The sequence below is a fragment of the Canis lupus genome, chromosome X, assembly GCF_011100685.1.
Source record: "Canis lupus familiaris isolate Mischka breed German Shepherd chromosome X, alternate assembly UU_Cfam_GSD_1.0, whole genome shotgun sequence".
Classification (NCBI taxonomy): domain Eukaryota; kingdom Metazoa; phylum Chordata; class Mammalia; order Carnivora; family Canidae; genus Canis; species Canis lupus.
In genome coordinates this window covers 20,973,638-21,117,816 of record NC_049260.1, presented here as the reverse complement: position 1 = coordinate 21,117,816, position 144,179 = coordinate 20,973,638, and the positions used below count along the sequence as shown (strand labels likewise).

Below are 144,179 nucleotides of genomic sequence, written 5' to 3'. Positions count from 1 at the left end.
GCTCTATAGAAATTCTTATAGGCAGTTAAGGCGGAAGTAAAAAGCTCCTCCTGAGTCTGCTGGGCCTTGGTTGTTTTGAGCTCAAAATAATCCATTTGCCAAAGCGGCACATTCTGAGTGGCCTGGCCTGAACCCCCTCAAGAACATGGCCAGCTACTCCACTGGCCCCAGGAAAAGAACTACAGACATGCAGATCAGAGCACCATCAGTCAAACTCAGTCTGGATTGGCCAAGTCCCAGCTTTGGCCACAGATGCACAAGGGAACCCTGAAGAGACTAGCAGAACCATGACTCAGCTGATCTCGGCCCAGATCAGTCAGCCAACCTTTGATCTGAGCCACAGACTCAAAGGACATAATATATGATTTCTGTTTTAAGCACTAAGTTGTGGGGAAGGAACAGAGGGGCAGGGGCAGACTCCGAGCTGAGCACAGAGTCTGATGCGGAACTTGATCCCATGACCCTGAAAAAGAAGATAGTTATTCAACCAGATTCCTCTTTATCCAAGAACCTTAACTGCATAACAGGGCAACCTTTGCTTTCCAACCATCTCCTCTCACCTTCCTGCTAAAGGTCTTTCTCCCATCAGTATCTCCAAACCATTACCCCTTCTCCTGAGCTCACATGAGCCCCGTGTTACCTCACTGTCTTTGGAGCTTCATGACTCTGTGGATTCCCCATATGTATAAAACTAAATTTGATGCTGTCCTGTTAATCTGTCACTTCAAGTCTTAGCCTGCCTAGGACCTTGCAGGGAAGAAGAAAATGATCTCTCGCTAACACCACCATGGGATTAGAAAATTCCAAGCAGATAGCTGGAATCCTAACACAACAGGTCAGATGCATCTGTGTGTGCTCCGTGGTAGAAACGGAAACTACAGGAGCAAGAGGGAGACCTGACTGCTGTCACCAAATAGCAGAGCATACAGTGGTATCATTCAGACAAATGAGTATTCGTGGAGTAGAATCACTGGGGTGGCAGGGGGAGGTGGCGGGGGATAGGGCCATTTCTAAGTCATCTAGCAGCTTAAAAGAAATGGCAATTCTGTGCTACAGTCATTAGGAAAAGCTCCATGGGGGAAATGGTACATATTTTAGGCACTAGGTAGGGAGAAAGGCTGCCCTGCTACAGGAAAACAGTGACGCAGAAATCAACAACAACGAGAAAACCTAACAAAGATAAATGTTACTAAATGAAAATTAATCAAAATTCTTATACCTCTATAATGATACCTCTTAGACCATGAACAAACATTAATTGAAATCCACTCACACATCTGAAAATAAATGCCCTTTGTATGATTTATAGTTGATTTTAGAAGTCCAAGGACTGCTTCCTATTAGGAAACACTTACTGTCCTTGTGACTCAAAAGTGAGGAATAAAAATATTTTTAGGAAGATGATCGAATGACAAACCAAGAGGTACATGACTTTCCTGAGGTCATCTAACTTCAATCCTCCCTGTTACTTTTCCCCCTAAGTATCTATCTCTGCCATAACTCAGATTCCAAAAAAACAGGATCACGCTTATTTTTTGCCTTTAAGAGGTAGCATCCAATAAATGACCAGAGTATACCAACTAACAAAAACCATGAATATCATCTGCAAATAAGCTGGCCCTCCTACCAGCATTAGACCTCATTAGGCACTAAATAACCTGCAATTACCTTTCCACATTTGAAAAAAAAAATACAGTAAAATCTAAAATTTTCCAGTTACGGCTCTGAGCCAGTGGCTTTTCCCTTCTCACTTTCTTCTCATTCATAAAACATCTAAGTCTTCAATATTTAGATCCCCTTTAAATATTTCTGCATTTTGAGCATATTATTATTTACTGAAAGGCTATGGTTGTTGAGTAAATAAGAGATAGGCCATAGAGCAAATTTCCCAAGCTCCTCTTGCAGCTGCAGGGTCAGGGACAGGGAGGCAGAGTGGGTTGGACAGCAAGGGGCAAGGCGACAGAAACATACCAGAAAATCTGGGATGTTAAGTAGCAAAATGTCTCCTCCCTCTATGAAAACCCCACTTTACAAACTTCTAAAAGCCAAAGCTTTCAAGCTAATATGCTTCAAGGCTCATCACTCTGCAGAGGTGGCAATACCTTCATCTGTCACTGTCAAGCAAGCAAATTTCTTTAAGGTCTGCTTATTGTTGTTCTGTTCTGCTGTCTCTGGACACACTAGCTTGCTAATATAACTAGTGTGCTGGAGATCAGCTTCAGGGACATCAAACAGAGCTCATTACTCTGAACCGCCTGCTGCGGTACCTGTCCTAGCAAGAGCGATGTGGCTCGGGTAAAAATATTCGATAGGGCGCAGTCTGTCCAAATGTTTCTGTAGCCTTTGCTGTGATGCCTTCAGGAGAGGACACTGATGAGCAGATAGCGGTTTCTCTGACACTAAGCATTGAATTGGAAAGACTAATTCATAATCTATGAACTGTCTGAACCTTCTTCCCATTAGAGAACCCAGATCAATCTCAGTGCACAGAAAGAACAGTGGTATGAGCATGACGGATTTCTCTCCAGAAGTATCTGTAAGATTTCCCTCATGGTGGGGGTCCAAGGGGCCTCTGCAGAAAATCCTCCTTGAGGTCTTCAGGGTTCTTCACCCGCATCTAATTTAAGAGACTCTGGATTAGCCAAGAGACAAGTGCAGTGTGGGAGAGCAAAACTTGCCACCCCCAAAATATGTCTCTTTGGCAGAAGTATTAATTTAGGCTGATTGTTTGTAATAAATAGAAGATGCCAGCGAAGCTCTGAAAGCCAAATGGAAGTAACCCTTGCATAAGACACCTTTACCTTTATAAGGAAAATCTCCATTTCTAAGGGTGTCTCCCTCTCTGTACCAGGAAGAGAAAGATGACCAAGTCTCTACGAACTCAGCAGTGGAGAAGGTAAGGACTTACACCGGCTTACCCTTGTTGGCCGTGCTTTTTCTGGCAGCCTCCCATAACTGACTCTCCATCCCCAACATCTTTGTCTTTAGCTAAAGATGGTCTTGAAGATGGCGGCTTGGGCCACTCCCAAGACTTCCTGAGTTTTTCTGAGTCTCTCCCATGTATGTAAGAGGTATACGTGTTATTTAACTTCTGTTTGTTTTTTTCCTGTTGATCTGTCTTATGTCAATTTATTTATTTTTTTTTTAATTTTTATTTATTTATGATAGTCACAGAGAGAGAGAAAGAGAGGCAGAGACACAGGCAGAGGGAGAAGCAGGCTCCATGCACCGGGAGCCCGACGTGGGATTCGATCCTGGGTCTCCAGGATCGCGCCCTGGGCCAAAGGCAGGCGCTAAACCGCTGCACCACCCAGGGATCCCTCTTATGTCAATTTAATTACGAGACCAGCCAAAGAACCTAGAAGGGAAGAAAGGAAAACTTATACACCCCTACAGTAGCAAAAAGCTTATGGCTCTGAAGGGGTTCAGGACAGGCTCCCCCAAAATGTGCCACTTTGGCATGTGGATAATATTTTGATTTGAAAGCACTTGAGAGCCTGTGGCTTCAAGAGAAACTTCTGTCCCTCCCTTAACCACACAGAAGAATGAATATAAATTGGGAATCTTTCCCAGAATAAGGGTTATTAGCAGAGGTAAGTTTTATCTGAGTGACCCATGTGCATGGCAGGGCAAACATCTAGTCACCACACCTCTGCTCTTCTTAGGGCCCCGTGAAGTGCATGCCTTTCCTCTCTAGCCTCAGACCCCCTACCGGCTTCTCCTTGGTTCAGAATGACATGTAGAGCTCATTTTGCTTGTCTCTGGAATTTCCATGTCTGTGTGCGTTCCCTGTACGCATGCCTACTGAATTTGGTTTTCTCCTATTAATGGGCATCAGGTCAATTTGATTCTTAGTCCAACCAGAAGTACCTTTGAGGAGACATGAATTCTTGCTCCCTGACAGCTCCAAGCTCTTGCTCCCGTGCCTATTTTTCCTGGTGATGTGCAGTTCTCTAGCTCTTGTTTCAATTTGAGAGTTTTTCACCACAAAACAGAAGCCGGACAAGATTTTTGTGTCATTTCCCAAAAGGTTATGGGTAAAATAATACTGAACTCTGACACATGATATAAGAGCATGAAGCTGAAGGTTGACAGAAGCCAATATTTACAATGTTATTTAGAAATGATAGGCCAGTTAGTTATAAAACCTTCCAGAACCTTTATAGTAACTCTCTTCCAAGGGTTCTTGCTATGGCATTGACTGAGTTGGAAAACTGTCTTACAACAAAGACATTCAGTGCTTAGATAATGGGCAGCAACATATTTAAAAGTTCCCCTGTGTTAAATAGAAAACCAGAGCTCCCAAATGGAGCCACTTAGGCCAACTTACCATGTGTCTTAATACTTCAAATAAATGCACTTTCAACCTCTCGTAAAAATGCTAGTCTTATGGTCCAGCAGGAATTTCCTGGTCAGCACCAATGAGGTAATCTCTCACAAGGGCCAGCTCCTTCCCTCTCCTCCCCTCCACCTTCCTCCCCAAAAGAAAGCAGAGGATATCTGCATAAGATCCTCTGCTTTTTCCCTAAGGGTAAGTGATCTTGCCTGAAATAATCCTTTCCTTTCTGTTGTTAATAACTTTCTGCCCTACCTTCCCCACCACCACCTATAAAAATCTTCCATCCTGTACAACTAGGAACTCCTCTCTGCTTGCTAGATGGGATGCCAATTCACAAATCACTTCATAAAGCCAATTAGATCTTCAAATTTACTGGGTTGAATTTTTGTTAACTCCTGAAACTATCCGAAGAGGGAGCTCTCTGTGCCGAAGCTTCCCCAAGGTGGGGGGAGGGGAACGTCCCTCAAGAATCAAGGTCAGACAAGTGAACAGTATTAGGACATCAGAATTTCATCAGACTCTTTTGCCACCCATGTGAGGATAAAAGCAAGCCAGATTTGGTTTTTACAGGCACTCATGTCTAAAATCACTCCAGTTTATGTTCAACCTGGTATTTTCTTTTGCTTACTACTAATTTCTTTATACTGTAATGTGCTTTCTTGCCCCCACATTTCTGTTCAAATCACCTTCTGAGAGGGGACTTTTTCCTTCATTTTTATTCTGATTGATTTCTGCAGTACATCTGTGTTGAATCTTCCCTTGAAATCTCTCCTCCCTTGGTTTTCTTAGTGTCTTCCTGTTCTTTCCCCACCTCCTCTGTGCCCTTAGCTTTCTTCCCCTGCCCTCGGGCCAGGTGTTGGCCTCTCCAAAGCCCCTCAGATCCGGGGCTCAAAGATGGCTGCCCATTAAAATCACCTGGGGGGATTTTAAGATCCTGATGCCCACGGTGCAGCCCAGATCAGTTCAATCAGAATCCAGGGTGGGACACAGGCACTGAAAATTGTTTTTTCTTTTTTTCACTAAGTTATAGATTACATACCATGAAATGTACAAATCTTTGCTATCATTTATTTGACAAATGCATAGACCTGTGTAACTCAACCCCTTACCACAATATAGAACATTTCTGGCACCCCGTAAAGTTCTCTCAAGCTCCCCATACAATCAGCTGTCACCCCACCACCTCTTAAAAGTAATCAGTGTTTTGATTTTTACCACCATGAATTATTTTTGTCTCTTCTAGAACTTCATATGAATAGAATCACATAACACATACATTTTTGTCTGGTTGCTCTCACTTAACATAATGCTTTCAATGCCCATCTATTATATAGTATATGTTAGCAGTTTGTTTCTTTTTCTTACTGAGTGGTAAGCCCTTGTGTGTATATATCTTCATTTTTTAAAAGTCATTATTCTATTGTTGGACTTCTGAGTCGTTTTCAGTTTGGGGTTATAAAGAAGGATTGTGGGGGAGAAAACTGCTCTCTACCCTTCTGTGTTCTTGGTTGAGACCACTCACCCTGTAATGAAAACAGATTAATAGGTGAAAGATGAAGGCAAGTTTAATAACATATATGCCTCTGGTATACATGGGAGAGACACAGGAAGAATGAGAAAATCTCTGCAATGGCCCAAGCCACCACCTTCAATACCATCTCCAGCTAAAGACAAAAGAAGATGCTGGGGGAGGGGAGCCAGTTATGGCAGGCAGGGGGCTGGGGGTGGCACAGAGTGTATTGGAAAGCACAATCAACAGGATCAAGTTACTGTGCAGATTGAAGTTGCTGCCTTCTCCAGATATTTGATAATCTTCCTCTTCTAGCAGAGAGAGAGAGAGAGAGACAGAGAGAGAGAGACTCTTACAAATGGAGACTTCCCTTATCAATGTGTTTCTTACAAGAGCAACTTTTTTTTTTTTTTTAAGATTTTATTTACTCATGAGTCACAGACAGAGAGAGAGGCAGAGACATAGGCAGAGGGAGAAGCAGGCTCCTCGCATGGAGCCCAATGCGGGACTCCATCCCCCGACCCAGGATCATGCCCTGGGTTACAAAAGAGTAACTTCTACCTCACTTTCTGAGCTTTTTATCTGCTGTTTTTCAAATGATCCTTATGCCAAAGAGGCCTGTTGTGTGGTATATTTTACTCCCCCCTTCAGGGTGCTATGAACATTCTCGGACAAGTCTTTTTCTATGGACATATAATTTCATTTTCCTTGCATAGGTAGCTAGGAGTTGAAGTGCTGGGGCACATAATAAACTTATATATGTTCAACTTTGTAAGAAATGAACAGCTTTCCAAAGCGGGCTGTAGTGCTTTTAGTTTCGTCAGCAGTCAATAGGAATTCCTATTGCTCCACAACTTTACTGACACTTGGTATTGTCAGTCTTTTCATTTTAGTGTTTCTACGGAATATCCAGTGGAGGTATCAGTATTTTTTAAAGCTTCCCAGGTGTTCCAATGTGTAGCCAGCACTGAGAACCAGAGCATGTCAAGGTCTAAACTATTACAGTTAGAAGTATCCAAAGACAATGGGTTAACTTATGAGCTAATAAGCACTCCTTCACTAGAAGTAAGGAAACAGGTACAAGTCAAGAGTAGTACATAGGCAGTGCTTCCTTTAATATCTACACAAATTCCCATGCTCACATGATCTCCGTGCTGATGGTCTGAAAGCTACACTTCTAGTAGTCAGGGTACAGAGGCAATTTCTTTATTAGATAAGAAACTGGAATACAACGGAGTCCTTCCTAAGCTATGATTCCAAATTTCAATGATAGTCACAACCTCCCATCCTGCTACTTTCCATGGGTGGCAATCTCTGAACTTTCTATTTACATGACTAGACATTGTATCAATGGCAGGGCCATAAAATTATATTCCCAAATGGCTGCCTTGCAAATCTCTGTTTACACTTACCACTAACCTTGAAACCATGCTCATTAGAGCTATCATTTTCCTTATCAGAGACACCTTTGAAGAGAATTTCTTCTTCCTCCTCCATAACCACTCATCACCAAGACTTTTCAAGTCTCCTTGCATTTAATATAGCCCACATTTACTGCACATCCACCCATCTGTGGAAGATACAAGAGGACCCAAGGACTGGGAAGTTACAAGGACAAGGCCCCAAGCTTTGGTGAGGGAGCAGATGAAAAAGAAACTATGTAAGAAAGAGACATCAAAAGCCCTTTTTATATGGTTGGTCTAATCTTCACCCCAACTGCTCCCCAGTGCAAGCCAGGCTGGTGTGTCCACCACTCCAACAGCCTCTTTATGAGGAGAGAACTATTATCCCATTTCCACATTCTACATCAACACTGTTTGAGCTTGCTTCCCAAGAAGCACTTTCATCTATTTTTTCCTCTGGTCAAAAGGTATTTTCTAAAGTATTTTCCCATCCTAATGCTAACCACTTCCAATTTAAATCCTTCCACCTCATTGTCAGGTTTCTTCATAATCTGTTACCAGCCTGTAGGTAATACAAAACTTCTTGCTCCAGAACGAATTAAACTTGACCCATTCAGTGAGGCTTTCCATGTCCTGTAACAACCTCTCTATCCCCATCTTTTTTATCTCTTCCTCTTCTGGAATCCTTGAGGGCCATCAAGTAAATATAAAAAGTAATGTCTTAATCCATTTAGGCTGCTATAAGAAAATTCCACAGTCTGAGAGGCTGATAGGCAACAGAAATTTATTTCTCACAGTTCTGGCAACTACATGCTAGAGATCAGGATATCAGCATGTTAGGGTGAGGCCCTGCTTCTGGGTTGCAGGCTTCTGGCTGTGCCCTCACATGGTGGAAATGGGTAAGGGAGCTCTCTGGGGCCTCTTTTAGAAGGGCATTAGTTTTACTTTGGGGATTAGGTTCCAATATGTGAATTTTGGCAGACACATTGAGACCACAGCAAGTAATTTAGTATTTAATTATCTAATGATCCCCTTATTTTTCTTAATTGTCACAGGTGCTCATTTTTCTTACATAATTAAAAAATTTCTTACACGAGGACAGGGTCCTTATCCTAATTCATCCTTCATATCCCACAGAGAAACTTGTTAGTATTTACTGAGGAAGAGAGGAGACCCAGGAAAAAGGCAATGAATATTAAAACTTTCCTTTTGGTCCAATACCTTGGGATTGGCCTCATAGAGAGCAATTTATTTAATAGTCACAACCATTCCAGGATGTATAATTACTAAACTGACCTATAGTAATGACTCTCAAAGAATGGCTATTAGACCAGCAGCATTGGCATCAACTGGGAACTTATTAGAAATGCAGATTTGGGGATCCCTGGGTGGCACAGCGGTTTAGCGCCTGCCTTTGGCCCAGGGCGCAATCCTGGAGACCCGGGATCGAATCCCACGTCAGGCTCCCGGTGCATGGAGCCTGCTTCTCCCTCTGCCTGTGTCTCTGCCTCTCTCTCTCTCTCTCTGTGTGACTATCATAAATAAATAAATAAATAAATAAATAATAAGAAAGAAAGAAAGAAAGAAAGAAAGAAAGAAGAAAGAAAGAAAGAAAGAAATGCAGATTTGGGGGCCCACCCTAAACCTAGCGAATCAGAAACTCTGGAAAGGAAGATCTGCAATCTGCTTTAACAAGCCCTCTGGGGGATTCTCATATGCATTAAATTTTGACATCACTAAATTAGGATTTGAGCAAATTAACCAAAGTTAAATAACTTGTTAGTGAGTTGGTCAATCTGGGACTAAAAGCCATTCTTTTAATGTGATATCATAGTGTTTCCTTGATCTACGAACAGGCCCTTCTGGATAATGTCTAAAGTAGTAAACCTGAAATACATAACAATATTTTTCATTTTAAGACTCTAGAGTAAAATTTTCATTTAAAAAAGTGATTTTTTAAATCACTTTACAATTAAAAATGTAAATCTTCTCCAAAACGGCTATAGCTGTATAAATTATTATGATAAGAGAAGTCCATACTGCTTCAGTTGATATAAATTTGGATTTCCATGCTAGAAGTACCCAATGATTAAGAAAAGTGGAATCAAGTCTCTACTCTAAACCTTGTGTCCAGATTGCATACATAAAATGGCATCGAGATAATGTAATACTAGCATTTTAAAAATAATAAATACTAAGCAGGACTTTATTTCCATTTTTGTCAAATATCACACAGAGTAAATGGTAAATACTGCCTGAGCTTTCGATGGGCACACAAATCTCACTTACCTTAATCAACAGACGGTGGAAACCAATCTATATCCACTAACCATTTTCCATGGCCTTCCTATTCTACTAGAAGAAAGTGACTCCATAATCCCACAGGCCTCTTCAGAGAGCTCACCAGAATAGTCTTACTCACAAGCCAGAACTCAAAAATAATCTTTCTGATACATGCAAACAGATGAATGAGGCAGTGTGATGCAGTCATTTTCATACTTGAAATCATTGTTTATTTTACAGCAATAAGATCAGGTTGGTATTTTGTTAGAATCTAAAAAAGATGATAGAACAAAAAGGCCCAATTTTTTTCATTTTATGGAAACTGTTCTGTGAACTTTTTGTTTACATGTAAAAAATGTATGACTGCATTCCATCTAAGTTGCTGCTATTAAAAATGATTTGCAGATTATATCAGTACTGTTGGTCATAGCACATGGAACATCCACGGCAGGGAAGAAGGCTTTACTGTATTAGCCACTATAGACAAGACTTCTGAATATGCTGCCCCTTAACAACCCAACTGAATACCATAATGGAAACAAAAATTGCCAGAGATGGAAGGAACCCTAAGGGTAATTCAGTTAAATTCCCTGATTTTGCAGGTGATGAATCTGAAGCCCTGAGAATGAAGATGACTTCTTCCTGGACATCATCAACAGCAGCAGGATCCAGAATCCAAGACTCCTCACATCTATCTAGTTCAGCTTAACTTTATAAGGTCCTCTAATCGGTGCAATTATTTATTAACTTCCTTGGTTCAGGGGTTTTAAAAGAAATTTATTCATATGAGCAAAATAAGCATAAATAACATTTCTGTTTGACTCCTTTAGTGGAGAAGAGAAATATATGCCAAAGGTAGCATCATATTCCACAAGTTTCTCCAAAGGGAAGAGAATTTTCACTCTCCTTCACAATGGTAAAGAAAGGAAGAAATCCACTGGGTTTCTTCCTCCATGCTCTCTCAGCCATGCCTCCCAAGAAAGGGAAGAAAAGGTTCTTGTCAAAGTAATAGGACTGAGAGAAGCATGGGGGTTTGGGGGGTTTGGATCCTTAGAGGCTTCCTTCTTTCAAAAGTTCCTAAGCCAGGACACACATAAATATATATGCTTTTTTTTTTTTTCCAATTTGAGCAGATATTTTTACTTCCATTTACCTGACTCAATAACCTATCCTTTCAGTTTGAAAACAAGCTGATAATAACTCCTCACACCTCAGTAAGAACAAGACTTTTCACTCACTAAAAAGTCAGCTATGACAACTACTACAACAAAACTTGACTCCAATTATACATATACATAATATTTTTTTTAAAAGTCTAGGCATGAAAGATAAAACCTAAGAGCATTTAGATGGTAATAAAGGAAACAATCCATAAGGCAGTAGTTTTGTGAATCAATCTATAAAATCACAATTAGCACTAAACAAGCCAAAAAACCCAATTGGTGAAATTGGATCACATTAAAATTAAGAACTTCTGTTCATTAAAGGACACCACCAAAAAAGGGAAAAGATAATCCCCAAGTGTCACCATTAGCAAAGGACTAAAACCCAGAATATACATAGAAAGAGAAGTTCCATGAGTTAAAAAAAAAAAAAAAGTAAAATGACCTAAAGACATAGGTACTTTAAAAAATAGAATATCCAAATGGCAAATAAATATAAGGTGCTCATCTTTGTTACTAACTAGAAAAAAGCAAATTAAAACCCCAATGAGCTATTATTAAATCCTCAGTAGATCAGCAAAATTTAGAAATCTAACATTACCAACGGTTGGGAAGGAAATGCCCCAAAGGAAACTCAAAATCACTACCAGAGTGCATAAATTTTAAAGTATAACCACATTGAGGGATGTCTAGGTGGCTTAGTCAGTTGAGCATCTGACTTGGTTTTGGTTTGTGTCACGATCTCATGGGTTGTGAGATAGAGCCCCACAAGGTGATGGACTCTATGCTTGACAGGGAGTCTTCTTGAAGATTCTCTCCCTCTGCCCCCTCCCTGCACTCACACACTCTCTCTCTCTTTCAAATAAATTAATAAATCTTAAAAAGAAAAAATAAAGTACAACCACATTGAAAAGTGGTCTATCATCATCTAGTAAACTTAGGGATGTGTCTTGTGAAAAGCAACCACAAACTCTACCTATTTCTGTTAGCATATTTCCTTTGTAATGTGACCTTGCTGCTCTTGTCATCAATAGTGTATTTCTCTACAGTCTTTATCCATGATGGCCTTATGATCTGTTTTAACTAGTAGAATGAGGTACATGTGATACTGTGAGAATACTGAATCCACATCTCAAGAAGCCCAGCAGCTTCCACCCTTGCTCCCTTTGCTGTCCTGAGACTGCTAAGTGAAGGAACCAGTATAGTCCTTGAAGAGTAGAGACTTTTTGGAGAAAGACAACTGCCAAACATATCAGTGAGGCAATCTTGGGTGCCCCTGCCCCCACTCTCTAAGTAGGCTCCACAGCCAATGTGGGGCTTGACCACATGACCCTGAGATCAAGGGTCACATGTTCTATGGACTAAGCCAGCCAGGTGTCCCAAGGGCCATCCTATTTTAATTGAGCTGTCAGATGACTACAGCCACATGAATGAGGCCGGGAAAGACCATAAAAGAACTGCCTACCTGAATCCAGCCTAAACTGCTGACCCAGAGAATTGATGAGCAAATAAAGCAGTGGTTAAAGTCACAATGTTTATGGTGGCTTGAAACAGATAACTGATCCAATGTCTCTACCCTTGACTCAGAAAGTCCATTCCTAGTTTTATATCCTAAGAAAACTCCCAAGAGAAGCACAAAGGCCCCCAGAAGATAGATACAAGAACATTCGTAGAAGCATTGTTCAAAATAGTCTCAAACTGCAAAAAATGTGAATGTTTATAAGACTAGATCAACAAATTATGCTATATTCATAAATTATAATACTCTAGGCTTTATAATTAGCCTTGATCTGTATGTATGTTTTATACACTTTTGTGTATATTTAATAATTTTCCTGAATGAAAATGGCTTTTTTTTTTAATATTTGGTGAAAAGGTGAGCAATTTAATTTTCAGGAGCAACTAATATAGCAGAAACACAGATGTCCAAATATCACCAATGCCTTGGGATGGCTCATAAATTAACCTTAGCAAAGACAGATGAGGCTGATTTGCCAGGAAGGGAAAAGGTTCTGATTTAATAGCATTTGTCATCTACCTTGACATCAAGCCAAGTAAGGCATCCCCTAGGTTTTTGATCTCTTGCACAATTCTTTACATCATTAATATACCTGGTGGCAGGGATAAGAGTCAGTTTGGCTTACAAAGCAAATGCTCAAAGGCAAAGCAGAAGATCCAATCTTGACCCTCCCTGCAGGTAAGAACAAAAGGCAAAAATGAGATGCCGGGCTCCTTCGCCACCCCCAAGAATCTAAAGGAACTAGTCCTCTGAGTACTAGGAAATCGACACATAATGGATTAGAGTACATATCTTCAGAGTCACTATGGCAGAATGGATCATTGTTCCCAATTCTTCACTCCTCCTTCTCTCAGAGTTTACATCTATGCTCTTTTCAGTTTAATTCTTCATTCCAGAAGAGTGTAATAATTCTCCACCGTACTGATGCTGGGTTTGGCCCTGTGACTTTATTTAGTCAACAGAGTACAAGGGAAGTGACAGAGTGATAGCTCCAAGGTGAGGCCTTAAGAAATGTCACATATTTCTGCTTGCCTTTTTGTGCTCCTGTGATTTGTCATTAGAAGAGCATACTCCAGGCAGCCACGGCCTCAGAAGACAGGAGGAACAGAGATGAACCTGACCAGAAGCCGGGTGTCTATCCTGGCACAGCTAAGTTCAGCCTAGATCAGCTGAATTATGGCTGACCTACAGACCCAGGAGCTTGAAAATAAATGTTTGATGCTATAATCACGGAGATTCTCAAGTTGTATGTTTTGCAGTAAAAACTATCTAATACAACCATCTTAAAGAAACAGTCCCAGGCCAATGTCTCTCAGAATGGGAGTAGTCAGGGATCCCTGGATGGCTCAGCGGTTTAGCGCCTGCCTTTGGCCCAGGGTGCAATCCTGGAGTCCCGGGATCGAGTCCCGCGTCGGGTTCCTGCCATGGAGCCTGCTTCTCCCTCCTTCTGTGTCTCTGCCTCTCTCTTTCTCTCTCAATCAATCAATCTTAAAAAAAAGAATGGAGGTAGTCAGCCACAGAGACACAAAAGAGAAAGTCTGAAAGGCAAATGTACCTATCCAAGATCTACTAATAACTGAGATGAACTGCACCCAAGGATACAAGATCTCTCATCTACAGGTGCAAGCATTTATTTAACAGAGAAGCTGTCATATGCATGTAACATTCCTACTACACAATCAACTCTGATTCTATACTCTCCAAAGAATCCCGTGATCATAATTTGGCTTCCTGTGTAGCTTGCCTACAGGGACAGAATACACCCATTATTGGAATAATTAAGCAACTTGACATACGAAAATAAGGATGTTCAGAGCTTTTAACAAAGTAAAGCTCAGTAAATTCTAGTCTCTTTATTTTCTCCCCAGAGCCTTCAACAGCGCTCTCTCGAATGAAGGCTGTATTTCCCACTGTCCATAACAGTAACAAGTTCTTGCTCAGACTCAACACTTAAGATACTATCCTTCTCCACCTGAGTCCTCGTTTGAACAAACACAGGCCACATGACTTTCCCAGAATCCCATCTTTAATGTAGGCTTTGCCCCTCAAAAAGACGACTTTCACAAAGAGACATGGACATATTTCCAGTATCTGTAACCCCATGTTCTAATGCGAATTACCAGAAACAGAAATAGCTATGAAACCAAACCCACAGTTTGCCAATTGCTGGATGAGACGCTCTCTCTATTTAATGAAATTATTCCATTAAGCCTAGGTCTTCATTCTCAAAGAATGTTAACTTCAACAATCTGCCTATGGCCAAAACCTTCTTCTATCATTCACACTTGGTTTTTTGTTTTGTTTTAAAGATTTTTTTATTTATTTATTCAGAGAGAGAGAAAGAGACAGGCAGAGGGAGAAGCAGGCTCCATGCAGGGAACCCGACGTGGTACTCGATCCCAGGTCTCCAGGATCACACCCTGGGCTGAAGGCGGCGCTAAACCGCTGAGCCACTGGGGCTGCCCCACACTTGTTTTTTTGTCAAAATAAATTAGTTGTGAAAAGTAATGAAGACGAAGTGCAAATTTTCACATTCCAAAATATCCAATAGTGCAGGTAATACTTCTGTGATCTCATGGTGCCCAAGTCAAGATGTATAAATTGATAAACAAAGCTTCAAATGAGAGTTTAAAACCCTAGTTTTATTTTATATAATTGGTGATTTTTATTTACAGTATATCTGGTTAGTCCTCATTATTAGTCAAACCTAGAAAAGGGCAAGGACTTCCATTTTATATATGCAGAATCTACAACCCAAGGGGGCTAAATGAATCCATCTCTCATGATTTCCATGATGTCATACCTAAAATCCAGAAATCAGACACTCTTGAACATGAAGAAATAACTCCCTTGTGCTTTTCTGAAATCTGGTTGCTTGGTGATAATATTGTGTGTGAATACTGGTGAGTAACAATTATTAAAGTGAAAGTTCCTACTACATGTGTACTTTCTATATCACTGAAGCTTACTATAATCCAAAGTGACACATCAATAAGCTCCTGAGAGTGCACAGCAGCAAACACATTGAACAAATTAACCAGGAGGTGGCTCAGTTAAAGTGATGACAGCCCATGAAACAGAAGCCAAAGCAGAACCGCAAAGGGGAAAAGGGAGGTGTGGCATTGCTCTGCATAGGCATTAAGAAATAGATGCTTAAGTTGTTTGCAGTGACTCAATCACTCAAGTCCCAAAGACGTGACAAGCCATCCAGTCAGTCCTTTTGCTTCCCATTCAAAACCCAATCAGAGCATTCCAGATAAACTAAGAATAGCAGATGTTTTCTCAAAAGTGATATGTCCTTAGGGTTTGCTGTACACAACAAATGAACAAATAAGATTGTTAATTTGTCCAACATAGAATAATCAAGTGCACAGGGAAAATAAAGGAACAGAATATAACTTTTATTAAGCACTCATTCAATATTATGGCAAATACTATCTCCATTTCATAGAGAAGAAAACAAGAGGTTTGAAGAGGTTACCTTTTCTAGGAGGATATTACTGATACCTGGGCCAAACAACTCAACCTTGTTCAACTATAAAACTTCGGGTATTTTTTTATATCATGTACCCAGAATCAAGAATTGATTGTTAGTAGACGAAATTCCATTTTAGAATTTCCAAATTTACCTTTCTCTTAGATTGCTTGTATTAAATCAATTTTAGTGGTAAACAAATTAATTTGGGGAGTGGGAGAATCATTTTGCGGTTGTTAGCACATATGTTAATTTTGATTATGCTTCATTTTTTTTCTCCAAATGAAAGTACCAACATTTTTTATATAATTTTAACATCTCTGGTGATTATTTCCTGTCCAGAAAAGTTCATTTTTCTTAGAATGTCACCTGTGATTAACTGAAAAATTATAAGTCATTCTCTAAGGGTCCTGGTAACAATCAATGCATTTTTTCAACTATTGACTTTCTGAAAGCTTGTGGTATGCCTGAATGGCACTGGTTGTAATCACAAAAGCTGGGCACTATTTGTCATTATTTTGCTATGCAGAATTTTGCTGGCTCTTTCTTTTCTTCATCATCATGTCACATAATACCTTCAAAGGCAGAAAGCAAGGTGGAAGTTTGAGAACCCTTGCCTGAGTCTTCCAGGAGACCTTAAATTTTTCGGCAGTAACTACATTGAGCTTCATAAAACTTCCGTAAAAGAAGCCAGCACAAAAGGAGAATTGTTACTGTGATTTTTAAAGACAACAGTCAACCACAGAGCCCACTTCCTTTAGAGTTACACGGTATTATATCTGTCTATACCATCCACACGATGAAATAACTGCTTTTATCTGCAAAGAAAAGACAGGGTAGTCATCAACACCAGCATAATGCAGTTGTCATCTCTACAAACAGAAAACATGGGATTCTTGTTTTTCATATTATAACTGCTAAGTATTTGGTCAAACTTGCCCGCTGTCTCTTGACAAATTAAAAAACAACTAATCCATTTCTCTCCAGGCTTACAGGGCATTAGTTATATGTTGAAAGTTGCTGTGCTCTCTAAGTCACTATTATAATAAGCAATTTTAAATAGAGAAGGCTGGGAAAGATGATACAAGCTAAAGAGTGGTATAGGGGCCCAGGGAAGGCTATCCCAAACGTGCCGCTAGAGCATACTGATTATTTCAAATAAAAGTTACTTAAGAAACAGCCAGTGCAAGAACACTACCCTAACCCCTCTTTGTCTCCAGGAAATAGGAATTCAGAGCCAAAAAGGCTGTATAAACAACCCTTGTTACTTTTACTAATTTACCATTCCAGCCCAAATTCTGTTTAGAATTTGTTACTAACTGAAGCTCCTAAACCTAAGTTTTGTCTTGTCAATTCTTCACAAATTTATTGTCTCCTTATCTAAAAAGTATAGAAACCACCTGTCTCAGTCATCTCTTTATGTCTCTATTTCACTACTGGGCCTCCATACACATATAACTTTAATTTAATTCTTAGACTAGCTGGTAGAACCTTGAAGAGTAGAAGAGAATTTTTTCCTATCCTACAGTGGTATGGGATGATGTATAGGAGTTGGGGAGGAAGGGAGAAAGCAAAAGAAAGGGATAGAGGATGGAGTAAAAGGAGGAGGAAGACAGTGAAAGGGATAAACTTGATAGATGGTAGGTAGGCAAGTAAGACAAAAGTTCAATCACCTTCTTAGAATCACATCTTTAATGTATTCTGGCCCTTGGAAAGGAGACTGTCCAAAATGCAGTTTGGAGGAAAGCCTTATATGCCTGTAACCAGTTCTTTTTAAATTTTATTTACTTATTTATTTATATATATTTTAAAGATTTTATTTATTCATTCGTGAGAGACAGAGAGGCAGAGACATAAGCAGAGGGAGAAGCAGGCTCCTCACAGGGAGCTCGATGCGGGACTCAATCCCTGGACCCAGGATCAGGCCCTGAGCTGAAGGCAGATGCTCAACTGCTGAGCCACCCAGGCGTCCCACCTATAACCAGTTCTTAAAACCATTTCCACCTTAATCTGATAAAAGAGAACAAAACGGATGGGAAAAATCTCTCCTTCCTTCCACATTTATTTCTACCCTTACCCTCCAAGTTGCTTATTTTAGGAACTATTTCCTGCTTTAAAAACCCTTGATGTTCTTTTTCAACATAATTCTACCCAGAAAAAGTTAAATAAAAAGAGGAAACAGAAGTCTACTATCATTTATTCAAATTCTCGTTAAGAGTGCTCCAGTGTGCAAACAAATTGACATGGGAGAGGAAGAACTAACAAGAAACAAAGAAAAACTTTAACAAAATACAGAAGAATATACCTTAACAAATGAAATTGTTGGTTTAATTTTCACACTTATAAATGGCATGCTTCTTCTCATTTCTGAAATATTTCAAAGCTGTTCTATTCTTTTAGGAGCAAATACTATGATTTCACAGTCCATAAAGATTTAATATCATCATCTTCTTGAGCACTTTATTAGATCAAGAAGATTTTATATTCTATGATGGATTTCCCCAATATATTCATATCTTTTCAGCTAAGACACAGACAGACATGTACCTCTTCCATAGTTAGAGGAAGCCAGAGGACAGGTGTTAAATGGTAAGAAACAAAGCTGAGTTTATTTGTTTGCCTTGCAAGGGAGAGCCAGGTCCCTCAGGGATGCATTCAGCAGTACTCTCTGAGAGGAAATTTAGAGTTAAATATTTAGGGAAAAGAGAGTGTAGGGGAGGAAACATAACTTTTCCTCTACCATTCTAGGTTCTTGAATGAGACTCCCTGTAGTAAAAGATAGATTAAGAGAAGAAAAACAAACAGAAGTTTAATAACGTGTATACCTCCTGTATACATGGGAGAGACCCAGGAAAGCTAAGTAACTCCCTGAAATGACCCAAGCTGCCCTCCAGAATATCACCTTCAGTTAAAGACAAGAGAGAGATCTGGGGGAGAAAGGAGGCCAGTTATGGGAGGTTACCAAGCAAAGCAAACAAAAGTTAAGGTTGTTTTGCAGATTTAAGTCCTTGCCTTTCTCTTCTTAAGTGTTTCTAGAAATTGAGTCATCCTCCTCCTCTTGGTACAAAGAAGGAGACTTCAAATATGGCACTACTCTGAATCGAGTCATCTGATTGTCTTATAAGGTATCCTGTAATCAATGGCTTGAGTTATCACCTTGAGATTTCACATCACTGATGCAAGGAAGTCTGGTTTCAAACAAGCCCGGGATGGTATGTAAAACCCAGTGGAGGCCCAGGTTGTTGTTCTGTGAACAGGCTCCTAAGTGCTGCTTGTAGCCTAATAAAGTCATTCTTTAGTACAGTGTAACAATTCAATTTGTCAAATACATGTTTTTATTGATGCTCTGGTTTTGGATAAGCTTATTTGAACATGCCTAGTGCCACGAAAAACATTTTGGATACTTGTTATGTAAAATGTGTCGACACATTTCATTCTTACCCCAACCCAAAAAGGTACCATTAACCCAGCAAGGTACATATTATTTTCCTAAAGTGGATTTGTTAGGCTAGTACGAAGGTCTACTTACAAAAGTAAATCAACTCACATTAGCAATGGAAAACAATAACCTGGTGACTGGAGGCCCATTTATGCAGTGGCAGTAGAGACTGAATGAAATTTCCATTCTGTCTGATTCACTTCAATAGAAATCTCTTTCAGAGAGGCAGACCTGAGCTGTATTCGCTAGTCATTTGCTGACATTGAGCACAGGGAAGGTTTTTGTTCTAGAAAGGATTGCTTTGACTCTAGGCCTAAATGTCTACCTTGTATTATAGTTATTTAGGACACACGACTTGTCTCTTCTGTTAAGACAGTGAATCCCTTGAGGCCACAGTCTCTTATTTTCAATTATCTGCTCACAATGTCTTTCAGGAGAGTTGTTCAATAGCGATTTGTGAAATGAATAAATCAGGAGTCTCAAACTATTTAACCATTCAAGTATATATTACAGTCTTACTGTGTGATTCGTATTAGATGTGCCTGCACAGACAAGTAGGAAAAACTCAGTTCTGTCCTCACCACACTCACATTCTGGTGTGGAGACACACATGACAATAAACAATTACAAGTGAATGAATTCCTTGCTATGATCAAAGTGTTCACCAGGCATAACAAGGTGCTGCCTTTTAATCTGCCTGAGATTGAGGGAGGGCTGGGTGAGTGAAGGGAAAAAGGGTAAGAACTGACATAGGGTCTATCCAGTCAAGGCAGAAAAACTCCTACAACTGCAGTAGGAATACACCTGGACAAATGAGTTCATTCACTGAGTAACAGAATGGGATGGAAATGAAACTACAGAATTGTATCATGGAAAGCACACTGATCTCTGAGTCAGAAGACATAATTTTAGTTCCAACTCTGCTACTGAACTGCTGGATTATCTGAGGCAAATTACTTAAACATCTAAAGCTGTGAAGTGTGGCTAGTAAACATGACTCACAGTGAACAATAACTGTCCAAGTTAGATTTAACATCCTGTGTTTAAAAAAAAAAAAAAAAAGACAAGAGGCCCCGAATGGAGTTACTCATGCTAAGACCCCTGTCACTGAACCAAAACTTAATTACAGTTTTGGCTTTCCTGGAAGTGGAATCTTAAACCAGTCAATCAGGAATCACCTGATCAGCACTAGTTAGGTCATCTGCCTGGCAGACATTAGGAATCTCCTAAAGAAAGGTGAACTCGCATTATGGAACCCACTTTTCTACCTGGTATAACTTACTTGTTCTTGTCCCCTTCTGCCTATCAAAGTCTTTCATTTTTGTACATCCCTCGTAGTTTCTAAATACTAGGTTGCACGTTGCCTGATTCTCAAATCAATTTCTGCCCAAACTCCTAAAACTTTTAATATGACTCAGTTTATCTTTTAACACCTGATACTGTATGCTCTGCTCAAAACACTACCTTATGTGTCCTGGAAAATGCTCCTTTCTGTGTTCTAATTACTTGGTTCAAATAGAAGTCCTCAACTCTAGGGACACCTGGGTGGCTCAGCAGTTGAGTGCCTCCCTTCAGCCCAGGGCATGATCCCGGAGTCCCAGGATTGAGTCTCACATCAGGCTCCCGGCATGGAGCCTGCTTCTCCCTCTGCCTGTCTCTGCCTCTGTCTGTGTCTCTCATGGATAAATAAATAAAATAAATAAAATCTTAAAAAAAAAAAAAGAAGTTCTCAACTCTATAAATGGCCCTTTGACCACTCTTGATGAGCCTGTTATGACTAGAGGAACATAGACTGGAAGCAGACTTCCTGAGTTTGAGTCCTGGTCTTACCAGTTTCTCATTGTGTGACTTTGCTTCTTCTTCAACATTATCATCATCATCATTTGCTCCAGGGAGTTTTGAGCAGCCAGGTTCCTAACTGTGTGGAGCAATCTCAGCCTGACTCCCAGGTTCCCACATTTGGGGTATATGATTTGAAAAACTCATCTGTATAATGGATTTGAGTCACATTGTTGTTATTTGCAATCCCAAGTCCTAACATAATGAATACAGAAAGCTTAGAAAATTTACAGTTCTGCACAAATAAGATGTAATTACCTGAAAACTTTTTTGGGGGGCCCCATTCCAATCTTATCATCCACAACCCTTTTCATACACATCAATGCTCTAGTCAACCACATCCCTTGCTCTGCCTATTCTATTACTTCCCTTTGTCTGAAATGGTCTACTTTTCTCTGCCTGTTTAAATTAGATCCTTCTTGGGGCGCCTGGGTAGCTCAGTTGGTTAAGCACCTGCCCTCAGCTCAGGTCATCATGATCTCAGGGTCCTGCGATTGAGCCCAGGGTCCTGGGCTCTCCCTCAGCAGGGAGTCTGCTTCTCCCTCCACCCCCACCCCCTGCTAGTGCATGTGCTCTATTAAGAAAAAAAAATTAGATCCTTCTTTCCATCCATAGATTTTATGTCACCGTCTCTATGAAGTTTTCATTCATCATCTACATCACAAGCAATTTCTTCCTTCTCTGAACTTCTAAGTTCCTTGGTTTGAGTCTATCTTAATTCATCATATTTTGCATTATAGCTATTTGTAGACAAATGACTTCACCTTTCTGAGACTCAGCTTACTGATCTGTAAAATGAAGGGGTAGGCTGGTGAGATTTCTTAAATCAGTTATAAGATTTGTCTGTTGTGATGAAATACAATATTGTATATGCCAAGTTATTATTATTACTATTATTATTACCCTGATGATGACCTTATTACACTTAAAATGCTGTGACTGGTAATATCTGGCTGTCCTAGACCTTTTGTAATTCTTTATATTTTGAGTTTATTCTTCAGATATAATTTGGCCATTCTAAATCTTCCAAGCCGCAGTCAGTGCAATTATTCTCTATGCATGAGGAAATCATGAACAAGTATGGTTATCTAGATCAAGGATCAGAACATATTCCTCACACATTTTGATATGTAAGGTGAAACAGTATTTTGCCTCAAATTACTCGAGTACTTTAACTTACTTCATGTAAATGTGAGTTAACTGACTAAATGACCTGAAGATATTAATATACATGTATCAAGTGTCTCTTTGGTTTCCAACAATATGTTGGGCACTTTGGGCCAAACAATAATAATAACCCTAACAAGAGTAATACTAACACCTATTGATAATAACTGGTCTAGGAATTGTGCTTATGGCTTTTACTACATGAACTTTCTTTTTTTGAGATGTAACTAGTATATAGCACATTAGTTTCAAGTGTACTATGTAATGATTCAATATTTGTATGTATTACAAACTGATTATCACCATAAGTCTAGGTAACATCCATCACAATACATAGTCACAGAATTTCTTTCCTGTGATGAGAATTTTTAAGATCTTCTCTCTTAGCAACTTTTGAATATATAAAAACAGTATTATTAACTATAGTCACCATGCTGTATATCACATCCCCATGATTTATTTATTTACTGTAGGACTCAAGATTTGTACCTTTTGACCCCCTTCACCCATTTTTTTTAAATGATCTTTAACAGCAATTTTTTTTTTAATTTATTTATGATAGTCACACAGAGAGAGAGAGAGAGAGGCAGAGACATAGGCAGAGGGAGAAGCAGGCTCCATGCACCGGGAGCCCGACGTGGGATTCGATCCTGGGTCTCCAGGATCGCGCCCTGGGCCAAAGGCAGGCGCCAAACCGCTGCGCCACCCAGGGATCCCCCCTTCACCCATTTTGATCACATCCCCCCACCTCTAGCAACCACCAATTTGTTCTCTGTCCCAGTGAGCTCAGGATTTTTTATTTTTTTAAGTTTCACATGTAAGTGATATCTTCTAGTATTTTTTTTCCTCTGTCTGATTTACTTCATTTAGCACAGTGCCTTCAAGGTCTCTCCGTGTTGTCACAAATGGCAAAAATTCCATTCTTTTTTGTGGCTGAATAGTATTCCATTGCATATGCATGTGTATGTATTTACGTATGTATGTATGTCACATCCTCTTTATCCAGTCATCTGTCTATGGATGTTTAAGTTCTTTCTCTACTTTGGCTATTGTATATAAATCTGCAATGAACATGAAGGTGCATTTATCTTTTCGAGTTAGTGTTTTCATTTCCTTCTGATAAGTACCCAGAAGTGGCATTACTGGATCATATGTTCATTCTACTTTTAATATTTTAAGTTTTTCAAACTTTAATGTGTTATAGCAACAGTATCTACAAACCTTCCATCTCTGTTCTAAGTACAGTTTCTTTGCCTCAGTGCCACAGCAACAATTGCAAATAACTACAAGAATTAAAAACAGTCCCCTTGCAAACACAGGTTATAAACTGAAACAATGTTGTAAACTCCCTGTTTTTACTTTTGAAAATACTTTGCTAATACTCATCAAGTTCAAGCTTCTGGAAAAGCATGTTTTCCTGTTAAAATAGCCTTATGTTAAAAAAAACCTTATTATTTCTCAACACAATGTGAAAAAGTTCTGTAAATGTCTTTAAAGTGCAAAATGGAATTAAAGTGAAAAGCCATTTCTACAAAATTTGTTTTCTGTTAGTGGTACTTCAATTTTAGCATTTGCCAGAATCTCCTGGAGGGCTCCATAAAACACAGATTGCTGGGCTCCTCCTTTAAAATTTCTACATCTGTAGATCTAGAGTAGATAGAATTGTGGAGGAGGCCAAGGAGTTACTTTTTCTAACAAGTTCTCAAACAATGCCAATGCTGCTGGGTCAGGGACCATACATTAAGAATCACTGTCTTAAATAATTAATTCATAGGAAAATTTTAGCCTAAGGAAGACTAAGCTAAGAAATCTTTCAGCTTTACATTGTAGCTATATTTCTTGTTTAAAGAGCAAAAGCATAGGGGATCCCTGGGTGGCGCAGTGGTTTGGCGCCTGCCTTCGGCCCAAGGCATGATCCTGGAGTCCCGGGATCGAATCCTGTGTTGGGCTCCCTGCATGGAGCCTGCTTCTCCCTCTGCCTGTGTCTCTGCCTCTCTCTCTCTCTCTCTCTCTCTCTGTCTCTCATGATTAAATAAATAAAATCTTAAAAAAAGAGCAAAAGCACAGATATTAAAAGGTAAGTTTTAAATGTCCTCTGTCTCATAGTTTATTTTGCCATTGTCCCTAAAATATATGCCTTTGTTTTTCCCATGATTTCACTGGGATGCCTAAAAATCAGTATTTACTGGCTAAACAGGTAGATGGTAACATAAACTGCTTTTGAAAAGCAATAAAGCAACACATAAAATGTTCCTATCTTTGGGGCACCTGGGTGGTTCAGTAGGTTAAGTGTCCAACTCCTAATTTCATCTCAGGTCTAGATCTCAGGGTCATGTGTTCAAGCTCCACGTTGGGCTCCTATCATTAAAAAAAAAGTTCCTATATTTTAAAATACTAATTCTACTCCTAGGAATATTAAATAGAAGGAAAAAAAGTATGTACACAAAGATGTTCAAGTTTTATCTATTGAAACCATCAATTGGAAACTACATAAATGCCCAACTTTAGGGGAACAATTTAATAAATTATGGTACTGCAACACAGTGTGCCATTAATATAAAGATTATAAATATGCAGAAATATCAAAAATAATTTAGTATCAAGTAAACACAATAATGCTGAAACTACATAAAAATGAATTCACATATGAAGTTAAGCTACAAAAATTAAAAGATGTTTTATGGTGATTGGTGGGCTTTCTTTTTGTTTTATATACTAGTTATTAAGACATTAACTTTAAGTTTCAAACTTACCCTTCTACATGGTCTAGGACTGGCTGGGACCTTTACAAATGCTATTTCTGCGGGGCCAGCTGCTCCCTGCAAGGCTCTACCACTAGGAGGCGTTAGAGGAAGACCACAAGGCTGGAGGAAGACCGAATGATTTGCTTTTTCTCTTGTTCTGAGTCATCTCAATCAAGGTTCTTTACCCCAGCAGCAGCTCTTAGTTCTAATTTGTAGGTTTTTCCATATACCCAGAACCAGCCTTGCTGCATTTTCTCATAAATGCCAGTACAGGCAAATCTCATTTTATTGTACTTTGCTAACACTGCCTCCTTTTTTTTTTTTTCTTTTTTTAAAACAGACTGAAGGTTTGTGGCAACCCTTTGCCAAGCAAACCCATTAGCACCTTTTTTTCCAACAGCATTTGCTCACTTGATGTCTCTGAGTCACACTTTGGTAATTCTTGCAATATTCAAACTTTTAAGTTTGGTGATTTTGGGAGGGTTCAAGACTTCAGTGGAGGAGTCACTGCAGATGTGCCAGAAGTAGCAAGGGAACCAGAATTAGAAGTGAAGCCTACAAGTCTGACTGAACTGCTGCCATCTCATGACAAAACCTTAACAGATGAGCTGACAAAGCGCCTTCTAGAGATGGAACCTACTCCTGGTGAAGACGCTGGGAAGACTGTTAAAATGACAGCAGAGGACTTAGAATACTACATAAATTTAGTAGATAAAATAGTGGCAGGGTTTGAGAGGATAGACTCCGATTTTGAGAGAGGTTCTACTATGCATGAAACATTATCAAAGAATATTTGCACGCTACGGAGAAATCATGTATGAAAGCAAGGGTCAACTGATGCAGCCAACTTCACTGCTATCTTAATAAACTGCCACCGCCACCCCAACCTTCAGCAACCATCACCATGACGGGTCAGCAGCCATTAACATCAAGGCAGGACCCTTCATCAGCAAAAATGTTACAACTCACTGAAAGCTCAGATGATGGTTAGCATTTTTCAGGAATAAATTATTTTTTAATCAAGGTATGTACATTTTTTGGACATAATTCTACTGCACACTTGTAGACTATAGTACAGTGTAAACATAATATGCACAGGGCAAACAAAAAATTCATGGGACTCTGGGCGCCTGGGTGGCTCAGTCAGTTAAGTGTGCAATTCTTGGTTTCAGCTCAGGTCACGATCTCATGGGTTGGGAGATCGAGCCCCATGTCCGGCTCTGTGCTCAGTGGGGAGTGTGCTTAGTCTGTCTCTGCCCCTCCCCTCACTCACACATGTTCTCTAAAATAAGTAAGTCTTTAAAAAAAAATTCATGTGACTTGCTTTATTGTGGTAGTCACTTTATTGTGGTGGTCTGGACCAGACCTAGAGTATCTGGCGAGCTATGCCCATCCAGAAGGCCCACACCCCATCTTCACAGGTCTGAACCCACTTCCTTAAGAGTCTTCCTCCAAGTTCTAAGTTTTAATAATCCCACTCTCTTTCCTTCTTCCTCCAGTCCTAGTAGTTTCAACAGTTTCCTGCTATTACTACCACTGTCATACCTCCAAGTCCTCTCTTTGCCTTTTTGGTTCTGTAAAACCTGGCTACCAATTCTTTTAAGTTGCACCAGTTAAAACAATCAGTGATCTTCTGACTTGACCTTCACTGATAAATCTTTCTTTACTATTGCATTATATTATCTTTTAAATAAAAACGAAAAAAAAAAAAAAACGAGAAAGCCTCAACTCTCACTAATAGACTGATACATAAAAAATTATTTTAAAAAATATTTAACCAAGACACTTTTCTGAAGAAATCAAAAACTCTAATACTTACATAGTATTGCCTTATGCCAAATAACATTGTCAGGTACTTTTGATCTTCCATAGGTTGATTTAGGGTTTACATTTATTCTTAATTAATACATAGATGCAATCTGGAACTCCATCCCATCAAATGGCACCTAAATGCATTAACCTGCAGGTCTATCCACTCAACAAATATTTATAGAGCACCTTCTATAGGCCAAGCTCAACGTTCTATAATGGGATACAGAGCACTTACCCCCAAGAAAACCAATAGTTAAAAGACCATGTGATAAGTGCAGTGATAGAAATAGATCCAGGTTGCCATGGGAACAAATGAAACCTTTTGTATGTTTGCATCACTTTCTTTGGTACCTACTGCTTCAAGAATAGTGAGAAAATTTTAGCTGGATGGTGAAGGGGCAAAAAACCATTCTAGGAAAGGGATCCACTGATAAATGGCATAGTGCTGTGAAAAAGTTTAGCATACTTTTAAGATCTGTTGATGGCAGTGACAAGGTTGACATGCATTAAAATATGGGCCTCGTTCAGCTGGTCAAGAAATGTAGAGTCACTAATGGATGTTTAAACAGTATCTTGATACATTAATTACACTTCCCACCTGCATAGGTTTTGACAGTTGGCCCACCGAGAGGATTCTAAAACCTGCTGTCAGTCTAAATGGGATACATTCTCAGTTGGTCCTCAAACTGCCTTTCATGTTGCCATTCCAATCTTTCTTGTTGTTGTTTATGACAAATTGTTTTCTTCACTCCTCCAAAATCCTTTCCTACTTCCTTGCATTTGATATCCAAATAGTGTAGGTCTTCCAGACTTATGTCTGTCCTTGATCCCCACTTGGCCTCCCAGGTTCATCCATAGGGCTTATTTTAGGTTATTTCCCTGGGTAACCATATTCTCTTGTGACCTAGAACTAGAGACAGCCATCTAGATTTTACTTTTAATATGTCAGGCAAGAAATAATGGAGGAGCAAGGCAGAGCACAGGTCAAGAGTTAGTGGATACAATTCTTAGAGGAGACTCTTGGCTATTTAAGTAAAAAATCCCAGGCTAAAAAAAAAAAAAAAAAAAAAAAAAGGAAGGCTAGGAGTGTTGATTAGATTTGAGAGACACTGGTGTATTGGAAATAGTCAAAACCATGTGTAAAGAAGATGCTACCCTGGGGCACCTGGATGACTCAGTGATTGAGCATCTGCCTTTGGCTCAGGTCATGATCCTGGGGTTCTGGGATTGAGCCCTGCATTGCAGCCTCAGGAAGCACCAATTATTTAAGAGGCAGTATAGAAAGTATGAGGTCATTCAGACATGACACCCAGAAAGCGTAACATTTAGGAAACATTTACCATTCTAAGTACTGCAGCCATATCAAAGCAAAGCCCACTACACACTTTCTTAGATTCTAGAGTCTATAAATTTAGGCCAGCATAAATTGGCCCATAAATGAGAAATATATATTGTGAGATTTAAAACAAATTCCAGAAGGGGGGACCTGGGTGGCTCAGTGGTTAAGGGTATGTCTCTAGCTCAGGTCATGATCTCAGGTTCCTGGGATCCAGTCCCACATCGGGCTCCCTGTGAGGAGCCTGCTTCTCCCTCTGCCTATGTCTCTGTCTCTGTGTCTCTCATGAATAAATAGATAAAATCTTTAAAAAACATTCCAGAAGATTCTCAAAGATTCAAAGTGAGAGCCTAACTAATAGAATGAGAATGAGCTTTCCTGGTCTTACCATCAACTGCCATCCTGCTAAGGAAGAGCCCCACAAACCCCAAAAGATGACCTGCTCTTACTGCCTCTGGGTTTCTCTGACAACAAATGCCTTCCAGCATACAATGTCTTGAGATGTGTAAGGATAAAGCAGGTATAAAACCTTGGCACCACTGTCTTTCACATTTGAAACTTCTGGAAAAGGGTGGGAGGATATGCTAGAGTACTTGAAATTCAAACATCCCAGTATTAATAAACAAGTATCATGGCTACTGGGCGGAACGTGAGAGCTAGCTTGATATTAATCCATGAAAAAGTACCAGGAGTGATTAGTAAAGATGAGCTATAAATATTTAGATCATAAGACATCAGCATAACTTTATTAAATCATCGCAAGCAAAACTGGTTTTGATAGAAAACCAACGTAATAACTCATAAAATTGACATGAGTATTATGTATCTAGCATTCAGTAAAGTATCCCATGTTAGGGTGATACCAACTGTCCTGGGTTACCCAGGATTAAGAGGGGTCTCTGACATAGGGCTTTCTGTTTTAAAACCAACAAAACCCCAGGCAAACCAAAACAAAATGGTCACCACCATGTGATGCTCTTGTTGGTAAAGTACTCAACAATGGCCTGGACGATATTCTTGTTAGGGAAATTTATTTGTTTTCATTCAGTGGGGAGGGTAGTCTTACAGTATCACTTATGACTCGAATGAAATGAGAGAAGGAATTTCTAGCAAAATCACTGGGGATACAAACATGAGAGATTCAGTAAATATTCACTTATTTATATAACAAATACTTATTGAGCACCTATTGTACTGAGCATGTTTCTAGGTCCCAGACACAGAAGAATACAAGACAAACATACTACCCTTGTGGTAGAGGAATAAAAATATAATAAAGGTCAGGAAGTGAGATTTATGGGAAAAAAAATTAACCTGCTCAAGAGGCCAGAGCCTGGCAAGGAAGTTAGATGATCAAGGAAGGGTTCTTTGTGGAGGTGACATCTGAACAAAGGTAAGACTTAAGTGCAAAATCCATAAAAAGAGCTGAGAAATAAGGAAACTACTAGGTTCAAAGACCCTGAGATAGGGGATCCCTGGGTGGCGCAGCGGTTTGGCGCCTGCCTTTGGCCCAGGGCGCGATCCTGGAAACCTGGGATCGAATCCCACATCAGGCTCCCGGTGCATGGAGCCTGCTTCTCCCTCTGCCTATGTCTCTGCCTCTCTCTCTCTCTCTGTATGACTATCATAAATAAATAATAAAAAAAAAATTTAAAAGACCTGAGATAGAAATGAGTCTTGCCCCCTATTTGAACATATTCTGTCTCACAACAAGCAACATTTAGAAAGCTTTCTTTTTTTTAAGGTTTTTATTTATTTATTCATAGAGACACAGAGAGAGAATGAGGGGCAGAGACACAGGCAGAGGGAGAAGCAGGCTCCGTGCAGGGAGCCCGACGTGAGACTCGATCCAGGTTCTCCAGGATCACGCCCCAGGCTGCAGGCAGCGCTAAACTGCTGCGCCACCAGGGCTGCCCTTTAGAAAGCTTTCTTTACTAGTTTTAAATTTTCTGTGACATGTTAAAACAAAGACAATAGGCTTAGAATGGAGTCACTGGTGCTAAGCCCACACCACCAAATCAAGATTAAATACCTAACCTAATTGCAGTTTTGGCCTCTCCCAGGAATTTAATCCTCACCACTCAGTCTGGAATTATTTGGTCGGCACTAGTGAGGCAATCTATTTCATGACATCATGTTCGGATTTATGAGCTGCCCCTCTGATTAATCCTTTTCTAATTTTGTTTGTGGATGGGTCATACTATAGAGATGAAACAAAGGAAAATCCATTCTGGCTATGCTGTCACTACCCCCATTCAAACTACTTGAGAGGGAAAGTCTCTCACAAGCTAACTCAGCTCAACAAGTAGAGCTCCATGCCCTTACCAGAGCATACACATTACCAGAAGGACAAATTGTTAATATTTATACAAACAGCCAGCTTGCCTTTGAGATATTATGGAACAAAAGGGTTTTCTTACATCCATGGGGACCCCAACGAAGAATGGACAACAAATAAATGGTCTTCCTGCTGCTATTCTCTTATCTTCTGAAATTGCTGTCATCAAAATTGAGGTTGACATTAAAAAGACTGAGCCTCAGTATCAGAGAAATGCCCTGGCTGACTCTCCTGCAAAGGCAGCAATAGCAGAATGCATAATGGCTGTGGCTCATATGGATGACATCCATTCTGCTTCTACAAAAAATGACTCCTTTTTGCCCAATACTGTAGCCCTCATGTCTTTGGAAATGGCAAATGTCAGCTTTTGAGTTAGAGAAGTCACAACGGGCAAACAATGTTGGTAAATCCACTGAACAGCTGGGGCTATGGGAAACCAAGATGGCCACGTGGTTCTTCCCAGTTCCCTGGCAAATGTCATTTCTCAGTTTTTGCATTCCTACAACCACATAGTACCATTTATGATTCCAGTTGTTAATAAACTTCTGTAAAAATTTAAAAGCAGTTTACCACCAATGTCTGATCTGTCCATGATCCCAGAAAAACTACTGTTGTTCCCAGAGGCCTCAAACATCCTTCCCTTTGAGCACCTGCAGCTGGACTCCATTCAGTTACCAATTAATACGGGTCATCAATAGGTTCTTGTTAATTGATGGAGGTTTTCCTGCTGGGGTGAAGCCTTCCCCGTGATAATCTAAATCAGATCTATGCCCAATTATAATAAGATCTCATCAGAAGCACCCATCTTTGCAAGGAATTCAGAACAACTTTTTAATTCAAGCTAGGAGATTTGCTTCCCCAATGCACTGAAAACCTAACTAATTCCTGGTTTGTATGGGCAACTGCAATAATCCCTGCAAATCAACCCATTATTAGGGCCACTTCAGCAGGAGTGGCTTGTGTCCGGACAGGATTTATCTTTGACTGTGGTGGTTACCATTCTCCTTGGGCCTATGACTGCCTACATGGCAGCACACAACTAGGTAATGCTTCCTAGTTTATCCAACTGGGCCCTTAACCATTCACAAACCAGACACCTCTTTGGTCAACCCTCCTGAATTTGCATGATCGATTTAAAAGGACCTCCCATGAGTGTCTGGCTGGCTTATTTGGAAAAGCATCCAACTCTTGATCTCAGGGTCGCAAGTTCAAGCCCTGCACTGGGTGTAGAGATTACTTAATAAAACTTTAAAAAACATATGAAAATGAAAATAAAAAGGACCTCCCAGGAAGCATTCATGATCGCAGATTCCCTTCCTTTGGCAGGTTCCTACTTCCCTGGTTAGGAGTACAAATGGGGCCATGATCAGGAACTTCTTAACTCTTGAAAACATTGTACAATCTGTTGTAAAAGCAATAGCTGCCCAACAAAAATCCTTAGACTTTCTGACCAACGTTCTTCTTGACAATAGGAGAGCCCCCGTGCTGTAGCCAACAACACTTGCTACACCTGGATTAACACTTCTGGGGAAGTTCAGACTTAGCTATGTAATACCACTGAACAAGCTACTTGACTTAAGAAAGTGATCCCTTCAATGGAGTCTTTCTTTGAATTATTTGATTTTGACTGGTTTGAGTCTTGGGAACCATGGCTCCAAAGTACACTTCAAACATTGGGAATTACCTGCTTATAATAATCATAATACCAACCTGGCATGCTATATTCTCTCAAAAGCTTTAAACGCATGTTTGCAGCTGCTAACCACCAAGTAAATGATCTATGACTGGGTTGTTCAACTGGGTAAATTTTAAAGATCTTGTTGGTTTTACTCAATGATTCATGAATTGGGTGGCATACCATACAGCAGATGGAAAGGCATTCCGAAGAGCTGTATGAAATGGAAGACTTTTATAGAAAGGAGGAGGTGGGACATGATAGTTGAATTTTCTTTTCTTTTTTTTTTTTAAACAAATTTAACCAAGATTGCATATTATTCCAGCAATCTAAAATAACTGTGTAATTTTTATTAACAATGCAAGAGATGCTGAGGCAAAAAAAAAAAAAAAAAGTCATGATTTCAAGTGTCAAGAACTATCTGTGTCTGATCTCCTTTACCTGGCGAGAAGTAGTGACAGACCAAGCTGAGGCTTGCTCTGGAACCCAGAGCTGGGTGGGTAGGTGACCTACTGTGGAACTAAGCATGATTAAGTCTAAACCCAAGGTGAGGATGAAAGGAAAATGAGAAAGGGTACTGAAATTGCTGGAAAATAGCAGGCTGGAAATCAGTGAACACCTGAAACAACTTCATGAGAGAGATTAAAACTCATATGAAATTGGGATTTCAACAGAGAATAGGCAAGTAGGAAAAGATCCCCTTAAGCAACACTTTGCAGAGTTCTTTGCCCTTTAATACTGCCTAGTATGAGGAAAGGATAGGGTTGTTAAAGATTTTTAATTGTTTCCTACAATCAGTCTCCACCCTGCCAAAGAAGAATTTCAAAAAACCTATGGAATGAAAAGTACTCGCTTAGCAAGTTGCTTGGACAACAAACCTCCTAGTACCCACACAGAGCAGGCTTTATCCCCTTCTTGTCCTAGAGTCTTTCCAAGAAAAGGGATTTCAGATTCAGTTGGTGGGATTCCAGCTCACTGATTATCCCACCATTGTCAGATATTTGTGTTGGTTATCTGTTCCTGCAAAACAACTGCGTACACACACACACACACACACACACACACACACACACACACACCAATAGATAGCAGCTGAAACACCACTTAGGATTCTCTGCCTGAGCAATGTGGTCTGGACTTTGCTGCTCAACAGGGACTGGATGGTCCATTATGGCCTCACTCCCATGTCTAGCAGCTCGTGATGACTGTTGGTTGGGCTTCTCCTTCCTCCATGTGGCCTATCGTCTACAAGATGACTAGCCTCGCTTCTTCACACGGCCATCTCAGGGCTGTAAGAAGGGAGAAGCCATAAAGCCTCCTGAAGCTGTGGCTCCAGAGCTCACATGACACTCATTTGCCACACTGTACTGGTCAAAGTAAGTCACAAAGCTGGTCCAGATTCAAGGGGTGGAGAAATAGACTCCACCTCCTGATGCAATGAGTGGCAAAGTCATGTTGTACAGGGAAGGACTATTGTGAACCACTTTGCAAACTATCTACTGTAAGCTAACAGGTCACACTTCTCTAAATGCCATCTTCCTTTCTACTTCCTGCATCTAAGGGGTAGATGATCTGATTCCAGGCGTCTCCCTCTCTCCCATGTCTCTCTCCGGCATACTACTGCAGGACACAGGGCAAGCTGTCTATTCTCTCATGTTCTTGTGAGCACAGTTTCTTTAGGAACCTCACAAAGGAGGGAATTATCCCTCTGCAAGTGAAGGCAGAGTTCTAGTACTCCTGGTCTTCTTAGCTACAAGGGCATCTAACAGAAACAAGCCTCACTCTCATTCGCTACAAAGAAAAAAATGAGGCCTCTCCTGTAAAGACTTGCCTGATCATCTCCCCTCCTCACTTAACCTACACACTCCCTGCTCCCTGCCTATCTCTGTCCCTTGTGTCCATATTACTCTACCATGTGGTTGTTGCCTTTGCATGCCTACCTCCCCTGATAGACTGTGAGGCCCCCAAGAAAGGGGTTCATGTACATCTCTGTAATGCTAGCTACACGGTGATTGGCATAGAGTATGTGTTCCATAAATGTTTAAGACATAGAATTGTGGGGCAGCCTGGGTGGCTCAGCGGCTCAGCGCCGCCTTCGGCCCAGGGCATGATCCTGGAGACCTGGGATTGAGTCCCACACTGGGCTCCCTCCATGGAGCCTGCTTCTCCCTCTGCCTGTGTCTCTGCCTCTCTCTCTCTCTCTCTCTCTCTCTCTCTCTCTCTCTCTCTCTCTGTGTGTGTGTGTGTGTGTGTGTATGTCTCTCATGAATGAATAAATAAATCTTTAAAAAAAAATCTAGAAAATTAAATGATCTAAAACACTTAGCATAGGGCAGCTCTGGTGGCTCAGAGGTTAAGCGCCACCTTCAGCCCAGGGCGTGATCATGGAGACCTGGGATCGAGTCCCACATCTGGCTCCCTCAGGGAGCCTGCTTCTCCCTCTGCTTGTGTCTCTACCACCCCACCCCCCGTGTGTGTGTGTGTCTGTGTGTGTATCTCATGAATAAATAAATAAAATCTTAAAAAAAGAGAAAGAAATAGAATTGAAGAGCTTATAACATCTATGAATTCTAGATCTTCAAAACCATGAACAGATATGCAAATGCAGCTCAGAGCATCTCCCCACGCAAAGGGAACTTGAGCAGTACCTCTGGTGTTGTACCAAGTATTCAAGGGAAGAGAACTTCCTAGAGTATTCCACAGACACCACCAACCCCTGTCACTTCTTTATACTGGAACGAGTATCTCACGGCGGGAGGGAGAATGGCATAAACCTTGTGATTAATAAACCCTTAAATCAGAATTCTATTCTATTCTAGTAATTTGTCCTAAAATGTTCTTTTCTGATACTTGAGTTTATAGGAGATATGTTGTTTAAATTTGCCAAGGGTATTCCCTGATTAGTTCCGATTTGAGAAGTTCACACACTACAAACTGAAAGAGAAGCATGCAGCCACTGGTAATCATCACGAATAGAAAGGACTAGTGAACATCAGTAACACAATAGCAGCTCTGCAGTGACTGAGATATGCGAAAAAAAGTTAAGAAAAGGAAAAGCTAAGTGTGTAGAAGAGATTTCACATGTGATATGAGACAGGAAAACTTCTCAATTCCTATGTTCCTTCCAACGTTTCCATCAATAGAACACGACCATCACATTGCAAAGCGCACAACAAACTTCATTAAAAGGGAATTAAAGGCTAAATAAGGAATGAGGCCACTTGAAAGCAGCTTGTGTCTCTAGGCCCTTAAACAACTGAACGCAGTCTCAGGGAGGTGGGAAAGGAGGATGAGAAATTAAACAGTGAGCAAAAGAGGCAAAGATTCCAGCCCTCACTGGGCTCCCATTTTTGGGTGGCAATGGGGGAATCAACAACAGACATAATGAATGCATAAAGTAAATAGTCAAGAGTTAAAAGGATGAGCTGTTGGGGGCAGGGTGGCAAAGAGGAGTGAAGAACAGATCAAGACAGTGGTTGCAGTTGACAATATTACACAGGACAGAAAGGCAGGGGGCATACAGAAAGGGTGAGGTCAGAGGGAAGGACCAGGGTAAGCCAAGGAGATGTTCATGGGAGAAGGACATGACAGATGGACAGCCAGACTAAGGCCCCTAGGAGGCATGTTCCAGGGGCAGCAAGGTGGTCAATGTGGCTGGAATAGGACTGGCATGGGGGCACAGTAGGAGCAAAGGTTAGCTAGGTAATAGGGGACAGCTCAGATGGGACCTGCAGGCTATTATGAGGACTTTTGTATTACTTTCTGGGTCAAATGCAGAGCCATTAACAGGTTTTTAGCAGAAGAACAACATGATCTGACATCAATTTTTTCGGTCAGCGCCAATAATTGGAAATTTGTACCTCCTGACCCCCGTATGTATGTCAATCGTACTTCAGTTTTAAAAAAGGAAAAATACAAGCAATATTTTTAAAAGCTAACTCTAACAAAAAAATAAATTATAAATAAATAAAGCTAACTCTAATGACTGGGCTGAAATGAGACTGTAGGAGCCAAGTATGGAAGCAGAGAGCTTAAGTATATAGAGTGATATGTGTAATGTAAAATGCATAAATGTATACACATTTGTAAATGTATCATGTATACATATACATTTATATATAACATAAACTTAACACAGGGTTACATTTTAAAGGTAAAAACTTTGGATCTTTTCCCTGTTTCATCAAGAAAGCACAGATGTACTAGCTGACTTGTGTTTAGGAATCATGCTGTATGAAAAATTTAAAGAACTGTTTTGTGAGATTCAATTTTCTCGTTATTACCCCAAAGGACCAATAGAAGAAGTTATAGGAAGATAGAATCCAGTTCAATATATGGCAGGACTTATCTATGGGACCAAGGCAGCATTTTGAAGGAAATTCATACATGGTTTATACAAGATGCCCTCTCAGATACTTTCGACCTTGCAAGGGTATCCTCCTAAATCCATACCAAACTAACTTCATTTCTGGAGTTCTAACTAGGGCAGAGCCACAGGAGAATTGTCACAGAACACTATGCAGTAGTTTCAGGTCATTATGTGACAGTCACCTCCTCCTTAGAAAATGTACTTCACTTCCAGCCCCTTGGCGACATGCTTGTCCCCCAGGTCCCAGGATGACCATTTAAGATCAAGTAAGAGAGACAGATACCCAGGAATCAAGGACAGAGAGCCCACAATCCCAGAGGCCCCTTTATGTAAGAGGGCACCATCTGTCTCCCTCTCTCCCTTGTCCTTTTCTTTCACTCTGCCTCTGAGTTTGCTAGACCAGTATCGTAATATCCTTATGGCTCAGGTGGAAGAGTCAGAGCTTACTGGTGTATTAAGTGGGTTCAAAGGTTGAATTAATGGGTGCTTGAATAATGGATCCTGTCAACATAAGTCCCCAGTGACTTGCCTGTGGTTTCTGGATCTGATCATTATCTTTTATAATGGCAGAAGTCTATACCTAGCACATTTCAACATTTGCTTGATGCCAGGAACAGAACAGTCTGCTTCCTAGGCTTATGGAACCACCCAATTAAACTGCTCCCAGATTCCTAATGCACAGAAAATGTGAGATAACAATTATTTCTTTTGTTTTAAGCTGCTATATTTGGGGTTGGTTTTTTTTGTTTGTTTTTTTGTTTTGTTTTGTTTTTTAAGAGACAGAGAGAGTGCATGTCTGAGCTGGAGGGGAGGGGAGGAGGGACAGAGGGAGAGAGAGAGAGAATCCCAAGCAGACTCCACCCTGAGTGCAGAGCCCAACACAGGGCCCTGAGTCCATGACTTCAATTGAAATCAAGATCAGATGCTCAACTGACTAAGCCACCCAGGTGTCCCAGGGGGGGGATTTGTTAGAAAGCAAAATATAACTAATATATAAGGACTTCAGATGGCCTACTTTGGTCAAAGAGGAAGGAATCACACAGGAGAACAATAAAGCATTAGGTTAAAAATGAAGACCGAGGGCATATTATAAGGGATCTTGAATGCTAAAGGGTCTGGACTTTAAAGAGGCAATGAGGATCCTAACAGTATTTTTGAATAAGGGAGTTATCAAAGGACTGTGTCCAAAGATTGGTTTAGCAGACCTGCCCAGACCAGATTAGGAAAAAAGGCATGGAGGCAGGAGAATGGATCATTCACATAAGTATTCCATCCCAGTGTCATGTCCTGCTTAATCGTATCAAACCCATTCTGTTGTATATACGCTTTTAATACACTAGTTAACTTGAGATGGATGGCAGGATTCATGGCTAATTCCTTTTGGAATCTTCTGAACCTTTAGCCCAGAACCTTGCACATAGTAAGTACTTGGTAGTATGTGAATCATGAATAAAACCTTCCTAAATTTGCTCTACTTCCCTGCAGACAGAAGAATACTCTTTGCATAATACTTTGTTCATATAGCTAATAGACCATCTCTCAGGTCTCAGAATTTTATTACCGGTTGTACTTGATTTCTCCTGTCTCACTCCTCCAGTATGAGCTCCCTCAGTGCAGCCAGGACCAGCTATACAGTTTGCCAGGACCGAAACAAAATGAGAATGCAGGGTGCCTGGTTTCAAAGATATTTGGGGGGGGGGGGGGGGGGGGAAACGACAATGACACACCTCTGAGCCCAGGCCTTTTGTGCACAGGTCAGAAGCCAGGAAGACGGCCTGAAGGCAATACTCCTGTCTCCTGTATTGTTTGAACCATGGCTTCTACCTTGGCAACGTCTGGTGAATGTTGATGAGACGTACTGAGTCAACAGTGAAGGTCAGGAGGGTTATACGGAAAGGGGAAACTGACTCGGCGGAAGTTTCACACGAGTGGCATCCACCCTAGAATGAACAGAGCCTGCCTAAGGAAGACACAGTCAGGAGTGCCATCTGCTGTCACACTCCCTCGGCTGCTGGGCTGCCTACCTCCGACATCTGTACTGCGGGCAGTGTGCGCTCATGCTCTCCCTCGGTCCAGAAGGCCTGTTTGCCCCGTGTTGATTCCCACTCTAGGGGACTCTGGCTTCAGTTGGGCTATTTATTACATTTCCCTGGGCGACAGCAATGGCAACGATTTAATATGTAAGAAGCAAACAGCTGAAGGAATTTTCTGGACAGAAACAATGTATTGACTAATAACACAAGACAGTAAGGGTTGCTACTCATAAAATAAAGAAAACAAGGCCGAATGATTTAAAAATGTGCTGCAGAGAAATTCTAGTTAATTTTTTGAAAAATACGGAAGGGCAGAGGAGTGCATATTGATCACCCTCTCTGAGGGATGGCACAGACCTCAGAGATGAGCTACAACCACGAACTGTTTCATCTATTGGACAGATAAGACAACTTACTGAATCCCTTCTTACCACAGGTGAGTACCCAACCCACGAAACACAAATATGTATCTTTGTATCTGAGCAATGCCTCCCTGCAAAACTGAGGAAAAGAACCTGCTAGAAAGGTCTCCCCCCACACACACATCCCCCCTCATTTTAGGCAAGTTGCAGCCACAGCTCCAGAACTGCAGGCAAAGCTTAGCAATTGTAATGGTGACCCCCAGTGGCAAATGTTTGCAAACGACAAACTGGTTCTCTCTGCCAAGGATGTCAATTTTATTAAAATGCTTTCTTTAAGAAGGATATTGGCAATTTTGTTGAACTGCAATAAAAGCTAATTGTATGCTGGTTCCAAAAAATCAATATCCTCTCCTCTACTTTATTGTCGCTAGTTAAACACATGAGTTTTCCTTTGGAAAGAGACTCTTGAAAGTGACAAACAGTTTCTGGAACGCCTGATCACTACTGGTGTAACGGTGCTTTACTCTTAAGAGGGAGGTAAGATGAGGCCTGCAAGCAAACCTGGGTTTGAGTCCACCCTTCTGTGCCCACTGAGATCCAAAATAAGCCTCAATGGGAATCACTCAGCAGCCATTCCTTTAAGTCAAACTGAAATCTTTAAGTCAAACTAACAATCTAAGTGAAGTCTGAAAAGACATCTAATGCATGTTAAATGGTTGACGAAACTAGTTGAAAAGATTGGGCTTGTCTTCTAGAAACCTGCATTCAACCCAAACAAAGGCAATCAGCTCAAAGGGAGGAAAACATTCGGTAACACAAATATGAAGAAAACATAACCTAAAATAATGAAGTAGGGTAGTAGGGTACTGTACCATATTCAGTTTTCACAGTTCAATCCTTCCATTCCGACATACAGGTGCTATGGCCGGGGGAGAGGAAGCAAGAACATACTATCACTCATTAAGTCAGTGAGGGCTCTAGTAGATGAAATTCACATGCAAGCACACCTGAAAACATCCTTAATATGACAAACTATTGACACTGACAAAACAGGTGTATGTTCGGTAGGCAAGTCTAAATTGTAGTTCTCAAACTTGGCTGCATATCAGAATAACCAAGGAAGCTTCTGAGAGTCTTGAAACCCAGGCTATGCTGCTAATTACAGCACAGTGGCCAGGGCTAGGGCACAGTCGTCAGTATTCTTTAAAGCGCCATGATTCCAAGGAAGTCCCTTGTACAGTCAAGGTTGACCGGCTCTCGGTGGAACTGCTGGGTTTTCGGCCTCAGTTTGACTATGGATTAGGCATATCATTTACCTAACAGGCATTTTACCAATCTTGAAAGTATTTACAAGAGTTTTCTGCTAAGAGTATTATAGTATTACCTGAGGAGGTTTTTCGTTGTTGTTGTTTTGTTTTGTTTTTTTTAAATCCCAATGTCCAGTTTGGACCCAAGACCAATTTCATTTGAATTTCTGGGGATGGGACCCTACCAGGGCATCAATATTTTTCAAAGTTCCCCAGGTGCGGGGATCCCTGGATGGCTCAGCGGTTTGGCGCCTGCCTTTAGCCCAGGGAGTGATCCTGGAGTCCTGGGATCGAGTCCCACGTTGGGCTCCCTGCATGGAGCCTCCCTCTGCCTGTGTCTCTGCCTGCCTCTCTCTCTCTCTCTCTCTCTGTCTCTGTCTCATGAATAAATAAAATCTTAAAAAAAAAAAGTTCCCCAGGTGCAATCAAGTGCAGACAAATGCAGTCAAGGTCGGGAAACACTTGCACCATCAAATGTGGAGAAAGAGCAATAAAAAACCCTAACTTGGCAATATTAAATCATTTTAAAGTATAGCATTTGTCCTCTTATTGACTGTTCTTTGAGACTACAAAGAGAAATTCCTGAGAACTTGGAAATATGGAAACAGACTGCCTTGTGAAAATAAACACAGAAGGGTACTATATAGAGGTGTAACTTTGTCAACCCAGGAGAAAAATAGATTGAAAAAGTTAAATAGGCAGGCTTTTCCAATGCTCTAACCCCATGTTTCCAGCCCTGGCTACACATTAGAACTACCTGGGGAGTTTTTAAAACTTGCCAATGCCTAAGCCCCAATCCTAGGGCTTTTGATTTAATTGATTAAATTGATATACTTAAAAGCTCCCCAGGTGATTCTAATGTGCAGCCAGCATTCAGAACCACTGCCCCAGGCAAAGCAGGAATGTGTCAGTGTGCCCAAACCACAACACAGTCTCCAGTACCGGTACAGAGAGAGAGGAGGAGAAAGTGGGTATTTACAGAGCAGCACCAGGAAGCCTATGCAGAAGTGATGAAGACATAGGAATTATCAACCACAGGTACACAGCTCTGTCAAAGAAGCTGCCATGAGGCTTCAAATACCCTGATCCCAACCATAAAGCAGCAAACAACTCCTCAAGCAGGTAAATTTGTTCATCTTTTTTAGCTAAGGGACTTTCCATGACATCACCTTGAGCCTTCTTTCTTACTCAGCAAAGCAAACTGGATTAGGGACTGAAGTCACAAGAGGTGAGGATGCACTTCCGTGGACACTGAGCATTCTTGTGCTCTGGCCGTGACGTCTCATGGGACTTTGATACCAGCATCCTGGTGCCTGTCTGCATCCTGTATGCATCCACCCCAAAAATATTCCTGAGTACAGTCATGGCTAGCCCCAGCCAAGCTTTCCTCCTAGACACCGTGCCACTTCCATCTACAAATCTTAATATTTATAACTTCAAGATTTTAAATATCACAAATCATTTACTATTATTTTTGAAAAAATATAAATACTTAAGATTCTTCTTAAATAAATTCTTACTGTCATGCTCTCTCTCACACCCAAAATGAATAATCGTTACTAGGAATTTAACTGCAGACAACTGATAACCCTGCCCTTTTTCTCCAGTATCTTTTCTGTTAATGAACTTTTACAAATTTAAACCTTCTTGTTTTGTTGAGGAAGTTTATCTTCTACTGGCCCTTGGACTCTTCACCCAGTGAGGAGTAGATCATGGGATTTCATACACACACACACACACACACACACACACACATATGCACATACATATATGTATGTGTATATATATGTATATACATGGCATGTCAGTTTTCAAAATTAAAATTTCCTACCTGCAGATCTGATACTGGTAGCTATGTACAGCTCTCCTCTCTAAACTACAAACTGGTTGTTTTGAGGGCACTCACCAGAGAGCTCAATCTTACACTTAATGGTGTCCAGTTGCTAGCTGAAACAATGGATGTAAATGCAGAGTATTTGTTCATATTCTATAAAATTATGCCTATAATACTGATCAATGCCTTTATTATCAAGTTTCAAATCAATCATTTCCTTTAGAAATTTAGAGACAAGATGTTTTTCTCTCCTGTTGAACAGGTATTTCCTTTTAACAGACATTGAAAACAGTGTCCCTACTTGCACTGTCCTTTCTTCATTATCTAGAAGCTAAGAACCAACTCCAGGAACCACTTTAAAGGTCTCAGTGGGTTGGGGAGCTAATCGGATCTAAAGAAGTGAAGCAAGTAGATGTAATGAACACCATCATGAAGTTGGGCTGTGAAAGGAAGGAAAGAGTCTAGTGACTCAAAGTGAATAAAACTATCAAGAAAGGGTTTGGTGGTTTTGTTTATAGAATGGGGTACTGGGGAGCAGACAAAAATTAAAACATGCAATTCCTAAGAAGTCAGGAGTCACTGACATCCCAAGAATGGATGAAAAGCTAAGAAGGTATACCTTTCCACTGGGACAGGCCAAAAGTTTTCACACAAGAAGCTGTAGTTGCAGAAGGTGAGGCTTTTCTTTTTTCTCTGTGAGATGCACAGCAGTAGGCAGAGTTGAATACAATCTGAGTGAGGAGATGGTGGAATGAGTCAGAGCCAAGTGGAGATGTACAGAGATGCTGAAATGAATGAAAAAGAATCAGTGTTGTCAGCCACCTAAGGATGGAAACTGTGAATTTGTAGAAGCACCAGGCTAAGGGAATGAAGCTATCTCTAGGGGTACACAGAGTCTGGCCCATATCTAGAGTCTCCATGGAATACAGAGACGGTTGTTGGACTTTTACTTGCTTAGTTTGCTTCTTCTTGGTGAATACGACGGAACAACAATGGCTCAAGATGATTGAAGACATCGTCCAGAGAGTGGAGAAAGTGATGGTCTGTGGATGAGGAGCTCGATCATAGGCAGATGAAGAAGAATAGACTAGAGGGGGCTCATGGGGCCAAAGGTCTCAGTGACATCAAAGAAAAGGGGCCATGGGGAAATGAAAGCAGAGAATTGGAAGAACTACGGGGTGTGGTCAAAAGAAGAGATGTGCATGTTACTAAGATTTCAGAGGATAAACAACTTAGCAGGTGGCTGAATGGGATGGAAATGAAGTTCACTGAAGTTCAGGAGTTCAAGCCAGGAAGAGATCTGCTGTATAGTCTTCCTTGTTAATTTGACCCAGAATGATGGCAGGGTAGAAAAACATGCTGTGAGCCAGGTATCAAACATTCAGTAAACGATGACAAGGACGATGAGTCCAAGGACATCAGCAAGAAAGGCACTGGGTGAGGCTGCTAGAGGACATGAGCTCCAGAGACACAGGTACAAAATGATGCAGAAGTATAGCCACAAAGATGAGAATCTCCACATAGTGCATCAATCCCAACACATAACCCTGAGGAGGTAGCTAGAGAAGAGGAACCCACTGGGAAAAGCTGCAAGGAAAGCAGTACCTTTGGAGGATTTAGTTAGAGCAAAGTACGGGTGTCAAGCAAGTACCACCTGTTGCCTCTTATCAGTAGAAATCCCAACACTTCTGACACAGCATCTTGGGGTCACTGTCGTCAAGGAAAACAATATAGTCAGCACTGGATGGAATGATGCCTCACTCAGATAGAGAAGAGACAGCGAGACCAGTTTCAGTAGCAGTGATCAGTCTCCCGAGGCCAGCAGATGTCTTCCCACCTGCAAGCACCCTTCGTGAACCACAGTACAAAGGGCCCCATCCCCTCCCCACGGGAGACAGGTATGGCACCGAGGTGGCCCAGTGCCACTTGATCCACACACTTAATCAAAACAAACGAGCATGCAAATGAGAACCTTCCCATGCAAGATGACCAAGTCATCACAAGCTTTAAGGACTCCATCTCTCAGGAAGGTGATGTTCCAGGCCCAAGGCCCATTCTTAGGTGGCCCAGTGAGGTTCAAAAGACTGCGTGCTCAACAATGCCCCTCCTGACAATAAGGAACATTCTGAGAGGAGATAGAGGACAACGGGAAATGGTGTTTGGAGGGCCAAGAGGAAAGGTGTGGACTGAACAGGAGAGTGGAGAGCCAAGAGAGAAGACAGCAAAGGGGAAATTAGAAAACAATGCGGAGCAGAGGGGGCTATTCTTGGAGCAATGTTAAGTTTCCCAAACAATCATTCCCAGCATTCCTGTGACCAAAAAAAAAAAAGGGACTCAAACATCTATGAGGAGAGTCTGCAGTGGCCTTCATTATGTTTCTGAGGCTATTCAACTTTGCCAGACTCTGATTTTTATTCCTATTATTAAACCTTATTTTTAATACACCCTTAATGCTACATCTTTTCAACTTCTTTTTCAAAGTACAGCATAAATACCTCTTTAAAAAAAAATAAATCCCTCGGCAAAATAAAACTTCAGGCAGCTGAAATTGGGGCTTGGTTTATAACATGATCGAGTATTACTAACAGTAATAATAGATGGCATTTATTAAGTCAGGCATTAGACTGAGGGCTTTACAAGTGTTCCCTTATTTACTTCTGACAAGCGTAGGAGAAACTATTTCTATTCCTAGCTCTCAGAAAAGGAAATTAAGACTTCAAGAAGTTATTGAATTTCCAGTAAGTAGTGCCCAGGGCAAGGGCACTAATTCAGGGCACTGTGGGGACTTTACAAGGACCAGAAAAGAACAGAAGAGCAAGTTCAAAGTGGAGTGGGTACTTCTGAGAACAGAGGAGAAGGCCGCTAAAATAGTGACAGCAAATTAGGAAAGTAGTTAAAATTTTTGACCTACCCTCACAATAGACTAAAGTAGGATCCTCACAGCAACTGTTAAAGTAACCATGAAAAAGTTAGGCTTGGGGTCATCTTCCACAGAGCTCAGAGTTCCTGAAAAGCAATCTTTTCTCTGAAGCGCACACGACAGAGCTATGTATCTTGTGCACGATGCTTTGAGCGTGGTGGTGTGCTTCACAGTGAGAAAGGTAAAGGAGAGAATGTCTAGAATTTCACCTACTTTCAGACAGCAGAAATTAGGTTTTCTGACCACGGGTCAAAGATCTGGATCAATGAACAAAGGACCAAGGAGTAGCCAATATGCTGCTTTAGAGGGTCTTCCTCTAAGATCCCCCAAACCTGTGTGTGTTTTCCTAAAGAATACCTTCCTTACTTACTCCTCAGCTATTTCAAGGAATAAAAATGGAAATTAAGACTTTAAAAAAAAATAAGCGAGGCAGTATAAATAGAAACAATAGTTGAAGCAACATGCTCTTATGTTCCTCTCCACTTAATGGGTGTGCTCTATATTGGATGTGAGTTGGGAATTTCCGGGGGATCTTAAAAAGAATGGCTTTCAAAGACAGAGATATCTGGGACTTGAATCACAGTTGTGCAACCTTCTAAATCTTTCATCTGGGGGCATTTTCCCTCAACTTTCAGTCTTGGTTTCTTCATGTGTGAAACATAAGGCAAAAAATACTTCAGAAGTTGTTAAAGGATACAGAGGGTTTGGAACAGAGGCGGCATCCATAGATGTTAAGTCCCCCCATCAACCTCCCTTGTTCCCTCAACAGCAAAGTGATAGCCTTTCCTCATTCTCCCAACTGGTTTTAGAATAAAAATTACTGCTCAAAGATCATTCCAGCATCACGTTTGGTTTTATTTTGCATCTGGTTTTGGTAGTGGTTTTACCCACCTCCCTGTCTCAAATACATATTATTATAATAACAGGCTCTGATGACTCCAAAATTTTTGCAAATTTTTGTAGTTTGCCCAATTCATTCAAAGCAGCTAGACATGGATCATTCCTTGTACACAGTGGCATTAAATAATTATTGATGGTTTGACAGCATGTATTTACTTAAACCCATCATTCTTTATCTACTGGCAAATAATTAACAAGGTTTCTTCCAAGGAGTAGCCTATACTTTGAGGCTGAAATGTCAAATGAGCAAGACCTGTCACCTAAGGAGCGAGGATGATGTATTCTACAATAAAACCAGTGCAATATCAGCCTGAGGCTAGACATTGTAGATTCTGAATCCAGAAGTCTTAAAATTTTCAGTTTCAGTAAATGCTGCTACTCCTTCACCAGTCAATTTTTATGTACAGCCTGGACAGCCAAAACATGTCTGGAACATTCGCTGTTATTTAGCACACTGGGCAGGGCTCTCCCCAGCAATCTGCAATTCGGTCATTCTAACGTGCCAATATGTTCCCTGGTCTTACGGGAAAGCTCACCTCCCCAAAGAGAAAAACTTAAGCAAGTCTGCACCTTCCGAACTGAAAAATATTGAATGTGTCATTTCTGAAGAAAGCCCTCTTAAAGTTCAATGTTTAATTTTTGTTTATTGTTGGTTTAACACACAGAAAGCATCATGACAAAGTAGGATGTGTTAATACATCACCTCAGGTCTAGTTTCCCCTTCCACTGACCTCCACTCCTCCATCCAAGAGGGTCAAAAGGGAGCTCAGGACTTCTGTGCCCCTGGAAATTTCCATACCCCCCACTCCTACCTAACCTCTCTGTCATTCTTTATTTCAAGATCCTTAACAGCAATTCCACCATACTTTCTACTTCGGTTTATGTCAGCTACCAACCCACATTTATTTTTTTTTTTTTAGGATTTTATTTATTCATTCATGAGACACACAGAGAGAGAAGTAGAGACATAGGCAGAGGGAGAAGCAGACTCCCAGCGGGGAGCCCGATGCAGGACTCGATCCCAGGACCCAGGGATCACAACCTGAGCCAAAGGCAGAAGCTCAGCTACTCAGCCACCCAACTCCCCCTCAACCCACATTTAGCTTCAATGTGCCGAACCCTATCCTCTGTGCCCTCGAAAGTAAGGGTCAAACCTTTGTCACAGGACCCTGTAATAGTTAAAAATAACTGACAATCTCCAAAGAGCTTTTGTTTACATGGTACTAATCTTTGCTGTGTTCAAAGTTTAAAGGAAATTTTAAAGTATTCATTAATTCATTTTAAAAATCCATCATGTATTCACAGAAATTTTATTTATTTATTTATTTATTTTAGAAATTTATTTTTATGAAAAAAATTTTTTGAAACAAAAAAACTTAGTGAGAAGGGTGGCACTATTTTACATTTTCGCAAGTCTCTTTAAGGCCTGGCTTAATAGAAGACAGCTGGAGTCTTATATCTGCTTCTGCATTCAATCTGTTGGGATATGCTATTTTAGTTGAAGGATATGAAGAAAATCCGGCCTCACCCAGATATATGGTTAGAAAAGGGAGGAATATTTTAAGAATCTTTTCAGATAATTGTGGATATTCTTCAAAACTGTATCAAAACTCAACAAATGGTAGTTTCTTAAAAGTGAGTTATAACGTGGAACCTAAAACCGTATTAATAAACTTATTTTTGTTACATTAAAATCCATTCGTCTGTCTTGCACTTGGAATGGGTCTCTTACGCATGATTCTGTGACATCATGTATCACTCACTTGAAAACCATTGCTTCCCTGAATTATTCAGAGTTCCCAAATGTTGATGCATTTCACTATATAGTACTTAAAAATTCCACCTGTTACTATCACCACTGATCTCATCGGAAGTGTCTTTAAGTATTGGGGTATCTTTAAGTATCACTGTTGTGGGTAAAAGTTTTCCAGAAGTCCAAATGATTCCTAAAAGCTCAAATTTTATCATTGGTAACCTACAGTATCAGTCGTTTTCCTTTAAGTAACAGGTTCATTTGATTCATTCATGAGAAACTGCCAAATACCTAAGTCTGGGTAACCCTCATTTTTTTTTCCTGTCACCCTTTCTTTCAAGTCAGAACAATCTCCAGGGGAAAAAAGTGGTTAGTTCAGTGGGCAGCCCAGCCCATTGTTCCTGTGCTTTGCTTCAAGCCAACCTCACACCTTGTTAGTAGAAAAACTGTATTTGTGAATATGTCTTATTTAATCATAGTATATTGAATAGACATGCAATCAAGCTCTGAGATCAAATAAACTGCTGCTCTAGAACTCATGATCAAGCACCAGCAAAGCTGCTAGAACACTTGCGTACTACAGGAGGGCTGTGGGTGTTGTACAAAGGGAGTTAGATTTGTTACGACATGCTGACATCATCCTATAGTCTCTTAATAAAACTTTTTATCAACTTCAAAAAATGAGCTTTCTCATCTGGTAATTCTACTTTCTCCTCGTGCCAATTAGCATGTCTTTGCAGTGAACAATAAATCTTACCCAAGATGATTCAGATAATCAGGAAAAGTTGGCCTCTCTCAAAATGAGAAAAGTAGAACATCTTTAAGGTTGGTTAACTTGGGGCCCCTGGTCCAAGATGAGTCTCATGTTTCCAAGTGAGACATGAGTATGTTAACATTTCTAGTACAAAATAACAGTACCGCCTTTTTCTAGGAGAAGGTTCTCCTTTAGGACAATGGGAAAAGCTTTCCCAGAGGCCCTTTGGCACCATGGGTCCCCACACACACCAAAAGCAAGCCCAAGGAATGGAATCTCCATAAGTGGTTACCATTAACCTAGATTTCCCCTTGAGCTTCAGGTAAGGTCACCCTCCCTAAGGGTCGAATACCTGCAGAACAGGGAGTTTCATCCAAGAAAGGAGTGGGAAGGGGGACTGGGGAACATGCTCTGCTCTCACCCCTGCCCGTTAAGGGCTTGCTGACTGCAAACCCCTGGGACTCCCGGCTTGAGGGCTTTTTACTGCCCATGGAGAGATAGGCTGTGCATAGGACAAGCCACAAGCACCAGAATTCAGGGCCCAGAAGCAGCCCTCACATTGCAAGTTGGTGGATAAGTATCCAGGTTCCTGGGTCCTCATCTGACATAGCTCTGAGATGCAGTGTCCATTTCCCACAATTACCCAGGGGAAAAGCCCAGAGCAGCCACCACTAGATATACTGTTTACTGGCTGCCTTCCTTGACCTGCCTCATTTCTTCACTTCCCTTAACACTGTTTCCTATTAGGCCTTCCTAATAAACTATTTGCAATAACATCTTTGTTTCAGGGTCAAGTGCCAGGGGAATCCAAAGCAAGCAAACAGCCCCACACCAAAAAAAAAAAAAAAAAAAAAAAAAATCCACTAAGATCAGAAACTCAGAAGTGCCTTTTCAATTCTTTGTTCTCAAGGGGCTTTTGTTAGCATCCTTCTCCTTCAAGAGTTCCTGTTCTCTGCCAAAGGCTGCAAAAATGAACACATATTGTTTAAAGGTGCACACAAAATATTTTTATCAAGCATGTAACAATCAACAAAGTCTGCAGTGCTTTGGGCTCCTCTCTCCGGAACCACCTCCCCCAGCCTCTGCTTCAAGGGCAGCCACGAGTGGCCACATTTTGACCCAAGGGTGGCCAATCCTTGGCTGACAGTGTCCATGTAGTATGGAAAGGTAAGACAATCCCATTTCTGCTTTTGAAAATTTAAATTAGGAAATACCAATACCTGCCCACCCCACCTCTCGCAAAAAAAAAAAAAATAAAAGAGGAATTTCGCTGTATGCAGATGACTTGGAGTTATTAACAGTTTGTCAGAGCCATGAGGCAGTCAAGCGAAATTATTATGAACCACAAACTATAAGAAAGCCAAAATCATGATGTACAAAGAAATGATCTGAGAGGAAGACAATAAGCAGACAGTATCAGTTCAAAAAGAAGCAGGAAGACTAGGAAAAGTCAAATTGTATGAAGAGCGTAGCTGTGGAACGGAGAGTCACAAAGCTGAGGTTTCAAGAGCATTTTCTGTTGCAACCCCCGTCCTTACAGCCACAGAACTCAATTTTCGGGAGGTCCTATCTCCTTATTGGCCACATCTATTTTGATACCAGTTCCCCTGATATGAACAAGCTTGAGTAAGGATCTACCCATCAATATCATAATGCTTTTAAAACATTTAATCACAGAAAAAGCTGGATTTCTTTCAATAAGCAAGGAGTTGTTGGTTTGGTTTTTTTGTTTGTTTTTTTATGTGGTCCATGTTTTACAACAATGTGATTATACTGGGCACTAATGAACGGTACACTTCAAAATGGTTAAGAGGGTAAATTTAGGTTATGAGCTTTTTGCCACAAATACATCCCTATTTCTTTGAGATAATCAAAAGGAAAGAATGAGACGTGATGCACTGTCAGAGAAGAGTTGAGAATAAATCATCTTATCTTGTGATACAACCACATAATAATGGTATTTTCCAGAATAATTGAATGTTACCCCTTAGTTAGGGTTTTTAAGATTTTATTTATTTATTCATGAGAAACACACAGAGAGAGGCAGAGACATAGGCAGAGGGAGAAGCAGACTCCTTACGGGGGAGCCTGATGCGGGATTCGATCCCCGGACCCCCGGACCATGCCCTGAGCCAAAGGCAGATGCTCAACTACTCAGCCACCCAGGTGTCTCACCCCTTAGTTAAGAATTAAAATAATAATAATAATAACCTGTAACTCTGGGATGCCTGGGAGACTCAGTGGTTGAGCATCTGCCTTTGGCTCAGGTCGTGATCCCAGTGCCTGGGGATCGAGTCCTGCATCAGGCTCCCCGGAGAAAGCCTGCTTCTCCCTCTGCCTATGTCTCTGCCTCTCTCATGAATAAGTAAAATATTTTTTAAAAATAACCTGTTACTCTACTCTCAACCCAATACCCAAATTGAGCCTATGAAAGGATTAAAAGTAGTTGGATATTAGAAGAGGAATTCGGAAAAATACACGGATTTGTGGTGACAGCATGTAGGTTGACAAACACATTAAGAGATTCCTCTCTAAGTTATAGGAGGGTCTAGAGTCCAGCTAGTATGCTGCTTTACAACAGAGCGAAAGAAAGATCGCTTTGTTGAAGGTGATGGAACAAATGTGCAATGGACACATGACAGAGTCAGTGCAGCTTCATCCCACGTCTTGTCCCAGAGAGTCTGCTGAGCAAAACAATAGAGGCTGAAAGTGCCACCAGATGACTAGATGCTAAGGAAGGCTGCCCTTGCCAGCCAAGGGCAATCAGAGATGCATTTGCCCTATGGAAGGAACTCAAAGTGACAGGGAGAAACCTCCTGCAAGGAGATGGAAAGGCCAAGCGTTCTGGGGCCTCTAATGAACCCATAAAGATGCCCTCCCAAAGCTCAGCGTGAAACACCTACCAGACCTGGACAGTGTAGGTGCTAGATCACCGAACAATGGCAGGCAGGCAAGAATATTTTTGTCCATTCTACCCTTTTGCTTCCCGCAGCTCTGAACCTACAGCGGTGTGAAATTGCTTTGGGGGAAGAGGGATTAACGTGCACCAAGGAAAAACAAAAAACCAACCAAACATACTCTCCACCCACCCACCCACTGGCAACCAGCCTTTATCAAGCCGACCAGAAGAGGGAAGCTTTACCTTCCAATGAAATTGAGTATTTTGACAAGACAAATTACTGACTAAAGGTTGTCTTATTACCTCAAAATGACCGTCAAAATCACAGGACCTCCCTTAAATGTCATCAAAAGCCTACAAAAGAACCAGCCCCTCAGAATAAATGTAAACAGACACTAGGAGACAAAAATAAAGTTGCTTTATAATTACACCCCCATGAACCCTGCTTATTCACAGGAAAGATTACGGATATTTAATTTTAGGAAATGGTTAGACTGGATAAAAGTTTTAAAAAGGCTAAATCTGATCATATAAACTTTACATTTTAAAAATAACCCAAGAAAATACCACAAGCCCTTAATTAGACAGGAACAAGAGTTTCGAGTAGCAAAGGTACAAACAAAATAAAACAGAGCATGACAATATACCTTGACTTGATGTCTAGATAGTTAAAGGAACTGGAGACAACTACACACCATGAATTTTTCTATGCACAAAATGTTGTAAATCGCGTTTTCCAAATTGCAGACCTACCATTTTGCAATGTATATTGTCAAAATTCTAGGCCTACCCCCCTCTCAATATTCTTGAAGTTGGAGTTTCTCTAACATGTATAATGAAGCAGATACAAATTTTACGGATGACAATAACAATATTATTATTAATAAGACTAATTATAATTTCCTGAGCATTCACTGAGGCTTGATGCTATAAGACTGACGTACAGGACCCTATTTGATCTTCCAAGCGCTATTGTGGACGGGTGGTTGCTACTGTTACCACGATTCTTGGAGATAAGGACACTGAAGCAGGAAAAATGAAGTAACTTGCCCAGGACCATGGAATTTCTAACTGCCCAAGCCAAATCCAGGACCCTCACAGTTTTAGTGTGTGTTACTTGACTGAGAAAACATGCAGAACAATGAATGAGAGAGGTTTTATTTACTAATCACCAGGCAATGACTTCTGAGCTCTCAGGATCCCAGGCTCCTTTAACACCCAAGCCACTGGGACAGTCAGCGCCCAGCATCTCCTGACAGACCGAAGCCCACCTTCGCAGGGACCCACTATGAACTCGCCTGAATCAACCAATCCTCTGGTCCCCCAGCTCTCAGCAGTTCCTTTATTAGGTCCTAAAATGATTAAAATAAATCCTAACAATTCCCATCAGCAACAAAATTATTAACAACTAAAACCGATTTCCATATGTTCCTGGCTTACCTAGAGACAAAATTCAGGAATCTATTAAAATTACTTCTGGCCATCAAGCAGAAAAATAAATGTACTTTTTGTAATTCCTTCTTAATAGCATTGGACCAGTTTACCGAGTAACACGGCCTGCAAACAACTACACAGTTCTCCCTAGTGACAGCATGCTGGCACTTTTTATTCTGCTAAAAAAGAAAACAAAACACATCTTCCTTATTACAACCTTAATGCTTTCTACATTGGTAGATTCTAATATTTTGTTTGTAAATTATGCCTCATACCTGTGCAAACTGTGTGAGGCTTGGACTACTTCTATAAATAAGTAATATATTCTTCTCTACAGCAAGGAAATAACATACCAAAGCCATATAATCATTCCTATACACTTATTATCTTCAGAATAACATTTTTGCTTCAGCTGAGATTTTGTCAGAAAATCCAACTGGGTAGTGTGATCGGCTGCATCCAAAAGCACAGAGGGTCACACAGAGGAGCCTTCATTCTTCCCTGCGCTGCTGGGCTCCAGGGTGCTTCTGTCTGAGGTCACAGCCTGTCCCCTTTCCCGGGCTTCTCCGTCCTCTGCTTGTTTTCTTAACATCATCCCTCCCCGCTTCCCTTCATTTCCACATCCTCATTAACTCCATTGTCCTCATCAGATGACTCAGTGATCACAGAGCGATGATTGGTAGGTAAATGAATCACATTAGCAATCAGTTTACTTGATGCTGACCCTGCCTCCTTTTATGAGTGAGTTAGGGAATTACAGTGTCAAGGGAATGATAGCGGGGAGAGGGAGGGAGAAGGAAAGAGGAATAAAGGCGGGGAGGAAGGGAGGAGGAAATGTGACATTTCAGACATTTATGGCAATGCACCTCAAAGAGATGGTACATGATAAAGGTATTATGTGATGCCATTCTCACCGTGATAATAGAGCTCTGAAAATATGTGATGCTTCAGATGAAAGCCTGGAAGAGTTTTAGGAAATGAATCTAGAGTTGTTCCTTGATTCTTCTACTTATAATCTCTTTTTCCACCAAAATAATTCCCTATCGCTTGGTTGAGATGGGGTGCAGAATGGAAAAAAAAATACCACGCATATCTGGCTTTTCTTCAACATGGGTATAGATTTGAAATCCAGGCGATCTGCCCAAAAGACTCGATTACCTACCAAATGTGTTGCAATATCCGAAACACTTCCTTAAACCCCAGAGGCGCTTTTGGCTTGCCAATCATAAGCTGAACCACAAATATTTACATAGACATGACTGAGAAAAATAGGACTTGAAACAGATTATTCCATACAGATACAGTGGCCTCAAGATTCCTGCACTATATTGGTGAAAGGCAGGGGTTATGAGCTGAAGTGTGTTCCCCCCAAATTCTTATGTTAAAGTCCTCAGCCCCCAGTATCTCGGATGTGAGTGTATTTGGAGACAGAGCCTTTCAAGAGGTGATAAAAGTAAAATGAGGTCATATGGCCAATATGACTGGTGTACTTTAAGACATTAGGACACAGCTGTGCACAGAGGGAAGACCAAGAGAAGGTGGCAATCTACAAACCAAAGAGAGAGGCCTCAAAAGCAATCCATCCTGCCAACACCTTGATCTCCACCTTCTAGCCTCCAGAACGGTGAGAAAAGTACATTTCTGTTCTTTAAGCAACCCACGCTGTGGTGCTTTGACACAGCAGCCCCAACGGACTAACACACTCTGCCCTTCAGATCCCAGGCCACATCGGAGTTCCCAAAGATCAGGAATCCAAGACTGCAATTGTTTAATCTTGGATATGGTAAATATAGGAAAGGAACCCCAAAACTACAATAGGTAAATGAGAGGAAAAGCTAAATTAAGATAAAAAATACTATGTTTTACTGGTTCTTATCAATTTTCAAAGTGGGCTATAATAGGTTTGAGCCAAAAATTTTATGAATACTAGAGGCCTAGAAAGATGAAAAGGAGACCCTTTTCGTAATTTTTACCTATTTTTCTAAAACACAGAGCGTGAATTCTCAGAGTCCTTTGGGATTTGGGGGACTGGAGGGATAAAACATGGGAGGGGTCTGTAAGCAAATAAAACTACCTGATGTTATGCCATGGTCTTTCTATTCTACCCTGAATAAATGCCTTCTTAAACGGTAAGCATTTCCCGACATTCCACTGGAAACTGAGGGGAAATTAGAAACAGAACTCTCATAGAAACATCTGCATTTCTGTCAAAGAAAGCATGAAGCATTATCTTGCAAATTGTATGAGGATGTTTCAGTATTAATAGTTATAAATTTTCCATTTGGATATAGAAAGCATTATATTTAAGCATCAGCTTTCCCCATGCCAACCATCTTCATCTTTTATCACATTAACATATTTTACTAAATTAGTTATATTCATAATTTGACGATGTGTTTCATTACATAAAGCAAAGGTCCGTGTGTGTGTGTATATACACACGTAAGACTGTGTGATACAGTGTGAGTGTGCCTGTTAAAATGAAAAAGCAAAAAAAAAAAAAAGAAAAAGCATGACACCCCCAAAATCTCAAACACTGTGCATAATAAAAATGATCTATTTCACAGAATTTCTAAAGGTCTCCTAATGCATTTTTTTTCCTAATGCATTTTTAGTAATTTTCAACAGGAAGCAAAGACAAAATAGCTGTCCTAAATACCATGAGGCGTTTCTTGGTGTTTTCCTTTTCTGCTCCTTTTTTCTCTCCATTCTGCTCATCTATTTTTAGCTCTTGGCTTCCACTGATCTTTACAGATTCTTAACCTTCTGTACCTCCACATTATTTTCTAGAGGGAGATTTGTCTACATGCCTCATTTCTAGGATTCTGCTGTTATTAGCTAATAAGTATTCTCTGGCACACTCGCTACAAAGTGGTTTTCTAACAGCACAAACAAATAAATGAAGAAATAAAAAAAAATGTGACTTCATTTGCTGCACACAAGATTTGTACTTAAAAATAAGCTCCAGTTTTTATTTTCTACACTCGTAAGAAATCTGCAAACCCATCAGGTCAAAATAACCAGCATATACAAAATGCCTGTTACTTACCGCCAATTTTATTTTTAAGAGACATTTCAATAGTTGGCAGAATTGTCAATCTACACATTTTCCTTTGATTATAGAAGAGACAGCCTGCCATTATACCAGAAATAGTTAATATTACAGCAGTAGGCAGCCCAGAAACATACAACTACTTCTGCTTTCCGATTTGTATTTATTTGAAACAGATTTAGGCAATCTAGTTTACATCAAATTCTTTAAGAAGGTGTTGTATGCTTAGAACCTTTTATGAGAATCTTAGATTAAGACCTTAGCAACTGTAAGATATGTTTTTCTCCATAGAAATGTTTCTTATGTGACTTCTGCAAACACACAGCTTCGGTTTTTGTTGCTATCAATTACATGCTCACCACTGTTGTAGGATATGCAGAAAATATCTTGAAAAAATAACCTAGGATCTCCATATCAAGGTGCTTACAGTTTAGCTGAAGAGAAAAAGATTAAGAGTCACGAACACAAGACCAAGTTGAACTAAATCTTAAGATAAAGGTACTCCTAGATGAGTTCTGAAGAGAGAAACTTCAGTGAGAATGGCAATAATGAAACATGCAGAGAAAGGAGATTAATATGATCTTTGGAGTGACTGACTGGCTTGCTGGCCCCATTCCTCACCCTGGCCTCTATGCATAATCCTTGACAGAGGATTTTGAGGTTCCTCCATCAGCGGCTGAGTATATTTCCCCCTGCATCTGAACTTTGGGGATGATCTTGGGACTTGCTTTGACCAATAAAATATTAGCAAGCAAAGGTCTGCAATGTGCTCCCATGGTAGGGCACTCCCCCTCCCGCTCTGTCCTCCCTGTGAGAAGAGCGGCTCCCAGGTGGCTGCTACTTCCTCAGTGTGGGCCCAGGAATGAACACAGGCAGAGCACACCTAAGCCCGACGTGCTGCCAAGAGCTGAATTCATCTGATACAACATGTTTTTTTTTTTTTAAGATTTTATTTATTTATTCATGAGACACACACACAGAGAGGCAGAGACATAGGCAGAGCGAGAAGCAGGCTCCCTGCAGGGAGCCCCACGTGGGATTCGATCCTGGAACTCCAGGATCACACCCTGGGCCGAAGGCAGACGCTTAACCACTGAGTCACCCAGGCGTCCCATCTGATACAACATGCTTTGGCAGCTTTGACTATTTCCTGTTTCTTTAATTTCTTCAATTATCCACTACTCTATTAGTCTCTATCAGCAGGAATTCTGGTATCTCCTCCTAAAAACTAGCACCATTCCCCTGATTTGTATAACTGTCACTGACTCAACCCAAATTAGACTAAAAGAGACCAAGAGCTTTCCCAGCAGAAAGCCTCCATTTCTGGCTTCCTTTGTCCTCATCACTATTACATGGCGTTGCTGTGAAAATTTGTCCCACCATGGCTATCCTTCTCCCCTACTCCACGGATAGCCACACTAGCTGTAGTGTTTGTGCAGGACTCAGGAGCACCACACATTCCTGGCACTCCCGAGGTTACGGCCTTTTCAAAATATCTACTTATCTGCTTCTGTCTTCAAAGCAGAATTGCTGAGTCAAAGCAGCTGGGTTGAGAGTATATGGAAGCTTCAAGCCCAAGCTGTGTGAGAACCAGGACTCCAACGATACCTTCCAGACCCTAGTGGGAAAGAAATGCTCCTCCCCTTCTTTTCTTGACATAAGTGTCTCTTAAGTTTTTCTTGCAAGAGACCCACATCATCACCATCTAATCAATCAGAGGGTCTAATAACCCTCAGTCTCGCCGAACAAGTGGACACCTTGTCAAAGTCTTTACTCCCATGGACCAACTTGCCTTTATGTAAATACGTTTGTTCTCCGCCCCCAATCCTGACCCCCAATAGTGAACAACTATGTATACTGAGGAGTATCATAAGAGGCAACATTTATTAGTTCATAAAAATATCATAGGTGCCCATTTCTCTTCTTTGTGTATACCTATCATGTCAGTTGGGGGTTCAAAAGAGATTCAGAGAATCTCAATTCCCAGGCTATGGTCTTATTCACCTTGGACAAGCTGTTTGCAGTTTCTTTGGCTAGAATTATTTTTAGATTCTCTCTTACCTAGCATCCCACCACAAACACAAAACCCTAAAGACAAGACTGAATTTGAGATATTTATATACCACGCATGCCTTTAAGAAATAATTATTTAGTGCCACATGGGTGCGAGCATACTACAGGTGCTAGGGATACTTAGATAAATAAGTTATGTCTCAGGTCTTCAAGTAGCTCTGTATCTAATGGAAGAGACAAAAGGGAGTTGTAATTCATTAAACTGCAAAGAGATGTGTTTCATACAGAAATAGTAAAAACAATGCTTAGTAACAGGGTGTTGGTTAAATACATTTTTATACTGACATGTAACTATTTTGGATCCAGGAAAATGAAGTTACAGAATATGTATTGATATGAAATGATGTTTTTGATATTTTATTAGAAGGCAGTTACATGCAATATAGCAGCAACACAAGCCTGTTCTATGTGAATTATATGTATACATGTAAATGGAGATTATAGAAAAATGTAACATAATGGCTAAAATGTTAATTACCATTATCTTCTGGTAGTAGGATAATTTTTTTTCTTTTTGCTTATTTGTATTTTCTCATGTGTCTACAAGGAACATCTACTACTTGAATAATAAAAACTAATGGTAATTTTAAGAAAATGTTACCACATATGAAGACCAATCCTCCAAAGAAAGTCTGATGGTTCATGGTGAGGAAAACTAGAAATGGCGTAGCAACGCAAACTCCTCTTCACTCTGGGGACCCTAGTCATATCTTCTCCTACTACTTGGTTCTCTGAGTCTAAATGCAACCAATCCCTCTCCACATGAAGCTCCCTTCTTACAGAAATTTTTTGCAAATAATTTTAAATGAAACGCTTTAGGATTTAAAGTCTTATGTAAAATCTCTTTCCACATCATCAAAACTAAGAATTCATTTACTTGAGAGTCTGACTTATTTTCTATGTTATTTGCATAAGGACTTAAGCACAAGATTGGTAACTGCTTATGCTAAAATGCCACATGTGATGGCAAACTGTTTCTCATCTATGCGTCAAAGAGGCAAAGTAGATATTTATGGATGTATTATGAAAATCTGTTAACCTTTTGCTTTCCTTCAGAGGATATTATAATTCATATTTTTCAGGATTTGTCTACTGTCCTTCCCAATTTTTGCCCTGAAATATCCAATCATGCCTTTATTATTTATACTGATTTGGAAATAGCATAAAATTATTTACTGATCATGTACTATGTGCCAGGTAATCCTAAAACAACTAAATATTATTACACTGATATCCCTTTTTATGAATTTAAAAAATTAGCACTAATCTATAGGTCCCCCCCTAAAAGGAACCAGGAACCCTGGGAGAAATGGCTGATCCAAGGTGAGGGATGGTCAAGTACAAGGTGAACCTGCAGTATTTTGGGGGGCAAGAAAATAAGGCAACACTCAAAAACTGAAAAATATACAGGAATCAGATTTAATGAGCTCCAACTGACAAAAACTGGGACAATTCGGTCATCAAAACAATGATAGTAATGGTTCTATAATAATTTAGTTTTTTAAAAAAGAATCCATGAATTCATACGGAGACAAGTAACACATGGTCAGATGAATAAATAAGCAATTAAGTAGGTAGGTAGGTAGGTAGACAGATGGTCCCATCCATCAAGAGGGTAATGAGAAATTTCTTTATAATAAAATGTCAAATAAGTATAAAAGGACAGTTAAAAGAATCACCATTTTTCAACTTCTATAGAAATAATATATTCAATAAGAATTATTAACAAGTAGAAAATCTTGAGTGAAAGTCTGTTAGGGAAAAAGATATTGATATAGTATTTCTACATATATAGTTTGTTAATTACGAAGGAAAATGGGTACTTTTACAGTGGAGAAATCCTTTGTTGGATAACACCTTAGCCAAGTGACCCAAATTAATATGACCAAAAATGAAGCCAACAGACATCAAGTTTCTCCAAATGCATGCCCTGAGAGGACACAACATCATTTGCATGGTATTTTTGTCAATGCACTACCTGAATCAAGTATTGGAAAAAACTTTAATCTAAATAGGGTAACGCTCTACAAAACAACTGCCCCCCCCCCCAAAAAAAAAAAAAAAACTGGCCCAGACTTTTCAAAACTACCAATGGCATGTAGGAAAAAAAAAAAAAAAAAAAAGCCAAAAGACTCAGTTCTAGGTTAAAAGACTGATGAGACATGAAGACCCAATCAATATACAACATCCTATATAATATCCTGGATTGGGTCCTGCACCAGAAAAAGAGAACTGTTATAAAGGACATTCTGGGAGAAAATCTGTTCTATTTAAATTGAGATTTTATAGTAGATGATTTTCTCAATATCAAATGTTTTGAATTTGGTACCTGTTTATGCAGGAGATTGTTCTTAGGAGGTACATGATGAAATAGTTAAAGATGAAGGGTCTTTATGTCAAAAATTTACTCTTAAATAGTTAACAATAAAGGTAATACGTATTTTGCATAGAAGATACAGGAAGTAGAGCAAAATATTAACGGTTGATCTAAGTAAAGGATATAAGGGCGCTGCTACTTTGTTTCCCCCTCTTCTCTAGGTTTAACACTGTTCAAAACAGTGAGTTGGGAGAAAAAGGAGTTTAATTAAGTAACGTAAGCAAAGACAGGCAGGGAGCGAGCGCTGGTGCTAGGACTGAAGCCCAGACACTGTTGGCCGGGCCAGCCAGGGCTCCTGACCCCACCTCATCATCACAGCAGCCAGAGTGATCAAAATGGCATCTGCTCAAGCCCTGCAAGTGGCTTCCTACCTCACTCAGGTCAAAAGCTAACCTTTTTATTTGCAGCAGCTTACACGGCCCTGTATCACTTCAACTCAGAGTATGATCTGCGGACCTGGAAGATGTTAGAAATGCAGAACCCCAGACCCCACTCTGGATCCATTCAATATAAATCCACACTTCAACAACATGCCCAGAGGATACCGGTGCACACTATAGCTTGCAGCGGGCTTTCTCCGGGACTCAGCCTCATGACTAACTCTGACTTCATAGCCTTCCAATCTCCCTCTTTCTTGCACAGCTCTAGCCATGTCAGCCTCCTTTCACTTCTTAAGCGTTCCACACACAATGCCACCTCAGAGCCTTTGCACTGGCCAGGTCTTTTGCCTGCAGTGAACTTGCAGTAGATATCCATTTGGTGGCAATTGTCCTAATTCCTTCAGGACTCTTCTCAAAATCTAACCAATGAGGGTTTCCTGATACAACATCTCAACCTCTCTGTATTCCCCGCCCCCTCCCTGGAATTCCTATTCCTATCCCATCCACCCTGCTTCCTTTTTCCCCAGAGCCCTTATCAACCACCTGACATACCAGGTCTTCACCTGTTGGTCTATTTATTGTTCTACTGTCTTTGTTGCACTGCACCCCTCTAAGTTCCATGAGAGCTGGACTCTCTCTTTTTTTTTTTTTTTTGACTTAGCTCTAGTTTCTAGAATAGTACCTGACCAATGCAGTTACACAAAAAATACTTGTAAAATGAATGTACGGACAAATGATCTGTAATTTTCACAGCAGCCTTATAATTGCCCACATTTTAGAGAAAAAGAGGTTCAGACAGGTACAGGAACTTTCTCAAGGTCACTCAGCTAGTAAGAGATGGAGCCACAGCTCAAGCTGGTATCTGAGTCCAAATGTGATACACCTGGCAACTGTTCTACCACTTACAATGGTCTGAAAAGAGCTCAGCCCTCAGAGCGACTGTACTGTCCTGAGAAGGAAGAGGAATCCTTATCACTGACATGGCCTCTTTCAGATAGAAAAGATTTTCACATATGCTTTTTTTTTTTTTTTTAAACTCTGAGGTTATTAAATCCGGGCTATCTTGCCTCCCTGGAGCCTCTCAGCATCCATGTGTAGCAGGTGTATAACCTGATGATCCATGTTGGCCAAACAGAGATCCTCCTCTTGGTCAAGGCCCATGGAGACAAAAGCCAGTGAGCACCACAGGCCTGAGGGTGACAGCATTGTGAAGTCACGGGCGGCCCCTCACAGTGCCTCTGCAGCTGTGACCTGTGCACTAGCTTTCCTTGGGTCAGTATGTGAGCTGCATCCAAGACAGTATCCACATCTGCGGACACCACCCTACTTCGCTTCACGTCCTTACTGTTCTGTCACCCAGAAATGTATTTCATTTGATTTTAAACTCAATGACCCGAACTCTGGAAATGCATTTTGGTTAATGACTTCATTTAAAGCATCTGACAGAAATGTATGCATACAAATCAAGGCTTTCCTCCTCTCAGAAGAGGTTGGGGGGGAGGCAGTTCTCAAAAGTGACTGAACTTTAGAAACATTGCAGAGTTTTTTAAAAATATATATATACTGGTGCCTGGGCCCCAGCACGGACATTCTTATCTAAATGGCTTGGCATGAGTGGCAAGCATCAGTGTTTTGTGAGAGACCCCAGAGAATTTTAACAATCAGCTAGGTTTAAGAACCACGTAAAGACATCAGGAAAATGTATATGCCCACACACGCATGTACATATGTGTGCACACAACATCTCAGGCCATCTATAGCAAGTGTGGGCCTCGCAGGAAGAAATACCAAACACATGATAAAAAGAAAAACTTACTGAGCTGACCGTCAACAAACAGCAAGGACCAGACTCCATGAAGCAGTGCGAGTGAGGGGCTAAGAGTCCACTTACACCACTGACTGAAGTGCTCGCTGAGCTGCTTTTCTTTTTTTGCTGTCGGTCCTTGTCCGGTTGGTCAGGCCAGAGGGAGGCATCCAGTGGCCTTGGCTACATCAACAACCTGGTTCCCCTTCAAGGACACTACTCAGGAGACACTCTGAGGCGTGGCTCCAGTACCTGGGGCTGGCAACCTGCATCCTCCACTCCACCGTAGAAGAGACAGCGTCATCACCAATGCTGGGTACACGTGCCACCATGTCCCTCATATTTGTCATTACTGAATCAAGTTATATTGCTTTCACTTGTTTGCATTAGGTAAGCACCATCAAAATGAAAAAGGGAACAGCGTGGGGACTAGCGTTTGCCTCATGTGGTAAGCTGCTCTGTAGCAGGATAGGCAGCCTTGTTGTAAAGAACAAAGAGAGGATTCCTGTGAGGACAAAGCTTCCCACGACTTTCCAGTGCTTTAGATGTGTGTTTTGTGCACACCAAAAGCAGAATCAGTTCCTGGAAACCTTATTCAACTTCATGGTATAAAGACAAAAAGCAGTTGTGGAGAAACAAAGAAGAAAGGCAGTGAGAATGGGCAGCCCGGGTGGCTCAGCGGTTTAGCACCACCTTCAGCCCAGGGCGTGATCCTGGTGACCCGGGATCGAGTCCCACCTCGGGCTCCTTGCATGGAGCCTGCTTCTCCCTCTGCCTCTCTCTGTGTCTCTCATGAATAAATAAATAATCTTAAAAAAAAAGGCAGTGAGAAGTATTTGATCTGTCATTGTTCCCAACAGCCCTCCTCATTACCACACAGCCCACCAGTCTCTCACCACTCAATTCTTACTTCCTCCCAGTTCAAATTCCCTCTGCTTCCAAGAAGCCATCCTGTAAGCCGCCTTCTATTCCTTTCCATCACTTCATGATTCATTTGTACTTGGTATGATGTTGTGTCATTAATTATCTTTCCACGGGCTTATACCTTTTCCCAGAACCTGAGCTCTGCTCATCTTGAGGGCAAAAGCTGTATCTCCCGCTAGTTTATGTTTTTTCCCCCATAGAGTTTGCTCAGGTTACATATAACACCTCTAACTAGGTGTTCAATAAACAGAAGCTGGTTTGTCACTACAGCCCTTATCCAATCTGTGAACAATTTTTCCCCTATTCCTCTGAAATACAGTTAAGCAACAACCCATTTCAGAAGTTCTCATCAGGTTAGAATTTTAATAAATGAACTTTTCATTTCCAAGCACTCTGGGAGCATTTAATTGTAGTTTAGACCGATATAGCTTTTTAAACATCAAAGTAACTACCATTTTAGGCTTGTCTCTAAGGGCGCTCAACCATTCCTTGCTTCCCTAGAACATAATGTGTGGCCTCATCTCAGGGCTTTTACACTAACTTTTCAATTTGGCTGAAACATTCTGTCCTTTCCTTTATTCTCACCTGCTTCCTACAGGTCATTTATGTCTTAACTTAAATATTTCCATTTAGAAAGGCTCTCTGAGACCACTCAATTTAAAAGAGCTGCAAAGAGGGATGCCTGGGTGGCTCAGTCCATTAAGTGGTCGACTCTTGGCTTCAGCTCAGGTCATGATCTCAAGGACCTGGGATCAAGACCCGTGTTGGGCTCCATGCTTTGCAGAGTCTGCTTCAGATTCTCTGTCCCTCTCCCTCCAGCTCACACACTCTCCCTCTCAAATAAATAAAATCTTTTTTAAAAATAGCTGCAAACACACAGTTATGCTCCATCACATTCTTACCCTTTTTTTCATTACATTGAAGTATCCGAACAACGTTTTGACTCATTACACTGAAAATCTCTCATTCATCTATTTACTATCCAGTTCCTGACATTCAAATGTATGCTATGTGGGGGTAGGCAACTCTTCTGTGATGTTCACCCCTCTCTCCCAGGTGCTCATAAACTGGTACATAGTCAACACATGATAAGTATTTGCTGCAGAAATGGATTTGGAAGAGCCTGAAAGTTGATACATGAGCCCTTTCTCAGACAGGAGGTCGATATTTGCAAGTGAACAGTTCATTTACCTCCTTTCTATGGCATCTCTAAGTCCTTAGAAGAAAGAGATCTGAAACCAAGTAGCACAGAGATGGAGGAGAGAACTTGCTCGATGAAAGAACAAAGCCAGCTCATAACAACAACAACAATAACAAAACTGGCCCTTCTCCCTCTTCTCATGCATGTATCCAGTGACTGCCAGTAATTTCAGAATAATCATTTGTTAAAATCGATAAATATTTAAATCAGCATTACCTTATCAGTGTTCATCTCCATCAGTCCTCCTTCCATTATCTTTGTATAATTCCCTCATCTGCCAACTCTCTGCCAAGGAATATAAATTCACCTATTAAATTAAGTGATCAAATGTATAAATAACACTTCTACATCTCTAAGTAAATAACGTTCCTAGTGCATTATGCAACCTTGAATGCAATACATCTTTTAGCTTTAATAACTGGAAATTCTTCAATGAGTTTTTGCAGCGTGGGGCCAAAAAGTATGCTTTAGGACCACACAACTTTTTTTCTTCCTTCCTTATCTCTAGCACTATCTCTAGGTTTTCTTTTTACCTAAGCTCAGAATGAAATTCATCAAGTTTTCTTTATATTCTCTCCAAGCAGTTGACACTTCCAATGACTTTGATGTTCAACAGCATTTGTTCAGATGTCTTCCTGACATTGACCCACAGTGTTGTAATATCTTTCAAGTCCAAGTTTTTCACCAGCTGAAAATTGTTTCCTTTACCATTATATATGTCAACAGACTTTAATCCAAATCAATACCATCTGAACCTTAACAGAAAATGGTTTCTTGATTTTGCTACCTTAGAAGCCTGAGACCTGCCCTGACACATTTTGTCACAAGTAAGCAACGAGCTAGAGCATTGAAAGAAGTCTTTCTGAGAGGGTTTAGTCACATTAATTGAAAGTTAAATGACAGAATTTGAAAATAAAACATTTTTTCTGGAGACAAGCAAAATTTCCAAACCAAAGGATGCCTTTCCAAAGGAATAATTGAAATGCAAGAAGCTATAAAACCGATTTTAGATGAAATAGTGAATCATCCTAGTCAGAGCTTGCCACATGCCACCCACTTATCAAGTCACTGCTATGTACTCAAGAGTTTTTGTTCCTGGCATTCTTTAGTGATGTTTTTAATGATGGTTCTATACTTGGTGAGCTGTAACCAAAAATTTCGACGAATAATCAAAGTACTGTTGAGTGGAAACTGTGTGGAAAAATCCACAAAGATCTTCCCTAGTGAGTGACAACAGCAATGATAAGCTATGCTTGGTGTTTGTGGCATCACTGCTGTGGTTCTACAGATTATCAGTCAGCTCTCTAAAACTTGTTAGGAACTTGAGAGATGCAAGAGCAGGATAACAAATGTTATGATGCTTGAGCTGGTTATCACTTGTCATCTCTGGTAATCACCCCTCCAGATCCACTCTTCATCATTTTGTATTCTCCTCTGTGCCCTGGAAAGGTAACATGCATGAATCTCATCAATGGGTTCCCTTCTGGATGTATCTGGCCAATAAAAGGCATCAGCAGGAGGTCATATGGTGAGAGTATTTCCTGCAGGCTCACTGCACACAGCTCCTTTCAGGAGAGAGCATCTCCACACTGCTCTCTCCCTCTGGGATTCAGAAACTATTCCATTCATTCACCATTTTGGACCTAGAGTAGATAGCACTGTCACTAACCAGGATACTGCCTCATAGATTCCTTCTACTTTCTCCACATGTTTATAGATAGTCCTTTATGAAACTCTTTTAAAATTACCCAACTTGAGCTTCCACAGGATTCCGGAGACCAGTAAAGTTCAAGTGCCTGTCTTTGGGGAGTTTCCCATTTGGTAGGAAAGAACAATCATCATACCTTAAGAGAAGGAAGTAATCAAATATGATACCAAGAGTGACAATATCAATTGTTAAACTATGACACTTCCATGAAATGCTATGAGGATTAAGAAAAATAAAAGACTACTTGGGAGCTAAAGCTGGACTGCAAAGATTTCAATCAAAAACTCAAACTTTGAGTGCAGTGACAAGATAAAAGAATATCTGGATGTCAGGAAGAGAGTAGATCTGCAATGTTCTCACCACATACACACAAATTGGTAATTATGTGAGGTGATAGACAAGGCAACTTTATTGTGATAATTATTTCACAACATACACAACTATAAAATCTCAATGTTGTACACCTAAAACATACCCGGTATTATCTGTCAATTGCATCTCAGTAAAACTGGATGTCGAAGGAAGAAGATGTAAACAAACTCTGGTGGGTAAGGGACTTTGGCAAAGGCACAAAAGTACAAGTAATAATACAATGTGGGAGGACAGTCAAGTGAGCAGTTAACTACTCTATATAGTTTCCAAAACCTCTGGTGCGGAGGTAAATTTAGGGATTAAATATCAGCATAAGCCATCACATCTGGCCCAGGCAACACGGGGGTGAATTCACACATAGGGATCAAGGCACCCCAGTGAGGATGAAAAGAGCATCTCCAGCTCCTGACAAGACAAGAATATTTGAGAGTGGGTTCAGTGGTCAAGCTAGCCCATTAGCGAAAAGAACAAAGTGAGATGTAAAATCATTTGTCCTGTGGCTTATGCTACTAGTTTGGTCTGGTTTTGATCAAAAGCTTTTCTGAATTCTAATCACAGCAGCCATCTCTGCAGTTTGAATGCACAACTGACGTCCTGTCTGTAACACAGACCCCTGCTGCACATCTTAGAGAGGGAAGTAGTGGCATGGCCTCAGACTCAAGTGCTGCCACCCATGGTGACCATCATAACAAGACCATCACTTCATGCTGGGCATCTCTCAGCCAACTAGCCCTCTGCTTGTACTCTATTCTGGTGTACAATTCAGAAGCTCTACGTTTCTGCTTTCTGACATTTACTTTCTAGTCTACCTAACTTCTCCAAGATTCCATTGCCACTTTAGTAAAATGAACTAGCCGTACTTGCCCTTTCCATGTGCTGACAACTGCTGTGAGGAACAAATTAAGTACAGTTCATCAAAGCAGGAGATAAGCCCACTAAAGGTAATTCAACTGAGAGATATTACTTAGGAGGATGGAGATGGTGGGAATGGCAAGGTAAAAATATCTACCTTATAAATTCTTAGCAACAGGAAAGCATATTTTTTGTATTCATGCCCCAAAATGATTGAACAGTATACTAAAGGATTTAAGTATCTTGAATCTATGGTTTCCCTCCAGTTTGCATTAGTACCAACACCATTATGTGAGGTATTATATTAAAATGTAACATTGGCTTTCGTGCAGTGTTTCCTAGTTCCGTTCAGATCAACTAAGACAATGTCTCCCAGACTCACGCAAAATCTCTTCTGTCATTTATTTCACAGCTTTTGAAGACAACTCAGGCACATAAAAATGTCTAAGTTTCTGTAGCTCACAAAGGCAATGCCTGTTGGAAAGTGTCAGTCGATCATATTACAAAAATACCTCTGGTCTACTATGAAAATTCAGAACGGTGACCCTGACTGTGACTTTCTCTCCCTGAAGTCAATCTGGTGCCTGCATCTGCACTGTGTTGAATTATAAGAACACTTTAGGACCTGGGAAAAGAAATGACCAAAAAATGCACGCACCTCTTCCATCACCTAGGGAAAGGCGAGTCTGTTCTAAAATGAATGAGATGGGGACACAGAAGAGAAGCAAAAGAAAAAAGAAGAATAGGATTTAAAAGGTTCTGAGGTCCAAATACAGAACTCAAAAATAATGCTCACTGCAGAAACGTTGTGTTTACCGAGCATTCATTGGTTAACTACTAGTTATATTAGAGAACCATTAACCCAATGAATGATGCCCTGCTTTATCTTACAAAAATTACAGAATGGCTTTTAAGAAAAAATATTGTGTGGGTCACTCTAGAAAGAAGTCAGTGCCCAAGACTTTTCATATCTGGTGGTATATATTTGGCTGTGAGAAATTAGAAGGTATTTTCTCTAAAAAAAAAGATTGCCTTTATGGCAATTCTTCAAGCCTACACTTAAGTTACGGCTTCTTCTATTACAGCTTCTGTAGCAGCAGCTCGTTCATTCCAGAAATCTGGCTGCACATTTTATTGCAGTAATAAAGTAATAAGAACCTAATCTCTTTTGAAAGGGTTTGCAGAAAGGAGGAGTGCAAAATTGGCACAGGATAGAGTTTTTGACCTTTCCCCAGTGAAGTACAGACAAAGTAGGTCACAATCTGATTTTTTCCTAATTTGTCTTTATTCCAGCATGTCCTACATGTTATGCAGAGATCTCTAATGCTCATTACTATTTCAGAGTAGGAAGACCATAGTTCATACAATGTTTGAGTCAATTCCACAAGGCTGCTACATACATATTGAATTTTTCAGAATGAACTTCCCGTCTCTTCAGGATTCCTCAGCTGGATCCCCACAAGCCTGGAGCTTCGGGTACTTCACAGCTCATGGTAATTCTTTTGATCAAAGATAACACAGAAAATGTATGAAGAGAGATTTTTAGAGATCCCTAGAGGCTAGTGCCTTTGAGTGAAGGATAGGACAGAGATAGAAGGCAGTCAAATACAATTGTTCTCCTGGCTCCCTGATGCCCTGTCCAGAACAGGTTTCCACCAACCACTTGACCAAATATATAACCAACAGTTTAATCTCCATTCTTCTATATTTTAACCAACTGAATGCCACAACATCAATGGTTTTGGAATCTAAGACATTTTCTTCTTTGGTAGAAGCCCGGATCTGAGGTAGAGGTTGAGTGTCATAGTAGTTATGAGCTAATTCTAGAACCAGATTCAAATCCTGTGTCTGTGTCATTCAGTGGCTGTGTCATCTTAGACAAGTCACCTAAACTCTCCCAGCTATTTCCTTACCCATAAATTGACAGGAATAATAGGGTGGCTTTGTATAAAGCCACACAAAATGATTCCTTTAGAGACTGCCATATGGTAAAAGCTCAATAAATATTTGGTGATGATGAATGGAGATAGCAAAATCCACCTTAGGAACTCACCCAAAAAACTTCTAATAGAAGATGGTACGGTAACACAACACATTCATTTGACACCTCTCTTTAAAACCCCCAAAACAGGAGCACCTGGGTGGCTCAGTCAGTTAAGCATCTGACTCTTGGTTTTGGCTCAGATCATGATCTCAGGGTTGAGAAATGGAGCCCCACAGCAGGGGGTCTGCTTGGGATTCTTTCCCTCTCCTACTGCCCCTTCCCCTGCTTATACTGTTTCTCTCAAAAATAAATAAGTCTTAAAAACAAACAAAATTCTAACATACCATCCACCTACGAAATGAACTTAGGAAATAGCAAAAATCTCAACCCAACCTACAATCTGTGGACAGTATCTTTGAGAATTCAGTGAATTGTGGACTTAGATTAAGAAGGATGCCAAAAACCAAAGCTCGCCTGTCTTGCTCCGGAGCAATGTGAAAATATCCTAGAAGTTATGGGACCTTGATAGACTGAAATGAGACTCCTACACTTGAATCAACAAAGTCTGTGGATATGGGTGGGCTGTGATGGAACTGGGGGTCCACTTGCAAGTGACAAAATGTTATTTTTGCCCCAAAGTCTAAATGAAAACAAGTGAGACCGGAAGGAAATGAAAAACACTAATCACTGCTGCAGCAAATTCCTATAAGCCAAGATGAATAAATACTGAATAAAAGACTTGTGAGCTCAGAGGCTCCATTTTGGTGCATGTTCATCTCCTCTCCTACTGCTTCTAAGCTCTCTAAGGAGAGGCATGCTTCCAAAGCCAGAGCCACAAGCAGATAGCACCCTTCAAATTACACAAAAACTGTAGGTTATGTCCCAAATGTTGCATGGTACATACTTGTAACATTAAAAATATATGCATCATCTATTTAAAAATTAAATGTAACTTAATTCTTGTATTTTTATTTACTAAATCCTGGCAATCATACCCCACCCACAGATAAGAAAGTAGGAAGGTCAAATGGGCCTTTCAGTCACTTTGAACCCATGTGGGGAAATTCACATAGCAAGGAAAGCAAATGAAAGATGTACTTCAGATACATTATCTCTAAGAAATTGCAGGTAAATTCACACAAACATCTTTATAGTCTCAAAGTAAAAGAATATGGTCTATCTGAAGAAACAGCTCAAATTATAAATAAAATGGGAGATGAAAAGTGATTTGGCAAAACTGAGGAAAAAGAACTGAAGACATAATAATAAAGGTAATTCAAAAATAAAAACAGTGAGAAGTAAAATCTATTCTGCTCACAGAGTCAATAATGTGGAGAAAAGACCTAAGAAAGTAACAAAAAATCCAGAAGACAAAGGCAAATGAATAAAGTGATGAAGGAAGAGAAGTAAGGGAAATCCAATGATCGTCAGCATCACAGTGATGGTGAGGATAGTAATTGCACCAGAAAGAGAGTGAAATAAACAAATTAATTGAAAAACATTCTCTAATAAACAAAGTCTCAGCCATTTTTGGCACCAAGGCCACAGCATTCCTAATAAACGTAATTCAAATTGTTCATAACCGCTGAGTTGTACATATACTTGTGCCTGTGGGATTTGTCCTTAGATGTTATCTGGGGCGGGGGGGGGGGGATGATGAAAAGCCAACTGCCTCCTGGAACAAGAGTTTGTCATATAAAAGGGAACTGAGACCCAAGGAAGAAGTCACCTGGAAGTAAACGCTGTGACTGAATTACAGAATGTTCAAATTTTAAACATTTGAAGAGAAATAAAAACACATTATTTTTAAAAAGATTTTATTTATTTATTCATGAGAGACACACAGAGAGAGAGGCAGAGACACAGGCAGAGGGAGAAGCCCACTCCCCGCAGGGAGCCCAATGTGGGACTCGATCCTGGGACCCCAGGACCACGCCCTGAGCTGAAGGCAGACGCTCAATGGCTGAGCCACCCGGGCGTCCCAAAAAATACATTATTTAATTTCAAGTGGTTCTTTTTATGCTGAAGTAATCTTCCGCATTTCAAGTAACAGGCACATCTAGCTTAAAAATAAATAAATATTGAATAACAAAAACACAAAGTCTCAAATCTACAAATCAGGACAACAAAATGTACCTCGGAAAAAGATTATAAAAATGATCAACATGAAGACATAGCCTGGTGAAATTTGTCAACTTCAAAGGTAAGAAAAGAACCGTACAGGCCTTCAGTGGTGACAGCAAATCATCCACAAACAGGAGAGACCAGACTGCCAGGAGACAGCAGAATAATGTTTCAAAGTTTTGATGGGGAAAAAATAAAATGCTATCCAGTAATAGTCTACCACTTAAAATGTAGCAGAAAATTATGTATCCAACTTGCTGGATTCTGGAAATACCAGCTTCAAGTCTTAAAATTCAGTCCTCAAGAAAGGAATTAAATAAGCCATGGCAGGAAATTCTAATAGTGAGCACTGAATCCATTTAAATATAGAATGTGAAATGACTGATTCCTCATCTATAAAATAACCATCACCAAAACAACTTTTAATGTTTCTTCTGGTTCTAAATCTTTCCAATTTCATTGATTGGAGGCTTATGATTCTTGTATCTCAGCTTCTAAAACACAGTGTCATTATTCATTTTTTCTTTTAGTGTTGAAGCACATTTTAATACATACATTTTCAACACGAGGCATTGTGCTTCCCATTTGGGATGAAAGAAAACAAAATGGTGATTAAGAAACTCATCAGGGCTTCACAGATGCACACTTATTTTGGAGATAGACATAATTATTTGCATGTAGACAATTACAATAAATACCACGAATACCTGGAGCAATTATTATAGACCATCTTTTCTTGGGAATCTTGGAGTTTCAGTGTGGAGCAGGAATAGGAGTTTTCCAAATAAATGAAACAGCACATGCAAAGGCAGAAAGTAATAAAGAGCGCTGCATACTCAGGACATTTTTGTCCAAATATGTGGCTAGAATGTAAAATGTAAACCTAGTAATGACAGGTGAAATTGGTGAAACAGGATAGGGTCAGATTGCAAAGGGTCTGTTTAATCAGATCAAATGGGGGATCCACTGGAAACAGTTTCCAGACAGCTATCTAGAACCATCAACACTGAACATCAAGTAGAAAATGAAAAGTCAGAAGCATCCTTGATAAATGTAGCATTGCTCCCATGGGGAAATACAATCTGTTTTCTAAAGATTATGTAACTTTCTAGCAAAATACTATGGGGAAACAAAGAGCTACCAATGAGAAAAATAATAAGTTTGATGTAAACAGAGACTTGAAAAGGCAGTATGCCTTTCTCCTTCCATTCTGGGCCCCTGCCTCCACTATGAGAATGTGCCTGGGCTAGACTGTTGGGGGAATTCAAGAAAAGCACAGAACAAAGTCTAATTATGTTGGCCAAGACCATCCTAACTAGCCATTCCTAAGAGCATGGCCAGAGTCAGCATGGGTAGACAGTCAACCACAGGGCAAGAATACAGGAAGGTGTGGAATGTTAGGGCCTATTATCAACCTACACAAGTCCTCAGATAAATAAAAAAGAACAAAGCTGAATTTTAATGTTTTATATTAGGACTCGTTGGTTTAACAGATATATAACCAAATCACGTTCATGACTGAAGAATTCAATCCCAACGCCAACCTTTAGAAGGGGAAAATAATCAGCATGCGCCTCTGCATTTGGCTAGGACGAAACTGTTTCTTTTTCTAGTACTCTATCAGTCATACATCCAAGGGTTTATTTTTCTTTCTTTCTCCCCCCCCTTTTTTAAAATAAATTTATTTTGTATTGGTGTTCAATTTACCAACATACAGAATAACACCCAGTGCTCATCCCGTCAAGTGCTCCCCTCAGTGCCCGTCACCCATTCACCCCCACCCCCCGCCCTCCTCCCCTTCCACCACCCCTAGTTCATTTCCCAGAGTTAGGAGTCTTTATGTTCTGTCTCCCTTTCTGATATTTCCCACACATTTCTTCTCCCTTCCCTTCTATTCCCTTTCACTATTATTTATATTCCCCAAATGAATGAGAACATGCACTGTTTGTCCTTCTCCGATTGACTTATTTCACTCAGCATAATACCCTCCAGTTCCATCCACGTTGAAGCAAATGGTGGGTATTTGTCATTTCTAATGGCTGAGGAATATTCCATTGTATACATAGACCACATCTTCTTTATCCATTCATCTTTCGATGGACACCAAGGCTCCTTCCACAGTGCCCCCCCTTTTTTTAAGACTCTTAGCCTCTCTTTCCCTCATCACCATACCACGTGATCTAGCAGCACAGTATATGTCTATATATCTTATGGTCAGCCAACTACTAATAAAATTCATTGTATACCAACTCTGTGTAATATAATGTACAACAGCCCATCTGATGCTGGCATCAGCTCCATGATGGGGGCAGTATCATTAGCTCTATTTTGTAAATGAAAAATCTGTGTCTTAGTAAAATCAAATAAGTTGCCCAAGTAGTCTACAAAAAGTCAAAAAACACAAACTGAAAAAAAGCTCGAATCTGAACTCAGGTCTTAAACCCTAAACTGAACTGTGTCTATGTGACAGGGACTAATGTTCTATTTTCACACCCACTCCATGAAATATCCCATCAAGCATATTCTGTGCTCTATAATCCTGTTGGGCATTTCTTCTTTTTTAAATGGTTCCCAAATATTGGGAGTCCAATCCTTCTGGTTCTCAGTGAATCAGCATGTCTATAATCAAGCACATTTCAGAATCAGGATGAAATGGAAACACACTTTGTATCTGCAAATATCCTAAGTTAAAATATTTCTAAATTACAACTACCTATAAAAATGAAAATATGATAAATACTTAGGAAGACTTGTCCAACTCATCCTACTGAAAAAAGAAGTCGGGATCCCTGGGTGGCGCAGCGGTTTAGCGCCCCCCCCCCCTTTTTTTTTTTTTTTTTTTTTTTTTAGCCTTTGGCCCAGGGCGCGATCCTGGAGACCTGGGATCGAATCCCACATCAGGCTCCCAGTGCATGGAGCCTGCTTCTCCCTCTGCCTATGTCTCTGCCTCTCTCTCTCTGTGTGTGACTATTATAAATAAATAAAAATTAAAAAAAAAGAAGTCCTATGACTGAGAATTAGAAAACTTAGTCAAGGCACAATGTTCACAATTTTACATGTGAGAAAGATATATTTTAATTCCATCAAAATATAAAATTTTACGTGTCTATTTTCCTTTACAGCAATTGCGTGAATTAGAGAGCTTTCAATGCTGCTTATCATCAACAGGTAAATGTGACTGTCTTAGTGCTTTGCCACATCTGATGTGGCTAGGTCACACAGCCTCTACATCCAAAGAGAAGCCTGAATTGGATCCACTGTCTGTGCCCACTGTTCGTACAGAGAGATGCCCCATTTTTGTCAATTGGCAGCAACCATATCCTGAAGGTCTTGGTGTCCTTCAGTCAAAACATTATGTGAACTATCTGTTTCCCAGAGTCATCTTTCATTAGGGATTAATCTGAATTTTCTAGGACCTCTATCAAGAGAATGATTCTCTCTTTCAAGGATGTTACGGTTCTGAAAATGCCCTGGACTTAAAGCTATGACATTTTAGTTCATGATCTTAGGCCTTGGTACAGAAATATGTACAACCTAATTCTTAGGAGTGGTGGGATACCAGTATTAAGATAAATGCAAAGGTAGGGACTAACACAGCTAGCAAAACAAGTTACAAAGAAAATAAAAGAAAAACACTCTGCTTCATCTGCCCTTCTCCTTCTCATCATGCAATTAGCACCGTTGTTGTCTTCCAGGTAGTCAGGATAGTTCAGTGTTTGTGGCAAGGTTGCTGTCAGATTTTGCAGTTGAGTTTAGATGGATTAGGTATTAAGCAACATCAAGTTCTTTGAAAAACAGGGCATGATCTTTGTACTCTTGGGAGAACATAGGCAAAACCTTATAATCACTTCACTAATTACCCCGAGTAAAGTAATTTGTTTTATCTGTCTGCCATTTGGTTTCCTGCAAAGTGCGAAAAAAAAAAAAAACTATTAGGGGATTTTGCTCAAACTAATTACTACTATTTTATCATGAAGACTGTTCAAGCGTAATCCTCTTTCCTTGGCTTGCTTTCTCCTTGAATTTAAAGTCTTATGGTAAGCCAAGAAGTAGTTTAAACATCCCAGACTGTAATAGATACTCCTGATTTTTAGCCTCCCACTCTAATCATGTGCCATGATACCTCCGTGCTCTAAGTCAACAGCTGCTAACAAGTGCTGTATATGGACTCTCTTGGTATAAAGTTGTGAAATGAGTTCAATATCAAAAGGAATTTTGCTAGAATTTAGAAACATCATAGTTATGTGGTGCCTGACAATTAATAGAAAGTTCTCATGAACATAATTTCACAGAATCTTCCTAATGATCATGTGAGGTAGGATGGTAGATTATTGTTCAGCAAGTATTCATGTCCTATCTCACCTCACATCCTAGAAGAAACACTTCCTCACACCACTGCTAGTGAGCTTATGACTTGCTTTGGTCAGTGGCATATTTGTAGACATGAGAAAACCAAAGACTTGAAGTGTGCTTTTAAAAGGAAGCTCTTGCCATTGCCAGGAGAAGAATCTAGCCTAAGACACTCCTCTCAGAAGAATTACAAACGTGGAACAGACCTGGACCCAGCTTAGAGTCTGGAGGCAAGCCCAGCTGAGCCCAGCCTGGATCAGCTTCATCCCAGTTGACCTGCTGACACATAATCCAAAATTGGCAGATTATCCAAAATTGTTGTAAGCCTTAGAAATACTGTGGTTGTCACGCAACAAACACTGATGGATATACCTGATGCCATCATTCCCATTTTGCAAAGAATGAGAAAATAAGACTCAGAAGTAAAGCAATGTGCTCAGAGCTTCCCAGAAATTAAATAACAGAGTTGTACTTGCTGATTTGAAGAGAGAAAAAGAAGAAAAGGTCAATGACATTTATGAGGCTATGTTTGACATGGAGTTGATGTCGATAAAATAAATCTACATCTTGCTAGATGAAAAACAACATACATAAAGTCTGTTTTCCATTTTGTTTTATCTATTCAGAATCGGTTGTAAACACTGATGGCTAGAAGAATGGATACTGACAGTCTCAGTCACAATATTAATGAGACATATTGGCTAATAGAAACCCTCAAGTTTTATTTTCTTTATCGAGCCCATTAAGATGAAATCCAGCTCTGGCAGTGTTCTCTCATTTGAATGGCTGGTGTGGTTTCCTTGATTGAAATGACTGCTCTGTTGAGTTGGATGAATGGCACTGCTAAAAAGTACACTGTCAAATATTGATAGCTAATTAGATGGATTTTATCATAATAGTCAACTGCACTCACACAAGAAAGGAAGAGCTATTAAAGATCTTGACAAGAAAATAAACTGAGCCCTAGAACCTTACTGTTTATTCAAAGCTCATTTCTAAGTTTAGCACTCCAAGTAGGAAGATGTGTTTTTACAAAACCAGTGAATGATAAACCCAAGGGATTATGTACATATTTTAAGAAATATCAGTACTAGGGTTAAGTCGACTATAAAGTTTCTAGGATTCTTGACCAGCCAGCTTTCTAGAAGCTCTGGATTGCCCTAATTGGTCAGACTGTTAAAAAATTTCAGGAACAACCTGAGCACATTTTTCTTTCCTTCCCCCCCCCAAAAAAAAACACCACATTTATTTTTAGAGAGAGACAGAGTGGGGGGGGGGGCGGGACAGAGGGAAAGAACCTTTGGCCGACTCCCCACTGAGTGCAGAGCCCAACACGGGGCTCCATCTCATGACTCTGAGATCATGACCTGAGCCAAAGTTGGACACTTAACTGACTGAGCCACCCAGGTGCCTTGAGCACATTTTTCTAATAAAGAAGTCCAAAGACAAAGAAAAAGAATTGCTCACACTGAAGACTAAATAGAAAGTAGTGGATCATCTTTAAACCTCAATGGACTAAGATGTCCACACTGGGGAAAAACTGAGGAACCACAGAAAGGGTAAAGAGTAAAATGGAGCACAAACTGGGAATAAATTGAGTTAGTCTTAACAGGAGAGGGAGAAGGGGCACCTGGGTGGCTCAGTGGTTGAGTGCCTGCCTTTGGCTCAGGTCATGATCGTGGGATCCTGGGATTGAGTCCTGCATTGGGCTCCCTGCAGAAAGCCTGCTTCTCCCTCTGCCTACGTTTCTGCCTCTTTCTCTGTGTCTCTCATGAACAAATAAATAAAATCTTAAAAAAAAAAAAAAAGGAAGGGAGAAAAAGGACAACTGGAGAATTTTGCTAACTTCAGCAAGAAATTACCCCAGTAGATTAAGTAGAAGACCAGCCCAGAACTAAAGTTAACAAGTACCAAGGATAGTAGTGAGGACAGGCCAGAAGCAGGAATACCAGTACTGTGGGGTGGGAAAAGGGAGTTGGTGGATAGGGAGACTCTTTCATAAATTTCTGTCCCCATAAAATCTGACTCAAGTTAGCATAAATAATATCAAAGTAGCTATTACCCACCCACTACACTAGACAGAGAAGAATTAAATGCAGCAATGCCAAAAATAGATTAATTTATGAAGATACTGAGATGTTTCTGGTTGACACTGCTGTTTCCTCACATACAGATTCATGGATTATTCTAGGCAAATGCTCACAAATTATTTAGCTCATTTTTAAGATTCCTTCCAAAATTCTTTCTCCCTCCACAAATTCCTTTATTTACCTTCTCTTCACCCTGAGGGCTTTATTGCACGTCTATACCTTCTCCACAGAACAGAAAGGGGAATGGCAACAATTCCATTTAATGGCAACAATTCCATTTAACAAAAAGTTGATTGCATAGACTGTGTCATGATAACAATAGTAACAACATTAGCAACCATATGTTAAATATTAGTATGTTCCATGAAAATTGCTTTACAGTCAAGGAAGAGCAGAATATAGCCCTTGCCTTCAAAAAGCTTCCAGCCAAAGAGGGAAACTCTAATGAGAATTTATCAGGCAATTACTATAGGTCACCATTCTTCTAAATGCTTTACTTCTGTGTTTTCACCCATGTCAACCTCATTAAAAAAAAAAAAAAACCTACAAGAAGGGGCCTATTATTATCCCCATTTGATAGTTGAGGAAAGTGAAACTCCTAGAGGTTTAAGTAACTTGCAGAAGTTCACAGAACCAGTAAGTCATAGGCTTTGGCTTCATAACCCATGCTCTGAACCTCTATGGTACAACACTCCCTATAATGGATTAAATGGCTAAATCTAATTGAACAAAATATAATGCCAAGAATGGAGGCATTCTTTCAAATGGAAAGACAGCAGAAGCTATCACAGAGACACTATTATTGAGATGAATTAAGAAATTTATTTCAGTCCACTGAGTCATTATTAACTCATGTCAAAAAGAGAGGTGACTAAAATAATGCTTGGACATTTTTAAAAATTCAACTATCATCCCAATCTGCACTTTCCAAGTACCAAACAACTATATATTAGAACAAAGTTCTTTGATTACTGCAGAATACAGTGGCTTTCTCAGGCCTTGTGATTCATCTACCTCTAACATATTGATCTCAATAATGAATATATTTATAAAATACTCTGCATAACTGATTAGACCAGGAGTCAGCTATTACAGCCCATAAGCCAAGTCCCACCCACAGCCTATTTTTGTAAATTAAGTTTTATTGGAACACAGCCATCCTCATTCGTTTATGTATCATCTATAGCTATTTTTGTACCACAAAGATGGAGTAGAGTAGCTGCTGGTAGAAACTTTATGGCTTGCAAAGCTAAAATATTTACTATGTAATCCCTTTACAGAAAAAGTTTTCTGACACTTGGATTTTAAGAGGACTTTAGAATGATTTCCCAATTTCATGAAAATTTATCTTACCCTCATCAAAAAATGTCCCCATGACTGTTCAAAGGCATCTAGAACATTCAAAACAAGGACGACAACATCAGTATTATCTTTTCCAAGAAAAAGTAAAACCCAACCAACCAAGAATCATGGCCTCTTGTTCTTTCTTAAACTTTGTCTTTTTAGGGACGCCTGGGTGGCTCAGTGGTTGAGCATCTGCCTTCATCTTAGGTCGTGATCCTGGGGTCTTGGGATCGAGTCTCGCATCAGGCTTCCTCTAGGGAGCCTGTCTCCCTCTGCCAATGTCTCTGCTTCTGTGTGTCTCTCATGAATAAATAAAATCTTAAAAAATAGGTCTTTTCAAAACTTTTCAAAGTTATTGATGCCACAAAGGTTATTCATCATCTTTAAGTATACACAGGTTGAAGATACTCTCCTAGGAGCAATAAAATTCACTTTAAACATGACATAGGACCATTCTTGAAAACTTTGTATTCTGGCATGGACAATATGGGGGCAAACAGGTGGCATGATAGGATGAACAAAAAACATCCAAGAAGGGCAGAACTGAAATTTATCCACTGGGTCATTTTTCACAATGATATCTTCATGGTCCTTTCCAGAAACATGTGTTCTAGATGAGATGATATTATAAGCATAGGCACAGAAATGTACTTAAAGCTTGAAAATCAGGTTCCTTCTTTTAGCTTTCCAAAGAATTCAATAGTTACTTCTGATGCTCATTTCCCCCAAAACCTTCTTCAAAATTTCCCTTACAGCCCCATCTCCTCATTCTTGCCAATCTAGCCAGCCTTCTTCGGGGCTTGCTCCTCTGTAAACCAAGGGACGGAATGACTGTGTCCTTACAAAATTCATATATTCGAGCTCTACTCCCAGTATGACTCTATTTGGAGATAGTGCCTATGAGGAAGTAAGGTAAAAGGGGGTCTTAAGGGTGGGGACCTCATGATAGGATTAGTGTCCTTTATAAAAAGAGGAAGAGAGACCAAGGTGTCCCCCACTACATATATGCACACAAAACGGACAAAGGAAAACATGGCACCAAGCCACCAACTGCAGGCCAGGAAGAGCACTCTCACCAAGAATCATATCAGCCAGCACCCTGACCATGGACTTCCAGCATCCAGAACAGTAAGAAAAACAGATTTCTGTTGTTTAAACTACTTAGTCTGTGGCTTTTTGTTATGATAGGACTAAACAGCCTAATATACCAAACCTAAACATCACCTAAGGATTACTTCCCAAAAGTAGCACTTCAGCCAGGGCACTTCCTACTCAAAAACATACACTTGGCTGATAGGATCATCCAGTCGTACGTCAATACAACACCATCTGAATTACAGCCCTTGCAACATCCAAAGTCTTCTACAATCTCAGTACTTCTAACTTTATCTCCAAACATTAACAATAGTTAAGTGTTTTGTTCACTATGCCTGAAGCCACCTTGCTCATCTCCACAATTCTTTGCCCTGGATTGTCTGGAATATCCTCATCTGTTTTGTCCGTTTTAAAAATCCTTCTTCCTTAATAACTGTCAACTATGGTGGCCTACACCAGCTTCTTCCTTTGAACCATAGCTACTGCTTATATCACTCATTTTTACTAATTGTATACACAATGAAATAAACCAAGTAGGTCTGCAAATATTTTTTCAACCCACCAAGAGTTAATTAAAATCCAAAAGAAAAAAAGAAACAAAGTTGGTTTTTACTGTAGTAACAAAAAAATACCTAACTTACCTAGAAATATCTTCAGCCAAAACATATGGGATATATAGAATAAATGAGTAAAAGAAAAACTGAGACAGCACATTTTTATAGAAAAAAGTGAATGTGTATATAATCTATATTTCATATAGATGTCAAATATGTCCAGATTAACTTATAGTAAAAAAAAAATCAGAATCTCAATATGATCATTTGAATCTTGACAAAAATTAGCCCAAAATTTAGCAAGTATAGAAAAGGTTCAAGAGTTAACAAAATTTAAGGGAAAGAAAAAGTTTTAAGGGAAATACCTGTATTAAATATTAGATATAAAAAACTGTAATTAATACAGTATTGTATTGGCACAAGAACAAACATATAAACATAGAATAGCTTATAAACAGATACTAGCCTATAAAAGACTTCAATATTTGTTTAGAGAAGCACTACAAGTCAATGGAAAAGAGACAAAATTGAATATAAAGTATATTGACTACCAGGAAATAAGAAATATAAAATTAAGTTACATATGAACTATACCATTATCTCTAAAAACTGAAACCTTAAGAAACAGATAAAAGAAAAAAAAAAAGAAACAGATAAAAGTAGATAAACACATGTACTCTATGTGAAAAAAGTCATTTATCAGCCTGAAAGCAGTGAAAAAGATTTCATTGCACAAAACAGAAAAGTCTCTACATTGAAAATATTAGAACTACAATTTGAAGGAAAAAATGAAAAGCAAATCAGTGAAAAATACCGGGAGCAACCATGGCACCGGATTACTATTCTTATGCCCTAAGCAACTCTAACGCTTGGCAGAATGGTGGTATAAAAATATACCCAAATGTTAGCAGGGCTTCATCCCTCCATTTCTTTCTCTCCTCTAGTTTTACATGTATTTGAAATTTTCAGCAGCAAACTAAAGGACTTAGGTAATTAGAAAAAAGCAATCTTATTAGGATAATGTAGAAGGAAAATATAAATGAGAGGAAGAAATTGCCAAGAAGGGTCTGGCTAGCAGAGAAACGTTTTGGTGAAATATCCACTATAGATTTTAAAAATAGAAGACAACTGATATAAGAATTAGCATATAAATGATGGCAAAGGGCTCTCTCCTGGAATGTGGGTTACTCAGTGTCTGATTCTGGAAGGGGCTATGGTCAAAAGGACAAAGCCAAAGGAAAAGAACTTTGAAATATACTGAAAGCAAAACCAATTTCACAAAGTATACTATATGGCTCAATTATATACTCTTAGACTGAATAAAATGTTATAATCCAATTGAAAGCTCTCTACTTCCATTTTATGGTTTATGACTAGTCACATAAGTCTACAGGTGCATTATAACATCAGGATTCACTTTTGGATAAAAGATTGATACTGTTAATACATATAAAATCGGGAATTTAAGAGGGAGAAAATAATGTTTTCTTTTTTAAATTTATTTATTTATTCATGAGAGACACAGACTGAGAGAGAGAGACAGAGACACAGGCAGAGGGCGAAGCAGGCTTCCCACAGGGAGCACAATGCGGGACTCGATCCCAGATCCCGGGATCACGACCTGAGCCGAAGGCAGGCGCCCAACTGCTGAGCCACCCAGGCATCCTGAAAATCATGTTTTCAATACGGACCACATATCAGCAGATAATCCCAAATTAAAATCGAGAATTTACTGTTTGTGTCCTGCTTAAAATAATCTGTGTTAAAAAGTAGAGTGGTATTAGATTGGAAGTTTGAAGAGAGTTACATTTTATTCATCACTCTAACAATTATGTATAGAGTACCATGTGCCTTTGTCAAATGGAGGAGTCAATACAAGGAACAAGTATCTCCCTATGCTGAGGAGCTCTCCATTCAATGGAAGTTAGAGAGTAGAGAGTCAACAGTGATGTAGTTTGATAAGTGTTGGGATGGAGACAGGTAGAGAGCTCTGACAGTATGTAAAGACCATTTTCCAATATGAGAGGTCAGAACAAACTTTCTGGAAAAAAAAATGTCCTTTAAAGTGAAGACTTAAGGGGATCCCTTAGTTTTATTACCCATAAAGCCATCTTTTTATAAAGACCAGGTGAGGGCAGCCCGGGAGGCTCAGCAGTTTAGCACCTGCCTTAAGCCCAGGGGTGATCCTGGAGTCCCGCGATCAAGTCCCACATTGGGCTCCCTGCGTGGAGCCTGCTTCTCCCTCTGTCTGTGTCTCTGCCTCTCCCTCTCTCTCTCTCTCTCTCTCTCTCTGTGTGTGTGTGTGTGTGTGTGTGTGTGTGTCTCATGAATAAATAAATAAAATCTTAAAAAAAAGTGAAGACTTAAGAGTCAAAGTTAGCCACATTAATACAGAGAAGAAAAGAGTTAATGGCCAAGGAAAAAGGCATGTGGTTCAGAGGCAACAGCAAAGCATATCTTGTTGCTGGAGCATATAATGTGAAGGGAGAGAGAGGAAGGAAAGGAAAGGAAAAAGGAAAGGAAAAAGGAAAGGAAAGGACAGGACGAGCTGGAGTTTAATCAGATTAAGGATTTGGACTTCTCCTAAGGGCAATGGGGAACCACTTAAACAGGAATGGGAAGCGTGACATAATCAGGTCTCCGTATTTTAAAAATTATCCTGGCTGTTGTACAAAGGAAGAAAGAGGGAGGGTGCTGGGAGAGTCAATGAGCTCAGCTAAGATTTTCACACAATGAGGTAAGATAGTGGCCTAAGCCAGAACTGAATGATGGAAGACACAGAGACATTAAGTTTTAGGAATATTTAGAGGTCAGAATCTTTAAGATTTAGTGATTACATTTGGGAACAGTAAAGCCTTTGAATATCTGTACAGCATAAGTCATCAAATTAACTGGCATAAAGTTCTTCATAAAATTCCCTTATCCTTTTGATAGCTGTAGAATCTGTAGTGGTGTCACCTCTTACTACTGATACTGATTAATGTTTTTTCTGGATGAGTCTAACTAGAGGCTTTTCTGTTTTATTCATTTTATCAAAAAATTACCTTTTGGCTTCATTGATTTTTTTTGTTAAACTTTTGTTTGCTGTTGAAAACACTGATTTCCATGCTGATCCTTGTTTCTTCTACTTATTTTTTATTTCATTTGCTCTTCTTTTTCTATTGCTTTCTGTTTTCTGCGTCAGACTTGCGTTTAAGCTTTATTCCCTGAGATCAGAGCATCATTTAATCTAGAGCTAGTTTTTCCCCACTTCTGAGTACTCTACCCAATTGCCTGTGAATTATGACATTTTTCACTCTGGTGGGAATAGTAGCTATCCCCACCCCTGTGCGAGCACTGAGGATTGCTCCCGCAAATCTTTTCAAGTGACTTTTACCCACAGCTTACAGTAGTTCCCTCACTAGTATGCAGTGATCAGTGGTGAACTGATGACTCAAAGGGGACTCTCTGCAGATATTCTGGAGTTCTCCATCTACACAGCTCTGCCCACTCACTTACTCCTCTGCTCTGCATTCTCTAGCCTCCTAGAGGTAGTAATGGGAACAGATAGTGACTATCTCAGCAAGTCCTGCATAGATGTGCCCCTCTTTTTAGAATGTGTGGTTAATGCATCACCCCCACGGCTCTGGCTTCTCAGCCAAAATTCACAAGAAAAAAAATTCCCATTTCCTCCTGAGTCAACTGACTTTTGGGGCCAGGAGGGTCTATCACTGATAGGAAAAATGCTAAGTACCTGGCTCTTAGCACCACTACTTATGACATTTGAATTAGTTAGGGAATGAAAAGACCTATGATCCAAGTTCCTTCCAATCCTATCATTTCATACACAAAAATAAAGGAGTTATTTTAAAATACAGTAGGAGAGAAGAGTCTGTACAACAGACAAAAAAAAATGTTATTTCGTCAGGTTAAAATGAATGGCTAAATGACAGAAATGAGTGAAGGAGGATGGCTATTGTTTCATTAGCAGCGTAAGGGGAGTAAAAGGCATTGTATCACTGATGTACTATAATGTTGTCACATTGAAGGAGCTTCTCAGAAAAGCCAGCAACCCCTCCTCTGGGTCACTCTCTGGACCCACAGTGGTCCGGGGCACACACAACATTAATTACAGTCATTAAGAGAGAAGTCTCTCAAATGCCTTCAACTTAGGGTCTCTCCCAGTGAAAGCTCAAGAAAAAGATCTTCTGACAGACATTTACATTCCTCTGCTCTTGATTCAGCTTTTATCTTAATAAGAGGGAAAAAAATTACAGGGCTGCAAAATGTCACCTTTTTGAAGAGTTACTTAGAGGACAGTATCAATACCTACTCCTATCTACATAAGCCTATTTTCTTCTAGGTGATTGATTCATAATTCCCAGGTATAAAATATGGTTAAGGCTATTAACCTGGAGTTTCTCCAAACATGAGAAAATACAAGCCAATCCTGGCAGTTTCAAGTTTCCAAATATCAACAAACTTCATTTCTGGAGGTAATGGAGTAGCCCAGTGAGGTAAATCAAGAGAAACAACTTCAATTATTTTCCCCTACCACCTTTGTTTTTGCCTCGTTTAATTAATACCAGCTGAGGTGTTTCAAAGCATAATGTGGTCTTCAGAACCCGCCCTTAGACCAGGCAACCCCAACCCCTGCCCTGGGTTCTCCCTTCAGAGGGACCTGCTTTGGCCTTCCTCTAGCCACAATCTTCTGAGTAGGATGAGGAATCTAAAAGGCCTAGGGGTACATCTTCACTTGGAAACCATTCCTTGCCCTGACATGGGATACTGACGATGGGAATTCCCCAAGGCTCTGATAATAGATCACCTCCCTGAATCAACCTCCTGGAGTTGGCAGCATTGCAGCATGTGTGCCGATAAGCCAGGGCCAGCAGTTTCATAAGCTGTAGAGAGGCTGGATGGGATGTTCACAAGCCTGTGCATGGCCCCTCTTCCTAATAGATACAACACAGGGTGGGAAATAAAGGCAAGCTGATAGCCAAAGACCTTGAGTTTTTTACTTTTTCCCTGTATGAGGCATGCTCTCACAGAAACCCTGGACGAGAAGCATATCAGTCACCCTAAGAAATGATTCAAGCTGGTTAAATCCAAAAGTTAAATCACACATGCACAGGATAAAGGGAAAATTGGGGAGACCACCAGGTTTCACCCCTTCATACTACCCTCCCCTCTCCTCTTCACAAGTAGGCGGTTGCTAAATCTTGTGCCTCTAGCTTCGTAAGACCAAAAAGAGGGCACAGAAGCACCAGGAGATCCCTGGTCCTCCTTATCCTCAAGCCACATTGGTCAAAGTCTTGAACCTGAATGGAAAATACTATGAACCTCAAAATCTAAATCCATCATGTTCTTTTCAATCACTTCTATCTCCCCTTCCAAGGCTAAGAGACAACCAGGCTCATTGAACACTTTTGTGCTTAACACAGAATGGCTGCAGACTGGGGATAGGGGAGGCTGCTGGATTCCAATTAACTTCGCCACTTAACTTTGATTGCTGTGTTACTCTGGATGAACTGGCTGCTTATTAGTAAATGGGTGTGAAGCTCTCAAAGATTAATGATTGCAATGACTGTAGCTACACAACAGGACCCAGATGTTCCCATACTTTTTGCTTCCTCTCCTTGACCCTCTTTCCTGCAAGTACTAGAGAGAAAACACAAACACGGCATTTAGGAAACCTGACACAGGCCCAAACTACTGAGATGGGTAGGGCTTCAACTTTGAACACCGCTCTGTCTCATATATTCAGATAAATTCCATAATCCTGATACCAAAGGGTATCATACTTTTGGATTATCATACTGCATACTTCAAAGTGGAAACAGAGAAAAAGTTGAAGATACATCAAACATGTATAATTAACTGTTTGACCTCAAAGCCAAATCTTGATGAAAAAGCCAAACTTTACTACATAGCAAGTTCATGTATTCACAAAATCAAAGAAAATAACCCATACTGAGGACTCGGCAAAGAAATTACATACGTTCATCAGCCATTCTTAGGCTGATCTTACTGATCGAATTGTCTCTGACAGAAATTTTGCCTATCACTTCCACTTCTCTTAATTGCCTACCTACCACAGAATTTTGGTTAGTGAATCTTAGAACTAATCCAGTCTATCTAGAATTGCAACCACATTTTATCATATTAAATTTCCTCCAAAACTAACAGATCAAAGACCAATGACAAGGTAAACCTCCCAGTAAGCTACAGGCATAAGGAGGAGAAGAGATTACTTGTATTCACCAAATCTGGTTCCTTTCTTCTTCTTGTGTACCTGTGATTAATTCTGGCAAATGGAGTGGCAGGGAGTGGAAAAGATGTATTTCATTTTCATGCTGAGACCGAGAGAAAGTTACATCACTCTCCTCTAGCGCTTGTACCCAGCAAATACAAAGCCATGTATCATGAAGGTAGGATCACAAGATGGTACCTTCCTAGACTTCTAAGTCATGCACTGCTTGGAAGGAAGCTTCACTGGATAAGCTCTAGAACTGCAACAGACTTTATGAGAGGAAGAAAAAAGCCACTGAGAGGTAGAGGAACTCTTGTGGTTGTTCTAATTGTAGAATTACCTACCCTATTAGAGCAGAGATAGGTATGTTCTCAGTGTAAAAATACTTAATACATTAGAGGCAATTTCATAAATGTGATCATTATACCAACAGATCACTGAGTTGATTTGATAGCATATCTGAAGTGTATCTATTTATCACTGAATTTTGATACTCTAAGTCCAAAAAGCTTCTTAAGTTTATGAACAAATCTTGTCTACAGTTTATTTTTTTTTAAAAGGCAGTCTAGTTTCTTTTTTTTTTTAATTATTTATGATAGTCACAGAGAGAGAGAGAGGCAGAGACACAGGCAGAGGGAGAAGCAGGCTCCATGCACCGGGAGCCTGACGTGGGATTCGATCTCGGGTCTCTAGGATCGCGCCCTGGGCCAAAGGCAGGCGCTAAACCACTGCGCCACCCAGGGATCCCTTGTCTACAGTTTAATTTGAGGGCCTGTTAGAATTACCCAGAGGAATTTCTGGCATCAGACATCAAATCATTGCATCATACTTTACCTAAGAAGGAAAAAGGAACAACCAAAAACAGTCTATTATTTTTTTTCCTGCCGCAGGCTCATAAATGTATCTTACCCCATTCACACACACATATACATTGAGTCACAAAAACAGATGCACTGTCCAATCTATACCAGAGCTCTGCTAAGCACCAGGACTAGAAACTTAAATAACAAATGATCACTACCCTCCTGGAAGGGGGTGGGGAGAGAGTCACACAATTATGACAGAGTATAGTGAGATCTGTGATCCAGACAAGAGTGGGAGCTCAGTGGAAGGAGAAACCCATTCTACTCAAAGATAGATGAGGATGTCCTTACAGAAGAGGTGACACAAAGTCATGAAAGGAATAATTGTGTTGTGGGTAGATAAGGAGAAGAATATTCCAGGGCACCTGGGTGGCTCAGTCAGTTAAGCATCTGCCTTTGGCTCAGATCATGATCCCAGTCCTGGGATCGAGCCCCGCATCAGGCTCCTTGCTCAAGGGGAAGCCCATTTCTCCCTCTCCTCCCTGCTCATGTTCTCTTTTACCATCTGTCTGTCTCTCTCCCTCTCAAATAAATAAAATTAAAAAAAAGAATATTTGAGGCAAAGGTATAGCATGTACAGACCTGTTGGGTCACAAAAGAACTTGCCAAGTATTTAGAGACTAGCTGAAATATCGGTGCTTACAGGATAACCATGGGATAGGAGTCAAGAAGAGCAAGTCAAAACAGGATCACAAAGCACAATCAAGACAAGGCCTTCCACTTATTTATTGCTAAGTCCCTTCAAAACTCACTGGTTTAAAGCCATAGTTCATGAACATCTCTCTTGTTTCTTTTGATTGACTGGGCTTACACTGTGGTTCTTTTGGGAGGTCTATGCCTTAGCAGTCAAAGGTTGGCTGGGGCTTTGATCCATGTGAAAGCTCAATCCACTACGTTGGAGGTTCAAGATGGCTCACTCTTAGGATTAACAAGTGATACTAAGAGCACCGTTGGAGCTGTGCACTGGAGCCTCCCCAAATGGCCTACCCTTCTCATGGGCTGGCAGCTGAGTTACAAGAAAGAGTATCCCAAGAGTGAGTGATCCAAGAAACAGGAAGTACTCACAGCTTGTCTCTTAATCCTGAGCCCAGAAACTACCACACCATTTCAGTCCTATTTCTCCTAAAATAGTCACCCAGGCCATCCATATTCAATTGGAGTAACACAGACTTCATTTCTCAATGCAAAGAATACGTGACCATCTTTAATCTGTCACGTAGGACAATGGCTTGTACTGAAGGCACTGAATGGAACACAAACAGATCCATTTAAAGAGAAGATGGATGGGGGAGGGTTACATCGAGAGCAATGGCACTGATGGCAGAGTAAAGACGGATTGCATGTGGAGGCAATGAGAGCAGAAAGCAGAAGCTCAATTATAAAGATATTAGTTCACCTGAGAAATTATGAGGGTCTGAAATCCTAATAGCTTCTAGAAGGTTCCAGATGAGGCAAAAAAAAAAAAAGAACAATTATAGGAGACATTAAGGACAGGGCTTGGTGGATAGTTTGATACAGAGACAACAGAGAGAAAGAGAGCAAACAAAATTCCATCCCAGCACTAGGTTACTAAGTAAATGGTGATCTCATTATAGGAAAAAGTAAAGATTAGAAAAACAAACTATGAAGATGAGAGGGCAAAGAGGGTGAATTATGAATATGATTTTATTTTTGTAAACTGTAAATAAATTTCTTCTAATGGACAAAAAAATTGTTTTTAAGGGAACAGACATTGCATTTCTGCAGCACTCAGGAGTATCTTCCTAATCTCTTCTATATTCAATAAAGTGTATATTGTAAAAGGAAGAAGTATTTTTCCTTCCTCTTCATAATTTTTATCTATAGAACATTCCTTGGCAAACTTGTCAAGATACTATCACCTGGAAAACAATTAAATTTAATATATCTGCCCATATTAGGAAAAATGGGAGATTTTATAAACTCTATGTTTGTCACTCAAGTTCAAAACACACATTTTCTACAAAGCAGTGCTCCACTACCTTCTATTTTTTCAGAGCTGTCTTTCAGGATATAAATAACTTACATTTTAATCACTGACAAGCGATAGGCTTTAACCATGTCAGATGAGCCCTCACTTGAATTCCCTGGCAACGATGAAGTGAGATCCATAATCTCCACAGACATCTACTCAGAGCCCAGTAATCTCTAATCTGCAAACTGAACAGAATGCCAGCTACCGATGATTCCTCACCAAGCATAAAGTCAGCAGCGATGCTCCTATTGTTAAGCATTACTACTGCCCCAGATTGGCTAATGGCAAACTGGAACACAGCACAGACCTCACAGAAACTCCACGCAAGTGAGTAAACTCTAAATGACCACCTACGTCACAGACCATATATATGGACTCTAGGATTACTCCCACACCATGCAATGGAAAATGGTTTGAAAAATGCATTTTCATAGAATCTTTATTTTAGATTTTACTTAAATGTATTATTACACAGAATCCTCAGACCTCATCAGTATGGAGAATCCCATTGACATAAGAGGATCGAATTTCTCTGGATCTCACCATCCAAGATTTTAGCCCCATATAAGTATCCCCCCATACATGCCGCTCAGAGTTGCCAAGGCAGGTCTCATGTGTACTCGTGAGCAAGATCTAGCAGTACACACTTGACACTATTTAATTTCTTGAACATGCATCCTTTGGTGATGACTACTGAGGCCCCCGCATATGACGAAGCTACATGAAGGGACTTGGCCTTCTCCTCTGTCACCATGGTCATATCATTTCCCACTAGATACATACCACTTCCAAATACCTTATGGCTCTGATCAGTCCACAACTGTTGCTAGTGCATATCACAAAACAAGCTCATGGAGACTCTGAACCTCTATGTTTAAAAAAAAAACCCTCCATGTAAACTTTCCAAGTGAAATTCTGTTTCTGTTCATATTTATTTTACTCTGTTTCAAAACTTGTACTCTCGGAGTGACATCAGTGAAATGGCGAATGAGTAAGCCCCAGGCCCTCTTTCTTCTATGGAAACATTTTGAAAAATAACTACAGACTGACAAAAATAACTTTCTAAGAGTCAAAAATTTACAGCAACCAAACATACATCTAATCAAGAAAAAGGTACATTTGAAATGGTTTTCACCTTTTACTTGCCTTCGCCATACCCTCTCAACCCAACCTTTCCTCCCCATGGTGGTATAGTCAGGGGGAAGTGGCCCAATTCCTGGCTCCCCCCCTTTGGGCCACCAGAAGAGTAAAACATATGTCCAACATTCTAATCTGTCTGTAGTCTATCCAGCCTTGTGCAGAAAAGGTATGTCAACCCATAATCTAGAGAAGAAAGTAAAGAGAATCAAAAAGGCTAATTAGGAGGCCACACAAAAACCATGGCTTGAGGTCATGTCTAACCAGAGAGGCTGACAAGAGGAAAGAGATGAAGCCAAGAGATAACAAAGGCACAGAAGAGAAGGAATTTAAGACAGAGGGGCAGTAATGAGGAACAAGACTAAAGCATTTCTAAAATGATGAATAGTGAAATCACTGGCCAACATGGAATTCAGGAGGAGAAAGCTCCTTCTGGTGAGTGCTCTGGGCATGCTGGAGTTTGAGGTGGTACCAAGAAATTCCAATGAAAACTAGACCAGAGGACAAGCTTTTAACCTCTAGGTTACAGAGTCATCAATATGGAGATGATTTATGCAAGTTATGGAGGATAATGAAATCCCCATGAGAGAAAACAGGAAGAGCAGAAGGCCAAGACGGTGCAGACAACAAAGATGTACATTTAAGGAACAAATTTGACAATTTAGTCATTCGCCAAATGCAGGTATCACTAAACCTAAGAATTTATCCCCTGTATAACTTCCTAACACTGTAAATGCATTCTCACTTTATTTTTTTAATTATTTTCTTAAATATTTTATTTATTTATTCATGAGAAACGGGGTGGGGGGGCAGAGACACAGGCAGAGGGAGAAGCAGGCTCCAGGCAGGGAGCCCGACGTGGGACTCGATCCCCGGACCCCAGGATCACGCCCTGGGCCGAAGGCAGGCACTAAACCACAGAGCCATCCAGGAATCCCCTATATTCTCACTTTATATGCTCTTTTAAAAATCTGTACTGACTACAAGGGCGCCTTGGTGGCTCTGTCAGTTCAGCGTCCGACTTTTGATTCCGGCTCAGGTCACGATCTCAGGGTCCTGGGATGGAGCCCCACATCAGGCTCTGTGCTCAGCAGGGAGTCTGCTTAAGATTCTCCCTCTCCCCCTCTTCCTCCTCATGCTCGAACTAACTAAATAACTAAACAAATAAATAAAACCTTAAAAAAAAAACTCAGAAACCAAAATAAAAATCTGGACTGACTACTGACTACCTCACTGTGATAGAGAGGAACAGGAAAGCACCTGGCTCCTATGTTCAAGAGAGTTTCTAACTTCATTGGGAAAAGACATGCAGGAGAAGACCATCAGGAAGTTGAACAACAACTTGGGGAACAATGAGGATGGGATAGGTCTAAGGAGTAAGCAACCCCAAGGTCACACATTAAAATACAGAAGTTACATACATAATGCACGTAAAATATTTCAAAGCCTCATTTTATGGCCCTCTGATACCTGTAGACAATGCTCCCAAGCCTGGAGGGATGGAAATGACAGCTTTTAAATCTTACTCATCTATTGTCCACTATCGAACACTGCAGGCACTAAGTCTTTCCAAAGGGGTACCATGGTAACATCAATACACTTGCCTTGACTTATGATTACCCCACTTGCTCTATAAAGTGCCCTTTGAGTCATTTTTTTCTGTGCTGCTCTACTTGACAAAACCAGCTGTCCATTGTCCTACTTATACATGGAGAAAAATAAATTTATCAATAAAACCTGCTGGATGGATTCCTTGTAGTCTATCAAAAAATCAGGGCCTTAAGGCATCAAAGCTCACTCCAGCTGTGCTCTTTTTCTGCAAGGTAATGGCAGAAGTGCAACACAATCATGGAAGCATTTTCCTCTAAAACTGGCTTTTAATCACATCATGTTATAATGTAAATAGCCAAGTGGCTTACAGGACTCCAAGGGCTGGCAAGTCCTCCTGGGGCCTCCATGCTTTCACTGGCTGACCTCTAAGAAGAAGCAAGAAGAAGGAAGAAATGTGCAGAAGCAAAATCAACACTGATTAGAAAGCGTGTAAGGGGGGGAAAAATGTAAAAATCTGTTTTTAGACAAATCTCCTGATCAAAAAAAATCTTGGTAGACCAGTTAAGAAAAATCTCTCCTTCTGAAGAGACCAACCTCTGGGGAAGCTTTCACAGATGATAAAGTTAGCAGTCACAGTGATTGAAAGGGGACATTATACTTTAAAATGTAATGCCGTTAGGACAGATGTGGTTAGGAAAAGGGGGAAAAAAAAAAAAAGACTACACTGCACATATCTAGAAAACGGAAATAGAAATAAAAATGCCTACTTTGCCATATTTTCCTAGGAGTTAGTTCATTTATCTGTTTTCAGTTAAGGAGAAAAGGGTTTGAGTTGAAAATATCCTCCCTGTCAACAGGTTAAAAAGTGATCAACAGTCAGATGAACTATCATAAGCTGATGGATTTTTATTCCACTCATTTATTTACTGCTCACTGAAGGACCCTCTTCCCCATCCAACAGGAAATCGCCTTCCTTCGAAATGAAAAACATCCATCAACTTACACAGTACGAGCTTTATTATCCACATAAAAATCCTTATTTTATCCCCAGCCAATGTTTCATGAAGTCACATCATCCTATCTAAAGAATAGTGGAGTTCTGGAATCAAGAAGGTCTAAGTAGAAATCTTTGCATTGCAAGAAGCTTCTTGCATCTGTTGTTTTGTTTTGTTTGTTTTAATTCACAAGCTACAGTAACAAATTAGAGTGACCTAGGGAATCCAGGGAAGCATGGGCTGGTTTTCCAATTCCTTTGACAAAGACTCAATTTTCTTCCTCAGAGCTTCTTAAAGTTGACCATGTTTTTGTTAGGGTGGGGATTGGGTTTAGGGTGAATGTGAAGGAAGGTGTTTTCCTACAAGCTCTGTAAGTGATCAAAAAATTTTAACTGTCCCTGATAGCAGGGACTCATTCTTCAGCTAAAGATACACAAGTAACCAAGCATCCAGGCCACACGTTTTCACTGTGCCTGCCAACCCCCTGGAAGCAACCTACCAATCAATGTCTCACCTTTCAAAACCCACCACCAGGAAATTTCACATCATTTTCTTGGCATTATTAATTACAAGTATTACAGTAACTTAAAGCTGCAACCACTTTTTTTTTATCATTTCATATCACACTATTCACATTACTTGTAAAATGACAACCACCAATGGCAGCACTAAGGAAATATTGAAGCGGCCACCTACTTTGCACATTTCCATAATAATGGAATTTTTCACTGTGAGAGCAAACGACATTTCTAAACAATATTGTAAATAAATCCTGCCAAATTCACTTTGAAGCCTCTAGTTTACACATTTTTCCATTATGTCCAATTTTAGATATTAAATAGCTAATACTAACATTTTCTTCTATTTGCATGAGCAGTAAATGTTTTTCCTCATTTTTAGAGACCAAGCTATCAACCTCATTAGGTTACTAGGTAGTGTGAGGTCTTCAAATACCAACAGAAAGTAAAAGGACAGCTTAACTGTTCCAGCATCAAGACGGTCTTCTCTTTTCATTTGCTGGACCACACACATTCCAGTTTTTCCTCACTGAGTAGACCGCTGGTCAACAATGATTTGGAATAACCAAGCATTGCTGTGTATTTGCTGTGGGGAGAGAGAGCACTTACTTGGAACTTAACCTAAAACTGTATTTAGTCCATTAGACAAATCTTTTATTGAAAGACTGAGCTATACTTTCAAAGTCCATAATTACCATTCCACACTTTTAAAGCCTCAGGAGCGCAAATGCCACAAGGTTGATAACAGAGTTTCACTTTCCTGCTACAGAAACAAAACATCTCAAAACAAATAGGAAAGTGACATTCAATAATCCAGCCAAGACAACATCAAATTTAATTTGGCACATCTGAAGGGTCAAACATACAGCAAGGCAATATTGATTAAACTCTCTCAGCAAAGATCAATCGAAGAGATGTCAGCAGAGTCACCACAAGAGAGAACCATCCAATTCTAAAATGTCAACAGAAAGAATTCTGTGATATCTGGGTTTCCACATTGCCATGCATGGATCTTGAATATACTAAGTGCATCACCCAGATGGTAAGATTTTTACCTTACAAGAATTTGAAGAAAAGCTTTGTCAATCTATTTGGCCCTTTATTTAGATAACTTAATAATTATGCTTTTTAAAAAAGATTTTATTTATTTATTCATGAGAGACACACACAGAGAGAGGCAGAGACACAGACAGAGGGAAAAGCTCCCCGCAGGGAGCCTCATGCAGGAGTTGATCCCAGGACCCTGGGATCACAACCTGAACCGAAAGCAGATGCTCAACCACCGAGTCACCCAAGTGCCCCAATAATTACTCACTTTTGTGAGTAAATAAAAAAGATGACTCTATTTGGGTTTGGCAGCTTCAACAGGCCAAAGGAAGACATTCAGCAGAGTCGACCATCTGAATTATTATTTATCATTTAAAAGGCTATGGTAAGAAACCCCACCTAAAACTTTATTCACCCTCTTGCCTCAATGTCTGAATTTTCATCAATATTAAATCACTTCTTCTCATCACTGTCTCTAGATGTCTCCTTAAAAATGCAAATATTCCTGGGGAACAGAGTGTACCTAGGGTAGTAGCTCCCAAACATGAGGTCTTTTTGTAATTCAGGGGGGAAAAAAGTACCCTGGTGAACCAACGCTGCTGCACTGGAGCAAGGCTGTGCCTCTGGGTTCAATTCCGGCCCTGACCAGCCTCCAGGACTTGTGGGTCTGTGTACCACATGAGGCTGCCTGCTGATGTCAATAACCCCAGCTCTCATTTCCTTGGGAGCTTCCCTATTTCTGTTGGATGCTTGTGAAAAGTTATTAATTGGAGGCAAAACCTTCTTGAAAAGCCCCAGAATGAAGTTTCACCAATACTGTATTAGCAATCCTGAGAAAAGACTTAGCTTCCATGCTGCACCTGCCTAGTACTTAAAGGACAGTGGATCCAACCAAGACTCTCAGCCCTGAGTCGTAATTCAATGCTATTTAGTTTCACCTCTCATTTTCCTACCTGTAACCCACTCTTTCTTCAAATGAAAATCGTATTCAAATACTTTTATTTCTAAAGCTTCGACTCAGTGGTATGCTAGAACTGGTTCATACGGGCCTGCTAGGTACAGCCAGGTGTGCACAGCTCTCCACTCTACAACGCTAATGTTATGTTGGTAGCCTGAAATCAGCCATAATGGAGTATTTATACTATGGAAATCAGCAAACACTACAAATCAGGCCTATTGTAAGTGAAGAGCCAACTTTTAGACATTTACCAGCACACCACTGGATTTTCAAAAATGACAAAGTTCTACTCTCACAGAATTAGTTTCTTCTCGTTGTTGCTTTTAAAAAAAATCAACTAAAAAATGGTTCCCCCACGATATCCCCATATATTTTGAAGCCCTCTCAAGCAAAGTAGGCCATTTTACCATATTCCTAGAACAGATTTCTATCAGGAAGCTCTTTAAAGCATTATATTGAAGAAATACTTCTCCTTTATGCCTATTACAGCATCTGATATATGTAAAACTTCTATAATCATTTACCTCATTAAATTTTGTTATGTGTCTGCCTCCCCACTTTATTGAAAGCTACCTGAGAGCAGGACCCATGTAATGGTTATCACTGTATATCCGGTAGGTTCTTCTGGCTTCCTACTGCTGTTAAATATTTCTCATCCTCCCGTAGAAACATTTCGACTTCCGACTTCCGAGACAATAGCACCTGGCTCTATTTCCCTCTGCAGCCCCTCCTAGCAGTCACATCTGCATCTGGAGCAGCTCCCTTATATTATTCAATGAGGATTCACAGTCCTCCTTCAAACTGAAGCCCAGCTCTCCTGCTGGGCAACTTCAACATCCTTGAGAATGTGTCACACAATTAATAGTGTAGGAGCCAATGGTAGGCTGCCCAAAGTTAACCAACTTGGCATGCGAACTATTTTAAGCTGAAGGCAATCAAGACCCTTTGGCTTCAAGAGAAAATTTTGCCCCTTCCTTAACTACATATAAGAAATGAAATTGGAGGGTCTTTCCAGAATAAGGCTTATCAGCAGAGATCAGTTTTATCTGAGTAGTCCATCTGTAAGGCAGGACAAATGTTTGTTTACCAAACATTGGCTTTTTTATCTTCCCATGAATTGCATTCCTTCCCTTCGAAATCCTAGACCTCAATCCCTTCTCCTTAGTTCAGGATGACATATATACTTCATTTTGCCTGTCTCTGGGATTTGCATGTCTGTGTAGATTCCCAGTCCCCATGCTATTAAATTTGATTTTCTCCTGTGAATCTATCTCATGTCAATTTGATTCTTAGTCCAGCTAGAAGGACCCTTGAGGGGGACAGGAATTCTTGCTCCCTGACAATAACCACTAAGGTCAGATATTTTTTCAACCACATATTTCTTCAGCTCTTATCTCCTGAAAGACCAAATCCTGGGCCTTCATTTCTCCAAGAAATTTTCCACTTGAAACACACTATGGGAGCAGAACAAGAATTTTCCCTCTACCCTTCAAAGTTCTTGGCCAAGACCCCAGCCACCCTCCGCCCACCCTTCCCAGAATAAAAGATTAACAGGAGAAAAAACAAGTTTAATAACACATATACCTCCTGCTTACATGCTAGAGACCTTAACAAAGTGAGTAATTCCCAAAAGGGCTCAAGCCATCACCTAAATACCATCTCCAACTCAAGACAAAAGATGTCATGGCGGGGAGTGGGGGGCAGTTATGGGAGGGTAACAGGAAAAGCGCAGGAAACAAGAGTATGGTTGTTTTGCAGATTGAAGTCCTTGCCTTCTCAGAAACTGAGACTCATCCTCTTCCTGGTACAGGGAGGGAGACATCCTTACAAATCAAGATTTCCCTTAAACATGTAAATGTCTCTTACAAAATAACTTCTTAGTTTTCAGAGCTTATCCTGTGTCTGCAGTTTCTTAAAAATAATCAGCTCAAAATAATCTTTATGCCAAAGAGCCTTATTTTCGGATGGCAAATTCTGCTCCCATTCAACACCGAACTCCAAGTTCCCAGTGACTGCAACAACAGCTCTTCTTCCATTAAATATGCTGTTCCATTTAGCCAGACTCTACAGCGTTTCCTTCAGCCTTCCTCTCAGGTCATCATACCCACCCTTCCAGTTCCACCTCTTTCCCGGTAAAACCTAAATCCCATGAAGAATCATTTGAATCCCTTTCTTGCTAGCACTTCTAATTCATTAAATCTGTTATCTCTCATTGCTACTGAACCTGCCATCAGTCGGTCTCGTGGGCAAGAGCAGCCACCTTCTCTCCTCCTATATCCAGCCTGCTGAGGGAGAGACACAGAAAGCAAGGGCGCGGACTGGCTCTGTCAGGGAACCCTGGTCACCAGCTGCAGGTGGCCTCCAAGCGGCACTCAGCAATCCTGCTAGAAATCCTGGATCTGCTCTTGCTTTCATTGGAAAAACTTTTTTCATCTTGGTGAAATATACCTAATACTTCTTTCAACCATTCGTGTTTTGCTTTCATTTTTACAGAAGCTTTTCTGAACACTTGCCCCATCTATCGCTTTCCCAGAAACCCCAGCTATATTCTTAGCCCCTTTCAGAGGACAAGCTTTGCCCCTGAATCACGGCTAAGAGTAAGGCTCTCACGTAAGCCCACTGCTAACATCTGCAAAGCCCGGGGCAAAGATACAAATGGAAGCCTCCCGCTGCAGCCTTCGCTTCCCCATTTTTTCCCTACCCTGCTCTTTCCCACACCATGAGAAGCCTCCCTGAGAAACCGAAGGACACCCAAACTCATATGGCCAAGCTCCATCCACGCTCCCCAACCAGATGCCTCTTGGCCACCCCCCAGACCCAAGGGTCCTCATGCCTAATGTCCTATTCCTCCCTTAGGAAGACAGATTTTAGGAGGAAAACTGCAGGCCCTCAAAGTGAGCAGAGATATGTGGGAAGAAAAGTCCAATGTCTCAGCTACCTGGAGCATGGTTTAGAAGGGGAATCTCCAAACTCTGGTGGGCATATCCCATTAGCTCCATGCACTTCTCAGTCTTTCAAGAGGGTATAGCCACCAGAGGACCAGAACAGCACTCACCCAGCACAGGGCTCAAGCCCTGAGTTCTGGGTGCCTGGATTCTCTTTGATCCTTCATACTGTGCCACCAACACCTACTCTTCAGCCATACCAAAAATTTGGCTACTTTGAAAATATGTGAGGGCAAACAGAACATGCCACCCCCAAATATACCACTCTAGCATTCGCTTATTTTGAATTAAAGTTCCTTAAGAAACAGCCAACACAAGAAGGTCAGTCTAATTCCCCTTTGTCCCCCTGAAAGCAAGAAATCAATCTCCCATGTGAGAAGTGCCCTCCCTGTACAGGGACGGGTAGAAGGCACCCTTATCACCAGACATATGGAACTTAGGACCAAGAAGGGAGTGTGGACAAACCTGGTTCCCCCATTCACTTGCCACCCCAAACCCAAACTTGTGTCTTGTCAATTACCAACCAGGTGTTTGTATACAAGGTATGAAAGCTGCCTGCTTTAGCTACTCTGAGCCTCATTTCTATGCACTCCTGTATGTACGAAACTCAACTTGCTTTTCTCCTCTTAATCTGCCTTAGATCAATTTATCATGAGACCAGCCGAAGAACCGAGAAGGAAAAGTGTGCCTTCCCTACAATAACATGGTCTTACAATTCTATACCTGTGGTCATTCCCTTCTTCCCGTTGGGAACTTCCTTCCCCATCCAGCCTGTCAACTTACTCCTCTCAGACTCTGGTCACCCATCAGTTCCTGTGGGAAGACTGTTAGTTACACGTCCCCTGTGCTCCTCCACACCTAATTGCTTCTTCTCTGACCGCGTGTGTGACACTGCTGTGGCATGCTGGCATGTCGGTCTCTAACTACACTAGGAGCTCCTGAAGGAACCAGACTATGGTCTATCCATCCTCTCATTCATGGATTCTAGAACTGTTTCCTGATTATGGAACAGGTACTGGGAATCTAAACTCAAAAAAATAGTAAACCATAAACATGAAATAATGAATAATTGCTTATTTCTGGTATTTCTGTAATATTCCATACTAAAATAGGACTACTCTTTCTTAAAATTCATGAAGAGAGTCTTGTCTTTTTTTTTTTTTTTGAGTCTTGTCTTTTTGTTAACAATAAGTCCCCACAACAGAAAAATGACTACTTTCTTCTCTATCCAACAAGATTCCTCTAGCAATCAGGGGTAAAAAGCCACATTAGGGTACAATCTGGAATCTGGAGTCCCCGCCAAAAGCAGAGCCTAAGATAAGGATTTGGGTTCAGACAGTTTGTTTCAGAAGTGATCGCAGAAATCACTGGGAGGGAGTAGAAGAGATAGCAAAAGAGCAGAGGTAATAAAAGGTGTTTCAGTAAGTAGTCTCTGCTATGGAATTCTGCACCAAGAGTATCTGCTCTATCACCTCCCTGTGCCTTCCTGAAGAGAAGAGAAGCTGTTTGGCTTTTGAGGAAAATTTGTAACCATCTCAAAAATGTCTGGTCTCATTTCTCTAATCTTTAGCTCCCTCTACTTCACGATCTTCCAGTTCCTCCATTCCTTCACCCAGTCTTCGAAGCTCTCCACATTCTCCCTCTGTTTTACACATGCACACCTCATCACTTAGAATAATGAAGAAAAATTAGGCAATAAGCCCTTCTAATACGCTTTGCCAAATGGATTGTGTACAGCTAAGTAATGCAAATTGCAGATTCTCTACAGTAAACTTCAGAGTTTGGTAAACCTTAGATATTCACAAAAGTCAACTCCCAAACTAATTCTCAAATGCCACCTTAGAACACACCCACCCCGCAAACTAAAATATGCTTGCAATGAATAGGAAACAAAATTACTACGGAAAGGAAGTACAGGCTCCGTTTTCTAGATGAGTGCTCAAAACTCAATTTCGTGCTGTATTGAAATTCAAGTTTCTCAATTTCATGGACATGTGTGAGGAGAGCTGAAATTGTAAATGTTAAAAGAGCTAATGCCAAAGGTCTCTGTTGGCTTTTCCTGAACAAATCATGCCCAACTCATGAGCTATAACAACAAGCACGCACTTCTTGTTCACACATCTGTGAGATCAATTCTGATCTCAGATGATCTAGATTAGGCTCAGGCTTAATTCTAAACTATAGGTTAGGTTCAAGTCTATTTCACAGGAGCAGCCTCCCCCTTGGACTAGAGATTTAGCTGGAGCATGTCTATTTTAGACACAATGGGGTACGCCCAAGAGCACTTGTATATTTTAAGATTCTACTTCTATCACATCACCAGCATCCCATTGGCCAAATTAAGACACATGGCCAAGGCCATTATCAGTGGGATAGGGTGACATACAACCTTCTCATAGAGATACAGAGGGAGAGGATCATTATTTGCTGAATAATAATCTAGTCTACCCCCAAAGAGTTGTCTCATGTTCCATTTTTCCTAGGAAGAGAAACATCAAGGTAAGCTCCCTGAAAACGTACCCAAATTAGACTATATTCAACAGCTAGGAGTTCAAAATGTAGTTTTTTCTAGCTTGGTCTGCGAATATTTTGTAAACAACATCTAATGCATCTTCACATTTCTATGTTTTATAAACAGTTCAACAAATTAGATGTCAAAGAATCCTGAGGGCGGAAGTTGCCTGATAAGAGAAATCTCATAAAGAAATTACAGTATATTTAGAAACCAGAATGACATTTCCATCCTTTATTTGTTTACCACTTGAACTTTAGCAACTATATGGCAATGTATTAAAAGTCTTATTAGTCATTTTCTTGGTGATTTTCCAGCCTCCTGAAAAATTACAGACCCAACAACAGTTCAAGGACTTCATAATTCACCCAAATTGTCTAAACTTCTAGAAAAGCTTTTTTCTGCAATGCTCAGGACTTATAGTCTATGAAGCTAAAGCTGACCTGCTTTCAGCTTGAGGTCTTTCTCGATCTGTGGACTTTATGAATAAATCCATTTTTGCTATCATATCTGTTTATGGTAAAGAGATAAAAAAAAATCCTTCTCATTTTTGAGATGCCAGCAGTAACAGCAGTTCTAGCAGCAATGCTATTCCAATTACAGTTCTGACCAGTGGCCATCAAAGTGCCACTTTATACATAAGCCTCATGAAAGTGCCCCAGCATGGTGGCAGGATTCAAGGAGTTGCTTCCCTCTGTACTAATGTGTATCCTTACATTTTGGGGAGTTATTTATGTTTCTTTTCCTCTGATGCTCTTTAGATTTCTGGTCAGTGATAATTTATCATAGATAGGGGGAAAAACACAATACTTAATTAGGTTTTTAAAAGGTTTGACTTTAGCGTTAACCATAGTGATTTTTATCACAGCATGGGCAGAGAGGAGAGAAGCCAACAGAAAGTAGTGAAAAGGAAGTCTCAGCAGGCAAGATGGCAAAGTTTTTTAGTGAGAAAATTAGGTTGGACAGGATACACACAAAGCACACTCTAGCAAGCAATCGATAATGTAAAACTTGGTTTTTAGAGGATATCTTTTATTCTAAGAATTAGAGCAACTTTTCAGGCATGAAGTACCCACTTAGAGCAACATTCATGTAGGTCAAGAAGCAAGTATTGCTGGGAGGGACTTGCAAATGAAGAAATAAGAAATCTGGGTCATCTCATCAAATACAAATGTGGCCAACCAGGGTCTGTACAACCACATCTAGCCATCTATACCACAAGCTATAGGATGGTGAACTGATAAAATCAGGTGGTCCTAGAAGGTTAGAATATGACAAAACAAGAGGGCTGAGAGCACATCAACTCGCAAGGGGCTACTACCCTAGCAGCTACGGTTTTGATTCATGTAGAAATCATTGATACCATAGTTTTCCCCAAGGCTGCCGGTTTGAGATTTGTAAATTTTGAAAGCCAAGGTAAAAGAGGACTTCATTCTTGGTACTACTTCCGATAGAAAACCCTCAAAACAAACACACAAACATACATACACACACCACACAGCCCCCTTAAAATGAAATATATAAACATTCAAAATTATAAAGTCTAGAAAGGAATTAAACATTAACACAAAGTCACAGAAATAAAATATGCAGGAGTTCAACCAAAAGTAATGAAATAACCTTCCTGCCCACAATAAGACTAGTTTTGGTTAATATGGTAGTTAGAGTTCTTTGACAAGCTCTAAGATAAATGTCAACAAACTCAAGTAATTCACAAAAAGACTTATTTTCAAAAATGTGATTTCCCATTCTTATTATTGTAACTTTAAGAGCCATTTTAATGAGTGTGGAGGAGGAAAAACAACTTTCTCTCTACCCTTCTAGGTTCTTGGCTGAGAATTCCCTGAAATAAAAGAATAATAATAAGAGAAACAAGTTTAATAACATGCATACCTTCGTGCCCATGGGAGAGACACAGGAAAACTGAGTTACCTCTGAAATGGCTTAACGCATCATCTTGAACACCATCTCCAACTAAAGACAAAAGATGTTGAGGGTGGGCAGTTAGTCATGGAAGGCTTTCAGAAAAAGCACAGTAAACAAGGGTAAGGGTGTTAGATTTAAATGGTTGCCTTCTCCACTGATCAGAGTTTCTAGAGACTTAGGGTCATCCTCTTGCTGGTATAGAGTTCAAGACACTCTTCCAAGTGCAGATTTCCCTTATACATGGAAATGTCTCTTACAAGGGGGTAACTTCTACTTAGTTTTCAGAGCTTCTTCTCTGTCTGCTGATTCTCAAAAAAAAAAATAAAAAATAATCTTTATATCAAAGAGACATATTTTAGGGTGGCAAATTCTGTTCCTATTCACATCTAAATGAGCAAATGCCCACTCATCATTTTCCTTTGTCAAAAATCAATGAAGCCTCATTTCATCAGAAATTGTAACAAATATATAAACTCTTTTAGAAATAATTCCCTTATGTCATTTAAAAGTAAATGGCTCCTTACCTTTAGAAAATAACGTGCAGATTCTACCACTTTTGCTAATGTTACAGATTTGATACATGAGTCCACCTAAGAAAGTGTTTTGAGGGCCACTATTTCATGTATTCCTTTCTCTTAAAGAGCTAGTATTTACAAAAACTTCCCACTTCCATTAACATTCTATAGTTGAATACTGAGCTCCAATGAGAAAATGTAGCAATACAAAAATTGCCAACAGATTTGGTTTTTAGGGCTCTAGAGCAAAATCCCCATAACCTTTCCAACACAATGACTTACCATCTCACTACAGAAAACTGGGTAAAAAAAGAAATCAAACAGGAAAATATTAGAAATGCCAATAGAAATATTCAAAGAAAATGAGTTCTGTTTTTGGTTTTTGGTTTTTACCTTGGGTACAGGGAAGAATGTGGTAGCTGTTGTTGAAATTTTGTGTGCTGGCATGTGTACATGTACACAACACACACACACACACACAGAATTCAAACAGAATGTTGAAAAAGCACTCAGAATGCTTGTGTGGTGTCCACAGAAGTAGATAAGCAAAATAAAGACAGATGGTAACGAATTAATCTAACACCCAACTCTAACACTTTACAGCTATGTTGCCATTACACACTTCTCTACTGTACTAATTCAGACTTCAACTTGACATTGATCAAAAAAATACATGCATACATTCAACACCATCTGTTGTCTAAGTACCATTCGAGGAAAAAAGAGTTAGCCAACCATGGGATGTCAGTAGTAAAAGCTGATTCTAGGGTAACACTCATCTAGTGGGAAGAGGTCAAGAGCTTGGTGGTCCAATTGGTGACCCAGTTGTATTTGCCAAAACTCAACTGACACTTCTTCCATTCAAAACCTTTCCTCAAAAACAAAGTGGTATAATGCACAGAACTTCATGGGAAGTAACCCTGTTACAATTTATAAATCTTTAAGTTTTCAACTTGAATTGAAATTCAATCTAAGTTATATAAATAGAGTTTTCATTTGCTCTTTTTCTGTCAGTAAAATCGTAAACTAACAGAGAAAAGGAGATTTTTCAATGTACCCAATGTGCAAAGAATAATTTAATGTTCTATATATAAATGCCTAGAAATAGGAAAATCAAATGTCCTGCTTCCACACACACATTAGAAGTACCAAGCTTTTCAGAAAGCCCTTACCCATCCCTTACTAACCAACCAATTTCTTCACACTCTAATCTTAGATCAAGTCTAGAGGCTTGAGATCGCTCTTGGTCAGGATGCAGGGAAAAGGTTACAGACATGTCACAATTGCATTTCAGGCTGCCCATCACCAGGAGAAGAAAATGAAACATGGTATCATGAGGATTTAGAATCATTTAATGCACTGTTTTGACAGACTTCAAGTTCTTAAGGTAAAAGAAAACCTCTTAATAAAACAGAAACGAAGATGAAAATACTGCTATGCAACAAAGAATATAATGGAAGGTATCTGAAGATATTTTGACATTTTCCCCCAAACAATACTCTTTTTGTAAATTTATAAACTAGAACAAATATATTTATAACGTGGGGAGAGAAAAGAACAAAAACACTTTCGGGAATAAAGACTGTCAAAATCTACCAAGCAGTGTATTTCCAACATTACCACTAAGACCTAAATGAAAACAATACAAAACTAAAACCAAAAAAAATAACATAAAGGGGTTTGCCCTTATTGTAATAGCTATGAATGTTCCATGAACACAAAAAGGCCCTTACAAAGAAGAAAAACAGCCATAAATGATATTCCAAGTCCTTAATTTACTGGTACAGTAATGGAGGTTGAAGGCAATTAGTCCATTAACCAACATCTCAGGAGAGGAAAACTTAAGAATAGCTGTACCTACAGTTATGCAAACCCACTTCCCCAAACACTCGAAGACATGACCCAATTCAAACTCCCTATCCTCAAGTGAGGTAAGAGACAATGGGTTTTGATTTTTACTCGAAATATACGGCATACTCTAAGATGTAAAGAAATAGAGTTTGGTAGTGTTTTAACTACAGGAGGTGCTACCCTGATGAAAACAAAATAAAAAACAAAATACACAAAATTTGTAACTCATTACCAGCTTTTAAAAGCTTTCTAAAAGGTGTCAACCAGCTTTATAAAAAGAGGCTTGCCCAAGGAAATGCAATCATGTTAATAAAAATCCACTTCAGACTGTTCCTTTTTATCACATTAAGCCAGGTTCAAAAAGCAAAGGGGAAGGTCTCATTTCTGTTTAACTGCTATTAATAAACTTTGTGAGCATTTGGGTAAATTTTGCTAAATATGTGGCTTGGTTTTAAGCAAAGCTTAGATTCCTTGTGTATGTGCGTATTCCACAAAGGTTATGTCTGAGATTAAAGAAAATTTGCTGCAGTTTTGTGTAAAAACCTGGACACAGAAGTAAACCTCAGCCTATCATTCCCTCTATAACGAATTTTGCTAACCTGGAAAGTAGGTTTACTTGTAAAAACTTGTCAATACTTGAAAGGTAAAGTAAAATAGGTCTTGGAGGCAGGGTGAGAACAGAGGAAGATCAAAGAATGCAGCAAAGGATGTAAGAAAAAAACTAGAAGTATCTGCGTACCTCATGGAGCACTGCACAAAGTGGAAATTTTCATGGGCTTTTCATTCTTGACAAGCCTAAGTATAAATGATGTTTTTTCAAGAATAAAAATAACAAGTAAGGTGATTTCATAATTGTGTTTGGTTTGCTTTTGTGTTTGGAGAGTATCATGTTTGGTGTGGTAAACTTTCGAGTCAAATATAGGCTTATGCTATGGACAGATAAATGGCTTTAATTACATATATACATGTATATACACATATATATATGGAAAAAATAGAACAGAGTGCAGGGGAATAAAATCTGCCCCTTCAAAATAGTCCTTTTTTGCATAATAATAATCAGCCAAGGATCATCCTTAAAAAACAACAGATCCAGAACGGTGGAATTAGATTTAAAAATTTTTAGAAATTAAAAAAAGAAACAGCAGACACAGGAAAAGCTCTGAAAACCTAGAAGTTATCTTTCCTAAGAGAAACTTATATTGAAAAGAAAGACCTCTACTTGTAAGGGTGTCGCCCTCCCTGTACCAGGAAGAAAAGGGTCCATCTCTCGAAACTTGTACCGGTGGAGAAAGCAGAAACTTAAATCCTCATAACAAACTTCCCCTTGTCTTTTGTGCTTGCCTGAAAACCTCCCATACCTGGCCCCATCCGCCTGCCCCAACATCTTATCTCTAGCTGGAGGCAGTATTTAGGGTGATGGTTTGGGCCCTTGTGGGGAATCACTTAATTTTTCTGGGTTTCTCCCATGTGTACAGGAGGTATACATGTTATTAAACATCCGTGTTTCTCCCATTAATCATTTATTCCATAGGGTCCTCAGATGAGAACCTAGAAGGGTAGAGGAAAAATTATTTTTTCTACCCTACAACAGAAAGGAGGAGGAAAAAATACGCCCAGTGCTATTCATGTGCAAAACTCTTGGTAAGCCTCCCTGCTTCTTCAGCAGAGGGACTGCAGTCTGCAATGAAAAGTGGCTGGAAGCAGAGGAATGCTATCTTTCCACGTAGTATCCAAGATCACAGTTACAACCTCAGATGCCAAAGAACTACCTTCACGCTGCAACCGATCTTATCTGGGTGAAACTACAATGATCAGGCTGCGCTGGTCAGATGAGGGTGAATGCACACCTATTCCTGCTGAGTCTGCGGCTCACCCTCTACCCCACTGATAGCCAAACTACCCAAGCTGCCTTCTTCTCTTACGAGCATGTGTGTGCAAAGCAATCAATCCTGCGAAAGCTGAAAAATTACTATAAATTGCTGAAAATATCAATGCTCTGGCATGCAAACCCCTTATTAAAAAATTGATGGCTTCAAAGGGAAAACACTCTAGAAATGAAACTTGCCTTTCTGCTCCAAAATAATGCTTAAAGTCAAGTAAGTTCCTCCTTCTCTTTTCCCAGTCCCATAATATGGTCACGGCTATGACACTCCAGAAGCCTCACCTGCCTCGACAGGCATCACAGCAACAGGGAATGCTGCAGAGGGCAGAACAGAGCATAGCTTAGTAGTTGACAGAAAGCCTTTGGAGTTCTGAGGTTCTGGCACTTACTTATAGTTAACTGTGTGATCGTGGACTAGTTACTTAACCTTGCGAAGCCCTGGTTCTCTTGTTTTAAATCCATGTTGGCTGGTACAAGAAACTGAACCAGATAATCTATGTCAAATGTTCAGCCTCTGGTATCATAAGCACTCTGGACATTTCAGTTATTAGCATCATTAGTAACAGTGTTTCTTTGTCAATGCCAAATGCCTCAGTATCTCATTACTTTCTACTCTTAGAATACTCACTTGTTTTGGTACTTTTAGAATTACCAAAGTATGTAGTTAGGTAAACGACAGTAAAAGGTCTAAAATAATAGAAGGTCCCAGTCCTCTTGGTCTCTATATTTCTACTTTATTGAGATACTGCTAAATTTTAGCACTAAAATTTTACAGCTTATCCTTCCATCAATCCTCTCTATTTGAATGTATATGGTATATGTGTGTCTATATATGATATATGGCATATATCTATAACATATATATCAAGAAATATATATCTCTATATATAATTATATTATATAGTATATAACTATATATATTTAAAATTATAAAATATATCTATATATATATAATATAGTATATAATTATACATATTAATATATATATAAAATTATAAAATATAAAACTGGTACCTCCCCAGATGAAAAAAATCCAAATCTAACTTTTCAGTGCCCAAAAACTGAACTTGTAATAGCCTACAGTTGACTGGAAGCCTTACTGATAACACACTTGATTAATACCTATTTTGTGTTATGTATATTATATACTATATTCTTACAATAAGGCTACAGGAAAGAAAACATTAAGAAATCATAAGGAAAATACACTTACAGTACTGTAAAAAGAATCCGTGTAAGTGGATACACATAATTCAAACCCTATACATACACACACACCTCCTATACATATATATATACACATACATACATATATATATATATATATATATATATATATGGCACTTATCTCCAGAGTATACATCTTTTCTTCAACTAGTTCTTCTTACTTAAAAACTTAAGGCAGACATCTTTCATGTCAAGAACTATGGCACTATATTGTTCTTTTTAATATAGTATTCCATTCCCTGGCTGGAGCACCAGTACCCCACTGATCAAGGTTCATGGTGTTTCTATGCTTGTATTACAAATACCACTCCAATAAAAAAATATACATAAAAAAACCAAATACCACTGCCAAGAATATTCTTTCACAGAAATCTTTGCCTGATGTGAGCATATATCCACAGAATAAATTCCTAGCAGTGGCAAAGCTAGGTCGAAAGCAATTGATTTTTAAAATATGTATTTTATATATTGCCAAATGGGCCTACAAACAGGTTGAATCACCTTACATACTGTCCAATCACTTATGAGAAGAACTACACATTCACTTCGCTAATATGCTTTGTTATTAGACTCTTAGTGGGGCGGGGTGTAAGCTAGGTCTCAAATTAACATGCAAAGTCATACAAGACCAAGAATATTAGCTTTTCTATCCTTTTCCCGTAGACATACACAATGCCTGGAAGACTGTTCAACTCACAGGAGCCCTCCACAATTCCTTCACTTAGTGCAAGTGATGAATCGGAATATTGGAGAAATCAGAGAGAGTGGGTTCTATAAGAGGAGTTAGGACAATTCTATATTCAACACAAGCTTTTTTCACTGCTTGCTTACATCCTGTATCTAGCTTGAGGAATATTATTTGCCAACTGTTTGAGAATTGTTGTCACAGCAGATATGGTTTATAAATAAAACATTTTTTAAACCTCAGAGTTCTAGCATGTACTTTTGTCACTGTAGTGAACCAAGTCTTCAGGTGGTGGCACCTTAGTGGCTTCAGAAGTCTTACCAAGACTCAATTACTCCCCAAAATTTTTGGATGGGGAAATTACTATCAATTAATGCAATTAGGATCAATCTGAAAGCTAGCATGAGGTAGCATTTGAATAGTTCCAACCCCAGTAATTCAGATTTGGCAAAAAGTTAAATGGAGCACCAAAAATAGGCCAGAGAATTGTCTGTGAGTATTAGAGAACATTTTAGCAATATTGGGCAGAGCATAGTACTGTTCTACCAATTATAGGAGGTGGCAGCTAATGGTTTAGGGAGCTACGGTATTTGGTGACAAGTTGCAGCACTTAAAATGCCAGCTATTAATTTTGTTGTCTATTATTTATTTTAAATATTAGTCATCGAGTGTCAGCTGGACTTCAGGCTATTAGAAATCTTCCAGATAGTATAATTTCTGTGAAGGGAAATGTACCTATCAGTTTATCATTTCACAACATTTGTCATTGCTGAATGATGGCGAGGAACAAGATGTTTTGACTTCGTTCTGTCCTCGTAGTCCCCTCAGGTTGAAAATTCTGTAAGGCATTCTCCTTAGAAGCATTTTCATATAGGGCCAATGGCATTTAAGACTTACTACAACCGAGGAATAAAAATGAACATTTCTGAGCACTTCCTCTGTCCCTCACACCATCCCAGACTCTGTATTTGTGTCATTTCATTTAACCCTCACCACAGTCTTGTCAAATATGTGCCACTATGTCTATATTTTATATATGTGGAAGTGCACATGGAATTTGAGTAACGAGCTCAGGGATCCAAGCTTTTTATCTGCCTCCAAAGCTTATGCTCTTCCTATTGTACTGCTACTTTTCCTGCAGCTGTCAAAACTTCAAGAAAATGTTTTCAGATAAGAGCCTAAGCAAAAAAGAGACAGCATTTTAATCTCTGGGAATTTTTAGCATTGAAATGAGCCAGCTCTCCCAATCAAGAAGGAATGATAAAGAATGATGAATGCAAATGTCCGATTTACAAACAGGCAGTGGAACACTGAACATCATTAGTCAATTCTGGATTGCTGATATTCACAGAACAAAGCCAATGTGTTGACTATCTGGGAATACAGACCTTCTGCATTATTGACAGTGGACTGCATTTTTTTCTCCTTTGAGTTAGAATAGTAAATTATCACTGCAGTATTGTGAGATCTTATTTCTTGGACCTTAGCTTCCAAAACATTTTTTTAAAGGGGAATTTATTCCATGCTGAACAGATTGATTTAGAGGCACTGGATGTCCTCATCTGCATTTCCCATTCCAGCCTCTGCTTGATTTCTCCTAAAAGTAGTTCCTACGTTCAGACTGATGTCAAGGAACGCTGAGACCAAAATCCCCACAATTCCAAACTAATCTGATTTCAGAAACAGAGCACTGCTTCAAAGAGGGAAAGAAAGAAACCCCAAGCTAGAACACAAGAAAACTAGTAACTATAGGGAGAAATGCCGAATGCTAATCAGTAGAAGGCTCAGAACAACAGATTAGGTAATGAAATGAAATATATTTGCCATTCACTTTAAAAAAAAAAAAAAAAAAACACCCAAAACATTAAAGGTAAAGACAAAAAATTCCCCAGGCAAAATTTTACACAAAACCACAAGGCAGATAATTGAGCTACCCAACTTCAAAACCTCATAGCTAATCAAAGATTCTGTATTTCTGGTACCCTCGAGGGAGTTCTCTGAACCATGCTTCTTAGGAACACAAACTCAATTTATGTTCCTCAGACAGCGGGATTGCTTTATCGTTTTTCTAAGTTGCTTCATCAGCCTTTTCAACTTTATTTCTGAAAATTTGTGTATAATAGAAATATCCAAAGTAAAGAATTCTAAGTATGCACGTAAACTTAAGTGGGCATATGAATAAAGCTAGCAATATTTTCTCTACTGAGTCCTAATGTATTCCTTTATGAACCAAATAATCTTAGTCACTTAGATGCTATTAGTTACACAATTAAGTGAAATAACCTCATGTAGGCAAGCGGCTTTGAAAGGAAGAAGGTACTGAGAACCTACCATGAACATGACATTCTGCTAAGTACTTCATATCCATAATTTTCTTCACTAATTCAGGCTACTCCAAAGAAAGTATTGCTATCTCCCCAGCGCAGGAATGAGGAAGCAGAGTCAGGAAGAGGTACCAAATTCCAGGTCTCCAGGCAGCAACGGGCTACCTGGGTTCTTTCCTCCAGACCACATGGCCCTTATTAAATTCAGGTGAACAAAGAAGTACCAGCTGGGGGCAGGATATGGATTGAGGCCCCAGTCCACCACTTCATAGTTGGTCGACCTTTAAAAAGGGTGATTGTTCTGATTTATTTTCTCATCTGTGAAATAGAAAAATAATACATCTAAATGTTAGAGTGGATACAAACATTCAGTGTATGCCAGTTACAATTATTAATTTCCACAAAGGATATGGTGCTATATGCTGCTTACAATACAAAAATACATTGGATAAAACACAGCAAGGGCCATAGCATAAGGGAGTAAAGAACATCAGAACAAAAGAAGTCAATACAGTTGTATTGAGACTATGAGCCTTCCAGAGGCCAAAGCATATCATATGACTCTCTTTCTCCAAGAGGAGATCCTCCAGGAGTTTCTGAGGGTAGAGGAATTCAGATGGGGTACTCTATGGAGGAAATCTTGTCAAATAGCAATGCCCACAGAATGAGCTTCACAGAAAAGCGTGAATAGATGTTAAGCAGTTGTTTCTTGTAGCAGCCTTAAGTGAAAGATAAAGGCCTAACAAATATACTGGAATTCGGTGGTAACAGCTCTGGAGGGGATTACTAATAACGTGGCTCAGTTGTTTTGACTCTACTGGTGACCCCAGGGGTTCTCAGAGTGCCATCCCCAGCATTTGTATCACCTGAGAACTTGTTAAAACTGAACTTCTCAGACCCTGCTCCAGACCTACTGAGTCAGACACGTTGGGGGTAGAGCCCTGGAATGGGTGTTTTCACAGGCCCTCTAGGTGATTTGGAAGGTCACTCCATGTGAGTGGCCACTATTCTGACTCGACTCAAGGCTGGGCAGGACCCAAAGGATGTCAGAGAAGTGGTGCCAATGGTAGACTGAATTTTCAGACCCTGTCGTTTGAGCCATGTCCCATGGACTAAGAAAGCTGCCCTAAAGGAGGGTCCTGCTCCAAGAGGTAGGGTCGTTCAATTTGCCTCCCAAGATGTTAGGTGTAAAACACAAGCCTCTAAGTTGATTGGTCAAATGGGCCTGCTGAGTGCAATTATGAGGTCACTTAATAATTCAAATGCTTACCGACAATGATTTTTCTTAGTTAAAATTAAATCTTTCCTCTCCACCTTATGTGGGCTGCACATAGTGACTCCCTTTCAAAGAGTACAGTATGGAAAGGGTGGTGATGGGGAGAGAAATTAAGAAGTAATGAAATGAAGAAATGAAACTGGCACTGTACCCCTGTAGTCTTCTTCCCAAGAACCCATAACCCTAGTCTATCCATGAGAAAATCATAGACAAATCCCACCTGAGGGATGTTCTATAAACTACCTGACCAGTATACCTCAAAACTGTCAAGGTTGGGGCTCCTGAGTGGCCCAGTTGGTTAAGTAAATGACTCTTGGTTTCAGCTCAGCACGGAGTCTGCTGGAGATTCTCTCCCTCTCCTGCTGCTTCTGCCCCTCCGTACACCACCACCCCCCCCCCAACACCTGCATGCACACACTCTAAGTAAATGAAATCTTTTAAAAAAACTGTCAAGGTTATCAATAACAAGGAAAGTCTGAGAAACTACCACTGTCTAGAGAAGACTGAGGAGAAAGGAGGACTAAATGTAGTGTGGCACCCTACACTGGATGGAGTTTTGGAACAGAAAAAGGTATTAGATAAAATTTAAAAAACACTAAGGCAATCTGAATAAGGTATGGACTTTACTTAATCTATTCGTATAGGTTCATCAGCTGTGAAAAATATACCACACCGACTTGGGAAACAGAGAAAGAATGTAGGAGACCTCTTTGTACTATCATTGCAACTTTTCTGTAAGTCTAGAACTATTCTAAAATTATGTTTTAAAAATTCTGTCTTCCAGAGAAGCACATACAAAGCCATTTGCATGCCATGTCTTCTCCTTATTAATGGAAACATATCCTGTTTAAGCAAAAAAAAATTTATTTTCTACAAGTTCTGAAGCATTCTTAATGTCTTAACAGCTTCTCTACTTTCTAGCTGGCACCATTCTTGTCCCTAAAAATATCATATGAAGGCACTGTAAAGCTTTCATACACTTTTCTCCCATTCTTCTCTAGAGCTGGACATGAATCTTCACTTTTTCCTATATCTGAATGACTTACTGCTTGTTTTCCCACATCTGCTTAAGTGAACAATATAGTAAGCTTCAATTGATTGTATCTTAAATCTGAATATTCAATTTCCTTGTCCCGGACCCTTTCACTTAATGAACCTAAACGATTCTATCAAACATGAGGCACTCAGCTTCCTTTTAATTATCTTGAGAACTCTAGAAGGGAATTGGGACCACTTTCTTCCAGCTGACCTTAGACTAAAGTGGAAAGTCATCCTCCAGATGTTTTAGATACTTTGTAGGAGCAGCTATAAAAAGAAACATAACAATCAAGAATTTCACAGTCATTTGGCAAAGTAAATTGTGAGTGCGGCATTCATCTGGTTTATTAAATAAGAAACAAAAGGCATTCTGCAGTGCTTGGCTCCAAATTGATAAAAACAGGTCCAAAGAAGGGTATTATAAAAGTTATGACAAGAGGTAGATTTAAGGCAGGGAAATACCACTCGACATACAAATCTGGGTGTTTATCATAACGTAACTAGTTAAAAAAAAAAAACAAACAGCTTCAGGTGTTTATCCCACCACTACATTCAGAACAAGTCAAAATAAACCAACTGCCTCCACTCATCTAGGAGGAACCAACAGATGTTTTCTCCTTCACAAAAATAATCCTCATATATTTGACAGGAGCTCCCAGTTCCTAGTGTACTTTTCCTAGACTGTGTCATTTGATCCTTACAATAAAGCAGTAAAATTAACAGGGCAGGCATTATCTTCCTTTCACAGATGAGGAAAATGATTTTAAAGAACTTCTGTAACTCCAGTTGGGTCACACAGCTATGACATGGAAAGCGGGAACTTGACCTCTGGTTTTCTGACTTCAGTTCTCTGCTCTTTACATATCCCCACAAAGTTATCTGGAGATGCCTTTCGGCTCTCAAATTCCATACCCTTTGACTAAGAAATGGCTTTGAAATTTCAAATTCATAATCTTCCCTCTCCAGCTAAATAAATATGAATGTTCCTACGTCTCTACCAAAAAAGTCAATATGTTTTTCCAGTTCAAAATGAGAAAAAAGATTGGAAATTTTAAAAGCAAAAGAATCAATCATAATTTTAGCATCTCTCATAGATTTTAGAGGCTCTGCCTGCTTTAAAAAAAATGGGGCAATTCTTCAAAAAGAGCACAGGGATTCTTAATAAAGCTGCAATTTCATCTGAGACCAATATATTATCACCAAACAACGTAAGTCAGACGGTCCACGATTGTTTTGCTCCTCAGTCTAAACTGTGGTGGGTGATAAGTTCTTACAAAAAATTAATTAACAGCAAATAAATAGGTGTTTTCTTCCATAAATCATGGTGAAAAACTAGAGGAGTAGACAATATTCCTCAATCCTGCCATTTCAACTGTGAAATGAGAATCTAAGCAATGATAATTAAATTATGAAAAGTGAAAATAAGATCTTGGTACAATTCTGACCCAGCTTAACTGTGTAATTATCAATTTCACAATCAGGGGTTTCAATTTGGGTTAGCAGTAATCAAAAAAAAAAAAAAAGAATTTTAAGTATTACCCCAGAAATTACTGAGACAGAATGGTCTCTGAAATACTAGATTTATCTCAGTATCTTGGAGATATGTGCACTTACTCCCATGTCCACTGCAGCATTATTCGCAGCAGCTGAGAGGAAAGCAACCTAAATATCCATCAATGGATAAACAGATTCTTAGAAAAAAGTGGTGTATTCACTCAATGGAACATTATTCAGCCTTTAAGAAGAAAGGAATCCTGCCATTTGCGACAATATGGATGAACCTGGAGGACATTAAATAAGCCAAACACAGAGATACTGCATGACCTCACATGTGCGATCTCAACAATTTCGATCTCATAAAAGAGTAGAATGGTAGCTGACAGGCGCCTGAGAGAGAGGGAAATGGGGCGATATTAGTCAAAGAGTACAATGTTTTGGCTATGCAGTATCAACAAATTCTGGAAATCTAATGTACATCATCAGTTCCTATAGTGAATAATATGGTATTGTACATGTCCAATTTGCTGAGAGTATATCTGAAGTGTTCTTACCACACACATATAAGCAGTAACTGTAGGAATTGATGGATGTTAATTAGCTTATTGTGATCAGTTCACAATACACACATACACCAAAACATCATATGGTATGCATTAAATATGTCCTTTCTAAAAAAGACTTTGTTTGGGAGAAAGAGACAGAGATAGCAAGAGAGCATGAGTGGGGAGGAGCGGGAGAAGCAGACTCCCCACGGAGCAGAGCCCGACCTGGGGCTCAATCCCAGGGCCCGGGATCATGACCTGAGCCAAAGGCAGCCGCTTTGACCATCTGAGGCCCCCAAGCGCCCCTAAGTAAGTCATTTTTATATCATTAAGGCTAAGAACAAATACTCGATTTCTCTGAAAATCGCTACAAACTTGGGAAACCAAAATTGTTTCACTAGTAATCGCGAACACGCACACCTCTCCGTTTTTAAATCCTACTGAAAACACAGGAGTGCAACAACCAATAAACGTGCCTTGGTCCTGGAAAGCCCAGCAGGGGAACATCAGACCCGAGCAGCGAGCAGCGGGGAAATTCTGCAAGACCTAAAGCGGCTCAAACTGACAAGACTTCAACACTGTTGAGGGATTTGTAGAAGCATCAAGACGCAAGGGGGGGGGGGGGGGGCATGATTTTCCCCAGAAGCAGCCTGAAATAATCTCCAAACCAGAAGGTACGGGGGGGGGGGGGGGGGGGGGCCGATCGTTAGCAGACAGCTGATTACCGAACGAACCGGCGAGCGCGGCCCGATGCCCTAAGCTCGGGGCCGGGCTGCGGAACTGCCCGCCGCCTAAGGCCCGCCCAAGGCCACGGCAAACGCTGGGCTTGCGACAAGCGCCTGAGCCCAGGGCCGCCCCCACCCCGGGCACCCCGCTCGGCCTCGTGCCGTGCGTCCACCTGGCCCGGCACCGCGCCCGCGGACGAGCGTCACGGCGGCAAAGGAACGGGGGCAGGGGGCAAAGCAGCCAGCTCACCAGCCGAGAAGCACAAGAAAGAGTAACGAGCGTCGGTATAGGGGAGGGAGGAAAGGCTGCGTTTCCCAGCCACGTTGCTCTCTGTTTGCAAGTAACAGGCGTCTCTGGCCCGGAAGCGTGGGCTGCCAACGAGGCCCGCGGGGCGCGGAAGATGAGCAACGGGCCAGCACGCGACGGCAGCGAGAGGCCGAGGGCGCGGCCCCGGGCGCGGGCGAGGAGCGGGGTACCCTCCCCGCCAGCCTCTGCGCTCCCTCGGGCAGGCTCCCCGCGGCGGCCGCCTGCCCTGCAGGACGCTCCTCAGCGGGGCGCGCTGCAAGGTCGGGCTCCAGGGTCACCCAGAGGTCACGACGTCTCCTTGACCTCCAACGAGTAGCCACCCGTAAATTTACTTGCAAATTTAAAATAGCGTGGCCCCTTTTATTTATTTTTCCAACCATTTTATCTATTTATGAGAGGCAGAGACACAGGCTGAGGGAGAAGCAGGCTCCTGGCAGGGAGCCCGCCGCAGGACTCGATCCCAGGACTCCAGGATCACACCCTGGGCCGAAGGCAGGCGCCAAACCGCTGAGCCACCCAGGGATCCCCCCTAGCGTGGCCCCTTTTAAAAAGCTCCAGTGGATGGGCTGAAGTCATCATCCTGAGCAGGCAAATGCAAGCAAGGGGCTCTCCGGAGTACAATGCGTTCATGAGAAGGCTGAGACTGAGACAAAAAGTGAAAAGCCTGGAGACTAGACTCAGTGGTTCCAACATCCTATTAACAGGGGCTTGGGAGGGAGGGAACAGAGCTGAGAGAAGAATCCAAGAAATAAAAGAGAAAGTGTTCACTGAGCTAAGGAAGAGAACTCTTCAGATTGTAAAATCCACCAAGTGTCCTGCAATCGGAATTGAAGGGTATGAACGTAGACAGGTACTGGCAGTGTTGCTGACCAAGGACAGGGGCTTCCCAGAGGTAAACCAAGTTACTTACCAGGAAAGGAGACCTTGACTGCCATCATAGTTTTTGTCTAGAACATGGGATCCTTAAAGACACTGTGTGTGTCTGGTGGGGGAGGGGGGTCTCTACATGCTATGCCTACATTGCTCGTGGAAGTATAAACTGATACAACCTTTATAGTGAGCAACTTGGCATTAACTAGCAAAATTAAGAAGGCAAAAAAAAAAAAAATTAAGGCACATATCCGTTGGCCAGGCAGCTGTGCTCCTGGGAATGTATCCTACAGGGAAATTCACACAGGTACAAAATGATGCTCAGAGAAGCAAACTGATGGGCTGACCAGGGCAGGCCCCAGCAAACTTCACCAAAAACCATTCCTCCTCTCTTCCTCTTCTTCTTAGGCTTCCTTCATTTCCTCCTAGGTCCAATAGTCTGCCTGCAACACTGTTTCTTCCCCCTCCTGCCCATCTAAAGGTCCCAGAGTCTTCTTTTCCTAAACAATTCTCTGTTCATGTACATCCACAAGCAAGGCAGTGATATATTCCAGCATTTGGGAAATATTCTTACACATGCCAAAACATTCCTCATTCAAAGGTTGCTAGCAGTATCTGGAAAAATCCCAAACTAAAAGATTCCAGAAGTTAAATTTTTCTCCTTTTGAAGACAAATATCTTTTTTTTCCCTCTCTAAATGTATGATTTTCTTAAAGAAGCTTACAAATAAGATCTGCTACAGTTCACCCTAGAAGTGTAAGATACACCTAGAAGTAGTCAATTTGAGAGGAAAAAAGAACACAACCCTAAGATGAGAAGAGAGACAAAGAGGAGAGTTTCAAAATTCAGTCCACAAACTACAGGTTGCCTAGAAAGAGTGGGAGGGTCTCCTCTATGAGCTCAGCGTGGGTCTGTTTTAAGCTAATTCAAAACCCTTCCAAATGAGCTTATTACATTCTAATTTGGTGGCTCAGAACCTAATAAGAATTCAGATCAAACTGTTCTTCTTTCTCAAAGAGACAGCATTGTCAAAGAGCCAAAATTGGAGTGGGTGTTTGGGGGATTGAGTTATACAGCTTTCACATTATGATTCACCTCTCCACCAGCGAGCCCTTCCCCCACCTCAATAGCATCTGTCATCCATTTTTATTCAAATTCCTCTCCCACGAAGGGCAATCAGAAACTGAAGAGATGCTCCTAAAAAAGTGACCTCCGTGAAAATAAAAGTCAATAACGTGGCCAGCTGACACAGAGAATGTCAGGAAGTGCAAAATGACGAGGACCAAGAAAAAAGGCAAAACTGTGTACAGGAGTAGAAAAGGAAACAATCACGGGCCAGGATGAAAAATTAGGGCAATTATCTGGATAATTCACCCTCAAAACTCGCTTTCTGATGATTGACATAAATGTGTTTTCTTCTCTGGTCTCCATTTTCACAATAGAGGGAACGCTGGAGATGTAATAATGGCTTTTTATTTACAGTAAGTTTAAAGGAAATATACCTTCTTTGCTCCTGCTTTAAACTTTATATCTGATGTGAAGGAATATTTTATAAATATGATGCTACCTGACAGTTTGGCTTAGAAGGAAAATAAAATTATTTCTTGCCTGGATTGTTGCTTGCTTGGATAATCCAAATATCACATATTGGTCCCAATTCTTCACTTTAGTAGCCTTGTAGAATTGGACTAACTGGACTTACTTAGAGTCAACTCATAGATCATAATAAAAGGGCCAGGACCTACACCTATTTACTGTTTCGTCTCTACTTTCATTTCACATACATACATACACGATCAAAAACATACACATTCACACTCTTACTGCGGACACACAAACACACAGTTCCATGCTGAGATGACAGGAATGCAAGAACTTTGGAAAAGAGTATTCACATTTAGTAATGTTTACAATTCTCTCCAAGACATCTATGATACTGGTGAAATATAATCCTACTTAACAAACTGAAGAGTAAGGAGAAGGGAACCAGTATTTGTGGAGCAGCTAATCTGTACCATGCTCTATGTTGCACGTTTCTTTCTTTACTTCATTAAATCTTTATATAAGCCTTGTGACAAAGGCATGGTGAGATGAGAAAACATAGGCTTAGAAAGGTCTAGGACCTTCCCCAAAGTCAAACAGCTAATAAGTGGCAGGGCTGAGAGACCAAACTAAGAAACATATGGTTCAAAAATCAGACCCACCTGACACAAACATACATAGGTCTCAAGGGCATCTACAATGAAGTAGAAAGAAACAAGCTGTCCAAACAGAAGACGAGAAACCTTTGGTTTTCTCTTTGAGCTAAATGATACCCTGGCATCTGCAGTGATGATGTAAGTATGGAAAGGAATGTCCTTTCTTCTCTTTGGGGCACTCTAAGAGGTATGAACTCCAGTAAACCACTGGCAGTCTGATACTTAAAATCAACAGCTTCAATTCTTCTTAAGAGAGACAAAATACCTCTGACAGTGATAATTCATAACTGCTCCAAAGTACAACTTTGAATTTCATGTATCACACATCTGGTATGCAGAAGTGAGTCACTTAGTGAGTGAACCTAGTCTACTGTCCAGTATTCTCCCCCAACTTTGGTTTGTTATTGTTTACTTATTGCAATGTTCATCTTCTACTGAAGAGAATCAGGTGATGTGGTAGTTATTCATGAATGTCAAGGGTATTTTGGGTAAGAGAAGGGAAGAGCCCACTGAAATGGAAGGCTCACCACCTATATTGGGCCTTTAAAAGGAAACTTGGTTAGCTACCATTAGAGAGAAGCCTGGGCATTTTCTAGATCTTAGCACTTACAGGACACAGGCACGAAAGTGGATGGCTCCACCATATATGTCACACCTATCAAGTTCTGTATTTTGGGTCCATTTTGAATGACATTACAGTTCCGAGTTACATACTACAATGAATTAAAGTGGAATCGACTCATGGTGTTGCGTTACACTGGCTGACCTCTGCTCACGTCATGTTTACTACCACACACAGATCATATTCATCACCCACAGGCTGCTGACCTCTACCATGACTCCTGTGTCAGGAAATATTACCAGTCTCTGCTACCGCCCACTGAATGACTTCTTTAGATGGCAAAATTGGTGAGAACTTTGGGAGCCATACTGATGAATTAAACACTATCATCCAGCACATCCTAAATACCCGCTGTGGGCTTGGCACCCCAGGAGAACATACATTAAGTAGAATGGTGTGAAAAAAGGGAGAGAGAAAAAAAAATGTTCTTCCTTATTCATCCTAAAATCAATTGTTCTACTCCAGAATGAATAGCAAATGAAAGTTTGAATGTGAAAACTTAATTTCAGGGATCCCTGGGTGGCGCAGCGGTTTAGCGCCTGCCTTTGGCCCACGGCGCGATCCTGGAACTGGGATCGAATCCCACGTCGGGCTCCCGGTGCATGGAGCCTGCTTCTCCCTCTGCCTGTGTCTCTGCCTCTCTCTCTCTCTCTCTGTGACTATCATAAATAAGAAAAAAAAAAAGAAAGAAAACTTAATTTCAGCAGCTGGACTGTTAAGATAAACTTCTGAATGATTGTTCCTGCAGATTCTTCAAGGGCTGCCCACATATATATGGATAAAATTGCTTTCTTGAACAGAAGGCAACACGTTAGAAATATAAAAATCATGACCGTTCTGATCTCTGGAACTCACCCCACATTAATTGATGAGAACTTGAATAAAACTGGGTGGGATGACAAGGCTATCTCATGAAAGGGAGATCTATCTCTCCCTCTTTGTCCTTTTCCTTTACTACAGTTATTCTCTTCTTTTCTGTCTTCATGCCCCGTAAAGGGCCCATGTAGATACTTCCAGCACAGGGTACAAGACTTCAGTGCAGAAACAGACCTTAGAAACCTACTTGGGGGTGCCTGGGTGGTTCTATCAGTTAAACAAATGTCTGGCTCTTGGTTTCGGCTCAGTTCATGATCCCAGGGTTGTGAGATCCAGCCCCACATCAGGCTCTCTGCTCAGCACAATCTTCTTGAGATTCTCTCTCTCCCTCTGCTCCTCTCCCTGCTCATGTGCTCACTCGCTTGCTCTTTCTCTCTCTCTCCTTCCTTCTCTCTAAAATAAATAAATAAATAAATCTTTAAAAAAGAAAGAGAGAAAGAAATCAACTTGACCAAAGCCCTCCTTAGCTCCAGGCCAACTTTAGTTAATGCTAATCTCTTCATTCCCAGGTAAGGGTTATCAGCATGCAGAAATACAGAAAATGGCAAATGACATAAGTCAAAATGAGACATAATTAAGAAGATCCCCCAAAATAGTTCAGATCTGCCGTCCATGATTTGCTTTTTTTTTTATTTTTTTATTTTTATTTTTTTTATTTATTTATGATAGTCACACAGAGAGAGAGAGGGAGAGAGAGAGGCAGAGACACAGGCAGAGGGAGAAGTAGGCTCCATGCACCGGGAGCCTGACGTGGGATTCGATCCCGGGTCTCCAGGATCGCATCCTGGGCCAAAGGCAGGCGCCAAACCGCTGCGCCACCCAGGGATCCCTGATTTGCTTTTTTTAATAGGATATATTTGATTCGGAGAAGAAATACTGACAGTCCTATAATTATCACCACAAAATTAATTATAAACACCACAAATACATTTAAATCTAAAATATGAATTTACAATAAAGAAAACACTCAAAGCAAGCTTTTTATTGCCATTTTGCCACTATTTCTTACATGCAATAATGAAAAAAAGGCGGATAAATTTCACTTTCTTCCACCACTTTTTGATAAACATCTGATACCTCTATCCTGAGTTCTGATTCCAGTCCTATGTAAGTTGATCAGAAAATCATACTTAAATTAGAGAAGGAAATAGCATTACCCTACTGCTAACTCCTATGGTTAACTAGCTTTACACATAAGTGGGGAATTGTCTTTTTGTCAAATACACTATAAACTCTTAGCTATAAAAATAAATAAATAAATAAAAATAAACTCTTAGCTATAATTCATAAAACAATGCATCGAGATTGGCATGATCGTACACTAAATGCAGAATCAGCTTGGTAGTCCTCTTTTCATTGTCAAGTAAGAAATTGTGAAGATAAATGAACCCTGGGAATTTCAAGATCTGGAATGTGATGCCAGCTGGTGCATGGAAGAAATGAATTCAATCAGGCTACCTGATGTTTCCTGCTGCTGCCTGGAGCAGAGCAGTCTGCAAGGTTGTAAGAAGGCCCAATTTGTCCTTGTCTCTCTCATGGTTTAAGTGCCAGTAAAAAAAAAAAAAATCAAAATAAAATCTCTTTAACTCTGTTTAAAGAAAGAAAAAATATATAAACTAAAGGAAACTTTATAGCAAGCCTAATATACTGGATTTTGGAGATCAAGGTAGAACTTTGACAACTGATTTTAGCAATTATGGTTTAACAGATAGGAAGATTGATACTGTACAATGGGCAGTTTCTAAAAATAGAGATATAGCTTTTAAACTGACCTCGTGCTTTTTAACCCTGTGGTTTTTCTCTTGATAAAAAACACATTTCAACAAAATGAAAAACCAAAACTTCAGAAGTTTGAATGAACTACTGTGCTATTATATTAAACACTGTAATTCATTTTAATCTTTTTTTTTTACAGTCTCCAAAATTCATTTGTGTGAGAAATACGTATTAACTACCTATTCTGTGGTGAGCTCTGTGCTAAATGCTGGATACAAAGTTAAATAAGACAAACTCCCTCCTTCATGGGCCTTAAATTTCCAAAACATAATGGTGTTGGAAGCCAAACCACAAATACCAGTCTTCTCTTTTACAAAACCATCTGATAATAACAGAAAATATGTAATGATCAAACTAGTCTCTGAACTTCAATAAGGGTGTGAAGTAGAGATAATGCTTGATGGAGAAAAGGAACCAGTAGGATCTTTCTCTCTGGAAAGACAGCATCAGAGAGGGATTAGGATTAAAAGCTAATGCAACTGGGAATAATATGCATAATTTAAATTTAATCATGGTCAGCCTGTAAGAACCAGCTTCTGCTTTTCTCTAATATGATTTCTCCCTCAGAAATCTGATCCACTTTCATGACCTCAACCATCATCTTCCTCTTGGGGACTCTGAGTTAACCTCATTCTCTGCCCTAGGCTCTGAAGTTCCACTAAGGTGTCTTACTGCCATTTAAAATTTAGGATATTTTTAAAAACTGTCACCTTGGGACACCTGGGTGGCTCAGCAGTTGAGCATCTGCCTTTGGCTCAGGGCGTGATCCCAGTCCAGGGATACAGTCCTGCATCGGGTTCCCTGCATGGAGCCTGCTTCTCCACTCTTGTCTATGTCTCTGCCTCTCTCTGTGTGTCTCTCGTGAATAAATAAATAAAATCTTAAAAAAATAAAACATCACCTCAGTTCCTGAATCAGCTTCCTCTCTCACCTTCTCCATTTTTGTTATTAATGCCATTCTCAAATTCACTCAAATGCAAAACTTTGGAGTCAGCTTTCTTTTACATGAAGATTTTATTTGAGAGTGGGGGGGAGCAGGCATGAATGGAGGTGGGGGGAGAGGCTGGGGGGGGGGGGAGAAGGACAAGCAGACTCTATACCAAGTGCAGAGACCAAAGTAGGGCTGAATCTCACGACCTCAAGATCATCACTTGAGCCAAAACCAAGAGTCAGACATTTTTTTTTTTTATAATGACAACTTTTTTTTTTAATTTTTATTTATTTATGATAGTCACACAGAGAGAGAGACAGAGAGAGGCAGAGACACAGGCAGAGGGAGAAGCAGGCTCCATGCACCGGGAGCCTGACGTGGGACTCGATCCCGGGTCTCCAGGATCGCGCCCTGGGCCAAAGGCAGACGCTAAACCGCTGCGCCACCCAGGGATCCCCAAGAGTCAGACATTTAACCAACTGAGCCACCCAGGCGCCCCCTGGAGTCAGCTTTGACTGCACCACCAAGCTCTCTTAGGTGTCCTCCCGACAACCTTCATTTTTTCCTTTCCAGCCCTACTACTCCAGTTCAAGCATTCTGTAGTCACACTCTGGGAACAAGAGAGTTACCGATTAATAACCACCAAGGCCTTGGTTTCCAGGCCTTCAGTTCCATAATTCTCCAATCTGCCTCCATACAAAATTGGCTACACAGATTTACTAAATAAATACATGCCAAATTAATTTTCCTAAACCATTCCTTCACATCCTCCCCTCCCTAGAAAAATCTTTAACAACTCACTCCCTGATTTCATAAGAATAAACTAGAGCTTTTTAGTCTAGCATTGAAGATCTTAGTAGAACCCCAAGATTCTTTTCTAGAGTTTTCTCTTCCGATTCCTGCATGGGAACTTACACCTCCAGCAAAAATGATCCTTTCAAATCCCACCCTCATATCTCTTCACTTTCTAGCATCTTACTGAATCTTTTCCATCCTTTAAGATGCAGTAATTGTCTTTTGACATTTATTATATGCTCCCTCTTATTGTTGGAAATTTGTATAATGTCACCTTGCAAATTCCAGTGTACTTCTTAGGTTGAACCATATGAAGTTGTCATTATTTAGCCAAATTTTTTACCAAACAAATAGCAACTTCGTATGGTTCGATATAATAAGTGCTGTATCTTTATGCTCCAGAGTTCCTAGAATAAGCCTCATATAATGGATATTCAGTTATATTCCAACCAATTTCCTTACCCCCATTTATAAGCTGGGCAAGGAAGAGGGGAAGACAATAACTTATTAGAATAGAGGTGGTAGTTTCTGTCCAGTTGATATCCCTGCAGGACCTATCATAATTTTGACTTAATAATCTCATTAGCACTTCCACACAGAAAATATGATTTCCTGCTTCTTGTAGGATAAGCCAGCCTGTTTGGCTATGATACTTCAGTCACAGGCCTCTGGTAAAATTAGTACATTCTATAATAGTTTCCTAGAGCTAACCACAAACTGAGTGTCCTCCAAACAACAGAAATTTATTCTCTCACATTTCTAGAGGCTGGAAGCCCAAAATCAAAGTGTCACCAGAGCCATGCTTCCTCTGAGACTTTAGACAGAATCCTTTCCTGCCTCGTGCTAGCTTCTGGTAGTGGCTACCGATCCCTGCCAATCCCTGACTTGCAGCTGCAGCATTTCAGTCTCTGCTTCATGTCACAGAGCATGCTCCACCCACACTGTGGGGTCTGTGCCTGTGTCTCTTCTCCTCTTCTTATAAGGACACCAGTCATATTGGATTCAGGGCCCACCAGACTCAAGTATGACCTCATCTTAACTAATTACACCTGTGATAACCCTATTTCCAAATAGGATCACAGCCTGAGGTGCTGGGAGTTTAGGGATTCAACGTATCTTTTTGTGGCGGCAGGGATACAATTCAAACCATAACAGGTTCATTCTTGAAAGTTATAGTTTATGTGAAATGAAGAAAGCTGTGTTTTTATACAACTTATCTTCAAATAACTGAACCTTTTCAAAGTATACAATCTGAAGTAAGCATTTCAAGTAAACAAGCATGCAAACATTATTTAGTAGCCTTCTGAACTGTTATTAACTTATTCTAGTCCATAGTCTTACGCATAGGGTCAGTTCAAATGTCCCCTTGTAATTCACACAGTAAGGAATTCAACCCAATCTCTGAGTTTATACAAGCTCCAGACACTAGGTCACTACCTGGGATAACGGTCACTGCAACCCCTTTCCTGAATGCATCAGTTTTTCCCCCCTGGGACTGTTATTACCGGACCTCTGCAAATAAATGGAGAAAATAGATCATTCTACCTTTTAACCTTTATTCACTTCTGTTTCTACTTAATTCTCCTCAAGGTTTCCAAACAAACACATTCTAACTGAACTTTCCACTATTTATCTGTCCAGATCTCACTCTGAGGCCTTCTTCTCTCTATACCTGTCATTCATCTATCCTACTCTACTTTATCACTGTACCTAACTCGGTACATTGTCTCTACAATCTCTTTATACTATAAACTGGAAAGAATATTATCCACTGGAGATAAAATATTCCTAGAGAAGGCTTACTGTCCCATAAACTCAATCCAGAAAATGAGTCCTAAAATTATGTACTGAAATAGAAACACTATAGCCATAAAAAATGTTAACTACACCATTGGATATCATAATCATTTAAGTAACCCAATATTACCCACAATATACATAATATACAATATTGTATTATAAAAATTCAATATAATATGAAATATCTATTAAAATAATAACTATTAAGCCTATTTTAAAATGAATATGCACATGTAATATTAATATAAATATATGAAAATATTTCTCTGAATTCTTTATAGCTATGGAAATATAAAAATATTGTCACTAATGGATTCTAGAAGTAGTACAAAAATATGCTTAAATGTGTGGTAAATTGGGGACACCTGGGTGGCTCAGTGGTTGAGCATCTGCCTTCAGCTCAGGGCGTGATCCTGGGGCCCAGGGATCAAGTCCTGCATCAGGCTCCCTTCAGGGAGCCTGCTTCTCACTCTGCCTGTGTCTCTGCCTCTCATGGATAAATAAATAAAATCTGTTTTTAGAAAATGTGTGGTAAGTTTTAAAGGTAGCTAATAGAACAGCACAAATAGCATGTGCAGTTACCAAACTACTAGAGATAAAAATTGAAACAGAATTCAATAAGCAAAACAAGAGGCTGGAAAAGAAAATTAAAATTGTGATGAAGAGAAAACATAAAATCTGATGGCAAGAATGTATCCAAGGTGTCAGAAACAACAATAAATGTAAAAGTTGTTAAGTAATCATGTTGGAAGACAGACAGTCTCAGGCAGGGCAAAAATAAAAATAAAATAAATTCCAGACACGTGTTGTTTACAAATGGTACTCTTCAAATAAAAAATAATGCTTTAAAAAAGGGATGAAAGTGCCTGGGTGGCTCATTTAGTTAAGTGTCCAACTCCTGATTTCGACTCAGGTCACAATCTCACAGTTCACAATCTCACAGATCAAGCCCATATCAGGCTCCATGCTAAGTGTGGAGCCTAGTTAAGACTCTCTCTCTCTCCCTTTCCCACCACCCCTCCCTCCCTCCCTAAATAAACAAACACACAAACAAACAAATAAAGGGATGGGAAATGATACCCTAGCCAATCTTAGCTAAATGAAAATGGAGTAAAATTCAAGACAAAACATTAAAATGGACAAAAATATTTTATATGTATTTTAAAATTGATTAATTGTACAATCCAACAAGAAGATATAAAAATCAAAAACTTTTATGCATGTAACAGCGAGTTTAAAATATTTAAATGAGAACTACTTTCAAAGAGAACAAACAAAAAAGGATAAATTATAAGTCATGAATTGCAGGGGAATACTCTAACCACTTTTCTGAGAAATTCAGTTTACAAATTCAGTCAAATGAGTAAGGAGGTGAGTAAGAATGGAATTGCATATACTAGTTATGCCGGAATATTGTTGATGTCATATCCATAAACAGAAAATATACCATCTTTTAAATATTCATAAAAGATTTACAAATGACTGTTAAGCCATATGGAAATTTTCAAAGAGTTTAAAAAAGAACATTTGGGCCAAATTCTCTGACAAAAGTGGAAAAATACAAATTTAAAATTATTAAAAATTTAAAAATTCCAATGAATTCCAGCACATGCATAGAATCTTTACACCAAAAGTCCATTTACTGTATGCACTTTACTGAAAGTTAAATTTAAAAAATACTCTTCTTTAAATGTATTAAGGTGCATTTAAAAATTATATTTAAAAATCCTCTAGAAATGATTGCTAATCAGAGTACTAGATATCAAAACATTATATTGCAGACCAAGTGGTACACAGAGGAAAAGTCGTTGCTTAACGTGTTTATTAGAAAACCAAAAACTTTGAAAATAACATCAACACAAGATTTTAAAAATTCCAAAAAAGTAGATAAGATAATTATAACAATAAAAGTTAAATTTCCATTTATAGAACATCTTGAGGATGTAGATAATCTGAACAACACTGTCAACCAACCTGAACTGACTGACATGTATAGAACACTTCACCTAGTAATAGCAGACTACACATTCATTTCAAATGTACATGGAATATTGACCAAGACATAAAATCTTTTGGGCATAAAACAAATCTTAACAAATTTCAAAGGACTGAAATCATACAATCTATATTCTCGGAAAATAACAGAATTAAGCCATATATAGAAGATAAGTAGAGAACATATATTTCCTTTTCATTTCTTCAAAAACACATTTAAATGACAGTAAAGGAATTGTTAAAAATAGTGACAAATATCCAAAGACAAAGAGAAAAGAGCAAACCGAAACACAAATTTGGAAACTGAAAAGCAAATGAACAAATAGTTGCCTATGTACCAGACATGAGAAAGCTGAATCCTATGCCAGAAAACGAGAAAGCCAAGGAGGAAAATGACTTACACCACATATCCCCCCAAATGCTTAAGAATTTGTTGTTCCCATTACCTCTGAAGTAGAGTAATGATGTAGCTAAAACAAGAGGATGAAATCAATATCTGGTGAGGAAAAAAGCTCTCTCCTTTCACTCCATGTAATCAGGTAAGCTCCTTCTCTTACCCTAGAAGAAGACTGAAGTTTATTCTCTGGAGGGGAGAAAATACAGGTTTTGTGGTCTATGGGATATCAGGCACAAGTGAGAGAAGAGTACCATACTAAAAGCTAAATGTTAAGACTTCCAACCTCTTCTTCTTCTGCTTGGCTCTCAAAATGTGGCAGCCAGGCTTAAACTCTCTAGGCAGGGAACCAGAAGAGTATTTCTCTAGGAATTCTAATGAGCCCACATATGTATGTATACATATGAGCCCATATATGTATATATACATACATATATATGATTTCTCTACAAAAGGGTCTCGCCAGAAGCTACAGTCAACAAGTCTCAGCTATGGACAAAGAAGTCTCAGATGACCATTTTAGTGCTCAATTGTTAAGCATAAGTGAACAGTCAAAAATCCTCAGACATTAGTTCTTTAATATTACACACACACACAAAAGAGATACACAAAAAAGCAAAAGCAACTTGGAAGAAATAGATTATGCAAAGGAAAGGAAACTTTAAGAAAAACTATCATTATTTTCCATATACAGAAATGAGAAGATACTGCTTCTCTGAAAGAAGCATGCTATAAAATCAAAGAATATTCAGAGAATTAAAAAGAGCTCTTGGAAATAAGGAAGTAAATGATAATGGCTTTAAAATCTTAATAGGGATGATGAATTATTGAACACTACAATGGAAACTAAGTATGTACTATATGTTGGCTAAATCAATTTAAAGAAAAAAACATCTTAATAGGAGAGAAAATACTGTTGTAGGAGATCTCCCAGAAATCACAGCAAAATGCAGAGAGACCAAAAAGAGGAGAGAAATTAAAATATAGGACTCTTCCAGGAAGTCTAAAATCCTATTAAAGGAGTTCTGGAGAGAAGAGGAAATGGAGAGGAAGAAATCATCAAAAACATTATTCAGAAATCTTTCCCACAACTAAAAGACAAGTTTCTAGCTTTATCTCTATCTACCAAGAGTTAAAAATGCTCTCCAAGGATCCATATTTTACATGATCAGGAAATCTCAGAACATCAAATAAGAAAAAGATCCTTAGTTTTCAGGGAGAGGGGGAAAAAAACCCCAGATCCCATAAAAAATCAGAATGCCATCAGTCTTGGCACCTGGGTGGCTCACTTGGTTGAGCATCCAACTTCTGGTTTTGGCTTGGGTTATGATCTCAGCGTCCTGGGGTGGAATCCCGCATTGGGCTCTGTGGCCAGCAGGGAGTCTGCTTGAGGATTCTCTCCCTTCTCCCTCTGCCCCTCCCCACACTCATTTGTTCACTTGAGAGAGAACACACACTATCTCAAATAAAGAAATAAATCTAAAAAAAAAGAATGACATCTGACTTAGTGGCATCAGTGGAAATTAGAGGACAATGAGACGTTTTATTTCAAATTCTGAAGAAAAATTATTTCCAATCAACATTTCTATAGCCACCTCAACTATTATTGTAAAGATAATGTCTAAAAATTCACCTTCTATGAATTTGTCTCGGTATGGAAGTTATTGGGAGAGATGCTGTACCACAATGAGATAGTAAACCAAGAGAAAGGAGGACACAGATTCCAGGAAACCAGGCGTGAACACAAGAGAAGAGGTGACTATTCAGCACAGCTTACAGAAAGCAACCAGGCAAGGTAGGTATTGTTCTGAAGGCTCCACGAGTGAGTTCTTCAAGAAGAGGAAACTGGCTGGGTACATGAAAACATGAACATATTGAGAGGCATCTGAGGGTTGAATTAGGAATAAGAACATGGAAAATTAAGCAAATATAAAAACAAGATAATTATTAGCTCCAAGGGAAATTAGACAGTCATCAGCTGTGAGTAACATTTCCTTGGTTCTCAACCTTGGCTGAACATTAGAATCATCTAAGGAGCTTTTACACTTCCAGAAGTCCAAACTAAAACTGCATCAATTAGATCAGAAATCAGCACCAGTATTTTGTTAAGCTCTCCAAGTGATTCCAATGGTCAGCCAGTATGAAAACCACTGACTTGTTCATAATAATGTAAATCCTGAATATCGAAGTAAGCAAAACTACAACAAATCTGTCAACTTGGGGAACACAGTCAGAAAGTGAGGGGATAGTAGAGACGGGGAGGAGTTGAACAGAGTTTTAAATCTCAGTCTTATGTGATGGGAAGTCAGTTGATGTTGACTGAAACCGAGCCATCAAGAAGTAGCCATGTAGGCATGCTATAGAGACAGATGAAAATAAATACCAAATGAATCATCCAAAACATCTGAGAAATTGAGCAGGGGTGGGGGAGGGCTTTATGTTTCTTATAATGTGCCTTGTAGAACCGCTTGGCTCTTTAAATTATGTTCATGTGTGACTCTGACAAAAATGAAAGGTAAATTTTAAAATATTCATAAAAGCTAAAACAATGAAGAAAATAACCACAGGAAAACCCAACCTGGCTTGGCTTTTTGAAAAAGCTAATTAAGTAACAAAAAATTTTAGCCAAGAAAACGAGAACACAAACCCACACTTGGACATAACTAGAGACAGATGAAATACAAAATAAAATTTATCACTTCATATCTACTAAATTTGAAAGCTGAATGACCTGAATGATTTTCTAAGCTATGTTAGTTACAAAACAGACTTAATAAGATGTAAAAAACATAAATTGAGTGATAACCGTGAAAAAAAATTTCAAAACCTACCATGACGAAAGTCCCCAGGGAGAGACACTTTTAGAGAGAAAATAGTGCTGTAACATATACAAATAGTTCCAGACCATAAGAAAATAACAAAATCTCAAATTAGAACATAAACTAGGGTTAAGCCGATCACCAAAGCAGCACTCCAATTTTTTTTAATTGTATTTATTTATTCATCAGAGACACACACAGAGAGAGAGAGAGGCAGAGACATAATCAAGGGGAGAAGCAGGCTCCCCACAGGGAGCCCAATATGGGACTCAATCCCAGGACCCCGGGATCATGCACCAAGCGGAAGGCAGATGCTCAACCACTGAGCCACCCAGGCTCCCAGCCCTCCAAATTTTTAAATTAAATCACGATACTTATTTTAAGTATACATGAAAAATTCTAAATAAATATTAGCAAATTGAATCTATCAGTGGTTAAGTATCTTATGATCAAGTAACTACAATGGAAATATATTTACTTCTTTGCCCATCAGATTAGCAAAATACTTAAAGATTTGTAATATTCAGTGTTGACAGTGGTATGGGGGAATATTTGGACAGATATAGATGTTCAGGGGGCTCTCTGGGTAAAAATGGATGCTCACGATCTCTTTCGCCGGCTGGGCGTGGGAGCCAAATTCGATGTGAGACATTTCTCCGCGGATGCAGCGCGATTCCAGGTAGGAAAAAGAAAATATGACTTTGATTCTTCAGAGGTGCTGCAGGGACTCGACTTCTTTGGAAACAAGAAGTCTGTCCCAGGTGAGTGCGGAGCATCAAGAACTCATCAGGAGCTTCAAGATGAAGAGAAAAAAGAAGAGAGCCTAACTGAAAGGAAGAGGGAGCAGAACAAGAAAAAGAGGAAGATGATATCAGAAATTATTTCTCAAGAAGAAGGTTCTACTATACAGTGGACATCGTCTGTGGAAGCAAAGATTGAAGATAAAAAAATTAAAAGAGAGAATAAACTAACTTCAGGAAAGTTGGAGAATCTCAGAAAAGAAAAGATAAACTTCTTCCGGAATAAACACAAAATTCATGTCCAAGGAACTGATCTTCCTGACCCTATTGCTACATTTCAGCAACTTGACCAGGAATATAAAATCAATTCTCGACTGCTTCAGAACATTCTAGATGCAGGCTTCCAAACTCCTACACCAATCCAAATGCAAGCCATTCCAGTTATGCTGCATGGTCGAGAACTTCTGGCTTCTGCTCCTACTGGATCTGGAAAGACTTTGGCTTTTAGTATTCCCATTTTGATGCAACTAAAACAACCCACAAATAAAGGCTTCAGAGCTCTGATTATATCACCAACACGAGAACTTGCGAACCAGATTCACAGAGAGTTAGTAAAAATCTCTGAGGGAACAGGATTCAGGATACACATGATCCACAAAGCGGCAGTGGCAGCCAAGAAATTTGGACCTAAATCATCAAAGAAGTTTGATATTCTTGTGACTACTCCAAATCGACTAATCTATTTATTAAAGCAGGATCCTCCAGGAATAGATTTAACAAGTGTTGAATGGCTGGTAGTAGATGAATCAGACAAACTGTTTGAAGATGGCAAAACTGGGTTCAGAGACCAGCTGGCTTCCATTTTCCTGGCCTGCACATCCCATAAGGTCAGAAGAGCTATGTTCAGTGCAATTTTTGCATATGATGTTGAGCAGTGGTGCAAACTCAACCTGGACAATGTCATTACTGTATCCATTGGAGCAAGGAATTCTGCAGTAGAGACCGTAGAACAAGAGCTTCTCTTTGTTGGGTCTGAGACTGGGAAACTTCTGGCCATGAGAGAACTTGTTAAAAAGGGTTTCAATCCCCCTGTTCTTGTTTTTGTTCAGTCCATTGAAAGGGCTAAAGAACTTTTTCATGAGCTCATATATGAAGGTATTAATGTAGATGTTATTCATGCAGACAGAACACAGCAACAGAGAGATAACACAGTCCACAGCTTCCGAGCTGGAAAAATCTGGGTTCTTATTTGTACAGCCTTGCTAGCCAGAGGGATTGATTTTAAAGGTGTGAACTTGGTGATCAACTATGACTTTCCAACCAGCTCAGTGGAATATATCCACAGGATAGGTCGAACTGGAAGAGCAGGGCATAAAGGAAAAGCTGTTACATTTTTCACTGAAGATGATAAACCATTATTAAGAAGCGTTGCCAATGTTATACAGCAGGCTGGATGTCCTGTGCCAGAATACATAAAAGGTTTCCAAAAACTACTAAGCAAACAAAAGAAAAAGATGATTAAGAAGCCATTGGAAAGGGAGAGCATTAGTACAACTCCAAAATATTTCTTAGAAAAAGCTAAGAATAAACGGAAAAAGGTCACTGCTCAGAACAGCAAGAAGAAAGTAACTCTTGAAGACAAAAGTTAAAAACAGACTTTTTAAAAGACTATCGGAAATGGAGTTTTATGATCCCCAGCAAGAATGTAGTTTTCATGAAATACTTTAAATCCTGTAATCACCTGTAACATTTGAAAATAACTACAAGAATGTGGGACTGATGAAAAAGAACCCTAAACTATGAATGCATCATGTCATATTTCGATTTGTAGGTGACTTTTAAATGATCAGTGGAAATCACAATGGAAATAACATTCATTGACATTTCTGTGGTGTGAATCCAGAGAAATACTTCTTATAGAAGAACACAAGCTTATGCTAAAATTAACAACACCCAAATGTGGTGAACTCTTAAGGATTTTTCCCTTCAGTGTGAAGGAAGGTGTGATGTATGCTGTGGAGAGGCATCTGGAACCAAATTTCAAAATAAAGCCTTGAGATTGCATGCCCCTTTTCACCACCACCACCCATCATCGCACCACCGTCACCTTTTTTTTTCTTTTTTTTTTTAGATGAACAAGAAGCAGCACAGGCTGTCTACCAAGAAGAGATCTATTGTTCTCTTTACTATTTCTTAATTTGTTGGTGACCTTTTGTGGTATGAGCCACAACAAAAAGCCTCCTCTGTGGCTGGTTATTCAGGTTCCCTAGGATTTTAAATTATTTGGTCTATATTAAATATCCTTATACTCCACTGGACAGCTCGTACCTTACCTGTCATAATGTTGCAATTACAAGATTATGGTCAGCCTCTCCCTTTCTTACTTCCATTTTCCGTCATCTAATCATGCTCTTTCCTGTCTCTTTCCATTCAAAATGACTTTGCTAGAAAACTGATAAACACTTTATCCTGATAAGGAAGAATGTTCCTGTTACTTGATAGACCTGTGGCTGCATTCTCTTACAGCTTGTCTTTCCAAAGACTTTAGGGCCCTGCATCCATTTATTAAACAGGTCTCTGCCAGATGTAAAGAATTAAGATTATACAGTGATGGAGTCTATTCACTATTAGCAGATTTTTCTTAGTTGCTCGTTTTATACAGTTGGAATAAAAAATTGACTTCATACATGTAAGGATTAATTAAACTTATTAATTTCCTTTATTCTCAGCTGTTTATTCTAATGTCAGGACAGATAGACTCCAACTTGAATATTTTAAATGAGATAAATTGTTCATCTTCAGAATTTATGTAAATGGAGACCATTTGCTATAAGGTACACAAAATATGGGATGCCTGGGTGGCTCAGCGGTTGAGCATCTGCCTTTGGCCCGGGGCATGGTCCTGGAGTCCCGGGATCAAGTTCCACATCGGGCTTCCTGCATGGAGCCTGCTTCTCCCTCTGCCTCTCTCTCTGTGTCTTTCATGAATAAATAAAGTCTTTAAAAAAAAAAAAGGTACACACACAAAAAAAAAGATATAGATGTTCAAGGGTCCTCATTTCGACATTATTTATCATGTCTATTTCCTTCTCCAGATTAGTGACGTTTTCAGCTATTATTTCTTCAAATACATTTTCTTCCTCCTTTTCTCTCTTCTTCTTCTTCTTCTTCTTCTTCTTCTTCTTCTTCTTCTTCTTCTTCTTCTTCTTCTTCGACTCCTATAATTATAATGTTATTATGTTTGATGGAGTCACTGAGTTCCTTAAATCTATTCTTGTGTTGCATAATTCTTCCTCTCTTTTGTTCAGCTTCATTATTTTCCATCATTTTGTCTTTTAGGTCACTAATTCATTCCTCTGCCTCTTTCAGCCTTGTGTTCATTGCATCAAACCTGTTTCCAATCTCATTTATTGCACTCTTCATCTCTGATTGATTCTTTTTTTAACTCTTTTATCTCTGTGTTAAGAGTCTCATTGATGTCTTGTATTCTTTTCTCAAGTCTAGTGAGTATACCTAGGACTGTTGCTTTAAATTCTCTATCGGGCATGTTACTAATATCTGTTTCACTTAGATCTCTGGTCATGGCCTTATCTTGTTCTTTTATTTGAGAGAGTAGAAAATGAGAACTAATCTAAATGTCCACCAATAGAGGAGTGGCTATATTATGCTCCATCTGTATTTTGAAATAATATGCAGCTGTTTTCAAAATTTAAGTGGATTTCAATTGAAAGAAATGTCAAAAATATATTGTAAGTGAAGAAAATTTGTTGCTCAACTGGTTTAGTTTAAAAATATATTTGTGTTTGTATGTGTACATTTGTATATATTAAAATACATTGAAAGAATTGAACTGATATGTATTAAGCCTTTAATAGCAGTTAAGATGGCCTAACAAGGATCATGAGATTTAAGGAGAAAGGAATAAATGAAAGGTGACTTTCATTTTTTACTCTATATAATCCTGTGTTTGAATTTTTACAGAGAGAATGTATTCATGTAATTGTCCAATTAAAATCAATCAATTAAAATGTAAAGATCATGTATGCACATGGACAGATCCTGAAAAGAAGAAAAATTTGTCTAATGAAAACAATTCTATGTTTGTTTTTGTTTGATTTAGGTAGTATGATTCTTTTTTAAAAAAGATTTACTGGGGAATCCCTGGGTGGCTCAGCAGTTTAGCGCCTGCCTTTTGCCCAGGGCGTGATCCTGGAGTCCCAGGATCGAGTCCCACATCAGGCTTCCTGCATGGAGTCTGCTTCTCCCTCTGCCTGCGTCTCTGCCTGTGTGTGTGTGTGTGTGTGTGTGTGTGTGTCTTTTTTTTAAAAAGATTTTATTTATTTATTTTAGAGAGAGCAGGAGAGAGCACACATGTGTGCACATGCTTGGGGATGGGGGATAGAGGTAAAGGGAGAGAGAGAGAGAAACTCAAGCAGACTCTGCACTGAGCACAGAGCTCAATGTGGGGCTCAATCTCATGACCCTGAGATCATGACCTGAGCCAAAACCAAGAGTTAACTGACTGCACCACCCAGGCGCCCCTAAGGTGGCGTAATTTTAAGCATTAAAAAATATATACCCTAGTGATTTATATGGATTTGGGTTTGTATGGATGATCCAATCCAAAAAAACACCTTAAATATTACTAAACATAATGTTTGGTAGAAGATTTTGGAAACAAAAGTTTGAAGGGGGTGACAAACAAGTCCATTCCAAAATGTTTCACTGTTTCACAATCTAGAAAAAACATAAATATATTCCTGGGATTTTTAAAATTTCAATTTAACTATATCCTCATTCACACATTTTAAAAATCCAATGAAGCACTTGCCTGATGTAAAGATCTTTCTGGGCCCAAGCAAACCTTTCTAGAGTAAATAAGAGGGATTCTTTTTTAACTAAACGGCAAATTAATGCATGATTAAAGAGAATATGCAATTGGTCCCAAACTATTTCCCATCTCCCCTGATAGTAAACAAGTCTTCTGATACACATAAAAAATTCAGAAATCAAATAATTGAGTGTGATGTAAAATGCTTTGCCTTTGCAGCAGTGTTAAACAGCAATCCATTTGATGGAATCAATCTTAACTTCAGCTTCAAAAATCCAACCTTCATAAGGTAATTTGAGTATCTAAGATACAGTTTCTGTCCTTTGGCCCTAAAAAAATAGTTAAATGCAAGGCATTTGGCACATCTTAGTGATAGAGAAGTCTGTTTTCACCCTGTTTCCAAATTGGGATATTATTCCCTTTCATTTTCCTAGTTCCCTTAGAAGCAGGATGTTCAGGCCATGATTTATTTTAATGAAATTCAGAGAAGAGAATTTTCACATAAAACACTGCCAATATACCCTCTATACCCCTAATTTAAGGATCCCTGTTGCTCACCATAAATATTACTTGGTCACTCCATGATAACAAATTAGACAGCAAAAGCACTTAGAGCTGTACATTAATGCTTCACTCTTTGCAGACTCCAGGGGACCATTTAAAGTACTGCAGTGAGGTGCAGGGGGAGGAGGGAGCTCATGGGAATGAATTGTGAGGTCACTTCCCTGCGGCCCTCCTCCTGTCACTGAGATCACCTGCCGTCTCTTTAAGGCTCTTCTAGTCTTTGAGATAAATCTTGACCTTAGTCTTCAGGAATATAAGGGGCAAGAGTGTCTGACCCTGACTCAGGATCCAGTTATCTTACACCTCTAGCTTTGTCTAATGGTGTGCCTAATTATATTCTGTGGGTTTCTTCCATCTTCTTGAAATCAAGTTTCTACCAGTACCCTTGATCTGGGAGCTAGTAGGTCTAGGCCTTGTTCTCTAGTTCCAGAATCTCTGAGAATCTAGAGGCTAAACAGGACAGACCTTGATTTGGATCTCAGCTCTACCACCTTGCCAGCTCTGTTACTTTGGGCAAGTTTCTTGGTTTCTCCAAACCCCAATTTTATTACCTTAAAAATGCAGAATAAAAAATCCCCGCCATATACAAAACATAGCATAGTGTATGACACATAGTAAATGCAAAAAAAAAAAAAAGTTAATTCCTGCCACTCGTATCTTTCGGTTAATTTTTCCTTGATAATCTGAGCAGTGTATTGGAACTTCTTAAATTGGAATTTGTCTTGCTGCTCTGCCAAATCTATGTGGCAGCCCGGAGGGTATGCCTCTCTACCTACTGACGTAACTTAGCAACATCTCCTGCCTACTCAAGTGGCTAACTTTGCCCATTATTGACCTCTGTGAGACCCTTGCTCCTTGGGAAACACCTGACTGATATTTTCTTCTTTCCTAATGTTCTCTCAGAATGCTATGCTCCATCCTGACTCAACAGCTCCACATCGTGTGAACTTAGATTTGTACCCCAGTGCCTGTCCCACTGCACTGGGTGATTCCACTAATTAATTACTGTCTGGTTCTTCTTATGTACCAGCATTATGCTAAGAACTCTACATTCATTACTGCAAACCCTCACAACACTGCAAAATAGCATTGTCCTCACTTAACAGATGGGGAAACTGAGGCTCTATAAGGTTAAACAATGTTCCCAATTTCACATGCCAGCAAGGAACAGAGCAAGAATGTGAACTCTTATATGTCTGACTTCAAAGTATATAACATTTCTTAAAAACTAGCTCCTTTCTCCCTGTAGCACTTTTCCCCTCACTACACCAGTATATATAAGTCAACAGATTGCTTCAAAATATTTTTATTTCTGGGATGCCTGGGTGGCTCAGCGGTTGAGTGCCTGCCTTCAGCCCAGGGCATGATCCTGGAATCCCCAGATTGAGTCCCGCATTGGACTCCTTGTGGGGAGCCTGCTTCTCTCTCTGCCTGTGTCTCTGCCTCTTTCTCTCTGTGTCTTTCATGAATGAATTTTTAAAAAATCTTTAAAAAAATATTTTTATTTCTTTATTTACTTATTTAAATTCAAGTTAGTTAACAGTGTAGTATCGATTTAAGGAATAGAATTTAGTGATTTATCATTTACATGTAACACCTAGTGCTCAACTCAACAAGAGCTCTCTTGAATCCCCATCACCCATTTAGCCCATCTCCCTACCCACTTTGCCTCCAGCAACCCTGTTTGTTCTCTATAGTCAAGAGTCTCTTATGGTTGGCCTCCTTCTCTGTTTTTATCTTATTTTACTTTTCCTTCCCTTCCCTTAGGTTCATCTGTTTCTTAAAATTCCACATATGAGTGAAATAATAAGATAATTGTCTTTCTCTGACTGACTTATTTCACTCAGCATAATATACTCTGGCTCCATCTACATCATTGCAAATGTCAAGATTTCATTCTTTTTAATGGCTGAGTAATACCCCATTGTATATATATACCACATCTTCTGTATCTATTCATCAGTCAAAGGATGTTTGGGTTCTTTCCACAGTCTGGCTATAGTGGACATTTCTGCAATAAGCAATGAAGTGGAGGTAACCCTTCAAATCACTATTTTTGTATCTTTTGGATAAATACCTAGTAGTGCAATTGCTGGGTCGTAAAGTAGTTCTATTTTTAACTTTTTGAGGAACTTCAGAAAACAACAGATATTGGTGAGGATGCTGAGAAAGGGGAACCCTTTCACACTGTTGGTGGGAATGCAAACTGGTACAGGCACTCTGGAAAACAGTATGGAGGTTCCTCAAAATGTTTTTTAAATGTTGAAATTCCCAGAGTAATATGCTTCTTGATCAACAAAGCTAGCCCTTAAACCTGTGCATATAATTTTTTGTCTAAATGATAGTAATAGCTAGCACTTATTCATTGCTTATTATGTGTTTGACACTGTTGGATTTATGTATATCAACTTATTTAATCCTATGAGCTGCGTGATATTAACATCCCTGTATTATGGGTTAAGAAACCAAGCAAAGAGAGGTTAGGTAAGTTGCCCAAGATCCCACTGGCAGAGCTGAGTTCAGAATCCAGGTAGTCTAGCTGCAGACTTCTCTATAATCAAAATAATCGTGTAAATCTACACTTAACTTTACATGTAGGAATAACTTAAGGATCTAATCAATTCTTTTGATAACTGAAGCTACCAAAAACCATTTATTGAAAAACAATGAGCACCATGTTGCTTGTGAATCATATTCCCTAATGACTTGCCACACTTTGGTATCAGGCTCTTTTTCTCCATAAAAACTGAAGATACATAATTCCACATATTACTGTATAAGTCTACTTATCTGAAAAGAGCACAATTCAGTATAAAGTAGAATCTTTTTCCAAGAAAATAATTTCTCCTTTCTTAACTATAAATACTATTTTACTCCATTGGATATCACTCTTCAGATTCTGGCAAGAATATAGTATACCAAAACCAGAGTTTATCATCTAAAGCTTGCAGTAAAGTCATTTTTTGAAAAAATTTATATACTATATACCCAACAATCCCATACATTTTAACGTTCTGGTGTGAACAACGATAATCAATAAAGCATTTGATTTCTAAAAATCAGGCTTGTTTTGTTTTTCCATTGTATGAGTCAGTATCTGGCACATGTAAAGTTAAATGAAGAAAATGAGCTTATAAATCACAGTAATCTCCCTGATAATCACTACTCATTTAGTGAAGGGACAATGTGCTCACTACATGAGGCATTCTTATAAAAGACACCAAGCTGCAATTAACGATCTATAGATCTCATTTGCTCTGAATTAGTAAGTGCCCTGATTCTAATAAATTCTCGATACCTAAGGACCTTATTCTGATTATTTTTATCTCATGTTCCTTGCCCACTGAGAAAGGAAAAGGAAAATGATTTCTTCCCCAAATGCCAGCTGAGTGCATTCTCTTCTCCCTGTTTCTCATACATCTACCCAGAAAGGTATTCCAACCAAAACAATGTCAGAATACATTTCACTTTTTAAAAAGATTATAATATTCTCCCAAATGTTTTAACCAGAACATATAACTTCTGCAAGAATACTATGAAAAATAATGTTTAAAATATCCTTCGCTAATGAAAACAAATCCTAAAGTTCCCCCTAAATTACACAGGAAAAATTAAATTGACCTAGCTTTATTATGAAATATTTATATTATGCTACAGAATGTATATTCATATTTCTGAAATATACAAATTACCTGTATCCGAAATAATTCTACATAAACCAGAATGTGATAACTGAAAAGATCCCATTGCGTGGACAGAACATATAATGTAATACTTACTGTTTTATCATTTCTTATCTCATAACAAAACAGATATAATTTCATTATTCTTGGCAGGCATTGGGATTAAAAAATAAATGCAAAGAAGAAAAATCACCCAAGGACTCAAGTTTGAGACATAGAAGAATGAATCTAAAACAGATTTCAGAATACAAACACTCATTAAGTTAAATCCCAAAAAACCCTCTAATCCACTGCTATTGGTTTTGTCTCAGTCAAGTGCCCTGCGATGAGACACTCAAATTAGAATAATGCAGTAGAGTTTAAAGGTTCCATTTTAAAAAGAAAAAGAGTTTAATGTTTATAAAGATGTGGGCAGGATGAAGTTCCTGTCCTAAGCATATCCTTCCTTCTTTTAAGCAAGGCTGAGAAAACCCTATGGCTGAGATCAGGCATAGGTCATCCTAATTGTGTAAAGTGTTAGAGCCAAAGTCTTTGAACCAAGAGCAGAACAAGGACTTTCTCAGAACAAAAGGACTCTCTCATCCCAAGTAAGCTCTCAGAGTAGAGGTGTCACTTTGAGAGGTGACCCAAAGACTCAGCCCCTGATAGAGTCTCTAGGTATGTAGACAATAATAACCTGTGCCCAATGATGAGGGTCTCTAACCTAGCACATTTCAGCACAGAGCTGTGGAAGTTGGGGAAGCAGAATCATTATGCAGGAAGGTAACTTAGTCTTAGACTGATGCATGAAGGAAAGAGATGAGAAGATCATACCTCAAACATCAGGAAAGCTGCTGTGAAAAGCCCTTCCTACCAGGACGTGTGACATCAGAACACATTTTTTGTATCTCCTGAAGGCAGGGGATCATGAAAGGTATTTCTGTTACCATAACCTACCAGTTACATTAGAAATGTATCTGCCAAGAAAATCAAGAGAACCTATGTTTTCGGTGAGAAGTGAACTCACATCATAATAAAAATAATTCAAGTTTTCAATCCCAAATTAAAAACACACTTTTCCCCTGCCTTCTCAAGTAAAGTAGTAATTAATACTCATGTGATGTACTATGAAACACATGAAGTTTCTATCTCCTTTGGGATTTGCCTTCTCCCACCAATATAGAAAATAAATGGTCACCTCTTGCCCCTGCCATTTTTTTTCTGTCTTTTTAAAAAATATATTTTATTTATTTATTCATGAGAGACACACACACAGAGGCAGAGACATAGGCAGAGGGAGAAGCAGGCTCCATGCAGGGAGCCCCATTCGGGACCTGATCCCAGAACTCCGGGATCACGCCCTGAGCCAAAGGCAGACTCTCAACCGCTGAGCCACCCAGGCGTCCCTTGTTTTTTTGTCTTTATCAGCCTTCTACTCACCTTCTAGTTTGGGCTTTTCATTTGCTATCTTCAGAGACAACATATAAGGAAACATGTTGAGAACTGCATATTTAAATACATAAATATCTGAATGTTTGATGTTTATTGTGTCGTTACTCATTCTGTTTTCATTATTTGATTCCTTGTTTAAGAGTTTTTAAATTTCTGGGCAGCCTGGGTGGCTCAGTGGTTTAGCGCCGCCTTCAGCCCAGGGTGTGATCCTGGGGTCATGGGATCAAGTCCCATGTTGGGCTCCCTGCATGGAGCCTGCTTCTCCCTCTGCCTGTGTCTCTGCCTCTCTCTCTCTCTCTCTCTCTCTCTCTCTCTCTCTCTGTCTCTGTCTCTCATGAATAAATAAATAAAATCTTTTTTTTAAAAAAATGAGTTTTAAAATTTCTCACCTATAGCACCATATTGTACAAA

General features: G+C 39.8%; 1 pseudogene; it reads left to right on the top strand.

Moving 5' to 3' along the window:
- LOC491783 (DEAD (Asp-Glu-Ala-Asp) box polypeptide 52 pseudogene) lies at nucleotides 133,112-134,908 on the top strand (annotated as a pseudogene).